The 133,271-nt window shown below is 40.6% G+C and overlaps 1 protein-coding gene across 3 annotated transcripts; it reads left to right on the top strand.

Annotated features, from left to right (window-relative positions):
• Window positions 1-41,946: 41,946 nt before the first annotated feature.
• Window positions 41,947-107,772, top strand: Tfap2d (transcription factor AP-2 delta). 3 transcript variants are annotated; one of them, XM_004649442.3, is made up of 8 exons: window positions 41,947-42,024; window positions 43,173-43,670; window positions 47,157-47,217; window positions 57,370-57,535; window positions 57,723-57,841; window positions 79,473-79,614; window positions 84,810-84,923; window positions 107,402-107,772. In XM_004649442.3, exons 1-8 carry the CDS (start codon window positions 41,986-41,988, stop codon window positions 107,619-107,621), a joined length of 1,359 nt encoding a protein of 452 aa, XP_004649499.1. In that variant the 5' UTR covers window positions 41,947-41,985; the 3' UTR covers window positions 107,622-107,772. The 3 variants fall into 3 exon arrangements, with proteins under 3 accessions (XP_004649499.1, XP_045013235.1, XP_045013234.1); XM_045157300.1 differs by lacking the exon at window positions 41,947-42,024 and adding an exon at window positions 42,682-42,779; XM_045157299.1 differs by lacking the exon at window positions 41,947-42,024 and having other exon boundaries at window positions 43,110-43,670.
• The last annotated feature ends 25,499 nt before the right edge of the window (window positions 107,773-133,271 follow it).

Consider the following 133,271-nt stretch of genomic DNA (forward strand, 5'->3'; position numbering starts at 1 on the left):
CTTGTCTAGCAAATGTGGGGCCCTGTGTTCAATTCCAAGTACCACCAAAAAAAAAAAAAAAAATCTCAGTGAAGCCTGTATTGTGTGCTGTGGCTATAAAACATAGGAAGGGAAAAATGGCATTATTATTACATTATTCAGTGGTAAAAAATAATTTCTTCCCTCATAAAAAATCGACTCTATCAAAATTATTGTTTTTATTTTATCTTTTCTTGGTGACCTTTAAAGCAAGATAGGACAAGGTACTTAAATAATTGATAAACTCACTCTTTTTCCTTACCAGAAAGTCCCTTAAGCATAAAACTTTCCAAAAGCAGAAAGTAAAAAAAAAATAATAATAATAATCAAAGGGGAAAAACATAAGTGCAATTCCATGAATAAAATACCTAGTAGAGAGCAAGAAAAAGATACCTTTATTTCCAGTCAAAATATTCATCTTTTGATTATTGAATTAGCTTTCCAGGAACATACCTCAGTATCTCTGGCTTTGAATAGTTACATATGGTGTTCATTGTTTACTTGCAAGGACAGAAAGAGGAAAAGAAGGCAGACAGAGGGAGAGAGACTATATGCAGGTCAGGGCTTCTTTTCCCTGCAAATGAACTTCAGATTCATAAGCCACTTTGTGCACCTGGCTTCACATGGTTACCGAGCAGTCACAGGCCGGTTCACAGCCTTTGCAAATAAATGCCTTTAACTGCTGAGTCATCCCCTCATGCCATCTCTGGATTTTGATCAAGAGAGTATCAAAGAGAGCAATGGAACCTGGATGTTGGCAGTAAGAAATTAGACCATCAGGCTGAAAGGATGGCTTAGCAGTTAAGGCATTTGCCTGCAAAGCCAAAGGACCTAGGTTCAATCCCCACGACCCATGTTAGCTAGATGCACAAGGGGGCGCATGTGTCAAGTTTGTTTTCAGTGGCTGGAGGCCCTGGTGTACTCATTCTCTTTCTCTCTCTCTCTTTCTCCCTCTTTCTCTGTCAAATAAATAAATAAATACAAATAAAATACTTTAAAAAATTAAAAAGATCATGACATCAAAATAAAAGAGACTGAGAGGGGGAGGGGATATGATGGAGAGTGGAGTTTCAAAGGGAAAAGTGAGGGGAGAGGAGGGGTTACCATGGGATAGTGTTTACAATTATAGAAGTTGTCAATAAAAAATACAAAAAATAAAAAAACAAGGGAAAAATTAAAATAAATAAATTAAGTTAAAAAAATAAAGAAATTATACCATCTATTGAAAAATGTTAAATAATTATGAAATGAAAAGTCAGGGTGCTTTTCTTTAATCACCATGCACCAATGATTCTGAAAAATATCTTAGAGGACTATTCTTTTACACACCAGAATGGGCCACTTCCACACATCTCTTTCATTCTATTCCCAACTGAACCAGAAGATGCAATAACTGGACTGGAGCGATAGCTTAGTGGTTAAGGCACTTTCCTTTGGTGCCTAAGGACCTATGTTTGAATCTCCAGATCCTATGTAAACCAGACACACAAGGTAATGCAAGTACTAAAGGTTGCACATGTGAACAAGATGGCGTGCACATCCGGGGTTCGATTACAATGGCTAGAGGTCCTGGTACACCAATTCTTTCTTGCTCTCTCTCTCTCTCAAAAAAAAAAAAAAAAATAGTCAACGTTAGTACAAGGATGTATGGGGTAAAGGACGCTTGAAACTTGACTGTGAACATTGCCACTTCATAAACACACGTGTTAAGTTCAAATGTTCAGAGAGCTAAGCTTCACACAGAAGCATTCTTTAATATTTGCCCTGTCCAAGCCCGATCAATGAATAAGAAACTTATTGCATCAAGTATTTGTGTAGCTAATGAATCAACTTGAAATTGGCAGCTGCATACTTCCTTCTTGCTCTTTTCTGTCACAAGCCGCATGCTAAGGCAAGAGCAGTTGTCATCAATTGGCTTGCTCTGCAGCTCAGGGTTGGCTTGACACCTGGATGATGAATCAGAAACATTATACCCATGGTTTTTCAACTGTAAAAACTAAAAGAATATAAAGCCATTGGCCAGGAGTTTAGGGAGTGGAAAGGGATCATTTTGATAATTTGATATGGGCTCTGGTCCTTGGGGTTCTGTGTACAGCAGACAATCAGTGTTGCTAAACTGTACTTTGTGGGTTACTAGCGCAGGGATATGTGTGGGCTTGATTGTTTCCTAATATGTTTCTTAATCCACCCCTGTGGAACCATGTGGGTAGACAGGTGTTAGGGTTAAAAATTCATATGGTATGTGATAGGATTTGGGTGAGGAAATGGAGCAGAAGGGATGGACTTTTTAACAGCTTGTGAGGTTTTATAAGTGGAAAGGGAAGACAGAAGTATTTTTTCAATTGAAAAAATATCCGTTGAAATATACACAATAAGGAATCAAAAAGTTTTTGTTCCAAGGTTCTAGAAGAAACAAAAAAAGTTTAAAATATGTGTGTGTGTGTGTGTGAGAGAGAGAGAGAGAGAGAGAGAGAGAGATGTGGCTATGACACTAAAAAATCGGGAGTGCTCTCCACTAATTTTTCTAATTGGTAACAAATTCTGTTAATTAGTCAGTAAATTGACGTGGGCCAGTGAGAGAAAGATGGGAACAGGCTCCTGTTGTAATTCATTTTTAAAGAGTCTATGCATCAACTCATTTATCCCACAAATATTTATTGTGCTTGGGGTATATATAAACAATCCTGCAAGCACCTGTGAAAAACATGATGTGAAAAATATCCACTGTAACTTTAAGGGGTAGTTGGTAAGTGAGGGGGGCAGTACCAAGTCGACACAATTATAGCTTATGCCTTCGTGTCCAGCATCAAGCACTTGGGTAGGCGTTTTACATGAGTTATTTGTAATTCTACCAACAATGACACAAGAAAAGAGATGCTTTTCATTCTCATTCTACAGGAAATCAAGGCTCAGGGGGCACAGATATCAAAGAGATTGTATATAATGGAATTAAGATTTAAATCCCAATTTATTTCCAGTTTACCATATGAATAGCTACAAAAGTACATTAGACAAAGGGATTAGAAATTCAAGGAAAAAGCAAAGTCCATCTTCAGCCCTTCTTTCTATACGACCTTGCACTTTTAACATATAAATTTATTGACAACCTCTCTACATATACGTCATATACATATACCCTGATCATAATCCCCTCCCATCACCCTCCTTTGCCCCCCCCATGTCCCATTTCATTCCCCTTCAGTAACCCCCTCTTGTTTTTAACTACTTCCCCTCCTATTTGATGTCATCATTTGGTTGCCCTCCTCCGTTATCCATGAGAGCACGTTGATGGGCCCAATCTTCTGTAGGTCTTGTGCAGGTCATGACAAGTGCTGTGAGGTCTTGTCACATCTATATTGCAAATGCGGTGTTTCTCCACTATTGTCCTAGCCAGTTAGTTGACACTTGTAGGTTTCTAAATAACAACTCTACTTTATTAAGTCTTATTGCTATGGTATTCTTCTCATACATTCTTTTATTATTTTTTGCCCTTCTAGATAAATATTCATCTGCAAAATTCACATCCATCTCTATCTTTACCTCTATAGAATTTTACAGTTTGCAACAATACTCACATATAGCCCTAAAATTTGAGAAGTGTAGAGGGGAAAAAATATCACTGGTTACTTCTCTAAGGTATTACACAAAAGGGAATCTCATCAGACTTATACGTCTCCAGAAAAGTGAGAATCTTGTCCACAAGCAATCATTTTTGCCTAGAGCAAGAAAATCAAGACTGACAAGGGTCAGATTAATCATGCATTTTTCAGAATTTGCACAAGTTTAGTAGTTTCAAGCCAAGTGGAACATAAAAACCTGGGTGTGGTAGAAGAGAACCTGAGAAAAATTAAGTTGTGATGTGGGATGAGCCTAAGAAATGGAGACAGTAAGGCAAAGATGTGTTCAAAATGTGAGGGAGACAGGCTGGAACTGCACAGGACCAGACAAGCCCATAGGGTGAGCACACCAAGGTGAGCTGGATTTGATTTGTCTTTTTTTTTTTTTTTTTGTCTAATTTTTTTAACCAGCAATCAGATTTAGTCACCATTTAGCCACCACCAATTTTGGCCATGAAGCCAGGGGGCTAAGACTCATATGTGTGAAGGACAAGCAAGATGGTGTGGCGGTGTTGGGTTGTTACGTGATTTTGCTTTTTCCCTCCTTTGATAAAAGCAGGCATGGTGACACACACGAGGTGGGACAGCATTTGGAAGCCTGAGACAAAAAGAAGGATCATGAGTTTAAGCCTAGCCTGGTCTACTTTATAAAGAGACAACAAATGAATTGTTAAAACCAAAACCTATGAATGAAATAGATGTGGAGGCCTTTCTTTTGGTAGTCCTCCTCCCCCACCCACCAAAACTATTTGGGACTAGGAACTTACCCAGAGTCCTAGCAGCTACACTTAGAAAGAAACAATTTTCTGAAAGGTCATAAGCTTAGTGGGGAAACTACTACTGATGTCTCACTAAATGGATATATCATGCCCACAAACTGTCCTCTAAACACTTAGGTTCATGGCCATATATTACTGCTTTTCTCACGTTTGTTTTAGAGAAGCTTCTCTGCTCAGATGTCAGTGACCAGTGAGGTGACCCAAAACTCACCAAAGTGCTGGGAAGAAGTGACAACCAGAGTGTTCATCACTGAGACATCTCTATCACACCCTCCAAGGCTCAGGGAACATTGTTGAAGAGGCTGCGGAAAGAATGTGAGAGCCAATGGAAGGGGAGGTCTATTTATAATGTTGTTATCCAGACACAAAGGGGCCCTTGATAGTCACGACCCCAAAGTGGCTCATTCAACCTACACAAGACCTGCATAATAGGAGGAAGAATGATGATATCAAAAGAGAAGAGTGACTACTTGGAAAGAAGAGATTCAGTGGAGGGGAGAATTGGAAGAGGGAAAGTGGAACTTGTAGGAGGAATTATGATCATGGTATATTGTTTATAATTATGGAAGTTGTCAATAAAAAGTGTTTTTTTTTTTTAAAGAAAGAAAGAAAAGAAAAGAAAAAAGAGCCAGATGTGGTGGCACATGTCTTTAATCCCAGAATTTGGGAGTCTGAGGTCGGAGGATCACCAATAGTTCAAGGTCACCCTGAGACTATATAGTGAATTCCAGGGAGGGAGACCTTACCTTGAAAAACCAACAAAAATAAGGAAAAAAAGAAAAAAAAATTCCTCTAACCAGAATTGTAACAAAAATATAAACCCTACTGCAGAGTTTAACACTGATGGTGCAAATGTATATGCTATGTATTTATATAATGTTCATTGCACGGGTCTAGCCTACCTTTCCTATACACAGTATGTTCCAGCACAATCCCTACCTGCCTTCTCTCCTGTGGTCTCTTAGTTCAATAACTGATTTGCTCCCATTAAAGAATGCAATTACTGGTGGAACTAGTAGCTCTGGCCTGTAACTCTAGCTTTTTTTTTTTTAATTTTTATTTTTTTATGATGCTGAAGCACGAAGATTCCAAATTCAAGGGCTTACTTGGGCTACAGAGCAAAGTGAAGGCCAGCCTGGGAAACTTGGTTTTGTGGCTTGAATGTAAAATGCTCTTCCTAGGCTCATGGGTCTGGATACTTAATCCCCAGCCAACCAACCGCAGTTTGTGCAGGTGACTGAACTTCCATGAGGCTCCTTGTAGGAAGAAGCAGGTCACAGGGGTAGAATTTGAGGGATCGCAGCCGGGCTCCCCTTGCTCCCTTCCTGTCTCACCTTCAGTCTGTGCCTTCTGGCTCCTTGAGGGCTGCGCCGTTCTCACCATGGTGGACTCCGCCCTGCAGAACCTTAAGCAGAATTAAACCTTTTCCCTTCCGTAAACTGCTTTTGGCCAGATATTTTGTTCTAGCAACAAGAAAAAGAACTGATAAACCTGGCAATACTGCCCCAAAGCAAAAGTAAACCAGCCGCAGTGTGGCTCAAAACTACAATTCCACCACTTGCAAGGCTGAGGGCGGAGGATTGCTGTGAGGTAGAGGCAGCCTGGGCTACACAGTGACTTCCTTGTCAGCCTGCTCTAGAGTGAATTTTTTTTTGCTCTAAAACAAAATAAAGAAACAAAAAGAAAAGTAAAATAAAATAAAATAAAATAAAATAAAAAGAGTAGTTGGGGATGTAGATGAGTGGTTAAAAAAAATATGCCTATCCTGCATAAGGCCTTAGGTTCCACCTTAGGTACAGAAAAGAAATTTTCTTAAGATGCTTTTAGAAGAAAAAGAAGGAGTGGTTTGACTGTGAAATGTCCCTCAGGCGCATGCGTCTGAACTCTTGCGGCGCCCCCCCCCCCAAAATAAAACTGGTGCTACTGTTTAGAAAAGTTGGAGGAGGAGGTTCTCTGGAGGAAGTGCAGCCCAATAGTATTTGCCTCCTACCCACTGCTTCCTTCACACCCTCTGAACTGTGTTGAGATGACTTGCAGGCCACAATGTCTATATTCCCTCCACTGATGAGCCAAAACAAACCTCCCCTTTAAGTTGCCTTCGGGTCAGATATTTGTTCAAGGCAATGAGAAAATAACTACTACAGAGAAGGAGAGGGAAGAGGAAAAGGAGGAGGTATGGGACTATATGATCTAAAGACAGCTATTTGCAAGTCCTTTCTTCACACCCACTCTAATAAAAGCAGTAATTATCTGTTTTATAAACACCACCTGCTGATGTGGAGACCTGAAGGAGAAACTAAAACCCTGCTCTTTCCTGTTGCTCCAAAGACCAGGTAAGTAATGCAGTGTGAGGAGGATTTAGAGAAGAGGGCAGAGTTCTGAAGCCAGTTGGTAGATAGGAGGAATTTCAAAGGAAGGCAATGTCCTCTCATGGCAGTTTGTATTCAAGGGCCACAGCTGGTTAAAGCACTCACAAGGTGTTGGGGGGGTGGGGTTGATAGCATGGGAAAGAAACTCACTCCCATAGTGGTTGAATCATTTCATGGGCTCTGGGTTGTTGAGGAAAAAGAAAGGAAGATCCAAGTCTGACATGTAGGTATCTCTCATTGCTCATTCTGTACTGTTTTTTCCACGGTCAGTGCGGAGCTTAGAAGAGAGATACCTCTCCAAACCTTTCATCTGCTTAACTTATCAAGAAAGCATAGCCTTGGTCAAACAAGGACCCATTGTTCTTCCTGACCACAATGATGATAGAGTCAACTGAATTTCTAATTTCTACATTGCCCAATGAAGTGAAGCTGTGTCTGGAGCCAACTTCAAGGAAAACAGGCCACCTGAAATTGGAATTAGATGCAGCAGCTAGAACTGACAATAGGATTCTACCACTGGGGACACACATTTTGTTGTTGTTGGATCTTGGATGGCTCCTAAAACTCACAAAAGGGAAACAGCTCACATATGTCACCACATCAAGGTGGTTGGGAAGCACACATATCAAATGTTGTAGGCTGACCTGTGTAGCAGCTACCTTCACCTCTCCAAAATTCCTTTTTCAATGGAGAATCCATCTTGTATTGTTCAGACAGGACCCATCTCACCTTCCTTAGCCTTGGTTCTGATGCAGAAAATAAAATAGTCAAAATAGAGCAAAACTTTTGGCCAGCTGGGATTCTTATCCGAGTCTTTAGAAAAAGACATAAACAAACAAACAAAGAAACAAAAACATGGAAAACACTGAAAGTGATGCATATAAAAAAGAACTATAAGAAGGTGTAAATGCACGAATTATGGTTGATAAATGTTTTCAAAATGACAGTTACTAGATTTTTGTGCACAATAGGGCTCGAAAGTTTTGAGATACAGAAAAACAGAAAATAGTAACCGCTGCTGAGTTAACTTTTGAAAATTTATTTCCTCTTTATAAAAACGTATTGAAGTGTTCCTCTGCATCTAATGTTCTCTCTACATAACACTGAAATGAAAACATTTGAAGCTAACTTAATACAAGCACCAAAATATGCCTTTTATTTCAGTTGTGAGATACTGGAGAGAACTGCAGATACTCTAAAACTTGCTTTCTTTGTGTGGAACTGTCAAAGCGGAATCAGTGACTTTTAAGTATCTGAAATCCATCTCTGCAGACAATTTCTACTTTTTCAGAAATGTTCCATTCATTTGTTATCATTTGGCTTCAACTTATGCACAGACGAAACAATAGAAGGAAAGGTTTGCCATGCAATCATTTTTAAAGAACATATTTTAAGCCATATTCACAGAAGTTCTAGAAGACTTAAGAAGAAGAAGGAAAAAAAAAAAGATCCTATGCCACCAGCTTAGCCATACCAAATAAGAAAACTCATGCATTAAACATTGCAAAAGAAGTAATACAGCTTTAGTTCAATCTGTAATTTGTGAGCTATCACAGAGATTCTGGCTTGGCACCGCTCAGAAATGTTCGCTGAATGTCACTGTAAAGATTTGAGAGGACTCTCCAAGGACCAATTAAAGGACTGGAGAACCAGGGAAGACTGCTCACCACGAAGAAAAAGCAAGAAGAGTGGCACAGGATGGATGTGGTTTCCCAGTTTTCTTATTTTTATCTTGTGAGTAGAATACAAGCCAAATGCAAATGTCCATCATTAGCTCATCCAGTTATTTGCTTATGGTCATGAAGAAGAGATTGAGCACTCTCCATTCTGGCTTTGTCCACTATAAATCCTGGCAAGTAACTCCCCAGTCCGAAATGCCAAACTAAAACATTGACTTCCTTGCCATTAATCCAGTGTGTGTGTGTGTGTGTGTGTGTGTGTGTGTGTGTGTGTGTGTATAATGCATATATAAATGTACACATATGTATACGTATATGTTTACATGCATATTTACAACTTGTGTTCATTTCCTTAACAAGTGGTTTATCACTCAAAAAGCAGAAATTAAAAATTCCTATTCAGGGCTGGAGAGATGGCTTAGCGGTTAAGCGCTTGCCTGTGAAGCCTAAGGACCCCAGTTTGAGGCTCGGTTCCCCAGGTCCCATGTTAGCCAGATGCACAAGGGGGCACACGCATCTGGAGTTCATTTGCAAAGGTTGGAAGCCCTGGCGCGCCCATTCTCTCTCTCCCTCTATCTGTCTTTCCCTCTGTGTCTGTCGCTCTCAAATAAATAAATTTAAAAAAATAAGAAAATAAAAATTCCTATTCAAATATGCAAGCAAAATTTTAAGAACAATTTTTCAAATTAAACTCATCACCAATCATTACATTTCATTTTATATATTATACACACAGTTCAGTTTATAAATCAATAACTTGAATGTATAATAGACATTCAAGTTCATTCACTAATAAATTGATTTCCTAATAGGACTGGTTTTCTTAATTCTATTTTACCCCTTAAAATCGTTTTTCTTTTTTTATATGTATTGCTTCCCAAACCTTAATAAATATTTGATGTTTTCAGACACTTAAGGAGAAAGCTACTAAATCATTCCATTATCCACTGCATGCTTTTACTGAATAAATTCTGTAAGTAAGCAGGCTCCCTCCATTCTCTCACAGATTTTAAGTTTGTCAAGAGTGAGGAACTTCCTTCTTCTGCATTATTCTGTATTTCAAATTATGTTTGATGATAAATAATAAAACTTCACCATGTTGTAACAGGCAAATGCACAACTCTCCTGGCCTGATTCTGTGCTGAAGCTTCTCTAGTTTTTATTTTTCATTTATCATTTTCTCAGCTCTGGATTGCTTTAGTTGTTTACAGTTTTAAACTCTGGAAAAAAAATCAGAGTAATTTCTGTTCTCAAATTTAGGAAGGGTAGGAACTCTTGCCAAAAAAAAAAAAAAGAAGAAGAAAGGAAGGAAGGAAGGAAGGAAGGAAGGAAGGAAGGAAGGAAGGAAGGAAGGAAGGAAGGAAGAAAGAAAGAAAGAAAGAAAGAAAGAAAGAAAGAAAGAAAGAAAGAAAGAAAAGAAAAGAAAAGCCCATGGGACTGGGGAGATGGCTCAGTGGTTAAAGGTGCCTGCATGGGAAGGCTGCTGGCCCAGGGTCAATCCTCCAGCACCTGTGCAAATCCAAATGCAAAGTGGCGCACACATCTGTGATCCCAATGCACCAGTGACAAAACGGGAGCGTTGGAGCCAGGAGAACCGCAAGTTCCCACGCCACCTTCTCTCATGCTCATATGGTGTCTGCAGTAGCAAAAGCGCCTTTCTCAAAGAACATGAAGCCTAGACACCTTGAACTTGTCCTCTGACTTCCTCATGAATACCTCAGCATCACATACCCCCCCCAGCCCACACACAATTAAAGTTTAAAAAGAAAAAAAAAAAGCCAAAAAGGCCAATCCAATTAGAGTAATAAATAAGAATGAATACAATCTTAGGTTGAATGAACTACTGGTCTGGAGGTCATTAAGAAACAAAAAAGGAATCTGAACAGGATGTGGTGACGCACGCTTTTAATCCCAGCACTCGGGAGGCAGAGGTAGGAGGATCGCCATGAGTTCCAGGCCAGCCTGAGACTACATAGTGAGTTCCAGGTCAGCCTGGGCTAAGAGTGAAACTGTACCTTGAAAAAGCAAAACAAAACAACAACAACAACAAAAAATCCTACATTGATAGTATCCAAGTGTGCCCTTTCACCATAAAATGCTTCCACGTGTTTTCAGCGATGCCAGTCTGTGCCAGTTCTCCTTGACCCTCACCGGGCTCTTGCTCTTTTGTGTCTGTGGCTCCTCCTCAGCTGCCCAGCCACCACTCAGTGCCTCAGCCTTGAGCTGCTCTTCTGTTCTGTGCTAGGGGAGGTCCGTTCGTGCGCTATAAAAACATGCTAGTGAATCTAAACCAGATGCTAAACTCATAACTGCAGGACCAAACTACCATCTAGCATCCAAATGTATTACCCACTTGTCATTGTAACACCTCCAATTATAAATCTTCTCAGCCTCTCAAGCTCTGAACATCCCTGAAGTGTTCATACCTGTCTTAATCTCATCTTTCAAGGTTCTCCAATATGAATAAGTATAACTCCTCAATTCCAGTCATTCAGACAAAAAAAAAACAAAAAAACAAATTGAGAGTAATTCTTTATCTGTTTCACATCCAAATCTGTAATCAACTCTTATGGGATGGATCTTTTAACTTATGCCCGATTTCCACCTTCACACCTACTATTCTGGCCCCTGACTTATCATCACCTCTCATACTTATTGTAATAGCTTCATATCTTCTTTTGTCCTTGCTTGCCTCCAAAAATGCTCAGCACAGCAGACAGAATGATCTTATTATGTCAAATTAGGTCAAAATCCTGCAATCTTTTTTTTTTTTTCCTCATCTGACTCAAATACAAATCACATGCATAGAAAAAGCCTCAACAAATTGTCAGACTGCTCACAGCATCACTGATTCATTGCTTTCTATATTAGCATCCTCCCTCCAATCACAATGGTGCCCTTTGCTGCTCCCTGAAGACTCTAGCCAAGCTCCTGCCCAAATCTGTGCATATATTATTCCTCTGCCTACAATATTCCTCTTCTACACAGTTACTCCCTAACTTCTTTAAATGTTAACTCAATTATATATTCCCAGTTAATACCTATGCAAAATGTCATTCCATCCCCAGTCGATTCCAATACTCTCTAGCACCTTGCTTGCTATACTCTAGACATATTAATATTTTAATTGATATATGTTTCAAGAATGAGATAGTATCAGATCCCTATCTTGCCCTACAAGAAGGCTCAGGGAATATCACAGATAAAGGGCAGAAAGACTGTAAGCCTCAGGGAGAGTGGGAATAGCCTGAGACATCATGTTTGTCCTATCCCTGCTGAGACTGAGATTTCTTGATTCCCACAATGAATAACAACAACATCACCAAAAGCCATCACCAGAATTGGGGCAGAGAAGAGGGGTCTATATGTGCAACATTTTTATTTTAAAAAAATCAAGAAATAAAAAAGAGTGGCAACACAAAAACTCTATTAAGAATATTTTGTATTTTAAATAATTTTTATTAGATATGGATATATATAGTATGTAAACAATACATGTTGGTATCATTCTTTCTCTCCTCTCTGCCACTTTTCTGAAGAAGCCTTCCTCATTGGGGATGAAGGTCAATCCCATGGGGATTGTGGGTCGTGCATTATGATGGGGTGGGGAGGCAATGTCTCTGTGCAAAATGTCCCAACTTGTGGCTCTAACAATCTTTTTGCTCCCTCTTTCACAAAATTCCCTGAGCCATGCAGGTAGCATTTTAAGTCTACTTCAATGATGGGCACTTAGGAGCCTCTGGATCTCTGATGTGCTGGGTGTTGAGTGTACTCAATATCTATCTCCTTCACTCTTGTGCTGATATCAGATTCACTGAGAAAGCTAATATTTTTTATACATTTACTCAATGGACTTCTACTTGATAGTAAAGAAAACTGAAATTATGAAATTTGCAGAAACAATGGATGGGTCTTACTGAGGTAACCCAGGCCCATAAAACCAAACATCACATGTTCTCTCCCATATGTGGATCCTAGCTACAAATGACTGGATTTCAATGTGAGTTGAAATGAAACTCAGTAGCAGAGGTCTGTAAGCTAGAAAAGGAATATAAAGGGAATAAAAATGGAGAGAGGGGGCCCTAATATGATGGCATTGTATATATGTAAGTATAAGAACAGACTAATTGGGGTGGAAAGGCCTAAGTGTGGTTAGGGGAAGAGATCCAAGTAAAGGAAAAGTGGAGGGAGGACTAATAAAAATCTAAGAGGGTGTGGTAGCTTGAATAGATGACCCGCAATATATTCAGCATTTTGTTAGTTTGTAGTTTGGATGTGTTCATACCCTTATATTAGTGCTACTCTCACTTTTGGTTAGAGAAGCTTCTCTCTTTAGATGGCAGTGACCTTGGGATGACTCAGAAGGCACCTTGGTGCTGAGAAGAAGTGACAGAGGAGTGTTCAGCACTGAAATATCTCTATCATACCTTCCAAGGCGCAAGGTCCATTGCAGAGGAGGTGGCAGAAAGAATGTAAGAGCCAAAGAAAGGTAGGACTCCTTACAACACATTCCTCCAGATACAAAAAAATGGCCTGGATACTGACACTACCCACACAAGACCATCATAATAGGAGGAAAAGATGATGACATCAAAATAAAAGAGAGACTGTTTGAGAAGGGGAAGGGGTATGATGGAGAGTGGCGTTGAAAAGGGAAAAGTGGGTGGAGGAGGGAATTACCATGAGTTATTGTCTATAATTATGGAAGTTGTCAATAAATTAAATAAAAAAGAATATAATTTTAGAAATGAAAATAAAGATTTACTTATAAAAAACATTCTCCCAAGTTCATGAAGCATTTCTAAGAGAATCCTTCAAAGTACTCCCTTGGAGTACACATGATTTTTGTAATTGCCATATAAGCCTTTCAGAAACTATCATATGTTTGGGAATTTTTTTTTTTTTTTTTTTTTTTTTTTTTTTTGCTTTTTTGAGGTAGGGTCTCAGTCTAGCCCAGGCTGACCTGAAATTCACTATGGTGTCTCAGGGTGGCCTTGAACTCACAGCGATCCTCCTACCTCTGCCTCCCAAGTGCTGGGATTAAAGGCGTGCGCCACCATGCCCAGCTGTTTGGGAATTTTTTAAATAGTTTGAATATATTCTATTTGAGAACAGGAATATGTGCAGATACAAAAGTCCAGGATATCAATGTTGGCATATTTTTGATGCAGATTTTAGAGTGGAACCCACCCCTTCTTTTCCAACATATGAAAACAAAGAAACAAAGCATTTTTAATCTGATTTCAGTTTGATCTTGACCAATGGGACAATAGGAAATTGTATAGCACACCAAAACATATGGAGCCTATCAAACAAATGGAAATTTTATATTTCTAGTTTATTGTTGGTATTCTTGAAAACATTTTTAAAATTTTTTCTTGGGAGCTGGAGAGATGGCTTAGCAGTTAAGCGTTTGCCTGTGAAGCCTAAGGACCCCAGTTCGAGGCTCAGTTTCCCAGGACCCACATTAGCCAGATGCACAAGAGGGCACATGCATCTGGAGTTTGTCTGCAGTGGCTAAAGGCCCTGGTGTGCCCATTCTCTCTCTCTCTTTCTCTCTCTCTCTCTCTCTCTGCCTCTTTGTCTCTGTCACTCTCAAATAAATAAATTTTTTAAAAATTTTTCTTCTTTTTTGTGTGGGGGGGTGATCAAGGCAAGTTCTCATTTTCTAGCCCAAGCTTGCCTGGGATTCATTATGTAGTCTTTAACTCATGGTGATTCACCTGCCTTTGCCTGCCAAGTTCTGGGGTTAAAGGCGTGAACCATCATGACCAGCTTGAAAGCATTTTTACAATTTGCCATGTAAACTACTTTTCACATGATTACAGTATTCTTCTAAGTAATTTTAAAATACTTTCCCAACTTATATAGGTTTTGTCCCCCAAAAGATTTAATTCACCAAGTACAGCAATATTATTGTTTGAAGTGCAGAAAACTTGCTACTTAGTAACTTCATGGATTATCTTATATAATTACTATTTACCTGCTTAAAAGTTTACATATGAGGAGTATGAAAACGGAGGAACTAAATAATCACTGCATTTCATTTTTTTTAAACTTTCACCCTGAATGTGAGGAAGTGAGAAGCTTAGTATTTCCTCATCACTTAAGTATAAATGTTCAATGAAAGGAAAGACAATCATTACTTTTCTTTTGAGGGAAGAAGATGTTTGCCCACTTTCTGATGACTTCTTAGCCTGGAGGGAAGCTCTGAATATAAGCTGCTGGAATGGCAGTGGAGAACTGAAGTTCAGCAGTGTCTGGAGAGATTTAGGAAAACAAAGACAAAGAGATAAACAACAACAACAACAAAAAAATTAAATTAGCTCCTAATCCAGTGGGCCAAAAAATCTAGTTTTATATGAGCTCTTGAATTGCATGCAGTTAAGCTACCCAAAATGGGGGTGACTGATTGAAATCTTAAAGAAACAGAAGTTTACAGGTAGAGTAAAAAGTATACAAGGCTGATAGTTACAGAACACAATTTAACTATAGTTGGAAAAGTAAGTTGTAGCCATCTAGCATTTCTAACTTTCAATATTTTTGAGGTCCCTCTGGAAAGGAAAGAGGGAAAACATGTCCCTACAGTTTGTGCAGTTTTACTCTCTAGCTTGCCGTGAGCCTAAGTGACAGTGACAGAGACCTACGTCCCATGTGGCTCCCTAGAAAAATAAATCAGAGTAAAAATGCTTTTGAATACCCTTGCAAAAATGCCATTATGATATGTGTATGACCTCTAGCTACTTCCCAATGAACTCCTCAACTAAAAACATTAATTACGATTCTGAAAACCATTTCTGTGCATATATATGCTTCTTTGAAGCAAAGAATGTAATTCCATCCCATTCTTTTGGTTATAACTCATGCCTCTGCACTGGTGTGTATAGTAAAGGCCTTGACTTTAATAAACTTGTTCCATTCCATAACAGACTGCTACATAATGGCTTTTACCTCCCCTATATTTTCATATCAGGCTGAAAATCTTTCAGGCATTGTAGCATGTACCTGTATTTCCAACCTTTAAAAGGATGAAGCAGGAGGATCACATGACTCCAGGAGTCCCCAGCCACCTTGGACAAAATAGAAAAATAAAACATGTAAAAAATGGCAGATACAGAGGTAGAGATGAGAGAGAGAGAGAAAGAGAGAAAAAAAAATAGGAAAATAAAAATAAAATTCATTCCTACCATCTCTTGGAGGGGGGAGTAATAAATGTATAATCCTAATTCTCATAGTAGTTGATAAAACAACAAGCAGCATTTTTTTAATGTAAACAGACTAATTCTCCTTGTAAAGAAGATAGCCAGAGCAGGACATGGTGGCCCATGCCTTTAATCCCAGCACTGGTGAGGCAGACATAGGAGGATCGCTGTGAGTTGGAGGCCACCCTGAGAATACATAGTGACTTACAGGTCAGCCTGGGCCAGATTGAGACCCTACCTTGAAACAGCAACAACAACAACAACAATAATAATAATAATAATAATAATAATAATAAAAGATAGCCAGAAAGAATATTTAAGACATATTTTTGCCAAGTATGGCAGCTGACTGTGATTCCAACAGTTTAGAAGTTGAGAAAGGAGTATCATGAATCCAAGGTCAGAGTATTCCTGTCTCATCTGTGTGTGTGTGTGTGTGTGTGTGTGTGTGTATTATATATATATAATTTTTACTTTTAAAATGAACAAAATTACTTCTGACAAACACAGAGGTAAAGTGTCAACTGCAACATCAGGCTATTTCCAAAGAGATCCAGTAGAGCTGAACACCTAGAAATGGCAAAGGGATAATGGTCCTTGTGTTTTCAAAAATTAGCCACATCCCTCACCATGTCACTTGGAGGGAAATGAATGGAGGTGTTGGTCATCAAAGTGAGATGCGATGCACACTGCACGTTTACACTCACATTCAGAATCTAGATTTTAGGGGAGGAAAAAGACATGAAAGTGGAAGGGGAAACTACTTGGAAGAGGAAGGTTGGGGATGAAATAAGGCAACGGGGATTTAGATGCCATCAAACTATATTATGCGTGTTGTGAATACCATAATGAAACCCATGAGCTTGTATCATTAATATACACTAGTAATTCTTTTGTGGTAGTTGTTGTTTTTTGAAACTGGTTCCTACATAGCTCAGGGTGGATCCAAACTCACTATGTAGCCAAAGCCGATTTTGATCTTGAGATTTCCCTGCCTCTATCTCCCAAGTGCGAGGATTGCAAGCATATTCTAACCTACCTCATCCAATTTAATTCCTTCCTCTTAATACTCATAGTTGCCCAAGGAATATATTAATTCATCATTGTGATTATGTTGATAAACTAACATTTATTAAAGCAGGGGGGGGTCTATGCTTTTCAAACAAGTGTATTGAGGCCCGTAGGTCCCTGTCTGGGGACTAATTGGTCTTAATTGTGACAAACCAGTTTAGAGTTTCTATACCAAGAAGGGCACAAAGCAGAAACACATCCTTAGTCCCTTCTCATTGGAACTGTCGAAAAGAATGTAAAAGCCACAGGGTGGAAAGTAGTGCCTTCAGGTGCTGACATCTGGACACTGGTTCACTGACAACCTCAAGATGGCTGTGGTTGCTCCCATGCTCCACACAGGGCCTGCATTGTTTGGGGCCCATCCACATTTGTTTTATTAGTTGCTTAATTATTTATTTGTTTGAGAGAGGGAGAGAATTTACATGCCAGAATCTCTAGTCATTGTGAATGATCTCCTGACATATGTGCCATCTTGTGCATCTGGCTTTACGTACACACTGGGTGTTTGAACCTGGGTCCTTTGGCTTTTCAGACAAGTGACTTAACTGCTCAGACATCCCTCTGTCTCCACATCAACATTGTGACATAGAGGACAGAGGAGATCAAAAACAGTGAGAAATCAAAAAGAAAAGAAGAAAAAGACTGCTTGGAAAGAGTAGCATTCTCAGTGGAATAGGAGTTAGGGAGGGGGACAAAGGAGGTTAAGAGGATGGGAGTACAATCAAATTACAGGATGAGCATGCACTAAAATTCTCAATAAAGGGCTGGAGAGATGGCTCAGAAGTTATGCGACTTACCTCGGAAGCCTAACAAACAGGATTCAGTACCCCAGTACTGATGCAAAGCCAGATACGCAAAGTGGTACATGCATCTAGAGTTTGTTTGCAGCAGCTAGAGATCCTGGCACTCCCATTCTCTCTCTGTCTCTCTCTCTCTGTCTCTCTCTCTCTCTCTCTTTCTTTCTCTCTCTTCTCCATCTCTGCTTGGAAATAAAATAAATAAAGCCAAACAAATCCTGTTGCATATAAAGCCACAAGAATCACATGTCCATAGTCAAATACACTGTGAAGGCACTGACCAATGACACTGGTTGCTTCATAAGTGAATTGGAAGTTTGAATTCTACGTGAATTTATAAATCTGATTATGTACATCTTGTAAGAAATCAGCTTCAATCCTCTTTTAGATGGTATCCAACAGGCTCTCTGCTATACACGGGGTACAAATGAGCAGCTCTGATCACATCCTCTTTCCTTCCACAGGACATCCTTAGAAATAATTTAAGACTGGACTGTGAAAATTATTCCAGTCTTGAATATAATATGCATAAAGCATATTGTCTCTTCAATCAGCAAATCACATCTGAGCCATGACTCAAAACCAGATATTCTTGCTACTACACATGAAAATTAAAATTTTCCTGGCATGTCATGTTCATATCTAAGCTGTTCTCTGTGTATTACAGTATTGGGTTAAAATAAAATTTAAAAAATTAAGCATTGTTAACACTACAAACACAAGCTCATTTTGTTATTGTCTGTTCACTAGCATGTTTTTAATTAGAGAATATAATTAAAGTTTAATCTTCTTCTAATAGAAATAAAACATCATATTAGTACTTACTCTTTAAGCATAACAAAAGGATTTTTTTGAGGTAAAGTTTCACTTTAGTCCAGGCTGACCTGGAATTCACTATGTAGTCTCAAGGTGGCCTCGAACTCATGGTGATCCTCCTACTTCTGGGTCCCAAGTGCTGGGATTAAAGTCATGGGCCACCACACCCAACTAAAAGGAAATATTTGATCCAAGTCATAACTTACTTCCCAAATTTGCTAGATACCATTGTAAAAACAGGTTAACAAATCACCTTGAGTTGAAAAACAAATGCAATTTTGTTTGGATATTAATGACTAAGCTTTATGAGTCTATACACAATGTAATAGCTACTGAAAGATGGGTTGCAACAGTATTAAATATATAATGTATACAGTCTGATCATTAATGTACATGCTGTTGGTTGAATATATAATGTGTATGTTTGGAATGAAATATAGAAGTTTTCAAGATATGTATGGATCACTTCCTTTAGAGGGAGCTAATCACACAGAGTAAGGTCATTTCCAGAACACTGCCAAGTCACTGGGTCTCAAGATCATTTCTTTGTTCAGTCTACTGAGACTTGAATAAGAAGAGAGAAAAATTCATAGTATAGGATACTCCTTTCCTTTAAGTAGCTCAAGTACCACCAGAGATTCCTGGCTGAAAGAAGGGTGGGTGGATCCGAGGTAGAAGGCTAATTGAGAGTCTTGAGACTGTGGCCAGCTAGGGGAAAATGGTATTCCCATGGAGCCTTGGAGTGAGATGAAAATATTCCTCCTTTCACACATTCTGTAGTTTTCATAAATCTTCCTTTATCCTCACCTATGCATAAAGTCCGCATATGGCAACCCATACCTTTTTCTAACTGAAATCATAGGTATAGCCAAGGAGGCATAAAGAGGACTTGTTTGCTTCTCTTCCAACATTTTTATTGAGAATCTTAATACAAAGACAAACTGTAATTTGATGGTATCCCTGTCCTAGTGGCCTCTCTCCCCCCCCCCCCAACTCCTATTGCACTGAGGACCCTTCTCTTTCTAAGTAGTCCTTCTGTTTGCACGTCTCACTCTTCTCGTTCTCCTCCATCTGCTATGCCAAAATTTGATGGGCTCAGAACTGTGCAGGTGTGGAGGAGGAAAATGCAAACATCGTGAGGTAATGAACACATACCAGCCAGTTCATATCTGAAGGACAGTGTCGCAAAGCACTCCTCCAATCCTTTGGCTCTCACATTCTTCCTGCAGCGTCCCCTGATAGAGATGCTTTGTGTAGTGCTGAGCACTCCACTGCCGCTTCTCAGTGCTTGGATGAGTTTTGAGTCTCCCCATTAGCAGCACTTGGGAAGTGACAGCCAGAAGATTAGAAGTTAAGGGTCATCCCTGGCTGCATAGCAAGCTTATAATTGTGACTAGAGTTTATTTCTTACCTTTATTATGTTTATCACTATTTTTTTTTTTTTTTTAGTGACAGTAAAAATACTGAAAGCAGAATGCTGATATCCAAATTGTACATCCTACTCACCTGGTCATACCCAAAGATTGATAGTGAAAACAAATCTTTTAGAAGTGTATTTTATGATCTGGGTCAGTTTTAAACCTACAAGAAATAAGCTATAGAGTATACAGTCGCTACATACCTCTTCCTGTATATGTCTTTACCCAGCGTCTCCTATTATACACATCTTATAATAGTTTGGTATATGTGCTACAGTTGATGGGCCACTACGTATTAATAACAGAAGTCTATGATTACCTTAGGGTTCATTCTGTGTTGTATAATTTCATGGGTTTTAACAAACAGGTACCATCATTGTGGCATCATTACAGTGTGATACAGAATAATTTAGCTAAAAGTGGCCTGTGCTCCACATATTCATTCCATGTCCTCTCTAAAGCCTTAGCAACCACGGATCTTTCCACCTCCCTCTAGACTTGCCATGATTGTTTCATACCTATCACCCTGAGGGTTTTATCTTGTTCCAGCATGTCATATTCATTTTTTAATAACCAAACTTAATTTTTTGCACAGGGTACCGTATAGTTCATACTGGCATCAAGTTTTACGTAGCCAAGAATGACCTTGAACTTGTGATCCTCCTGCCTACACCACCCAAGGGATGAGATGACAGGTATGAATCACCATTCCTATGGCTTTGTACATGCCCGGAAATTGCTCCCTCAGCTGAGCTATAATCTCCACCCCTATTATTATTAACAAATACAAATTGTTACTAGTTATGCTATCTGATGTGAGGTTGCTTCATGCACATTTTAGAATAGCTGAATAAAGCTATCATGTGCCTGCCCCATGTCCTAGCTCACGTGAAAGAAGTTTCTCAGCTTTTAGAAGTCATCCAGCATTGTTTCCACCGCAATTTGTGTTTTGGAAAGAATCATCAAAGTTAGACTAGATTCAGTACTAAGAATCACAAGCACTTATACCATAGCCCAGACTGATCTGAAACTCACTCTGCAGACCAGGTTGACTTAAAACACAGCAATCCTCTTAGCTCAGGCTCCTGAGTGCTAGAATTAAAACTATGAGCTACAAAGCCCGACACATAAACACTTCTTTTTTTAAACTTTATTTATTTATTTATTTATTTGAGAGTGACAGACACAGAGAGAAAGACAGATAGAGGGAGAGAGAGAATGGGCACGCCAGGGCTTCCAGCCTCTGCAAACGAACTCCAGACGCGTGCACCCCCTTGTGCATCTGGCTAACGTGGGACCTGGGGAACTGAGTCTCCAACCGGGGTTCTTAGGCTTCACAGGCAAGCGCTTAACTGCTAAGCCATCTCTCCAGCCCCATAAACACTTCTTGATGACACTAGAGTAAGGTTTCATAGAGAATTTTTACAGCCACCATATGGTGCACAGTGTTAATTTTACACTTAGATCTCAGTTTAGATAGATGGATGGACAGATAGATGATAGAATCATAGATACACAAATGGGTAGGTGGATGATATGTAGATACATGGGTGGATAGATAAGTAGGTAGATGATAGATACATAGATACCTAGATGATAGAGGATAGATATAGATTAATAGGTTGGTTAATTCATTGAAATATCACCTATACATATATAGATTTACCAATAGATAATCTAGGATACTGAATAAACCACATATTTTGATATCTTAGATTATAATTCAAACCTTATTGAAGCAAAGTCATTACATAGTATTCAGTCTATATATTTTAAATTACAATGCCATCTTTTACTCTGAATTCTCTTTTCAAGGTTTGCAAATACATTTACAATGTAACAAACAGATTATCTTAGCAAACACTATTTGTAACAGCAGCAGCTTTCCCAAAATCATGGTTAAAATACAAATTAGATGTAAATGCCATGTATTTTTATAGATAGCAGATGATATTCAATAGTTTTGTATATGTATTTATCCTAAACCTCCTGCCTACAATTACCAGTGCACTAGAAATAATTCAAGTGTGAAGAGCAGTATTGTTAGCACAGATACTCACTTGAGTATTGTGTTCTATGGTTCACATATTTTAATTGTCATTATTTCAATTAGGAGTCATTTGTCCCAGTTTATTCCAGATCAAATCTAATTTAAGAGCCTGCTAAACTCTATTACATGATTGCTACAGAACAAACTCAATTTATTTCTCAGTGGCAAGAATTTTATACTTAGATTAAAAAGCCTTTATATCATACAGCTGACCTTAAAATGATAAGGTAAAAACAAAATACCCCAAACTTGACTCCAACCACATGCTTGTGGTTTGATATGTTATGACTCACACATGTGTCCAATGTAACTCTCTCACCCAGCTCCATTCAAGCTGTACTGTGGGAAATTGAGATTTCTGCTTTGAATGTAAGTATCATTTCCTTCTTTGGAGCAAAGAAAGTTCCTGGGAAGTAAATGTCATGTGTAAAGAAAAAAAGTGTTAGTCATATCCTAACTTTGATCTTTTCATTGCGTTGTGGGGTCCGCATACTTGTTTTCATGCACGTCTATATGAAGGTGGACATGTGTGGGTGCATGTACACATGAGTACATGAGAAGATAAAGACCAGAGGTTGATGTCAGGAGTCTTTCTCAATAGCTTTTCATTGTATGTTTTGACACAGACTCAAAGTTGTTCCGTGGCCTCCACACATGTGTCATGGAAGCATGTGAGCACACACACACACATACACACACACACACACACACACTCACAAACAAACAGCACACTGTGGGCAGTTTGAATTTACGTCTCCCATAGACTCAGGTGTTTTATCATAGCTTATAATTGGGACTCTAGCCTCCTGACTGGAGGAGGTGTCAGAGGTAGCAGATCCTGGGGTCCATCCCAAAGGTGGTTCGGGGGGCAGATCTGAGTTCTAGACCAAAGGTATGCTGAGAAGTTTGAGCTTAGGTAGGGTCCCTGCTGCTTGCTGTTTTTTATTTATTTATTTTGGAGTTTCTTAGTGGGTGGTGGTTTCTCTCTGCTTTGATTTATGAAAGGGAGCCAGCTTCTTTCTCTATTGATGGAACTTTTCCCTGGATTTGTACACTGAAATAAATCCCTTTCTCCCATGAACTGTGTCTGGTTTGGGTGTTCATTCCAGTAATGTGGAACTGTCTACTACAAGCACATATTTGATTAATTAGTTAATTAATACATGCCTGGTACAGCTATTCAAAGTAATACAGAGAACAAGACAGCTTCTGAGACGTGCTTTGGGTATGTACATTAGTCAGTAAACCATGACTAGAAAAAAATCTAATGAGCTTTTTTTTTTTTTTTTTTTTGTGGTAGGGTTTCATTTTACCACAGGCTGACTTGGAATTCACTCTGTAACCTCAGGGGTGGTCTTGAACTCACAGCGATCTTCCTACTTCTGCCTCCCAAAGTGCTGGGATTAAAGGCATGTGCCATCACACCCGGCTTAATGAGCATCTTAACACTTTTTTTAATAGGTTTTTTTTAAATTTTTTATTTATTTATTTGAGAGCGACAGACACAGAGAGAAAGACAGATAGAGGGAGAAAAAGAGAATGGGCGCGCCAGGGCTTCCAGCCTCTGCAAACAAACTCCAGACACGTGCGCCCCCTTGTGCATCTAGCTAACGTGGGACCTGGGGAGCCGAGCCTCAAACCAGTATCCTTAGGCTTCACAGGCAAGCACTTAACCGCTAAGCCATCTCTCCAGCCCTTAACACTTTTTTCTCATGACATACAGACATTCACCCAACTCCCAGAAGTAATAATGTAGATTTGACAATTCATAAATGTTGTGACCTTGAGTTTCCATAAAACTCTTTTCTCTTGTAAGGGATATATGGAGAGTCCATTTATTAGCTTTCCTACCACCAGTATCAGTATGGTACTAGTTAAACAGCCTGATTGTGTATAGAAATCAAACTATATGTGTCACACCGTACATGATAAGAAAAGGAAAAGTGTGGAGTGGAGTGGCCTCTTTAGTTTTATGTGAGTACTTTCTATCAGGAGATAAGTTTTGGGCAAACAAGTTTTGCTTTCAAAATCAAATATCTTCTATTTTCTAAAATACTAATCTACCAGAATTGATGCAACCTTTTCTTATAAAAATCTGTTTTAAATTAATTCATTGGCTTATACTATGTGGTGATCTAACTAAAGGATGTAAGAATTAATGCCAGCTTCTTTTATTGACATAGAATGAACCCAAAGTGTGCAATCAATAAATGATTTGAGAACATATACATGAGAAAAGTCAGCAGGCTGCTTTCACAGGACAGGTAATCTATAAACATTTATCTAATGAATAAACCCATTTTATAGCTAACGTTGAGGTTTTGTTCCCTTTTTACTGTTCACTGAGACATGTACCATTACAAAAACCTAGATATAAGTGTATGAAACAATACATGCTTCAGTAGTTGCATAGATGGAGAAATTCTTAGAAGGGGTTGGGGTGTGGATCATAACTAGATTGGATGCCACTGCTACAAAGAAACTTCCTCAGAAGAAAAATAAGAATGATTCTGCAATTAAATCCTTTGAAGGATTGTTTCACTGTTACCGTATAGACAGCTTTTGAAACCAGTATGTAGGACAGCATATTCAACTGAAGTGCAAAAATCTTTTTCAAAAAAAAGCATTTTCCTTATTACCTTAGGATCAAATAATAAATAATAATAATAAATGCAGCTTCAGGAGGAAAGAGCCACACTCCCATTTATGCTCTTTTTGTGGTTCACCTTAAAAGAAGCTTTGATAATTTGCTACATCAGTCAGCATCCAGCTTATTTCCGTGCTGGTGGGTTAACCTTCTCCCTCTGGACACTTGGGATATTAATATTATCCTCTGTAACAATCAGCAGACGAAATAAAGCATTTACGCAAATACTGCAAATTAGATTAAACTGCAGCTCTGATGTAACCCTGTGACATACAGTTTCTTGCGCATTAAACCAAATGTACAAGCATTTAATGACTAATCCTTTTAGGTATTTTAATGCCCACATGAAGATTTATTGAGGAGAAAGGGAAAGCATATGCAATTTCCGTTAGAGCCTGCCTGCGGGCGGAGGATTGAGCAGATTGGCTTTTCCTTTTTTTTTTCTTAATTAATATTTCAGTTCCTTGTGTTTTGGTGGTCAGGATGCGCGTGGCCCTAGTACTGAATGGACAGCTCCTTTCTTTGGGGCTGCACACTGGGGACTGGTGGTCTCTGGAGGACTGCCTTAGGCCCTGGAGACAGGGAAGGAGAGAAGGAGAGGTGGGAAGTGAAATCAAGGGATGAATTTCCCCCCTCTTTCTTCTACTCCACACAGCCATAGGCTTTCCTCCTCCAGAAATTAACCTACTGATCGATATTGGTGGAATTAGTCATATCAGCTACCTTCTCAGCTCAGCCACAAAAGGAGAGGAGAAAGCTGGTCAGACCCTCCTTCTTCCCATGGGCTTACTACAGACAACTTTTCTGATGCTAGGAGGAGACCTTTGAAGATGAGAAAGGCAAGTTCGCCTGCACTTTAGGAATCCTCCTGCAGATGGGAAGGTTTGAACTAATCATATCTCCATGATCAGCTTGTTTTCAGTGTCATGAAACCTTGTTGAATAAAAGTACTCTGTGAGGGGGGGACAGGTAAACCATATATAAATATATTTTATACATGATATTGCATGTGGCCTAATAAAGTCCATTTTAACCCTAAAGGATGGGTTATTCTTAGGGTTCTTTTTCTGTTAATTTAATCCACTTAGCATACTGCTTTCAAAGAAAGTTTAAGCATTGTTTTAAAATTCCTCTTGGAAACCAGGTGTAGTGGTGTACGTCTTTAATCCCTTCATCCAGAAGGCAGGGGTAGGAGGATTGCTGTGAGTTGGAGGCCACCCTGAGACTACATAGTAAATTCCAGGTCAGCCTGGGCTAGAGTGAGACCTTTCTATGAAAAACCTAAAGTAAATAAATAAATAGTAACATTAAAATGGTATTATAGAAATAGTAAATGAAATATGTAAGCATATTTTTGACAGTGTCTACAGCATCCATGAATCTGTCATCTGAGTTAAGATCTAAACAAAATTCCTTACACATATATCCAATGTGTCCCACATCCATGTGTAACTAGAGACGTGCATTTGTCTCTAGCTATCCAATGTCACTATTGTTACTCCTTGTTAGTGTGTATCATCTGGGCAGAAAGAAGGGATTGTCACACTCTCCTATTAAACAGAGCCCTGTGATTAAATCTGGACCATGTGTTTCCAGTAAACCTCCCCTGTTGCACTCGACCTTGAGATTGGTAGATATTAAGTTCTCTAGATCATTGCATCATCAAAGGAGGGATAGCTTCCTCTGAGGTCTGAACCCAGGGCTTGTCTAGAGACAAGCTTGTATGAAGACATAGAGCTCTGAGATTTGTTTGTAACACACAATGTAGTGTTTTCTAATGTAACTAATAAACTCCAATAAAATAAAATAAAAACAGTAAAATGCATGGTTAGAACCACCAACTATTGGTTGTTGGGGAAGAGGGGGAAACAATGTAAACCAATGCTGCTAAATAGTCATGAATTTCAAAACAAATATATCATTTAAATTCTCTATTATTTCTATTTAAAAAGGAAGGAGGCATGGTGGCACATGCCTTTAATCACAGCATTCGGGAGGTAGAGGTAGGAGGATTGGCATGAGTTTGAGGCCACCCTGAGACTCCATAGTGAATTCCAGGTCAGCCTGGGCTAGAGTGAGACCCTACCTTGAAAAACCAAAAAAAAAAAAAAAAAAAAAAAAAAAAAAGGAGAAAATGGCAAATGGACTTTTCATGTGGTATTTTACTTATCAATACCTTCAAAATATTATCATCATCATCATCAATGTAAAAGTCATGAAACATTTTCACAGTCCTTTTATTATACTAAAGTATTTGAAAATCGAGTATTATTTGGCATTTACAGTACATCTCAACAGAAACTACCTTCATTTCAAAACTCCATGCCTTCTATCCTGAAACCACCAAAAACTCCTTGCTAGTTGAAGGATTTGGAATTGTAACTTGTTTCATCGAGAAAGAACACACACTTTTGGGTGACAAAACCCATCACAGGAAGAGTGTCAAGATGGATTGCAGTAAGGATTTTAACTTTCACAGGGAGACCCTGGGGAAGACTCAAGGAAGCAAAGGTTTGCAGTGTGCTGAGTAGTCTCAGGAAGCAAGAGGAAGCCCAGTGTGGTGGCACACACCTTTAATATAGGCAGAGGCAGTATGATCACTGTGAGTTCAAGGCCACCCTGAGAATACAAAGTGAAAGTGAATTTTAGGTCAGCCTAGACTAGAGTGAACCCTATATCAAAAAACCAAGAAAGAAAGAAAGAAAGAAAGAAAGAAAGAAAGAAAGAAAGAAAGAAAGAAAGAAAGAAAGAAAGAAAGAAAGAAAGAGAGAGAAGGAAGGAAGGAAAAAGAGGGAAAGAGAGAGGAGTCTGCTTAGCTGTTTCAGTCAACTTTTTGTTGGGTGAGGACACAGAGGACAAAGAAGACTGTGAAGAATCAAGGCTCATTTTAGGCAGAAAAAGAACACGGTTGGTATTTTTTGACTCAAACAATGTTCATGTTTTATCTATGTGCAGATATAATTAAGTCGGCCTTTTTTTTTTTTTTTTTTTTTTTTACAACAGAGAGAGCACAAGAGAGAATGTGAAAGAGAGAGAATGAGCGCACCAGGACCTCTAGCCTCTGCAATTGAACTCCAGATGCTTGTACCACCTTATGCACACACGTTACCTTGTGCATCTGGCTTATGTGGGTTCTGGGGAGTCAAACCTGGCACTGCAGGCAAGCACTTTACCACTAAGCCGTCTCTCCAGCTCTTAGTTTGTCTTTTAATTTACAATCCTTGAAGCACAGAGTGGGCTAGCTTGATGCTGATTCTGTATAAGATTGTGTTCACCAGGGAAACGCCACACTCTAGCTGTAAGTTCCTGTATACGGTAGTACTGTGGCCTACATACCAGTACTAGGCTAACTTCTAGATGCCAGAGTTTTCTGTTGATGGTGTCCTTCTCAGAGAATTTGTCTTCTGGGATGCCATAACTCAATACCACAAACAAGGTGAATGGACAGAACTCTGCTTCTTACAGTTTCGGAGGCTAGAATTTTAGATGTCAACAGGTTTGTCTCTCCAAAGCTTTTTCCCCCTTGGCTTAGAGATATTCACTTTCTCAGTACGCTCACATAAGGTTTTCCCTGTTGTCACCTAAAGATGTTAGTCTAAAAAAAGATTTTGTTTTTTAAGTTTTGGGGCCCTAGAGAGATGGCTCAGCAGTTAAGTTTGGCTGTAAGCCTAAAGACCTCAAGTTTGATTCCCCAGTTCCCATATAAAGCCAGATGCACAAAGTAGCACATGCATCCGGTGTTCATTTGTGGTGGCTGGAGGCCCTGGTGTGCCCTTTTTCTCTATCTGTTTCTCTTCTATCTCTTTTGCTTGCAAATTAAAACAATGTTTTAAAAAGATTCTAGGCATATTCTATGAGAGCTCCCACTTCCCATGACCTCAGCTCACATTTTTTTACTTCCTTCAGTTCCCTAACTTGAAATAGGGCAACATTGGATGTTAGGACTCTGCAATATGAATGAGAGGTACAGGCCAGTAGACAACTGTGCTCAGGAGCCACCTGTAATGTCATTGCTGCATAAGACAGCACAACTTCCTGCACTCTGACATGGATTCTGTGAATTTTCTAGAGACTCGCACTGTCTGGAGAAATTCAGTAAAATTAAGATTTTATATGTTTTAATGCCGGTATGCAAGTTCTGAGATTTCTTCAATGTCTTGCTCTGTTATCTCCATAAAAGTCTATCTTCATGCAAATGTTCTGAACTAAGGTTTCAAATTACCCTTTATTATACATTAGGTTGTAGCATCTCTTTATCCTTTTACATTTCTTAATATCCAGTCAATGAATTTCTTTTCAAGAATAAATTACATAGGTGCACAAAAAGAAAGTCAAAGTTCCATAGGAGGAATTGGTTCTGGTTATCTTTGTTCTTTTTAGATTTACGTATCATGAACTTTATTATCATAAACTTTATGAACAAATCCATTCTGTCTTCCCTTGCCAGTAAGTGTGACCACTCTTTCACTTCATTTTTCTAGGATATTAACTGTTTAGTTTCCACAAATGAATGACAGCAGGTAGTACTTGTCTACCTGGATCTGGTTCATTTCATTGAATATGATGATATCCTTCCAGTTCCATCTATATCACTGTAAATAACAGGATTTCTTTCTGCTGTGGCTGAAAGAAATCTACTGGGTATATATACCACATTTTACTTATTAAAAGCATCCAATAATAGACAACAGTTGATTTCCACATTTTGAATATTGTGACTACTGCTTCAATAAACATGAGAGTGCAAGTAACAAAACTGAATAATTCTTTGGTCTTGTTTCCATTTATTTTTGTTTGCTTATGAGATAAGATCTCATGCAGTCCAGGCTGACCTTGAACTCCTGAGCCTCCTGTCTCCACTTCCCCAGTGCTGAGATTATATCACTCCCAACTAAGAATAGATTTTGCAGGGAGGGGTTCAAGGTAGGGTCTCATTGTACACCAGGCTGACCTGGAATTCACTAGGTAGTCTCAGGCTGACCTCAAGATCACAGTGATCCTCCTACCTCAATCTCCCAAATGCTGGGACTAAAGGTGTGCACCACCATACCAGGTTAAGAATAGAATTTACGGGCTGGAGAGATGGCTTAGCGGTTAAGCGCTTGCCTGTGAAGCCTAAGGACCCCGGTTCGAGGCTCGGTTCCCCAGGTCCCACGTTAGCCAGATGCACAAGGGGGCGCACGCATCTGGAGTTCGTTTGCAGAGGCTGGAAGCCCTGGCGCGCCCATTCTCTCTTTCTCCCTCTATCTGTCTTTCTCTCTGTGTCTGTTGCTCTCAAATAAATAAAAAATTAAAAAAAAAAAAGAATAGAATTTATGATATCACAAAGTACATGACTTTTGGTGCTTGCCTACAAAGCCTGCAGACCTAGGTTCACAAATTCCTTGGTATCCACATAAAGCCAGATGCACAAAGTGGTACATGCATCTATAATTCATTTATAGCAGCAAGAGACAGCCCATTCTTACCCTCTCTCTCTCCATATCTATCTATCTATCTATCTATCTATCTATCTATCTATCTATCTATCTATCTGTGGTGGTTTGATCCAGGTGTCCCCCATAAACTTAAGTGTTCTGAATGCTAGGTTCCCAGCTGATGGATATTTGGGAATTAATGCCTCCTGGAGGGAGTGTATTGTTGGGGGCGGGCTTATGGGCTTTATAGCCAGTTTCCCCTTGCCAGTGTTTGGTACACTCCCCTGTTGCACTTTTGTCCACCTTATGTTGGCCAAGGGGTGATGTCCACCCTCTGCCATCGTTTTCCCCTGCCATCGTGGAGCTTCCCTTAGAGCCTGTAAGCCAAAATAAATCTCTTTTTCCCAGAAGTTGCTCTTGGTTGGGTGATTTCTACCAGCAATGCGAACCGGACTGCAACACTATCTATCTATCTACTTATCTATCTATCATTGACATGCCTGAGAATTTACAAATACAATTTTTAATAAAAATGCTTATTAATATAATAAAACATACTTATATCATACAACTTATTTATATGATGCAATAAATAATTTTTATATATTTATATTATTTTATTATATAAATAATTTTATACAATACCAAAAATAAATTATTTAATAAAATATATATTACTATCATACAACTTTTATTCAAAATCATTGTAAAGGCTGTAGAAATGGCTTAGCTGTTAAGGTGCTTGCCTGGGAAGCCTAAGGACTCAGGTTCAATTCCCCAGTACCCACATATGCCAGTTGCACAGAACCACTGTAACTGGCTTACCCCAAATTACCATCCCTCCTCCACATTAGATATTCAGTAACAGGGTGCTATGATGAGCATTCTATGCATATTTCCTAAGAGGATAATAACCTTATTTATCTATGGAACTATGAGTAGATACAGTGTTCTTGGAGGAGGGCACATGCTCTTTAAAATATAACCTTTGTTTTTGTGATTTTCTGAAAAGCAGAAAACATCACTGAAATATACCATTTAAAGACCCCATTGCTTAGACACCAAGTAACTTGGGGCCATTATATATATATATATATTGCAGTAATGGTGATAAACTAACACACCACCACAATATATAATTTTTACATCCTAATGGTTTTTAAATTTGCTGTCAATTATCTCTGAACTGCACTTGACCGTGTCATCTAAAAGTGCATTAAAATGGTGTGATTCTAATAGTCTACATTGCCTGTCTTCCTGCAGTAGTTTAAGTAAATAATAAGAGAGCTTCTGCCTCTGAGGCACATTTGAATATGCCAGGTCACAGCACCCACACGTGTTTAGTTTTGTCCCTACCTAGATCTTAACATTCAGGTTGGAACACATCCTAAAAGGCTAATGCTGTTTCATTGTATTTAACTAGGGGAAGAACCCTGTTCTCTCTAACTGCTTGCATATAAATATATGAGAAGTAGATAGTATTCCATCGTACAAAGAACCATACCCTGTATTATTTATCAGAATGTCAGTGTTCATTACAGATATTTCTAATATATGATACATATTTAATTCATCACAGTCTATACGTGTTTCCAGTGTCTTTTACTAGAGAAAAGTTCCAAAGCTAGATTTGGTTTCTAATTTCTCAAAAACATGAAGGGCTCAAAAGGTGACATTTTTTTTTCCACATTGGAAAGTAAAAAGGCACAGATCTGTAGTGTTCACTTGTTGAACTTTGTTTTTTAATATGTTTATTTATTTATTTGTAAGGAGATGCAGAGAGAGAGAGAGAGAGAGAAAAGAGAGACAGATAGGCAGAATAGGTGTGCTAGGGCCTCCAGCCTTGGCAAATGAACTCCAGACACATGTACCACCTTGTGCATCTGGCTGTACATGGGTTCTGGAGAATCGAACCCTGGTTAGGTTTTGTAGTCAGGCATCTTAATTGCTGAGCCATCTCTCCACCCCCACTTGTTGAACTTCTTAAAATGAATGTCCCATGGCGTAATCTCTGCTGAACTAGAAGACTGGCTTATGCCCAATGGGTAGAGAGTCTGGGGATCACTAGAGTAGACTACTTTCTTTGTAATAATTTCTGAGAAAAGCCTCTATTTCTGAAGTCAAAGAAAGGAAAATGGATGGGTTGTTAGGAGTTAGAAAGGAAATTGATGGAGAGAAGATTACCAAATGTAGAAAGAGAGGGAGCTGTTTCTGGGTTTACATCTTCGATCTCTTGCAGAGAACATTAGCAGACAGACAGGTGATGTAGAAGATTGATACTGGTTTCGCCAAGACTTTTCCTGATATAAAATGGAGCAAGCAGGGTGGAGAGATGGTTTAGTGATTAAGGCACTTGCCCATAAAGCCAAAGGGCCCAGGTTCGATTCCCCAGGACCCACATAAGCCAGATGTTCAAGGTGTCACATGCAGCTAGAGTTTATTTGCTGTGGCTAAAGGCCCTAGAGTGCCCATTCTATCTCTTTCTCTCTCTCTCTCTTTCCCTCTCTCTCAAATAAATAAATAAAAATAAAGAAACATAAAATAAAATGGAGCAAAGCTGTTAGGAAAAGGACAAAAATCCTTTGATGAGTTAGTAGAAACACCCAAAGACATGCAGACACAATTGAGTGTTGGAAAGGATGGGGTCATGCCCAAGAAGCACTGCAATCCAGTGACACCAAGCCAGAGAGGAGGTTTCACCTACCAGGAGGAAGGTAACCACAGAACTAAATCATTCCAAGTAATCTGTGTGCTTGATGTTGGGGTCAGACCCAAGGCCTCACCTGTACTAAACAAAGGCTCTGCTATTGAGTTTATCCCTCCAGCCTCCAGCTTAAAAAAAAAAAAGGTGAAAACACAGTACACTTGCCAAAGTTATTTTATATTGTCTTCTCCCATTGCCACTTAATAAAACCTGGCTGTGTGAGAGAACAGAGTGATTAAATGATGTGTCTAGCCGGGCATGGTGGCGCACGCCTTTAATCCCAGCACTTGGGAGGCAGAGGTAGGAGGATCACCATGAGTTCAAGGCGACCCTGAGACTACATAGTGAATTCCAGGTCAGCCTGAGCTAGAGTGAGACTCTACCTCGACAAACCAAAAAAAAAAGATGTGTCTAAAGTCACAAATCCCATCAGTGAGTCAGCGAACAATCTCCCACATGCTCGATGGGAAATAAAATGACAGAAATTCATTCCTAAACTCTCCAGTTACCATATACTGTATCCAGAACTGGCTTTAGAAGAAGAAGGGTCCTTGTCAGAAATAGGTCATCAAGGCAGGAAAATATTCTTAAATGAATCATCCTACTGAGTGACATGTGTAATAAAGCAGGATTTGTGCAAATTTCTAGATGATGTTAGTGGCAAAGAACAGATAGGAGGAAACAGAGTAAATATGGATGGACGAGGAGTTTCAAAACAAAACTATTCAAGGGTAAGTAAAAGACAAACGGGAGGTCTAAACAGCATGCACAGGAGTGTGGAGATTCGGCAAGATTACATAATGAAGTCAAGACCGCTGTAGAGACAAACGCTAAGGCAGCCAAGTTGAAGAATAAAAGGGCGATTGCACCAGAGATTAAGATAAATAAAATAATAAGGCATTGTTCCAGTACATAAGGAAGAAAAAGGTCAATGGAAACATAAACAGGGCTTCTGAGAGGCTACTGGGGTAATTGACAGAAGCATACAAAGCTCTTTAAGGAAAAAAAAAAAAGAAGTAACTGGAGGCCTTGGCTGCCTCCAAGCTCCCCAAGGCTACTAGGAGCAAGAAGAGGCCGGGGTCTGCAGTCAGCAGCCAGGCAGACACACAGGGGCTCACTGAAAGAGAGGAAAGGATCTTCGTACTAAAGTGGCCTGAGCATGAAGGACTGGAGAAGTGTTATCCTCGCTCACACACCATTGTCTCTGAGACAATGGCCAGAATAAGGCAAAAATGAAAGAGAAACATGGGGAGGTTAGCAAATGGCTTTTTAAGTGAGAGACCAACCTCAGGAAAGCAGAAGAGCACACACTGCACCATGCTAACAGGGTGGAAGTGAAAGAGAAGCTAGGCTTGGGTTGGAGAGATGGCTCAAAGGTTAAGGTGCTTGCCTACAGAACTTAACGACATGAGTTCAATTCCCCAGTACCCACGTGGAGCCAGATGCACAAAGTGAGGCATGTGTCTGGAGTTCATTTGCAGTGGCCAGAGGCCCTGGTGTGCCCATTCTCTCTGTCTCTCTTCTATCTCTCTCTGCTTGCAAATAAGTAAGTTAAAGAGAGAGAGAAGCTATGCTTAAGTGTGGAGAAGGGAAAGGACAGAAGGGATAGAGGAGGGTGGAGCATGGACAGATGGAGGAAGGAGAGAGAGGTTTAAAAGATTATAAGTACGAAAATGTTAACCAATGCAAAGAGAAATGCTTAATATAAGCCACTGAAGAAACCAAGTGGTGGGAGGTGTGAGTGAGCATCCATTCTGAAACTCCCCAGTAAGCCAAACCAGTGGAGAAAGGTGCCAGAGTTCTACCTCCAACACTGGGCCACTGACTTGACTGTCTGTGTGACCTCGTATCTCAGTAAAGCACAGCACTTGATGCTTTTTGAAGTCTCCTCCAGCCAGGTTTTGTTTGATATCAATCCAAGAGTTCCGTGGATCTTAGAGAAATGCATTCCCTACACATGGGGTGCTTCTTCAGCAGGGTACCTCACAACCTCCTTCTTAACTAGCCAACATGCAAGTCTCAAGTCCTTCCTAAGGTCCAGGCTGATCTCAGGAGCTAGAGATGGAGCCTGGGACCTTGCCTGTCCCTTCCCTCCACCACTAAGCTGCAATGGTCACTTAGGCCTCACAGCATCCACACAAGAGTTAGCATTATTCTTTCCCATCACTTCAGTTAGAACCAGCATTGATAACAAGGCTCCGCTGGTCCAGAGCTAGTTCTCTTCCTGTTGTTTATTTCATTTTATTTTATTTTATTTTATTTTATTTTATTTTATTTTATTTTATTTTATTTTATTTTATTTTATAGAGAAAGAGAGATTAAGAAAGAGAAATATACATGCCAGGGCCTCTAGCCACTGTAAAAGAACTCCAGACACAAACACCTGTGCATCTGGCTTAACACGGTTACTGGGGAATTGAACCCTGGTCCTTAGGGCTTGCAGGTAATTGTCTTAACTGCTGAACCATTTCTCCAGCCCTCCTGTTGGGTCATTTGAAAACCTCAGTAACTTGAGATCATGGAGTCCAGTGTAGGAGTCACAAGGCCACAGTGAGAAGGAGCTTCAGGTGGGGATTGGCAGGCACAGCTGGCCCACCTAAGACTTGGCTCTCCAGGTTGCAGCATCCCCACATGGGCTGCCCTTGTAAAACCACTGGCTCTGAGAGTAAAGCTGGAGGTGATCCAACCAGCGTCTGGGATCAAGCTGGACGTCTGGGATCCATATCCTTCCTTGATCACTGACAGTAAGAACCAGAGAGCTAGTGACTGGTTTTTGCCTCCATAACCTAGACAACTTCCACTTGAAGGTGTCAGGCTGATGCATACCTGACTGCAGACGGCTCTGTACTAGGACAACACATGGGAGACTTCGGAGTGTTTGGGAAGGAAAGCAGGAGGATGAAAGGAGGCATAGTTTAAATAAGAACTGTATTGTAGGAACGTGTTTCACAAGAATCCTGTTTCCATGGGGTTACACTGTTATTTTTCCCTCTCGCCTGCCACACCCCCTGTTCCACTGAGGGCCCTGAAAGGAGAAACTTTTAAATTTTGAAAAAGTATTGGTGGGACAACAAACAAAACTTGGAAGATAGAGGGGAAATCTCTCGTTCCCTCGCCCCCATACACACACACACACACACACACACACACATCATTAAGTTCAAAGTCCTGAGTTATCTTGGCAATTGACTCACATCTTTTCAATGTCACTTCCCTGAGCTGATCTACCAGGAGAGGTGGAGTGGGATGGAAAGTGGAGGTGTGGTTTGTTTAGGACCCACCGTCTTGGTTCTGGGGCTTCCTCATCTCTGCAAAGAATGCCTCCCTCCAAGCTTTCTGTGAAGATAAAGATAATGTAATGACTGGGCCTGTCCCTTGATAAGTTATCAGCTTACATCATTGGCCATGACTTAGTTATTCTTTCTTACACACACACACATTCAAAACAGAGGGAGAGAATAAAAGGGCCGGAGAGATGGCTCAGTAGTTAAAGGCACTCGCTTGCAAAGCCTAACAGCCCTGGTTCAATGCACCAGTACCCACCTGAAGCCTGGCGCACAACATAGGGCATGTATCTGGAGTCCATTTGCAATGGCAGGAAGCCATGGCAACCTAGTCTCTCCCCCCCCCCCCACGCCCTCTCAAACAAATAAGTAAAAACAAATTTTAAGAGCGAGAATGAAATCTATACGCGTCCTTTGCTTAGATGGAGAAGAAATAAGCTCTTGGGGTCAAATGAGCCAATGCATTTATTTATTTATTTGTTTTACGTTAGAATACAAAGGAATAGGTTGCATCACAGCAAAACTTTTTTTAAAGTGTCTGATAAGATGGGGTTTTCTATGTACCATTGGAAAACCCCTCAAGTGAACTTTCAAAATCTCCTAGGAGGGTGAGGAGGAAGTACGATCTCCTGCAGAGCTCAAATATTTCTTGGCGCACACGGGCACATTTCTGACGGAAGAATAAGGTATCTGCGGAAAGAATTGGCTTCCAGCCTAAATGAGCTCTGCCAGCCCGGAGGCCTCGGAGGCAGCCCGCCCTCGGGGGACTCCGCCCCGCTGCCTGCGGGTGGACGCTCCCAGGCTCGCGCGGGCGAGGCGAGGCAGGCTGAGCGCGCCCGCCCGCGGGGGCAGCGGGGGCAGCGGGCAGCGGGTCGGGGCGAGCCGGCGCCCTGCCCCGAGTGTAGCCCCGGCAGGTTTGCAGAAGGGCGAGGAGTCCACGGAAGGAGATGAGCGCCTCAGCTCCAAGTTCCAAGATTATCAAAGAGGAGACTTCAGTCGCAAGAGTGCTCCCATTTAATTTTCAACGAATACGCGCGCCGGGCGTTTTAATTGCTTGCAAAATGCATTTTCTCTGTGTGATTATGGAATCCGTGTTGCCTGTCGGGCTCCGCGGCTAAGGCAGAATACAGACCCGCGTTAGGCTTTCGACAAACAGCTTGAAGGGCGGGGTGGGGTCTTGAAGGATTTGGGGGGAGTTGGTGGGTGGAGGGGGTGGAAGGACAGAAACAAAAAGGAATTTAAAAAAAAAATCAATGACAACCCTTAAGCTGAAATGACAGGAGACTGTCAGAAATGTTAATTTTCACTAAGCATCCTAAAGCGCCCCCCCAAAAAAAACTTCTGCTTGTTTTAAATGATTTCCCTATTCTCCTTAGCAATTAGGTAACAGATATTTATTCCACTAAATGGCCTTTGCGTTTCTGAAGGCAGGAGAGGAGTATGCCTGCAAAGAACCAGGAGTCACAGGCCTTCTGAAATAACAGCTGCAGGCCGCAGAGGAAAGCAAGCTATCCTGTGGAAATGGATAGGTGCCTCCTGAGGTCGCAGCCACGTTGTAGTGTCCTTGCGCTTCGGAGCTAGAAGTCCACGCGCTCACTCCCTCCCGTGGTTGTTTGGAGCAGTTTTCTCTCTCCACCTTTCCTGTGGAGGAAAAGTGAATCGACCTGGGTTCTAGACACTAGGCGGGGAGGCGGTCACTCGCTTCAGCTGTGACTGGGGGCCGGGGGTGGGGGGAGGGTGTTAGGAAATTACATGAATCGCAAACCTGGGAAGCCCCTGAGCTAGGAGAAATTCCTGAAAAACCCTTGGGTGACAGCCCTGAGAGAAGCCTCTTGGGACTTAAAACTGAGTTCTGATTCAAAGAAGATCCGTGCGGAGGTCTCCAAAGGACTGGGGATGAAGGAAGGGGAGCGGGAGGTGTTTAAGAGCATATTGGTATGCTCATCCAAAACCAAGCATCAGTGAGGGTGAAGGCACATGCTCAAACCTACATCTCTGTGAGTCTTTGTGTGATGGTCACCAGCTACTCTCGTGTGTGTGTGTGTGTGTGTGTGTGTGTGTGTGTGTGTGTGTACTCAGTGCTCTGTTGACCCCCTGAGTAAGTATGCTTTACAAAGGCCATGGAAGTTATCTGCTATTGGGCAAACTCATGCTTGGGTACTGGAGCGACACACGCCACCTGAAAAGAATAACACACTGTGCTCCCTTCTTGGTTGTCACCTACTCGATCTCATCTCTGCCTCCCTCCAAAAATCAAAGAATGTGGGAAGGAGAGCAAGGAGGGAGGAAAGAAAGACAAAAAGAAGAGAGGAGATGAGGAAGAGAACAGGTGTAGGAAGGAAGAAGGAAGTTAAAAAGAAGAGTCTGGTTGTTGGTAGAAAAATGTCAAGTTAAGAGGTTGAACTGCAGCTCAGGGGCAGATAGGTTGCCCGTTACCTACTAACACCTGTGTTTGATTGCTAGGAAGGAGAACCAAATAATTGGAATTATTGCTTGGTTTAGTCTGACAAATCTGCGAGAAGCATCTATTTACCCATGCAGAAGGCCCAAGTAAGACAAAGAAGGGTGAGGGGAAGGAGGAAAAACTGAAGAAGTAAACAATGTGTGCATTAAAGTTAGAGATAGAGACCTAGGTGGTGGCATGAGCATGTTGGAGTGAATTACCTCATAGCAACCTGGAAGCACAGGTAAGGGACGTAAGACTTCCTGAAATGCTCTTTCAGGTCTGGATCCCCAACCTCAGCTAATTTCGGCAGGGCAATCCCACCTGGAGTGGGAAACATGGGACCAGAAGGAGGACCAAGAACATCATTGTCAATGGAGACTCTCCAGCCTCCTGGGTACCAGGCTGCTTCTTGGATTTTGGGGTTATTTGGAGTGGGCAAGCACTGGTCTGGCCTCTGGCTGAGGCTGGAAGATACACTTCCATTTTCCCCCTTAGAAGGTACCCCAGGCAAGCCGCCAGTTAATTCAATTAAGCCAGTCCCTGGAGAATGGGTAGCCTATGGCTCTCCAGGGAACGGCCAAAACAGGAAAAAAAAAAAAAATTAATGTTACTGAAAAGCCCAGTCTTTGGGTCAAGCAAGATGGCACTTATTAATTGCTCAAGACCATTAATTGGATAAGGGAGGGACAGAAGGGGGATGTCTGACAGAAACAAATTCGGAACATGCACGTTGCACACAGAAGGCATCAAACACACCATGCACCTGCCTCAATGAACTTCTTTACAAAGGGGGCACACAGAGCAACCCCCGAGCAGATGGGAGGGAACCCTCATCAGTGTGTGCATATGGCACGGATCATTTCCCCAACTTTTGTTTCATGGAGGAACAGGCTTTTTTTTTTTTTTTTTTTGAGTAGTTGAGATAGGGTGGAAGTGAGCAGTTGGTGGCCAAATCAAGTCAGTTCCCTAGTTAAGAAGGCAGTGGGAGAAGTGTGGACATGTGGGTCAGATGGACACTTGCTGATGGAGTGAAACAAAACAGATCTCACATCCAAAGAGACACACCTTGTCCCTCTTGCTTCATCACCCTTGAGTACATTTTAAATGATTTTTTTTTTTTTTTTGGTCATTCTTTGTGACCTCTGGTTTTCTCCAAGTCCAAGGGTGTTCTCTGCACACCATAAAGAAACCCTGGACACTCTTTCCTAGGTCTCTTAAAGTTCCTCAGGGAAGTGGAAGTTGGCCTATGGAGTGGAATGGAGGAGCATTATAGTAATGTTCTGACATTTATATTCAGATAAGAAAGGCAACTGGAGGTCCCTACACAGAGGTGTTAAGCTTCAGGCCAGAGCTCATTACCACCTGCGCCATAAGATCCTTCTTGAGTGCAGGGCCTGCCTGTGCTTCTCCAGCAGGAGAACCTCTCCATCAGGGAGCCTCTCCTGAACCTCCTGGTTGTTCCAGAGGTGAAGATTTTGTATTCCCTGCTTGGTTTTAAACCAGGGGAGAAGGTGCCTTCACCAAGGATAACTTTGACAATTGGAGAAAGGTTCAGCTTGTCTGAGAAGGTGCTGTCTCCTCTTATCTGAAAAGCATTGTTTGGGCATTCACAACATAACCTGCAGTTCCTGCATATTTGAGGGAAGGACAGTGAACTTTCTTAGAGGTAAGATTTCTGGGATGAAGTCATGTGGCCAGGCCCCCACTCCCATGAATGTTGACATTATTTATTTCTTCTGTGGATACTCTTATAAAGGCTTGGCTTGCACATAACAAACAAAAGGCTCCAGTGTACACATTTTGGGGTTCACCCCCTCAGTGCTAATAAAATTCATCTTACTCTTCCTCCTTAGAGATCTAGTTGGACATACTTCCTTTTCATCTTCTTGGCCTCTTGGTCTCCTGCCTTCATTAGACCACAGTGTGGAATTTCAAGGAGAAGGGGACAGGTGCACCCTGACATAGGGATCAAGTACTGGCTGCTGACCCCATGCAGGACCGAAGCATTTTGGATCTCCACTTCAGACAATGCATTTCAATTTGTGTCGTGTGCCTTTGTCCATTTGTATAAAGCAAAATGCTCAGAGTGACAGCCCCAGTTACCCTGCATGAGCAGATCCAAATAAACCCTCCCCAAACCCCGACCAAAAAAAAAAAAAAAAAAAGCCACATGCCTGTTTGCCTGCGGCTTATTATTAAGACACCTTCCCCAGCTTAAACACTTAAAAGCTAACCAAATGAAATCGCAATTAAGACTGAATTACTCCTATCTCTGAGTTCAGTCTGCTGAGCCAGCCAGTTTTTTTTTTTTTTTTTTTTTTTTTTTTTTTTTTTTTTTCCTTATGGCTTGGAGATCAGATCTTGAAATGCCTCAGTATTTTGAGCTTGTAGCCACTGCCACCCCCTTCAGGCACAAGCTAACTCAATGGAGGAAGCTAAATTTTGAATGAACAAAACTCTAAAACTGTTTGAAAGTCATGGAATCCACCAAAGAAATGGAGGTAGATGTCTGTGCTGTGTCCTTCCTGTCCTCTCTTTTAAATTATAACTTCTAAGCTTTTAAGGGTTTTTGTGTAGTAATTGTATTCAAATACCTGATACCATTATTAAATCGTCCACACCTATCTCCCACCCACCCCCATCAAGCACTGTTTATAAAAAGTAGCGAGAGAATTGAAAATACAAAAAAAAAAAAAAAAAAAAGAAGAAGAAAAAGGGTTGGGTTGAAGAGTGAAAGACATTTACCTAAATGTAGAATCTTGTCACACATCTTTATTCTTGTGCCTTCCCTAAATTCATTAGCAGTTATAGCACTTCTTTAGGATGAAAACTTAAGACTGTCCATCATGGTTATTTGTTTTAAAAGCTGCTGAAAAATGTAAGCTACCACCTGGCATTACCTTTCAAAAGGGGAAAAATAACCCAAAATTCCATGTAAATATGGAGAGAACAGTATTGTTTTCACTTAGGCAAAAGCAACTACCCCAATCTGGGCAAAATTGATTTGGATACTTGCTGGGGGGAAAAAATCAGCTTTCAGTATCCAAGGAGTGGGACCAATAGGAATGAACACATAGTCCTGTAAAAGCAAGGTTTAATTAATATATATTTCTATCTGTAACATATACACATTGGGGCTAGTTTTCTATCTTTGCAATAAAATGTGTGCCAGTGCTCTCGGCATAGATGAGTCCCCACCTCAGTCCGTATAGAAAAGCATGATAAAGGTTGGGGAAAAATGGATAAAAATGTTGAAAGAACCTCCAGTTCCTTATTAGGCGAAGATACAATATTTATTCCTTGTCTCCTGGGATAAATCTCTTCTGCCTATTGTCCTCCCAGTTCTCAGTGCTGATGCTTAATTTTCAAAACTTCTATATTACCAAGGGACCTACGACATCAGCCAAAGAAATACTCAGCAAGTACAAAATCTGTTCCAGGGAGCCGCTTTTGTGCAGAGGGAAAATTTTGTTCCTACAGGTTTTTAAGTGGGTATGAGGCAAGGAGCTATCTGATCCGGGCAAAACCATTACAATTTAGATCTCTATCTATAGAACAATTTTTTTCCCTTAAAAAAATTGGAAAATACAAGAAGTTTGGATTTTTTTTTTCCTCCCTGATTCTTTTTTTGGAGGGGGAAATTGCACCGTAAGCTTTTGGAGAAACCCAACATGTCAACTACCTTTCCGGGACTAGTCCACGATGCCGAGGTATTATTACTTTTTCTTTTTTCTTTCTTTCTTTCTTTCTTTTTTTTTTGAGCGCGCGCGCGCGTGTGTGAGTGTGTGTGTGCGCGTGTGCGTGTGTGTGTGTGTGTGTGTGGCAGCGGCGGTGGTGGTGGCGGTGGCAGCTTCCCCTCTCTCTAATCTATATCGGACCGTTACGTTTAATTATAATCTGGCTTTCGGGGGGAAGTTAAGGAAGGGAAAGGGAGAAAGTTCGTTATGACATCTGTCGGCTGGGAGGGCAACTCTCCACCACGTTATGGAACATTTGCCATAATGAGGGAGAAACATAATCCTAATAATAAGGAGGGGGGGTAAGGAGAAAGAGATAGAGACAGAAAAGGGTTTCTCAGAAACGCCAGGAAAACGGACTGATGAGGGGCGGCAGGTGGACAAGGGGGATGGGGGATTCAGGCTTTGGGAAATGGGCTTATTCGAGGGAAGGGTGGGTGTCGCATTTCCTTCCGCAAGCGGTTAAGGAAGTTAACGGGGCGAACGATGCGCACAGACCGGATTTTTAGATACATCTATATACGAAGGATTTTTTTTTTTTTTTTTGAGCCTCCCTGGCCGAACATCTCAGCCAAGGCCAAGCACGGAGAATTTCAATGTTGGGTCTGACTGTGTGGCGAGGGCGCAGGCTGGCACTCTCTGCTCTCTTTCCGGTCCCGGCGCTCTCGGGGAGTCACTGGCAAACCGGGTTCCAACGCCAGGCTCCGGGCACAAGTTGAGAAGGGGCTGTGAGTGTCTCGTGTGTGTGTGTGTGTGTGTGTGTGTGTGTGTGTGTGTGTGCGCGCGCGCGCGCGCGCGCGCGTATATCGGTGTGTGCACGTGTGTGATGTCGCCCGCACCTATATAGATAGGGGTGGGGGATTTCCCCCCTCCCCCGCTCTCCAGACTGCGAGGACGAGGCCTCCCACCGCCCCCCCAGCCCCACTGTTCCGCACCGCTCCTTTGGCAAAGGCGCCCACTGCGCCCGCCCGCCCGCCCGGGAGGCTCTGGCCTGAGCCCCAGTGCCTCGGCTCCCCATAGACAGCCAGAGTTCGCTCCTGGCTGCGGGAGAGCAGCGCCTTGGTTGCAAAATGACAAACCTCAAGTTTTTCTGCTCTCCCTTTTCCCCCTCTTCCTTCCAGATACGTCACGACGGATCAAACAGCTACCGTTTGATGCAGCTTGGCTGTCTGGAGTCCGTAGCCAATTCCACCGTCGCCTATTCCTCCTCCTCTCCTTTAACTTACTCCACCACCGGCACCGAGTTTGCGTCCCCCTACTTCTCCACTAACCACCAGTACACCCCGCTCCACCACCAGTCCTTCCATTACGAGTTTCAGCACAGCCACCCGGCCGTCACCCCCGACGCCTACTCTCTGAACCCGCTGCACCATTCGCAACAGTATTACCAGCAGATTCACCACGGGGAGCCCGCCGACTTTATTAACCTGCACAATGCGCGGGCGCTTAAGTCCTCCTGCCTGGACGAGCAGAGGCGGGAGCTGGGCTGCCTCGATGCCTACCGCCGCCACGACCTGTCCCTCATGAGCCACGGCTCACAGTATGGGATGCACCCAGATCAAAGGCTCCTGCCAGGGCCCAGCCTGGGGCTGGCCGCCGCCGGAGCAGACGACTTGCAGGTAAATAAGCATGCGGCGAAATTTTTCTGCGCCCTCCCCTCTTTTGCCCTCCCCCCTCCCACTCCATTAATACTGACTCTAAGTCCCCCCCGCCTCTCTCTCTCTCTCTCTCTCGCTTTCTCTCTCTGTCTTCCTCTAACACACACACACCACTTAGGGAAAGTTATCAAATTAGAAGAGGAGGGTGTCCATTCTGTTCTTCTCATTGGGCCTGTAGTCCAGCGAGCTGCGGCCCCTACCTGCCATCAATCATCACAGACCTCTCTTGTGAATCCACTTTTCGGACCCACAGAGGGTGGGTTGGTAACAGTCGGGGTGGGGGGGGGGGGGGCAGCAGTGGGTGAAACTACTGGGCTCTGACTGAAGACCTGATAAAGTTGATGACCTAGCGCGCCCTGTCTCCCTATTTTGGGAGAATCTACACTCGCATTTCAAGGTTTCCGTCTCCAACTGAGCTTTTTGGAGATCTTATTATAAGTGGGGGCGGGGGTAAGCTTGTTTATTCCCACCCTCACCCCCCCCCAAATTATTTCAACCTCAAGCTTGAGCAAAAGTTTCACCAAACATTTCAGATTGTTGTGTAAAACAAGGAGCCACCAAAAAAAAAGAAAAAGAAAAAATCTGGAAAGTCAGTCCCAGTGGAAGAATACGCACAGTTCACTTGGCCAGAGTGCCGGGCCAGCACCGCGCTGCTCTCTGCCTGATGGGAGCCCAAGCCCACAGCCCAGCTCCACACGTTCTCTCTGTATTTTCCCTCTCTCCTCAGCCCATTCTCTCTTACGCAAATAAAATGCAATTCCTTATTACGGCAGGAATGAGGAGATGAAGGAAGCAGGACAAGAGGAGAAAAGGACAGACAAAAGGAAGGAAAGGAGGACGTGAAGAAAAGAAAGGAAGAAAGAAAGGGGAGGGGTGCAAGGAAATTGGACACCGTGGAGGCTAGCGTTCAATCAGAACCTCGCTTTCCTACTTCCGCAACACATTTTTGCACATTAGTTGCCAACAATAGAATCTTAATTATGCAATTGCATTGTCATGTGAATATTTCAAATCAAGGAGAGCACAGATGTGCAGAGGGTCCAGATAAAGCAGCTTCTTTCAGCGGCAAGAACGGCTCTGCCAGTGAGTCCCTCCGTTTATGTCTGCTCAAAGCCGGTCATCCTCAGGTTTTCCGGATGAATGCGGAAGACACTCCAAAAAGCACAACTTGGAGAAGTAAGAGGTCTCTTGTTGCGCACAGAAAATCTTTCCCCCTGCTTTACCTCTGAGCAAGTGATGGTTTTTAACTAAAGATGAAACCCCTTACAGCTCTAACAAAGGGCCACAGTCACTCAAGGAAAAAAGATTTCGCTTCTTAAATCTTGACTTTCCACACTTACATTCACAAAACACTTTTATACGCCGAGGACATTTTTACATTTTTCACAAGGATCCCCCTTGTGTCCCGAGGGGGTTAAAAATCTGCCATTCAGTGCTTAGCTCAACTAAAACCTATTTACTCCTTTTAATAGCCACGTCTGCTGCTGATTTTTTTGTATCTGTACAAATTTTTTTTCTGTGCGAGGCACAAAGCCGGGCATTTTTCAAAAGAGGGGATTAGAACATTTGCAAGCAGGAGACAAAGAGAGAATCCTGTGCAAAAGGACACCGTAGTTTATCCAATTTTCGACTTAGTGCCATTCAACCGGCCATTTATGCAATGTCATCCGACCAAACAACATGCTTTACTTATGAGGGTTAAAAAAAAAAGTTTGTTAAGTGAGAGTTAGATTTGTTTCTTCTAGGAAATAAACATCTTAACAGCGCACCACAGGGTGGCAGGGAAATTGGTTCCCTTCCTTGGAGAGTTTTGGAGCATGCCCCTTACCTTCTACACTGAAGATATTTTGAATCCTTTTCTTCAGCCTATGTTTTTCTTTACACATTTATTCTCCCTTTTTCTTTTATTAGTCATGCTGGGGTAACATTACCCATGCCGAGGAAGGAAACACTCCAGGACAATAGATGAAAGAGTGTGGTGTATGATATTCGCATATGCTTACCTAGCTATATCCATATATGTATATGTGCATGTGCATATAAATGTATATATAACACATATGAATCCAAGGACACAAGTTTGTAAATCTGGCAAGCTAATATATATATTTGCACTCTTAGGGACCTAGTTGGGAGAATGGAAGAGTCAATAGCTACATTTAAAACAAGAAATGAGGGGGGAGTGTGTGGGGAAAACCTGCCTCTCTCCTTTTATTTCTTCCTTTTACAAACATTCATCAGCATATGCCTCATTTCAAATGCAACAAATGTAAATATACTTTTCCCTGCACAGAATTTTAAGTGAAAGTCCAATAGTTTGGAGGGCAGTCTAAGTCTGCCTAACAGATGCAAACAGTCTTGTGGCTTCAGTTCCATCTTTGAGTCCCCTAAAAAGATTTGCTATGGCCAACAAAGGAAACTGTCACACCTTTTCCCATCACCGCTTTAATTTATGCTCAGTCTCCAAGTTTTTTTTTTCATATTGATTTGATAATCACTTTAAGGCAGAACATTTAAAATAAGAAAGAGCTGGTGAGGAGGTTGAAAAAGGGGGGGGGGGTCTTACAGGCCTGCCTCAATATGGTGAAAATGGGGAGGCAAAGGGAGCCAGGGCTGTAAAGGTTGTTTTGTAAAGTGGGTTTTTATTATGCACCGACTCCCTCCGCATTTACTTAACTCTTCACGGGCTGTTGGGTAGGTTAACACCCTTCAAGGCCTCTTTCATGTCCAATACCTCGTTTGTTTGTAAAGGAAAATGAGCTTTTAACACATTTCAAATCAGAAGGGGAAAAAGAAACACAGACACAGAGAGAAATTTATAATTTTCGGAATCAGAAATCAGCAAACCATTGCCACTGCTGTAGTTCATGTGATCCCCAATCCATTAGGAGCCTGATGATGTGTTGTGGTGAGTAGACATGAAAGTGTTGCCTCCACAAGGTCCATTTTGGGCAGGATCATAGGATGCTCCTACATTTGGGGCAAAAGAGAATTGCTCTAAGAGATCTTGGGCATCCCCTGTGAAACATGTCCTTTGAGTCTTCAAGGAGCCCACAGCCCCAGACCCAATGCTCAAGGTGTAGTCTTCTCCAATCAGAAACGGCTGAACTCCATCTCTGCATATGCTATGGGCCTTGGTGGGGACCCAAAGGGCTTCCCATTCTCTTTTGCCAAAATGAAAGGCACTCCAGCGCTTTGAAGTGAAATATTGTACATTGATGTATAATACATACATTAAGATTTATGCAACTTTTAGATTGTAGTCTTTTCTTGAAATGTTTTCTTAAAAGTGTGTTGGCTGTCATGCTTGTCTCAGCCCAGAGTTTACCTCTGGGACTGTTTCCCAAGATGGAGGTCAGGGATGGGCTAGTCTGAAATATTCCATCTACAAGGCCATACCTATCCGATTTGAATGATTTCATCTTCTTTCGTTCTTTTCTGATTAAGGGTTCAGTGGAAGCTCAATGTGGGATTGTTCTCAATGGCCAAGGTGGAGTGATAAGAAGAGGTAAGTGAGAATGTCTTGATTCTGAACATTCTTCTCATAACTGTTTTGAAGATCTGGCAATGACTCTAAACATCAGGTTTCTTTAATCAGTCACTCCAAGTCCATAGAGCATAGCTATGTTGATTATTTTATTTTATTTTTTCCTCTCCATAGAGGTTTCAATGCAGGGCACTTATGCTACTAGTTATCTGCTTTTACCTACAGACAGAATACTGACAGAATCAAAGTTAGAGAGAAAATTACTGGAAAAAAAAAACCCCACAAAATACAAAACAAAACTTTTCACACCCCTTTCTCCCTCACTAATATCACATCCTCACGCAGAATTTCTGGTCTTTTTTTTTTTTTTTTTTTTTCAGTCCCAATGTGCCAGCCAAAGCCAGGGTGTCTGAGGTGATGGTGTTAGCTAGGGGCCTTGAGGGATTCTGTGAACGGGCTACATCATTGAGGCCTTAGGGGAGGCTAATGAGTCACCAATAGTGTAGCTGCCTTATTTTTCTAAATGTCCAGAACATTTCTTTCTTTAGGGGAGGGTGGGAGGAGGAGGTAGTGTTAAGTGTACGGATAAAGCTTTCTTGTTCCCATCTGTTGAGGGAAACATCTGAATCCAGAGTTGCCCATGGAATTGGAAGGTGGGGAGGGGTGAAGGCGAGAGGAGAGGGCTGTTGCTTTCAGCAGAAGCACTGAAGGGGGCTGTATCTCAGATGTTCCATTTTGACAAAAGGTTTTGAACTATGACATTCACAGGGCCTCAAGGCAGTGCAGATTTTGCTGGCTTCCCTGCTTAACTGTACATGGGGCCTCTGAAGTTTATTTTTTTCTAGCACGCTGAGTAACCCGGGGAGCACACGTGGCTAGAGGGACCAGCTGTTACCCCAACTTCATACGAATTAATAAGACATGGCTTATTCACCAAGACTAATGCCTACCCTGGCACCACAGTTGTATTAGTAAGCAAATCACTAAACTTCTGGTGGTAGCAAATAATGTCCCTTAGCTCCTTTAGTTTCTTTCAAAATTATTTCCCCCCGCCCCATGCCAAAAAAAAAAAATGTTTTGCTTTTCTGGAGAGACAAGTGTACCAACCAAAAATAGTGGATTACATTTTTGCTTAAGTCAAAGATTTTACAACCCGATATCCAATGTCAACAGATAAATTTCGGAGAAAAATAAACAAAAGGTGCTTTGCTTTTAGAACCTGGAAGTTGCAGCGTGTATTTGGAATTTATTTTGCATTTAAACGAGCTATTCAGTTCAGTTGCTTCACACATTTAAGACTTCAAAACTGTTTTTTCACCCCCTCCATCCACGGATATTGTTTTACGTAGATATTTAAAATGAGTATTACAGTATGGTTTCTAGTCAGGCCACACTACTAAGTCATAATGAAATGACATAAAAGAGAGCCCAAACTGATGGATATTAAAATTAAATATATATGCTGTTAAGAAGGTAAAGTGTACACCGTGCCAAGAAGTCCAGGTGAGACGTGCTGACTGGGAACAGTTTGGGAAGGGAAAGCCGGGCGCTCAGGGCGCACGGAGAGGGTCGTGGTGCTGAAGGACAGCGCCACTCACTAATGAGAGAATTTAGCGGCTGCTGGCCCTGGGAGCTTGCGCGGCGGTAGCGCGCGCATTCCAGATCACCTTTCCCATTGCCTGAAAATCACATTTGATCTCACGATGGCTAACTGAATGGCAATTCTGGGCCAAAGGCGGGAACCTGACAGGACACGACGGTGAAATCTGTTGAATTTTTTTAGGGAGATATTTAGGTAGATATCACCCTTTCATTTGCCGAGAGGTGCGCTCTTATCACAGCCCACAGAAATGGGGCTCCTTAAGAAGTGGTGGTGTTCTTACACAACTCAGTGTGTATTGTTCCACGATTTACCAAAAAAGAAAATATTTCAAAAGGTTATTTTTTCCCATTTCTGACACTTTCATACATGTATGAATTTTGATCTCATTCCTCCACATACCCTCACCGAACCCTTCCCTGTTCATTACCACCTTCTTCTCCATTAATTCCTTCAAAAAGGCATAAAAATAATTTTAAGTTTAAATACTGATTAGGTAGAACATATCTTTCCAAAGAAGAAGGAGGTAGGAATTGGGGCTTATGTATTGTTTGAGAAAACAAGTAACCCCACTTCTCGGGAATCCACAATGTAAATGGGGAGTTCATTCCGTGTCCATGTGCCTTAGAGGGGAAAAAATCAAAACATTCTGGGCCCTGGAGAGAAGGTGTGTTTCCACACATCTGTTTACTCTGCACCTATCAATGCTCATAATGTATAAGTGGAGAGCAGAGACGGGTCACCTTCACAGGGGTGTATATTTTGTCAGCACAGGTGCACCACCCCTCATCTTAGGCCTCACCATTTTTACTTAGGCACTTCAAATACCTGGGGCTGTATGGGGTGGGGGGCTTGTCAGAATGTCAGCAGTGCAGCTGGTCAAAGGACTCTGGAAAATCATCAGTTCAGGTCACCTTTGTTCATCAAAAGTCGGACATTTAATTTCAGTGGTCTGCTCTTCCTCCATCCCATGCTCTACTAATGCCCAAATGACCCAACAATTTAGATGACCAATGTCTGCTCCTCTCCAGTCCATGTCTGACAGATTTGTAGCTCCAAATAAAGTATTGTTTCTTTGCAAGCTCAACTTTCTCCCCCTCCCACCTCACCTCTGTGTATGTGTGTTTACTTAGATAAATTTACATTTCTAGTGATACCCAGAACTTAACCATGGGAGAACAAAATAGCTTCCACTCTCCAAAAATACATCCCTCTGGTGTTTTCCTCCAGAAAAGCTACTTGCCAATGTACTCACATGCATCTGGTAGGGAGAAGTGGACCTGGTTTGCAGTCAGGGTAGAAAGATTGAGGATAATAAGTTATTCTTTAATTTTGGCCCCTTGGAGTAAGTAGTAAAGAACAAAATGTCATTCATCTGACTTACTTTGTTAAGTGTCATTTACACTTTATTTGCCCCCCCCCCCCCAGTCAATGAAAGCCTGATTGCCAAAAGATACGTGTTTGGGGAGGCAGCAGCAAGGTAATTACCACCTAGATAAAATATTTGCCCCAGCCTCACAGGCGCGCAGTTCCCTGCGCTCACTCTTGGTTAATGGTGTGCGCGGATTTTGCCCGCAGCTCCGCCACTCCAACCATCACAACCAATAATCTTTACTTTACCCTGCGCTCGCGTATCGATAGCTTCTTTCGCCTCGGGCGTTGGCTTTGATATGTTAATATTTCCGAGTAGCAAATTCTGCAGAGATCATATTAATGTTGTACGCACAGAGTGGAGCTTTGCCTTCGTTGAATATTCAGATACTGGGTTTCAAAAGGTATCTCTTGAAGAAATGAGGCTTCTGTTTACAGGAGTCGCCTATGTTTCTACTCATTAAAAAAAAAAAAAATAGAAGAAAGAAAGAAAAAAGGATAGTCCACTCTTTTGGACTCTTGAGTCTTCTGAAGCCCCTCCCCTTTGTAAGACAGGCCCCTTTATTTCTCGCTCTGAACATTTAATAATAAGAACATTGTTGATGGTGACCATGACGGTGACTGATAATAAATGGATCCAAACTCAAATCGTGATGGGGGGCTAGAGGTGCAGTGGGTGGGGGGGTGGCCTTCAGATGAACAGGCAGGTGACATGAAAAGACACAGCCTTCCCATATGCGGGTAGAAAGTGACATTTTGGCCTTAGTCTCTTTTATGAAAATCGGAATGGTAAATGAAAGGGAGAGAGAGAAGAGGAGAGAGAGAGGGAGAGAGAGATGAGGCGGAGGATGAAAAAAAGTGGAAGGGGAAGCGCCCTTGTTTCGCTTTGTGATCATTCTGCCTTGCAGCCCCAGGCTAATTTTCGAAGCTTAAATACTGCCGTAGCCTCTGGGCCACGCAGAGAGGGAACCGGCCGGCCACTGGCTGGCAAGAGCCTTCCCCGATTGCCCGTGGCTACACAAAATACAAACTACTTTGAATCAAAACATTTTGGGGGAATTAGTATGATTTGAACTCTGCACGTTTTAAGCGAGCTGGAATGTGTCAGATGGCTTAGAAGTGACTGGCTCGCCAAGGCGGAGGCATTTGGACTGAGGTAGAAACATCGCTGGTCTGATCTGATTTAATTTTTTTTTTTTAACACAGGTTCCTTGAAATGTAGGTCTGCCTTCAATAGCCCTGTCTGCCTGCCAATAATGGGTGGGAGGGAAATGTCCCTTCTTGTTGTCGCTACCCTTGCAGCGGCTCGGGCAAAAGGTTGCGCCTTACCTTGCTTCTTTGGGGTGCGCGAGGGCCTTAAGCCTCGGTGGCAGTTGCGGGAAGGGGTATATAATTGGAGAAGGGGTAAATTGGAGAAGGGGTAAATTGGAGAAGGGGTAAATTGGAGAAGGGCAGGGAGTCTAGTTCGTCCTCCTCTGTTAGCAGTCGGACCAAAGACTGGCCACCTGAAACACCTCTTTGCTTTCTTCATTCTTTGTGGGTTGATGTTAACAGAGAGAGAGAGAGAGAGAGAGAGAGAGAGAGAGAGAGAGAGAGAGAGAGAGAGAGAAGCTTGAAGCTTCACCTTAGCTTCTTAAGCCTCAAGCGCAGACACCTCAGGTTTGAAACGCAACCTTTGAGACTCGGCAGCAAAGCATGCAGAAGGGTGGATTCTGGGACGGTTCATCCCTGGGGAGGGAGGGACTTTCCTATCGTCTACTGCTGCCTAGGTAATTTTTTTAGTGCTCGGAATTCCCTCCCTTTCCCCCACCGAAGCCACTGGAGCCCCTGGATTGGAGAAAAGGGTTTCATCGTTTGGCACACTCGGCTGGGTCCCACTCAGCGCAGTTTGGCAACAGCTCCCGTCCCACAGTGAATAGCCACCCCTTTTGTTCTTCTGGGACCCTGCACCTGCGCGCTCTCGTTTATCCACCTCATTCCCTTTTTACCTGTAAGAGCGCAGCTCTCCCTGGATTCGCTGACACTCCACCAAAGGCCTGCTTGATGGCAATTAGGTCCCCACCTCTTTGGTATTTGAATACAATTAATATCTGCTAGTATTGGGGCGGGAGTGTGTGGCGGGGAAGGGGGGAAGTGGGGGTTGGGGAGAGGAAGAGGAGGAGGAGTAGGAAGGCGGGGAAGGGAGAGTCTTGAGGAGGCAGCTCAGAAAGACCCTACCACACCTAGCTCACAAAACACACCTCCAAGAAATGCAGGCACAAAACAAACGGGCAGGAAATTCTTGTAACCGCTTACATATTTTTAATGTGTCAGGAAGAAAAAAAGTTAAAAAAAAAACAAAAACAACAAGGAGACATCACTGGAGATGAAGAAGGGGAGAGAAAAAAAAAATCCCTGCCGTTTGTATTTCTTTCATTTGAATTGTAAACATCTGTTTGGCTGTAAGGCGAACAGAGCATTTATTTTGCTCCCAAGATTTGGTCTAATTATGTCAACACCAAGGCAGGGCGGAATGGGGGGGGGGGGCGGCGCGGCGGCTTTACAGTAGCTCAGCCTGAAAAGCCAGGAAGTATTGATCGCACCTGGGGAGCCGTGGGGGTGAGGAGGCACTTGCCACAGCTGCTTGTGTGCTTAGCGAGGAGGTGCAGAGACTTAGCAAGTGGCTCAGAAGCAGTTTTAGGGCGTCCAGGGAGCCACAGCTCTTTGGAGACCACTGCAACCGTGGTTTTTTGTTTTTGTTTTTTTCTTTTTCTCCCCCCCCCCCCCCGCAAGCCTGGGATGACCAGCCGTACTTAACGCTTGGCGTGGCCATTCGTATTTGCAACGTGAGCTATGCCTTAGTATTTGTACAGCTCGGGCGTTGGTACCCTGTGACATGGTGGTTGCTCTTACGGTGGTGGTGTCGGGTACCTGTGTTTAGTGCACCGAAAACCTAGCGCCGTAATGTTTCTTACACATTGCCTACACATCACCTACTGGGGAGATGAACACAGCACGGATTCACGGGAATAATTGCTACTTGAGATGGTCCAATGGGATACCAGTAGGCCGAATTCCTATTGTAGCCCCCTTCTTTCTCAACCAATCCGCGTCTTGCAAACATGGGGAGGGGAATATCCTTAGCTGGTCAAGAAAAGTGTAGATGGCGGGTTTTGACAATTAGACACCCAAGTATTCTATGCCTGGATGGATTGGCTATTTGGTTGCTTTGGCAAACCTGAACCTTTTACAGAAACCAGGTCCTAGACCGGTGACCCTGAGCCGATCATTCTTCCGTTTTTATTTCAAGGTAGGGTGTCACTCTAGCCCAGGCTGACCTGGAACTCAATCTGTAGTCCCAGGCTGGCTTCAAACTCACACTGCCTCCTACCTCTGCCTCCTGAGTGCTGAGATTAAAGTCATGTGCCACCATGCCAGCTCTGGCATGAGTAGACAACTCTCCACTGTTACTTTGTCACCTTAGCTTCTCATTAGAACTCACAGCCTCACTAGAAACAGGAAGTCTTCTCTCCAAATTTAAAAACAATGACCTCCATGGAAATACCACTTCTTTATGAGTGGACATCTTCCCCATCCGCCCCTCCCAATAAAACAAAAGGAGGAATTGCAGAAAAATACTGAATAAGTGCTCTGAGTCTGGCACCAAAAGTCATCCTTAATGGGAGGGCTAAAGAATCAACGAAGGCTTAGTGGTTACACTGGTGCCCTGCAAAGCCGAAGGACCCAGGTTCAATTCACTATGACTCATGTAATCCAGATGCACAAGATGACACATGACTGTGGAGTTGATTTTACAGTGACTAGAGAGCCTGGAGTGACCATTCTGTCACTCTCTATTGGTCTCTCTCTCTCATAAATAAAAATCAGATATTAAATAAAAAATAAACAATGAACATCATTCGATGTGAGTGAGAGCTGACCGGCTTCACAAGTGCCACGAGGCCCCCCGGGCTGAGAATACTGGAGTTACCCTCTGGAGATGGCTTGCTGAAGGACTCTCATGCCTTTCCTTCACATTCTCATGATTGCCTGGGTTCCCTTAGAGAGGTCCAACTCCCTCCATTACAAATGCAAAACTTTAGGTACAATGACATTATTTTTTCTATCAGGTAAGCCACTGGGAAGAAAGATATCAGGTTTCCCTCTACAAGTTGCCATCTCTTTAGCCAGAATGAGAGAGTTCCCCAAGGCTGCAGCAATGCCAAGTATCAAAGCAACAGAAATTCCCTTTAAAGATGCTGTGACATAAAAAATAAAAGACTCTAGAGTGGATGGGCAATACTGAATACAAAATAAATCCTTGAGGCAACTTGTGTGTGCATTAATCATACTCATAGTATGCATTCTGTATAACTTACCTAATACATGCTTATTTGAGTATAAGCCAGAAATCCAACCTGGGTGTGAGAGCAATGGGTTCAGAGTCCAGGGACTCACACAGGGTTAGTGGATTCAGTGGTGTCTCGGGGAGCATCTGCCTGGCAGCTCATGGGATTCACCTTGCTAAAAGCAGGTAGCTGTCAAGTAAAGGCGAAGGCAATTTAAGTCCTTTTTCAAAAATGAGAAACATCTCTTTCTCCCTAAGTTAACTTTCTAACCTATTGAAGATTACTAAACATGGGAAAAGTTTATGTAAAGTTGCATACTTCTTCTAACTTAGTAGCCAGAACAAAAATACTATACATATGCTTGAATGCTTTTGTTCTTTTAATCATCATAAACTTGATACCAATTCAATGCGATTACTGTTTTTTTTTTTTTTCAACAATGTGCTGGTTACTGTTCAAGACAAAGATGAGCAATGTAAAGAACATATAAATGTACTTAGGGTTCATGCTGACTATGCGTAGAAACCCCTTTTAATTTCCGGGTATGGGCATTTATTTTTAGTTTTATTTATTTATTTGAGAGAGGGAGGGAGGAAAGGAGAGAGAGAGAGAGAGAGAGAGAGAGAGAATGGGCATGGGTGTGCCAGGGCCTCTAGCTGCTGCAAATGAACTCCAGATGCATGACTCACATTGTACACCTGGCTTACATGGGTCCTGGGAAGTTGAATCCGGGTCATTTGGCAAACACCTTAACTGCTGAATCATCTCTCCAGTCCAGGCATTTCTTTTTATCATGGCTAATCTTTTTCTTCAGACTGATATAAATCCTAAAACAATCAGGTTATGATCCTCACAGTAGGATCTTAAAATCCAGATTTGTTGAAACCTGCTTTTTTTTCAACTTTTGAAAAGTCACTTTATCTTTTTGTTAAATATGCTTGTGCATCTCTAAGTATAAAGTGAAAGTATTAATGAAAGTGAATCATTAGACATATGCTCAAAAATATGGGGGAAATTATTTTTATTAATTAGCTTTAAAACACATTGGGCTGGAGAGATGGCTTAGCAGTTAAGCGCTTGCCTGTGAAGCCTAAGGACCCCAGTTTGAGGCTCGGTTCCCCAGGTCCCACGTTAGCCAGATGCACAAGGGGGCGCACGTGTCTGGAGTTCGTTTGCAGAGGCTGGAGGCCCTGGCGTGCCCATTCTCTCTCTCTCCCTCTATCTATCTTTCTCTCTGTGTCTGTTGCTCTCAAATAAATAATAAAAAAAAATAAAAAAAAAACACTGACGGTCATTATTTTTGTCGGGGGGAGTGGACTTCTGAGGTAGGGTTTCACTGTAGCCCAGGCTAATCAGGAATTCACTATGTAGTCTCAGGGTGGCCTTGAACTCACAGTGATTCACCTACCTCTGCTGGGATTAAAGAAATGCACCACCAAGTCTGGCTTCTAAAATTCTGTAGGAATGCAAAGCAGACAGAGCAAAGGTGATTTGTGTTTCTGACTCCTAAAGAAGGTGATTTTTAGTTTCCTGTGGTTTTATTCACACATCTGACTCCAAGAAAAGGATTTTCAGTTTCATAATCGAAATTGTGAGGAATTTGTCTACAGGCCCTAACATCCTGCCTGAAGAGTTCATCCTGACTTTCTGACAATTCTGTCTCACTCTAGAATAGATAGGGAAGGTATTCAGGCATCTCCATAGGATCTGGATGTTTATGGAGAGAGACTTTCGTCAACATCCTCAAGAGAAATTTGAAGGACTGTACAGAAGCTAGGAGGAAACCCAAACTTTACAGGGTTGGGACCCTTTGAAATGTTCTTTCCTCCCAGCTCTGGAATCCTTTTGCAAGTTTGAGTCCCCTCCTCAACCCATCCAGGTTGTTTACTTGTGACGTGCCCAGGGAACTGACTGCCTAGAGACAGCATGAAGTAAAAGCTTCTTAGTAAAAGATGGTGGGACTACCTGGGAAGCAAGCTGTGTGTCACAGCGCAGTGCTCCTCAAACTTTAATGGGTACGTGTACCACCCGGGGGGATCTTGTTACAATGTGGGTTCTGAATCAAACAGGCCAGGGCTGGATCAGAGACGCCGCATTTCTAACAAGCTCTTTCCCAGAAAGGCAGCACTGCACTTTGTGCATCACACATCCAGTAAAAGGAGTTTGGACAGTATTCTTCTCCCCATTTTTCTTCCTCTTTTTTATCTTTTTTCCCCTCTTCTCCATTCCTTCATAAAAGTATGGATCCATTCTCTCTCTCATTTTCTCTTTCTTTTCTCTCTTTCTCTCTGTGCACAAGTCTGTGCACACATAAAGATACAACCATAGATCAATAACACCTAATTTTGGTGGACTTAACTCTTAAGAGTTTGGTCTTTTAGTTTCTTGTGGTATTTTCTTTTAAAGATTTTTATTTATTTGACAGAGAAAGAGAGAGAGCATGGGCACACCAGAGCATCCAGCCACTGCAAACAAACTCCAGAGGCATGTGCCACCTTGTGCATCTGGCTAACATGGGTCCTGGGCAATCAAACCTGGGTCCTTTAGCTTTGCAGGCAAACGTCTTAACCACTAAGCCAACCCCCTCCAACCCTCTTGTGGTATTTCTTGATGGGATATCAAAATTAACACTGGAGAGTCCACCTATGATCCAGAACATGCCAATTTTGTCTAAAACTTGTTATACACACAGACTCATTTTTGGCGTCATATTGACAGGACAATGTCCTGGTCAATATATGGGAGGACATTTTCAGAGCAGCTTCTTGAGATGATGGGAATGTTTCCTAAGCAAAATTGTTGCCATGTGGTCCAAAGACCATGTAGTTATCATCTTCTCTCATGGTCACTAATATGTGCAACTTTCCTTCCAAGGTGGCACCTGTGTGGTCAACCCGACAGACTTGTTTTGCTCTGTGCCTGGTCGTTTGTCTCTTCTCAGCTCTACTTCCAAATACAAGGTGACCATTGCTGAGGTAAAGAGGCGCCTCTCCCCACCTGAGTGCCTCAATGCTTCACTGCTGGGAGGCATTTTGAGGAGGTAAGTCTGAGCTGCTCTCTGGAACTGTGTGTCTCATAACTGAGCTGAAACTGCCCTCAACCCTCTGTCTCTACACCGTGCATGTCATGTGGTATTTCCTCCTGAGGTCAAGACTTCTCATTATTGCCTTCAAAATGTGAGCTATCTTAACCTAGATTTTACTTTCATTTTTTATTTTTTTGAACAGAGCAAAATCCAAGAATGGGGGTCGCTGTCTGAGAGAGAAACTGGATAGGCTTGGCTTAAACTTGCCAGCAGGAAGACGGAAAGCAGCCAACGTCACCCTTCTCACGTCCTTAGTGGAAGGTATGACCTTTACACTCTGTGAATAAATGATGGAATGTCGGAAATTTTTTTGATATTCAGGCTTAGTGAATCATACTGTTTTCCTTTTGTTTATACCCATATGCAAGACAGTTAAAGAGTTACAGGTGAATTTTCCAAGTAATTTTGGACGATTGATTTGCCTTAAGATTTCTATCATGGAATACCAATTAATTTACTGGTCTTGGTAGTCATGGGGAGAAGACAATAGGAGATGTGTTTCTGTGAATATTCCTAAATCACAGCAATAAAACGCTGGTGTTCTTGTCAATTTTATTAATATTTTAGAGTTTGAACAATTCTAGCCTTCTAGTTGATTATAATTCAGTATAGCACGATCCACAGGATAAAGAATTCCTTAGAAGAAGTTCACAGGATTGTAGACATGATACTGAACCTGAAAGTTCATTGTACTAATTCTGTCGACATTCATAAAGGATGATGATGTTTCTGAGGAGATAAGCTGGGTCAGAGGGAAAAAGGTAGAGGTCGATAAACAGTATAAAAAGAGAGGCACAAATGTACTCCTAGGGGTTATTACTTTTTATCTTATACTTTCTTCTTTGTTTCTTCTGTTAAAACTAATCTTTTGGAGCTGGAGAGGTGGATTAGTGGTTCAGACACTTGCCTGTGGAGCCTAAAGATCCAAGTTCTATTTCCCAGTTCCCACATAAGCCAGATGAACAAGGTGGCACATTCATCTGGAGTTTGTTTGCAGAGGCTAGAGGCCCTGGTGCGCCCATTCTCTCTCTCTATACCTCTCTCTCTCAAAATATTTATTTAAAAATACCAAACTTTTCACATTCTTATACAATCTCCTTTTAAGAAGACAAAAGAATTACAGAATATATATATTTTCAATTCTGTGGTAGAGTTCTTGAATGCCAAAGGAAAACACTTCCATAATTTGAATACTCTTGTTTTTTATGTTTGAATGGTATGTGTCTTTTTCAACACTAAGTCTCATCTGAACATTATTTCAAAAGTTAACTTGTTGCTAGGATGCTGTAGAGACTATTCAGTGAAAACACAAAAATAATCACCTTGACTTTATCCCATAATCTAAGTAACTAGCATTTATTGCATAGCTTTAAAAAATTATTGTGGGGCGATGATGGTTTACTGGTTAAGACATTTTTCTGCAAAGCCTAAGGACACAGGTTCCATTCCCCAGAACCCAAGTAAGCCAGTTGCACAAGGTGGCACATGCATCTGGAGTTTGTTTGCAGTGGCTAGAGGCCCTGGTGCACCCCTTCTCTCTCTTCCTCCCTCCCTCCCTCTCTCTCAAACAAATAATAATTTTTTTTAAAAAAAAGGATTAATGTGATCTTAGCTAGTTGTAGCAGCACGCATCAGTAAGCCCAGTACAAGGGAGACTAGGGCAAGTGGTTTGTGAGTTTGAAACCAGCCTGGGCTACAGAAGGAATTCTTGTCTGTGGTTGGCTTGGCTGCATAGTGGGACCTATGTCAACAAACAACAAGACCAGAAAATAAAATGGCTATTCAGTGCATTCTTTTTTTTTTTTTTTAATATGTGATTTAGTACAGTTAATTCATTTCTTTCTTTCTTTCTTTCTTTCTTTCTTTCTTTCTTTCTTTCTTTCTTTCTTTCTTTCTTTCCTTCTTTCCTTCCTTCCTTCCTTCCTTCCTTCCTTCCTTCCTTCCTTCCTTCCTTCCTTCCTTCCTTCTTTCTTTCTTTTTTTCTTTTTGAGTGACAGACAGACAGAGAGAGAAAGAGGCAGATAGAGCTAGATAGAGAATGGGCGCACCAGGGCCTCCAGCCATTGCAAACGAACTCCAGACAGGCGCGCCCCCTTGTGCATCTGGCTAACATTGGGTCCTGGGGAGTCGAGCCTTGTACCGGCATCCTTAGGCTTCACAGGCAAGTGATTAACCGCTAAGCCATTTCTCCAGCCCTCAGTGCATTCTTTTTAAAAATATTTTTATTTATTTATTTGAGAGATGTACAGAGAGAAAGTGGTAGATAGAGAAAAAATGGGTATGCCAGGATCTCTAGCTACTGCAAACCAACTCCAGATGCATGCACCACCTTGTGCACTTGGCTTACATGGTGCTGGGGAATTGAACCTAGGCCTTTTGGCTTTGCAGGCAAGGGCCCTAACCTCTAAGCAATCTCTCCAGCCCCAGTATATCCTTAATATTTGTCTTGGCAAAGTTGTTTGTTGATTTTACTATTGAAAGTTATCTTTGTTCTGGTTTGTTGTTGTTTGTTTGCTTTGTGGTTTAGTGTTTTGAGATGAGGTGTCACATATTATATTATTATATTTAATATATATCATATTATATACCCGAGTATAGCCTCAAACCCATATAAATCCTCCTGCCACTAACTCCCAAGTATTAAAATTACAGATGTGCATTGCTTAAAGACCCCTCATGAACATTTATCGCTTCTTCATGCCCTAGTAATAAAAAATGAATGACAATAATAATACTATTGGCAACAGACAGGTAATAAATCTTATTCTTACATGTTGTGCATCCCTGACCAAAAATTCTGAACTCTGAAAAGTTGCAAAATCCAAGATTTTTAAAACTCCAACAAGTACTCAAATGTTTGGAGGTTTTTGAATGATTTTGTATTTGAAATTTAATGTTAGGAGCATTTGACTGGTAAGGTTTTATGCAAATATTCTAAAATATAAAGAAAACACATAGCAATACAAAACACTGTGGTCAAAAGCGCACAGATAAAGGTGACTTATCCTGTATTGTGTTCTAGATCTTGTTTTGTTTTTGCTGATGATGAAGGCTGACCTGTGGTCCAAAGATTTGACTTATTATCCACCCATATATGCTGGGGGAGGGAGGTGGAGGAAGAACAATTTTTTATTATTTATTTTCAAGCAGAGAGACAGAGAAAAAAGAGACAGACAAAGACAGAATGGGCGCACCAGGGCCTCCAGCCACTGCAAATCAACTTAAGATGCATATGCCACCTTGTGCAACCAGCTTATGTGGGTCCTGGGGAATTGAGTCTAGGTCCTTTGGCTTCATAGACAAGCACCTTAACCACTAAAGCACTCTCATCAGCCGCACAATTTTTATTAAATGCTGCATTCATCTGGAGTTTGTTTGCAGTGGCTGAAGGCCCTGGCATGCCCATTCTCTCTCTGTGTCTGCCTCTCTGTCTCTCTCAAAGTAAACTAGATTAATAAAAATTTTAAATATTTTTAAAAGAGCCACAAATAAATCCTGACTTGTTTCTGTCATGATCACTGGTGTTATTACCATGTAAAAACCAGTAGTGTGCAAGAAGGGGATGGGGGTTACAGATCAAATATGTGACATCCTAATGAGCTCTGAGGTCTTTCCATCTCTGCTTGGGCATTCTTCTCCTACAACAAAAGTGCCCAACTTCCCTAATGTTTATCTGGATTCTGCTCACACAGAACCATCGACCTTAGCTAATGGAACAAGAGTTTATTTTTCCCAGGTACATCTTACCATGTTTTAAAAACATTCTCTCTTCTTTTTTTAAAAAAATATTTATTTATTTATTTATTTATTTATTTATTTATTTATTTATTGCAAGCAAAAAGAGATGGAAGAGAGACAGACAGAGATAAAATGGGCACTCCAGGGTCTCTAGCCACTGCAAACGAACTCCAGATACATGTGCCTAATTGTGTATTTGGCTAACACGGGTCCTGGGGAATTGAGCCTAGGTCCTTTGACTTGGCAGGCAAATGCCTTAACCACTAAGCCATCTATACAGCCCTTACCATGTTTCTTTTCTTTTCATTTGAGAAGAGATACAAAGGAAGAGAGAGGAGACAGAATGAGAATAGGTTTGCCACGTCCTCCTGTTGCTACAAATAAATGCCAATGCATGTGCCACTTTGTACATCTAGCTTTACATGGGTACTAGAGAATTGAATCTGGTTCTGTCAGCCTTTGCAAGAAAGTGCCTTTAACCACTAAGCCATCTCCTCAGTGCCCCCCTTGGTTGTTTTTAAAATCCCTAAAGTTTTCGTGATATAGAGAAATCAATCTTTTATTGTCAAATTTTACATACTTCTGTAGAGTTTCTTAACATGGATATTTTGCTTCTTTCATCTCTCTGCATGTGACCCTCAAATCTGCCCTCCCACGCACATAAGTTTCAAAGTCTGTCCTATGTGTGCCATGTTCTCTGGTATCCTGTTCCTCTTCTCTGTACTTTTAAATGCTCTTTGTAACTTAGTAACAGCTCACTGTTGGTCCAGATTTATGATCTCCTATTTCAAAATCTAATTTAGAACGTGAAGAGATCCTACAATTAGATGAACAGAGATCTCCCATGCAGATTGAAGCAGGCTTCATCGTGACCATGAGAAAACCTCATGGTCAAGGACTCTGTCGATATATCTTTATTCACATGTTTCTTTGGCTTGATAGTGAAATGTGCTGATTCAGTTCCAATATTCCTTACTAGGCTCACAGCCCTTTAAGCCCTGAAGGCAATTTTGGATGTGTGCACAGTGTAAGAAGAAACCAGCTCTGATTTATCAGCCTCCCAAGACACTAAAGTAGTTGTTGCTTCTTTTAAGCCTTTTGGAAACATTGATCCTTTATGACCTGATATGAATGTGAACAACATGTATGCTTTCTATTTATTTACTTGAGAGAAAGAGAGAGAGGGGTGCGTGTGTGTGTGTGTGTGTGTGTGTGTGTGTGTGTGTGTGTAGAGAGGGAGAGAGAAACAAAGACAGAGAGAGAGAGACAGACAGAGAGAATGGGTGTGCTAGGGCTTTCAGCTGTTGCCAATGACTCCTGATGCATGTGCCACCTGGTGCAGCTGGCTTATATAGATCCTGGGGAATTGAACCTGGGTCCTTTGGCTTTGTAGGCAAGTACCTTAACGGCTAAGCCACCTCTCTACCCCTATTGATATTTTTATGTGTGTGCATAATATGTGTGCTATCATGTATGTGTGTGTGGTGTATGTATGTTGTGTGCAGAGATGCATGTATCCCTTGTGCATGTATGTGGAGGCCAGTGGAGAGTATTGAATGTCTTCCTCTATCACTCACCCACATATTTCATATGTGTATTTCATTGACATGGACTCTCTCATTCTGATCTTGGACTTTCAGCTTTTTAAAAAATGTATTAGAGAGAGACAGAGAGGGAGAGAGATTGGGTGCACCTGAACCTCCAGCTGCAGCAAATGAACTCCAGACACATGTGCCTCCTTGCTGGCTTATGTGGGTCCTGGGGAATTGAACCAGGTTCCTTTGGTTTTGTAGGCAAATGCCTTAACCACTAAGCCATCTTCTCCAACATGGAGCTATAGCTTGTATGAGCCCCAGTGATTCTTTAGTCTCTGCTCCTCACAGGACTGGAGTTACAGACTTGATGGCCATTACCGGTTATTTATGTGGATGCTAGGAAACTAAACTCAGATGGTCTCAGGCTCTCTTGCTTGTATCAATTGCTGATAACCACTAATTCATCTCCCCAGGCCTAGGAATTAAAGTGTTTTTTTTTTTTTTTTACTCTAGCTCAGGCTGACCTGGAATTCACTATGTCGTCTCAGGGTGACCTCACACTCATGGTGATCCTCCTACTTCTGCCTCCCAAGTGCTGGGATTAAAGGCATGCACCACCATGCCCAGTTTGAAACTAAAGTTTTTGTTTTAAAATTTTATACTTCAAAACTTCACCATATTCACCATTTGGTAAATGGGTCCAATGCTGATGAGTAATATTTTTTCTCCCTAATCATCTGTCTATCTGTCTGTCTGTCTATCTATCTATCTATCTATCTATCTATCTATCTATCTATATATCTATAGCTATAGCCAATATTTTTTCTTACTTTTTTCAGAAATTCTTAAACTGGGTTGCTAACCATCTAAAATGGTCCATCAGCTTTCTTTTCAACCTATAGTATTATGGGAAATTACACTGCTGTGTTTTTTTTTTTTTACAACGATTTATTGACATCTACATTAAAACCCAGGATTTTCTACACTAACCCTATATACAGGTTTCATAAGTTTTATTTAGTTATTTATTGAGAGAAAGTGGTAGGGAGAGAGAGAATGATGCCAGGGCCTCTTGCCATTGCAAATAAACTTCAACTGCATGGACCACTTTGTCACTTTGTACATCTGGCTTTATGTGGCTCTGGGGAACCCAGGCTGTCAGACTTTGCAAGCAAGAAGCTTTAACCACTGAGTCATCTCCCCAGCCCGACCCTGTATGCATCTTAATCACCAGGAACGGGCTACTTACTTGGTGTGAAACAGCACTCAAGGTGGATGCTGACAACTCTTTCAGAGCAGCCTTGCCAGGGTAAGATATCTAGATGGCATCCGATGGGCTCAGTCACCTCTGCATATTTCTGGTACAATACTTGAGAAGAGTGAAAATATCTAATTTGTCACAGGCCACACTTAAAAACAAATCTTATAAAGATCAAATTCCTGAGTTTAAAGCCCTGCCTGGCACTCAGCTCAGTGCAGAGGAATAGTATCTTTGTAAAGATCCAATCACCAAGGAATATGGGGTTTTGAGATTAAAGTTACTCAAAGAATGCTGGCTTTTCAAAAATAAACCCTGTTAGTAATATACTATATTTTGCCATGATGTTCTTATGTTTACATGCTGGCTTGGGATTTTCAGCAATTTTGTTTTAAATTATTTTTAACATCATTTGTTCCCATATTCCTTAAATTAAGCTATTCCTTGGTTTGCTACATCCTGGTATGTTTCTCAGTTCCACACATCAGAGTCTTTGTTTCTAGAGATTATTTCAGGGATGTATAAGACATACACGGGGCTGCGGAGATGGCTCTGTAGTTAGAGATACTTGCCTGTAAAGCTTATGGCCTGGGTTCAAGTTCTACATATCCGTGTAAAGCCAGATACACCAAGCACATGCATCTGGAGCTTATTCGCAACAATAAGAGGTCCTGGAATGCCTGTTCTCTCTCTCAAATAAATGCAAGAAAAATATTTTAAAGACTGATTTATTTCAAGCCGATTTGTCAAATATTTTAATGGCTCCTGACATCTTATTACAAATATCACTACACCCAGTAACAAAGGTGTGACAGGCAAGAAAGCAAGAGATTATCAGTTTTTCCTTGATAAAATTGCTTGAAAGGTAGGCGCTTTAGCAATGGATATACTTTTGATGTCCAAATAATACATGCATATCTAACCTAGGGCAAGCACATAAATCTTTGACTCCAGAAGCTCATGAGATCTTCCTCCCTATTTACTCATATGTTCTCCTCTATGAGGGTTAAGTATGAACTATTGATTAGATATAACTTCTTATAACTCTTTATTATAATAAGCCTTCTTTTCTTCATTTTTCCCCATTAGACATATTACTCTGACTTCTCTACCCACCCAATGTCAATAGTAACAGAGTGATGTCAGTTCCTGGCATATACAGGGATTTAAAGTTGCTTAGCTCAAAACACTTACGGGCCTGTGGAGACACTGGTAATTCCAGATTCTTCTGGAGTAGAAATATCCTCTACAGAAAACATTCAAAGAAGTTGGCTGATATTATTGCTCTACTTTTTGCTTTATTGCTTATTAGCTGTGGACCCAGAACTTCTGTAGCTGACCACTACCTCCTTACAGTTGATTCCAAAACAATCTTTGCAGAATGGGTTGTACAAATGCATGCTAGGAGTCAGTAATGTAGGGTACCCTTGCTCCCTCCTCACAGAGGTTCTCAGGGTGGCCAGCATCACAGTGTTTTGCAGCTTTGGCAAAAACTCATGTAACATGACCAGCCAACATCCAGGACACTGAAAACACTGCTTAGTCAGGGTCCTTGACATAAATACCTTGAGTGACAGTGTGTCGTGGTAGGGAGTCGGGTTCTCATGTTTTCCGACACCTCTAGCTAGGCTGGTGACTGTCGTTGCCACTCCGTGAGCATTCACCTGTAGGCCATACGGGATTGGAAGTACGATATTGGGGAACGCTAGAAAATGTAGTCTCTAGCCAGACAGTCTTCTCAACAATGACTTAAAAGTATATAAGTAGAAAACATTTCTTTTAACTTTTTAATATTTATTTTGTTTGTTTGTTTTAGAGAGAGAAAGAGAGAGAGAGAGAGAATGGGTACAGTGCCAGGGCCTTTAGCTATGTAAAAGAACTCCAGATGCATACACCATTTTGTGTGTTTAGCTTACAATGGTGTTGGGGAATTGAACCTGGGTCCTTAGGCTTTACAGGCAAGCACTTTAACTGCTAAGCCATCTCTCTAGCCCTACAAGTTTTGTGTTTGTTTGTTTGTTTGTTTTGAGGGAGGGTCTCATTGTAGCCCAGGCTGACCTGAATCTCACTCTGTAGTTTTAGGCTGGTCTCTAACTCACAATGATCCTCCTACTTCTGCTTTTGAATCCTGGTATTAAAGGTGTGTGTCACTACACCAGCAAGAAAACATGTTAAAAAGTAATTTTATTTCTTTGCAAGGGGAGACAGAGGGAAAGAGAGAGAACACGTTAGAGCTTCTTGTTACTGCAAATGAACTCTAGATGCATGTACCACTTCATGTATCTGGCTTTACATAGTTACTGGGGAATCAAACCAGGGCCAGTAGGCTTTGCAAGCAAGCATCTTTAACTGTTGAATCATCTCTCCACCCTTTAAAGGATTTTTTTTTTTTACTTTTAATTTTTTTATTTGTGCGTGTGTGCGCACGTGCGCGCGCATGCACGCCCATGTGTTCACCTGCATGTGCATTGAGCTCCAAGGCTTCTGGCCCCTTCAAGGGAACCTCTAATGTTTCTACCACTGACTGCATCCAGCTTTATGTGTGTGGCTTTGGAGTCAAACTCTAGGCCACAAGGCTTTGCAAGCAAGCACCTTTAACAGCTGAGCTTTAACATCTTTCCAGCCCCTAAAATAAATTTTTTAATGACTTAGCATCCATCTTGATATGACAGTGCTTGCAGGTTTTTGTATTTTTTGGAGAATTAAGTTCATTCACATCAAACACTTGGCACCAGTGTGTCAAAGGTGCAGCAAATAAAGGTTAATGCCTGTGCTTGTTTCCTTACACCAAACACAAATGTCTAGCAGGGAAACATTGAAAACGGTAAGGCTTTTGCGCTGAAGGAATGGAGGTTTGAAAAGGCTGGAGCACTGCAGCACAGTAGTCAAGAGTGTGGCTTCTGGCATCGAATAAGCTTGCTTGACCTCAATTTTACCGCTCACTGTGGGAGCAGTCACATCCCCTCTCTGGAGGACAGTGTCCCCATGTATAAAGCAGTGGTCGTTGTCATATCTACTCACGTGACTGTTGTGAAGATCCACCCGAACGTGGGCAGAACCCGCAGCATGGTGGTGCGCAGGAAGTCGGAGCTCAGTAAGTTTTGGCGATTATGACTCTCACAGGAGAAAACAGAAGTTCAGAGAGATTAACTGTTCCACCTTGGAATATACAGTTGGTTGTCACAAGGTTGAGAACCCACTGTTTCTGGTTTGCAACCTAAAACCACATTTTCCATTTAGATTGATTTTTTTTTTCATGGTGTGTACTGTGAAGAGTTTCACTGCTGAGCTATTTCTTGATTGAACTGAAAGTATAAACAAGGACTAGAGGAAAGGTACTAATCCGTAGACCTGTTTTCACCTTGAATTAAGTCTCCTCCATTCCTACGATTGCTAAATAAGTTTCTCTACAGTTTTTTTTTGATATTTATTTATTTGCTTATTGGAAAGCTGAGATAGAGAAAGAAGAGTAACAGAGAGAAGGGGCACACTAGAGCCTCCAATTGCTACAAATAAATTCCAGATGTATGGGCCACTTTGTGCATCTGGTTTTATGTGAGTAGTGGGGAATCGAACCTTAGTCATTAGGCTTCACAGACAAGTGCCTGAACTGTTGAGCCATCTTTCCAGCCCTCTACAGGATTTTTTTTTTTTTTTTTTTTTGGTGTGTGTGTGTTGTTGTTGTTGTTCTAAACTTAACCCTATTTATTTGAGAGCAACAGACAGAGAAAGAAGCAGAGAGAAAGAGAGAATGGGTGCACCAGCATCTTTAGCCACTGCAAATGAACTCCATATGCATGCACCACCTTGTGCATCTGGCTTATGTGGGTACTGGGGAATTGAGCCTCCGTCCCAGGTCCTTAGGCTTCAGAGGCAAGCGCTTAACTGCTAAGCCATCTCTCTAGCCCCAAGCCCTCTATAGTCTGAAACATCAGTTAGTACAAGGTTTTAAAATCCTGAAAAATCTGCCACTTGATTCCCCCAATGTTACAATGGCATCAGTTTTGGCTTGTTCTTAATTGTAACAACCATTCATAGCATTGCTTGTACCTTAAAAAAGTGCTGATTTAATGTTGACAATAGAAAACTATTATACCACTTCTGATATAGTAGAAAATAATGCTGTCATTGGTGTCTGCCATCTCGAATCCTGAGACTGCATGATGGCATGTCTAGTCAACAAAGAAAAAAAGATACCTTGAATAGGCATTAAATGCTTTCTATGTGAGAGACCGTGTGAGTTTTCTTGATACCACTAGTCCATGAGACTTTCAGAAAGAAGTGCTGTCCACTGTGTGAGACTTTTAGGAATACAACTCTAGAATCCTTCTGTCCATGAGAACATATGTTCATTGCATGCCCAATATTGATGACTCATTTCTTTAGTTTAGGTTCAAGCTAATTGTTTCATTGCCTTCACATAAGTATGAGCAAAGCTGACCTTTTTTTGGTAGGAAGGTGCACACACAACACTCAAAGGCTAGGTTGAAGGAGGTCTGGGAGTGCTTGTATGCCATCCTCAAAGTAGCTCCTTTACGGACCTTCCCCAAAAATAAATTTCTGTGTTCATCCCACCCTAGGTAAAGGTGCTCAGATTTCTTCTAAAACTGCATGTGGTAGGAAAAAATGAGTGCCTCAACCCTTTGGCAAGAGTTCTGATCAGTATTCACTTAAGTCACACGATCACCTGAAAGAATAGAATTTGGAGGACCTTAGTGTTCCTTGGTAAGCACATAGAAAATATGGTATTCGTGATGTCTTTTGAGGCACAAATTTGCATTTCAAAAGCTGCCAGTAGAATTGAACTTAATATGTTTAATTCAAGGAGAACTTATAATAGCCATTTGTTCTAAGGCCTGTTAGGAGACAGATATATATATATATATTTTTAATCAATATGAATTGTCTTATCAACATATTTCTTCTTGACACAAAGTAATTATTTTATCAGTGAGATTCTCCTTTAGTAGTGAAGTGACTAAGTAGGTAACTAGCCATTAGATATTGTTATCGAATCATGTGTTTTCCAGGATGAGGAAGGGATCTCAGTGAGCCTGAGGCTACGTCATGTGATACTACAGACAAAGAGACAACATCCTAGAGAATGTCTTCCCAAGCTCCTCCTTGACTTCCTACTCCCTCTGACTTGCGTTTTGTAACTTCCTTCCACTTGGGGGCTAAAGGTGTTTGCTTACAGAGATAGAGGGCACAGTGTCCTCCACAACTGCATTTGTGTCTTGCTATGGTGCTCCGGGGCTCCTCCTACTGCCAAGCCCCTCGTACTCATGGTGACAAAATGTGTGTGCCGCACTGCTGGCCGGCCTTGCCCCTGGCCTTTCTAGTTCAGGTCATCCCTCACTGCGCACACAGTGAGGATCCCTGCGAATCACATGTTTCTGCATGAGCCACTCGTGATTTCCTTTCTGCTGTTTTTTTTTTTTTTTTCAATGATCAATACTCAATAAGCTTTGTAAAGACTTCATTTCTGATTTGTCCACTTCTTCTATTTACTGGAACTCATAAGTTTCCTGATGAGATGACAAACTGATTATTTTGATCAAGGTCTGGCACGTATTGCGAAAAATGTCTTAGAATTGTCTACGTTCATTGTGCACGAGTTGAATTAAATCTTCCTAAGAATATGACAGAAAATAATTTTACTCATTAATTTTGAATGGACACCTGAAAGTGATACAAAATTCAAATAAACCAAAATACTTCCTTATCTTCATATCTCAAAGTCATTTAATCCCTCTCCTAGAAGCGGGCAAGTGTAATTGTTTTCTTTGTAAACATATGTGTGTGTTTACTTCATTTTCAAAGGAAGTTATAGTATCCTACCACATGAATTTGCACTTTACATCTCTATACTTTGTAATTCTTTTCCTAATACTTCATTCTTTCAAATGAGGATGGTGGGCTGGTGAGATGGCTCAGCCGTTAAGGTGCCTGTCTGCAAAGCCTGATGACCTGGGTTCCATTCCCAAGTAGCCACTTAAAGCCAGATGCATACAGTGGTACATGCTTCGCGGTTCTTTTGCAGGGGCTGGAGGCCCTGGTGTGCCTATATTCTCTCTCTCTTTCTCGCTCCCACATTCACTCTCTGTATTTCCCTGCTTGCAAATAAATAAATCAATAAATGTAAAAATGATGATGTCATTATGTCAAACAAATACATCTTAATTTATTTAATGAGTGTTCTACTGCATATCTTTAAGGCAGTTTCAGTTTTTAACTGATATAAATAGTGCTGCAATGAATAAGCTATTCCAATACAAACAAACACATCGATGATAAACTCAAAAACTGTTTCAGAGCCAAAAGATGCTGCATCTAATTTGGATACATTGTAGGCAGATTGTTCTCCATAGCTATTATCAATGTGTAATCTCATCAGCAGCGAGGGTCAGAAGACGGGGTGGCCATGGCCCCCTATGCTTTTACATAAGTAGGCTGCTATCATTTTTGATCTTTGCTAATTTGATGGGTTGACAAAAGCAAAGCTCCCTTACGAATTAGGTTGAGGAGCTGGAGAGATGGCGCAGTGGAGAAAGTGCTTGCTGAGCAAGCCCGAGGACCAAAATTCAGAGCCCAGCACCCACATAAGTGCCAGGTGGGTGCAGGAGCTTGCTCTCAGGAGATGAAGACAGGGATCGTGGGGGCAACCTGCGTAGCTAGACTGGCTGGATGGATGATGTCTAGGTTCCAATGAGAGATCCTGCTTCCGTAAATAAAGTGGAGAACAATCAAGAAAGATAGCCAGAGATGAATGTCAGAGTTACATGTTGGGTCATGATTTGCAGAGACATTTATCATACTAATAACTGGGGGCTAACTCCACAATGCATGACCCATTTTCATTAACAAAGAGGGTCTAATGGGAGGGGGTAGATCACAGATGAGCCTAAATAATGGTACCAAACTGCCTGTATTCACTGAAATGAAAACTTATAAATTAAATTAAAAAAAAAAAAAAAGAAAGATAGCCAATGTTAACTCCTGGCCTCCAAGTATGCACATGCACTTACACCCGCGCACATGTGTGGCCATGTTCATATGAGCATGCATACTTGTACACATGCCTCAGCTGCATACACATGCAAAAGACAGTAATTAGGTGGAGCATATGCTTAGACTAATACAGGCTTTACTGTCTGTGTTTGTATGTTTGTGGGGTAACATGGTATTTCTTTCATTAGTTCATATATGCTCAACATATTTTAGGGAAGTTGGTTATTTAGCTCTGAGATGAGCTACAAACCTCCTTATCCCACCCCACCCCTGAATTTTCATTCATTTACTGTTATAGGGTTTTGTTTGCTCAGGTCCTTGGCTGTACATGTTCATGTCATCATATTGGTCATACAGTTATTGTAGCTTTTGGAGATTTTTATTACTTTAAAGGGGCATTTTGAGGAGTTTTATGATCATAAAAGAATTGTTCTGTTTTAAATTACTTTGTGGATCTCCTTTTTATACATCTGGAGTTTGTTTTGTTGTTGGATATATGATATAAATCTAATTTAGCATTATTCCAGATGGTCCCCCCCAGTTGTCCCAACACCTTTCATTGATGACCCACCACTCCCTATTAACATGAAAAACAAGTGGCATCTTATACTAGATTCCAAATACAATTCTATTTATTTATTTATTTGCAAGCAAAAAGAGATAAAGAAGAGAAGGATAAAGAAAGAGAGAATGGGCACATCAGGTTCTCTATCCAATGCAAATGAAGTCAAGATGCATGCACAACTGTGCATCTGACTTACATGGGTACTGGGGAATCAAACCCAGGTCGCTGAGCTCTGTAGGCAAGTGCTTTAACTGCTGAGCCATCTCTTCAGCCCAATAATGCTATTTTCTGTTTCTACTACCGTATTTCCTTTTTCTGCTTCTAGAGCTTGTATTTTAAGATAAGATATATCAGCAAGATATAAGATATTTTAAGATAAGATATTATCAGCCAAGTAAGTCAGGCCTGATGATGCAAGAAACCAACTAAACAAAACTTTTATGAACTTTTACAGTTTAACAGTAATGAAATGGTAAATGCCTTCTCCTTATATAAATCCAAGAATCCTTACCAAAAGAGAAAATGTGTAGTACATTTCCATGCAATCCTTTCTCTATGTATTTTCTCTTTGTGTGTATAAACACTAGGACAGCATTTTTTAATTATAATCAAGAAAATTATTTTGAAATTTTCAAACAATGTTTATGGCCAGAAATTAATTGACATTAGTGGAACTACAGATTTTTTTTTAAAGCAAGACCTTCATTTTACAAGTATGGCAAGGGTTGAGAAATCTTCTCCTTGAGTGCAGTCTATTGATTTAAATGACTCTATTAATATGATGCTATATCCTCCTTTCCATGTGATTCTAGTGTGCATTTATTTTTCTGGCAACTTTCTTTTGCGTTAGTTATTGACTACCCATCATAAATCAGGTGTTCCATTTATTGCAGGATTTTGAAAGAAGTATAAAAATATTTTATGGGCATTTGGACAAAGTAATTACTTAGCAGGAAACCCACCAGATTATAAGACCTCTATCTACGTCATAGAACAGATAAAGTAGTATTTTAGGCAGAATTCCTTTCAGAATAATTTAGAAATCTTAGGATGGACATATCAACTTTGTATTCCAGATCTAGGGTTTATTGTAACTTTTTTTTTTTAACTATAAGATTATCTATGTGCAAAGTCTGGCAATGAGACCTGTAATCCCAGCTACTCCAGAGCCTGAATCAGAAGGATCACAATTTCATGGCCTTGTGGGGCTAGAGAATGAGTTCAAGGCCAGCCTGGGCAATTTAGTAAAACCCTGTCTCAGACATGACAGTGAAAACCAGCTGAGTTTATCGTGGTAAAACCCTGTGAGCCGGGAACAAGGCACTGGGTTGAATGTCCAGTAGTGAGAAAACAAACAAATAATAAAAGGAATTTATTTAATGTAATATTTGAAAGTATACTCCAATTTGTCAATATACACTGCCTCAAATAATCCCACAGATTTGATGCTCCATACATGAAAATTAAGGTTGAAACATTAGATACGTGACTGGAATTAAAAACATATGCATTATTACTGTTTTGGTGACATTGTATATTGCAATACTAAATTGAACCTTAATTATATTTATTTATTTATTATTAACAACATATTTTGTATGGCTACATCATGTGTTGATACCCTCTTTTCCCTTGTCCCTGCCCCCATTCTGCTGGGGACCCACCTCATTGGGGTCGCAGGAATTCCCCATGGGGTTGTGGGTTATGCCTTGTGGGAGCAGCAGTCAGTTATTCTGAGGGGAGGGAATGTCTCTGGGCATGATGTCTCAACCTTTGGTTCTTACAGTCTTTCTACCCCCTCTCCCATCTTCTGCAAAATTCCCTGAGTCATGGTGGGTGAGTTTTAAGTCTACTTCAGTGATGAGCTCTTAAGAGCCTCTAGATTTCTGCTAAGTGTTGAGTGTCCTCAGGGTGTGACTCCTTCACCCTGGCACTGATTATCAGGTTTCTCATGGAAGCAGAACTCTTGCGTGTTTCCCCAATTCCTCTGTGGTTTCAGGTGTGGCTTGGCTGAAGTGCGAGGGGTCGTTTATCTCCCCGGGTTTCACTACCTTCTAAAAAAGAACAGATTCTCCAACGGAGAGAGTGAAGTCAGCATAGTTTAAATGGGATAAGCATTATTAATTTAGGGAAAAGTTGATGTATGTAAACCCCTCTTTTAGCCAAAGACTTCACATTGGAGAGCATAATTTTTGTCTACATAGGATTCTGTTCTGGTTCCCAATTCCAGATATGGGTTCCTTTACGCTGAGCCGATCTCTTAGGAAATCAGAAAGCTATTGGTTACCCACGAAGGCTGTGTGCCACTATTGCACTGGCATGTACATCCTGTCAGGGGAAACTAAATATTCTTAGGTAATATCTTACAGTGATAATTGGTAAGAGTTATCCAAGAAATTACAGCACTACTTCACAAAGATCAGTGTTTAATGTTTACATTTAGTCACTTTAAGGACACTTTTTTCCCCCCCTAAAATACAATCACTATCAAGGAAGAAAATAAAACCTTTATGACTGTATAAAAGTCTAAAAATTAGGGATTTTTAGTTCTAATTTGAAAGTACATTTAAATCTATTCCTTATAAACCAGAACCTCCATGCAATGTACAATTGACTTTATCCCCCACCTCCAAAAAAAATTATTTTGGCATTAGCATTCCATTCCATTGTTGTATCAACAATATTCACTTAAACTTTGTCCTAATACATTTTTTTTTTCTTAGAGTTTTACTTGTTACTTTGTTGTATAGAAGACTGAATTCTCAGATGCCACTGGGACGAGTTGTTTTTGAATGTTCATCCCGTGTTTTGGAATTTGCTTCTTAAGAAAGTTATTTCACACAGCATCACCTGCTACGATTGTTAGTGAAAAGCCCAATAGCCCTCAGGAGTTTCCTCTTTTGTGAATTGGAGAGGCAGCAGGCTTGGCACATGGAGCCAAAAGCCTTTGCAAGCACTAGCCTTAGACATGGAGGTATTCCTGGGCCCTACTTCTGCATTATGTCATGTTGGAAATGATATGAAAATAGTAGATCTAGTTTTCAAAGTTAAGGCATTATTTGATGTTTTTATTTAATTTTTATTTATTTATTTATTTATTTATTTATTTATTTATTTATTTATTTATTTATTTGAGAGAGACAGAGAGAGAGAGAGAGAGAGAGAGAGAGAGAGAGAGAGAGAGAGAGGCTGGCATGCCAGGGCCTCCAGCTACTGGAAATGAACTCCAGAGACACACGCCACTTTGTGCATCTGGCTTATGTGGGTACTGGAGAATCAAACCTGGGTCCTTAGGTTTCACAGATGAGTGCCTTAACTGCCAAGCCATCTCTCCATCCCCTGTTTGAATTTTTTTAAGGAAAGACGGCCAAATGATGCAACATGGTGAGTTAACATTTTAACTTGCTGTGAACTAGGACAGCCTACTTCTCTCTTAGAAGGAAGGCGCCAGGGGCAATGTATAGAAAGGGAAACGTTCCTAGTTCTTCCTGGAATGCCCTCCACAGCACAGGTGACTATACCTGCCCATTGTTCCCAGAGGCAGAGCAGCTCATACACCTTTATTTTCACAAGTCAATCAAATCGCCTAGAGTCATATCATACGTTCCTCATCCCAAAATTTCTATTTTTGCTTAAGCCTGTTGACACCAGGGCATCTGCTGCCAAGCCATTGACGTTATATGCTTCATTGCTTCTGAATGTCATGTGTATTTTAACCGAGGGATTCATTATTCATTCATTCTTGGGTTTTCACAAAGCAAGCTTTTGTGAGCCGAAGTATACATTTTAACTACATATCAGAGTGCCTTCACTTGCCGCTTCCTTTGATGTAGCATTGCTATACATCCTGCAACAATGTTACATCGCGAGCAGCAGAAAGGAAGGGAGGATCTGGCTGTCATGTGAATGTAAACAGCATCTGTTCTCCTCAAACTGTTCTTAGTACTACCGCTCGGTGAGAGTTCTGCATAAAGCAGGACAGAATATCAAGAACTGAGTCTTTGCAGGAAATTGAAGAAGGATGCTGTCACCCTCCTGTTTGCACTGATTAGCTATGTCTTTGCTAAAATGTTACTTTGCTTTTTTTTTCCCCCGAAGAAGGGTCTCACTCTAGCCCAAACTGACCTGGAACTCACTACGCAGTCTCAGGGTGACCTTGAACTCACTGTGATCCTCTTACCTCTGCCTCCCACCGAGTCCTGGGATTAAAGAGGTACACCACCAAGCCTGGCTCACTTTGCGGGGTTTTTTTTTTGGAATATTCTTTGCGTATGTATGTGTGTTGTGTGCCAGAATGTGTATGCATGTTGCATGTGTAAACATAGGTGTGTGTCATCTGGCCACTGTCTTTTTCAATTACTCTTCACCTTATTTTTTGAGTCAAGGTGTCTTATTGAGACGGAACTTACTGATTTAGCAAAACAAACCAGTGAACAAGCCACAGGGGATCCTCCCCCAGTGCTGGGGATATTGACACACTGTACCACATCTGGCTTTTTCATAAATGGTGGGGATAAAACTCAGGTCCCTAGGCTTGTAAGGCAAGGACTTTACCCACTGAGCTATTTACCCAACTCCCTCTTTGAATTTTTTTTTTTTTTCTAAAGAAATGTCTTGGAAAAAACACATTCTGATTTAGTTTGAATTTATCTTAGAACTTTTAGTTTTAAAAAAGGCAAGAGTTGGGTCTGGAAAGTGGCTTAGTGTGTTAAGGTGCTTGCCTTAAAAGTCAAAGGACCTAGTTCGATGCCCCAGAACCCAGGTAAGCCAGATGCACAGGGCTGTGCATGTGTCTAGAGTTCGTTTGCAGCAGCTGGAGGCCCTGGTGTGCCCATTCTCTATCTGCCTCTCTCTCTCTGCTTCTTTCTCCCTCTCAAATAAATAAATAAAAGTAACCTTTTAAAAATAGCAAGAGTTGTGTAAAGGAAAAAGTACTATCTGGATTGTATTCTCTCAGCTTTCCATTATACTAAAATATCTCCCTGTTTTTCATACTTACTGATTTTATCTGTAAATCTGATTTTTTTTTCAGTCTGGAAGTCCAATATTTTTTAGAAAAATGGAATTTTACTAAGAACATTTTAATCACATCAGCTAGCCTTGTTTGTATGTTGATTTTTATGTCTATGAACTTTTCTCCTCTTACTATATATTCTTATTTTTACACATTCCTGGTGTTGAGTTAATGACTTTGTTATTTTGTAAGTATAAGGCAGGGTAAAACCCATCACTTCTTAGAGGTCAACCATCCAGTGGTTTTGATATTTTTTTTTTCATTACTCTTGATTATGTTTTTATTTGTCCTTGAAAAAATTGCTTTGCTCTGTGGCTGTTGGATATGTGTTTCTCACCTTCTCCTTCTCTGAACTTTCATAAAACACTTTAACCCTCATTTGACAACGGTCATCCCATATTAGACATAATATCAGTATGACATCAGAGCACATAGGTATATTATATATACTGTTTACATAAATGCACTGGTAATGATAAGCTACTACTAAGGTCTTGTTTTGTTTTTATTGTTACTGCTACTGTTAGTGCTGTGATGGCCATCCTCTTTGGTAACATTCTTTTGTGACCCATGTTGTCTTCCCTATTATATCTGTTTAGCACTGCCTTAAAGAAAAACTGGTACTTAGTGTATATGTAGTGAAAGTGTGTGTGTGTGTGTGTGTGTGTGTGTGTGTGTGTGTGTGTATGAAACCTGAAGCCTTGTTCATGGCAGGCAAGAAGTCTACCACTGAATGGTACTCTCTGAAAACTATCTATCTATCTATCTATTTACTTATTTATTTAATTTTGAGGCATGATCTCACTGTATCCAAGGCTGACCTGGAATTCACTCTGCAGACCAAGCTGGCCTCAAGCTCATAGCAACTTTCCAGCCCATAGCCTCCTTTGTGCTGGGATTAAAGGCATGTGTCACCATGTCCAGCTTGAAAGCTGATTTTTTTTCCTGGACCTTTCAAAAGATTTTATTGTTCACTTGCTTTCTGTGAAATATGAGGATATTATTATTATTATTGGTCTTTTGAGGTAGGGTTTCACTGTAGCTCAAGCTGACCTGGAATTCACTCTGTAGTCTCAGGGTGGCCTTGAACACGTGATGATCCTTCTACCGCTGCCTCCCAAGTGCTGGGATTAATGGCATGCTCCACAATGCCCGGCCTGAGGATATTATTATTAAAGAATGATTCTTCCTTTTCCAAATTTACAAATTACTATTATTCCCCCAAAATTCTAGCTTAATTTAGATCACCATGTTTATCAGTTCGTTGAAAATGAAGCTTAATTACTACAGAGCAAATGTCATGACTATTACCACTAAAAGGATAAATTGTATATAATGTTACCAAAATGGAATTTTTTTATTAGATATGGATATGTTGTATGTAAACAAGGCATGAAAGCTGAATTTTTTAATAAAGTTACCTGTCAGGCAAGACAGGCTAAACTTTACCCTGATTTACCTGACTAACTAAATTCTCTGATTTTTACCCATTTCTTTTTTTTTTTTAATTTTATTTTTATTTTTTGTTTATTTATTTATTTATTTATTTATTTATTTGAGAGTGACAGACACAGGGAGAAAGACAGATAGAGGGAGAGAGAGAGAATGGGCGCGCCAGGGCTTCCAGCCACTGTAAACGAACTCCAGACGCGTGCGCCCCCTTGTGCATCTGGCTAACGTGGGACCTGGGGAACCGAGCCTCGAACCAGGGTCCTTAGGCTTCACAGGCGAGCGCTTAACCGCTAAGCCATCTCTCCAGCCCATTACCCATTTCTTAAAATATTATTTGAGCTCAAGATTTTTTTTTTTTTCTTTGAGGTAGGGTCTTGTTCTAGCCCAGGCTGACCTGGAATTCACTATGGAGTCTTAGGGTGGCCTTGAACTCACGGCGATCCTCCTACTGCTTCCCCCCCAGTGCTGCACCACCGCGCCCGGCTGTGGAGAAACAAGTTGCTTATGATTTTGTTCTATTAAGGCATTGCATACAGCACTGCGATGTTTTAAAACCTTCCAGAACACTTCATAAAGCTAGCTGTCTACTCATGTGCTTTACTGTCTCTAGTGAGGGAGTGCTGGTATCGTTGATTCATGCTGTCTGCTGACTACTTTGAAAGGTGATTTGAAAACTCTGCAGCGTAGCTTGATAGGCCTCATGGAGAAGTCACCAGATGAGTTCACATGCCTTGGTAGCAGGTTATATAGCTCAGCAGCAAAGTGGCCCGTCCATAGAGCTTTGCGATCTGGCATGCAGTCACTGAGGAGTCAGTCTGGCCTAATGCCTAGAGCCATAAGAAGAATGCAAATTTAGCCAGACCGCTTGACACACACCTTTAATCCCAGAACTCGGGAGGCAGAGGTTGGGGGATTGCTGTGAGTTCGAGGCCAGCCCGAGACTACATAGTGAATCCCAGGTCAGCCTGGACTAGAGCAAGATCTTACCTCAAAAAAGTTAAAAAAAAAAAAAAAAAAAAAAAAAAAGCAAAAGAAAAGAAAACTTTTGCTTTTGCTTTTGCTTTTGCCTTTGCTTTGTGGGTCTATTTTTTCCTTGCACTGTTCCACAAAGTCTTGCCTACAAAATTCTGTGTGTCAGTTCCTTAAAGTCTCTTTATCATTCCATACTGACACAATGCTCCCACAAAGTCTGTATTCTTATTTAAAACGGATAGGGAAAAAATGATGCATCTCTCCACAACCATGAGTGAGACCGGATGGAGACTGCTGCTGTAAGGCGGGATGTGGGTAAGAGACTGAAGTGTGTTGTCTGCCTACAGGGGAGGCGTTGCACTTGGCCCGAGATTTTGGCTACACATGTGAGACAGAGTTTCCAGCCAAAGCAGTAGGAGAGCATCTTGCCAGACAACATATGGAACAAAAGGAGCAGACGGCACGGAAGAAGATGATCCTAGCCACCAAGTAAGCACCATAGGGAAGCCTCCATATACCTTCACCCCAATTTTTTTTTGTTTTGTTTTTATTTCTGTTTGTTGCTATGAGTAAGGAATGGTCTGGAAAATCATCACTTCGCTAAAACAAGTGGTCTCACATGTTAACATTTAAATGTATTGAACAAGAACGTTCCACCCAGCTGCACCAAGGCAACAAGGATAACAAACCATACTTAACTAAACATAGGCCTAGGAGACTGGAGACATGGCTCAGTGGTTAAGGTGCTTGCCTGCAAAACCTAAGGACCCAGGTTCAATTCCCCAGTTTCTACATAAAGCCAGATATATAAGGTGACACATGTGTCTGGAGTTCGTTTGCAATGGATAGAAGGTGTGCCCATTCTCTTTTCCTCTCCCTGTTTCTATTTCTCACTCTCCAATAAATAAATTAATTTAATTAAATTAATGAGTTTATAAAGAAAACTGTAGCAATTTCCATGACAAAAACACGTTTGGAGAAACTAACTTTCCATGTAAATGTGCCCTAGGTGGCTATGTAATATGGTCAAAGACACTCATTGTGATGTAATAAATGAAGACAAAGATCTCAAAACACTATAAATATTTGGGGAATGCGACAAAAGATAAGACAGATGTAAAGGAAGACCACTGGGACCAAGGAGTACATGAGTCTCCTCCTCCTCTATTGTGAATAATTAATTAAACAGTCTCTGCACTGCTTCATTCCATACTGTTATTGTTTGAAAGAACATTATATATTTTTTTTTCCAAGCTGAACTAAAATGCAATTAAATAATATGGGAAACGAGGTGTGCAAATATGCCAATGCAATAGAAAAAAGGAAGCTTACATAGCATGATTCCTCACTTTGCTTAAATTTGAAAGACCTTTCATGATTTTTGGAAAATGCTACCTATCACCTGGAAACCCAACAGGATCATAAGCCCAATTCCAAGTCCCATTCAAAGGTTTTTGAGAGAAAACCATATAGCATCTTATTCTTGTCATCATTTTTGTGAATGAAAATAAGTTATTGTATCATGTAGGACATAAATAAATTTAGTTTCCTAAGTCTAAAGTCAGAGTCTAGAATAGATAACTCCATATGGTTACATTAATATTTCTTAGTTGTGTTTTGCACATTATTTGGAGAAAAAATTTAAGAGAAAGCATAAAACATATAGTATTAGAAATGTATTATAGAAAATTACTTAGCAATTTTACAACCTATTGATTAAAAATCAAAGCGACTAAAATGCAAAAGGTTAAAATGAAATATTGTCCTTTCTGCCAATTTATAATGCAATGTAGAAATCTTGCCATATATTTAGAGATGTATAGGTCATCTAACATTTACCAGGCTTGCCCAAAACCCTGCAGCCCCTTCCTGGGGTCTTGTGCACTGCTTGTGTTTTCTAGGGTTTGGGATTAGGATTACATTCATGCAGTTGCTCTCCTAAGAGTAGTAAATTGTCTCATCTTGTCTCAAAGAAAAGAAAAATAAAGGATGGTGGGGGGAAAAAAAACCAGAAACAGCAAATCAAGTAAAGGAGAAAGGAATAGCAAAACAGAAACAAAGAAAATTATAAGACAGGTCTAAACTTGACATATAATAAGATATAATAAGGGATAATCGAACCAAGTGTGGTGGTACATGCCTTTAATCCCAGTTTTGGGAGGCAGAGATAGGAAGATCAGTGTGAGTTCCAGGCCACTACAGAGTGAATTCCAAGTCAGCCTGGGCTAGAATGAGACCCTACCTTGAAAAACCAAATAAATAATTGAATAAGCAAATAAGTAAAATAACAGATAATCATTGTGTGTTCGTTGGTACAGATGCATAAATGGGACCTTTTGCATATTTTCATCTTCAGGGGCAGGTCTTTGCTTCTATTTCATATGTTCTTTCCTACGTCCAGATAATTTCTTGACCCAGAAGGCTGTCATATTTCAGTTTCTATAGAAGCAATTATAGATATCTATAGTTGGGTAGTTTGAAGTATTAATATAATCTCAGAAGTAAGATGAAGACTTGTTACAAACTGAGAGAGTCCTAAGTGATCCTGTTATCCCAAATACAAATTAACCATGGGAAAATGTCTTCATACTTTCTGCCCTAAAAGGGCTTGGTTTGAATGTCATAATGCATACTCTGAGACTTTCTCTCACTGATCCAAAGACACCCTTTGTTGAAGTTCTCCTTCTCCCTGCCAAGAACAGTTCTAGAACTGCTCACCTTTGCCAGCCCTGCACCCCAGACTTATGCTCCCACATTCATGGGGTTGCATCTCTTTTGCAAGGTTTGGAATATCTGTTGTAAAGTCACACTGATGAGAAGGTTTTGCTTCCACAGAATAAGCAAAACACTTTCAGATTTTTCAGACTTCTGCAGGGTAGTAGCTTTGGCTAGCTGGTAATATTCTTGTTTACATAGTCTTAATGTATAGGCATTCTAGGTTCTCTTGCCACTGCAAATGAATACCAGATGCTTGTACCACTTTTGGCATTTATGTGGGTGGCTAAGGAACTGAATCCTGATTGGCAGTTCTTGTAGTTCAGAACCTTTAACTGCCGAGCCATCTCTCCAGTCTCCACAACTTATTTTAGTCATGAAACTTAACAACTTTATCAAAAAATTAATAATAAATTCAAAAAAATTTGGGAGAGATATCCACTCACTGAATTTCATTGCCTACTTGACCCATGTGATTCTTTGCTGCTTAATGAATGACAGATTATCTGCACTTAGATACTGTATAAAGTCTACAATTATAAAAAGGGTCTACTGGTTAAGTGTCATTGGCAGTCTAATTCATCTTTGGTTCTGATGTTTTCATAATTGTGCAAATCTTTTGGTATAACTTATGCAATTATTAATACAGAAAGATGAGTTTTTAAAATGCATCAGACAAAATACTTGCTTATTTGGTTAAAAGAAAATATATTCATTGAATCTATGACTAAATATTGTAAACATTTTATCTATATTAAGGTAAATCAGAGCAGTTAACAATGTTAAATAGAATGTTGTTGCTATAAAAGTAACTGTCAATAGTAGAAACACAAAACTTGAAATCCAGAAATCAGCTAAAATTTTACCTCCATAAGGACAATGACATAAGGGATAAAGTTAGAAGGTATGATTCATAGAAGATGATCTTTTGTTATATAAAGCATGGTATGACATTTGTCTTGAGACAAAGGACTATTATTGTAGCTTCAGAAATAAAATAATGAAACTAGTTGTAAAAATACTAATCCTGTAGCGGAGGATGACGATAATAGTTACTTATGGAGAACCTACAGAATCATTACAGGTATGTAAGTATAGAAGCCATCCTGCCTCAGTGAGTTAACAGACAGAATTAGCTATCAAAGCCTGAGAATTCTAATACCAGTCCTGTTAGACTTTGGATTTTAGTATAGTCTGTGGTATTAATTTGTATGAGCACAAAGTTAGTTAATATATCAAACTCTAAATTAGTAAATAATTGTAAAATCATTTACCATACTATAATCACTGGAACAATGCTTCAATATTTAAATGCTTAAAATTTATTTCCTCATGAGAGTAAATTAAGAATGGATGTTGCACTTTCTAAAACCTTTCTTTGTGAGAATATATCATAGCCATGGATTATTGCACAGAAATTTATATTGCTTGTCACAAAACAGATAGTGTGAAGCTGCATGTTAAGTTTTCAGTCAGAAATTTCCTAGAAACAAAGCTAACAATAGGTTTCTCTTACATAATACAGAACAGGGAAGATAATTATGTTCCCACCACCACCACCACCCAAAATGTGATCAGTGCATAATGTTGCACTCAACTACTGAAACATGGTTAATGCACCTAAAAACTACTCAACCAGTTTTACTTAGAATATAAGTAAGAGGTGAAAGTTGGCCCTGCACCAGAGTCACAACACACAGGGGCATATGGAGAGTCCTGTCTGTTTAAGTAGACAGGGACTTTGTTTACCTGTCACTCTCTGTCCTTGAAGCTGTGTTCTGTGAAAATACATAAGGTAAGTCTCAGAAAGTGTCACACTCGAAACCAAGCATAATCCCATCCTCCATAGAAAAAAATCCCAAGTCATTTTTAGGCAGAATTTGGTAAAATGCAAAGACACCTAACTATCAACAATTCTTTACTCACTTAAACTTCATCATCAATTATTTGTACTTTAGGATATTTTGTCACTGTGTAGTAGTCATCTGTTAATGGCACAATGCTTTGGGGCAGAATTGTAGCTGGCCTCATGTTGACTTAGGAAGAATTTGACACTTTTGTACTTGTTCATAAATATACTGTAGGCTACAGCATTATCTTTTGTGATGATTCAGTTAAAAAAAACTGAAAAAAATGATCACTATTATATCTTAAATACCAAATGTCCTTGCCACAAAGAAGGATTCTTTGAAGTAGTTTCTTGAGGTACATGACTTCACTCGCTAGCTACTGCTTTAAGTAGGTTTCATGTGTGCACATTTTAAATTCAATACAGTAGCCTTTGGTCTTATAGATCATAAGGCTTTAATATTGTGCAGTATGAACAGAGCTGTGTTCTTGACTAAACAAATCAAAGGCTAGAAATAATGACCATGTAAAACAAGAGTAGTAGAAAAGAAGACTATACACTTTTCTGTATGATATCAGCTAAAATAGAATAACACGTAATGATTTTTATAAAGCAAATAGACTAGACTGTGAACAAACAATTATCTAATTCAAATACTGAGACGTGAAATTAGCTTCCAAGAGTCTGAATTATGTTACAATACTGGGGAAAGGATTTTCTAGTCAAGTTGAATGATGCTTGTGAAGACATAAACCTCTGCTTCAGTTTGCTTACAGATATGATATCCTAAAATCACATTGCAATATTTTTAAAGGTAGTTACAAATTACAGTTCTTTTCCCCCATGAATTTTCTTTGATATTGAGACTCATTTATGAATAAAATGAACATTTGCTTTTATTAATACCCATGTACTGATATTTGCTTGAAATGTTTTATTATCATTCTGTGGTCCCCGAGAGCAAAGTCAGCAGTCTGTTGTGAGCAGAACGTCAGTGGTGACCGTGAGAAATGTTTTCTTGTGTTCTTTTCAAAATGAGAATAAACTCTGGTAATTATCATGACCTGAAATTAAAGTCCCACTTCAAGAATTCAAATCAATTTTGTCACTTTTGTTTTAGACAAATTTGTAAAGAATTCCAAGACCTCCTGAGCCAAGATAGATCACCACTGGGATCCTCCAGACCCACTCCAATTCTAGACCTTGACATTCAGAGACACTTAACACATTTCAGGTAAGATCAGTTTTTCCATTTGCTCAGATTCTAAACTGTAAAACAATGTCTTCTAATCCAGACTTTGCATTCCTATTAGAGTTCCATTTGGAGATATGCTTATGTATTAAAATTGTGACTGTTCATGGTGCAGCTGCTATGACAAGATTCATAAATGACAGAAATGTGTAACTCAGAATTCTGGATGCTGGGAAATCAAAGATCACAGTATTGACTAATTCAGTGTCTGGTGGGGGTACACCATCTTCTTTAGACATAACACTTTTTTTATTTTTCTTTTTTGATTTTTTTGAGATAAGATCTCACTCTTGTCTAGGCTGACGTGATACTCACTCTTATAGTTCCTGGTTGGCCTTGAACTCAAGGTGATCCTCCTCCAACTGCCTCACAGACATGACATTTTTAAACGTCAGCCTCATGTGATTAAAAAAAGGCCAACAATATCTCTTAGGATTTTATGGATAAGGATATTATTCCTATCCCTCATGGCTTAATATTCTCTTCTCCTGAGGCCCTATGTCTGGCATTGAACTTTAATCTTTCATGTATGAATTTAGGTGAAGATACCAACGTTAAGACCATGGCAATTACAGACTGAACATTTTAAAAACCTCATCTTGAGAGAGTATCTAGTGATTGAAGCATTTTATAGCACAGTATTTATTTTGTGCTTCTAAGAAAATTGTTACTTTATGAAAATGAGCACAATTATAACAAGTGATATTAAGCAATTTTGATTGGGCTTCTGAAATCTGAAATCTTCTTATCACGATGAGGTAAATTGTTGAAGGAATAAACAATTGACAGAAATAAACTCATTATTACTGTGTGTTTTCCATGAGTATGTGAACAATTAATTAGAAATTATGGATGGTCCATAACACAGGAGTCTGAAATGTACTACTAAGAGTATATTTTACATTTGAGTCTTTGAGGTATTTTGGAAATTAATAGAATATAATTTTCTGGTCAGTTTTCATCCCTAGATGCAACAAAAGAATGAAAATAGCAATAGGTACTTTCCAGCTTGCATCCTCAAGAAACTGTGTTTTAAATGTTACTTATTTGCTTATTATTTTTAGTGCTTGATGTATTTGTCATGCATGTACCTTTGTCTGCAGATGTCTGTTCTTGGAGGCCAGAGTAGAGCCTTGGGTGTCCTTCTGGGTCACTCTTCCACTTTGTTTTTTGGAGGTGGTATTGCTCACTGAACCTGAACCACCACATACTGGTCAGAATGGCTGACCAGTGAACCCCAGTGACTCTCCGGCCCCCACTTCCTTCAGAACTGGGCTTACAAGCATGTGTGGTCAGGCCTTGTTTTTTTATGTGTGTGCTGAGGACAGAACCCAGGTCCTCAGGCTGGTATGGCATCCCTGCTGCGCCCACTGCTCATCCCTATTTATTTATGTAACCTCGCGATGCGTGAATCGCATTTTGATTATATTCATCTCCGGTTATCTTCTCCTCCCCTCCTCCCCCTCCTGCTGAAACCCTTTTTCCAACTAGTTCCCTCCTGTTGCTCTCTTCCATTCTTCCTTCACTTCCTCTCTTCTTTGTCCTTCTTCCTTTTCCTTCCCTCACTCCTTTTCTTTTTTCTTTTCCTTTTTGGTAACCCAAAGATTTTAACTTGGTTTGCTTAGCTAATAAAGAATGGGAAATGCTAGGGTGGAGAGATGGCTTATCAGTTAAGCGCTTGCCTGTGAAGCCTAAGGACCCCGGTTCGAGGCTGGGTTCCCCAGGTCCCACGTTAGCCAGATGCACAAGGGGGCGCACGTGTCTGGAGTTCGTTTGCAGAGCCTGGAAGCCCTGGCGCGCCCATTCTCTCTCTCCCTCTATCTGCCTTTCTCTCTCTGTCTGTCGCTCATTAATCAAAAAAAAAAAAAAAAAAAAAAAAGAATGGGAAATGCTTTACCAGAGCATAGATGATTTACCAATAGCAATTTACTGAAGTAAAGGTCTTCCAGTCTCTCCCAGAAACCATTGACTGTCAATGGCTCTTGGGCGGAGGGCTCAGGAGCCTGTCCTCCATCTGTGACCGAATGCGGATGGGGCAGTCTAGGACGGTCTTGTTCTCAGAACCACAGCTGTTGTACTTTCCTGAGAACAAAAGCCATCGCATGTCTGTACTTCACAGCACTCCTCCTCACCCCCTGTCTCCTACAGTCTTTCTGCACTCTCTTCCACTATGTCCTTGGAGTCTTGAAGGTGGCGAGATAGATGTCCCGGTTAGGACCCAGAATTCAAGTGCCACTTGTCTCAGCACACTGACTAGTTATGAGTCTGTAGTAACCATCGCCCATTGAAAAAGAAGCTACTCTGACTAAAGCAGAGATTACAAGGCTATTGAGGCTGGAGCTTCAATGGACATTTAAGCCAGTCACAATTGGTCTGCAAAAACAGATAAAATTAAGTGTAATAGTTTATCTTCTAATATGTCACAGGTCTCTTTAGGATGCCATAAATACATGTCTGGAGACTCAACGTTGAATTTCTTTTCCAAAACTGTATCAGACATAAGATACATCTCACAGAACACTCTTCTGCTTCTCAATAGAGATAGCATAGGCAAATGTCATCAATTTGGGAGAAAATACAACGTCTAGAAAAGGTTAGAGTGAAATGCTTGGGAGTCAAGAAAACCATCTTGGGTGCTGGTGAGAAAGCACAGTCATAAAGTGCTTGACTCACATGCATGAGGACCTGAGTTTGACCCACAGCACCCACATAAAATTGTTGGGCATAATGACACTTGTCCGTAACCCCAGCACTGGGGAGGCAGAGACAGGAGGATCCCTGGGCTTGCAAGCTGGCTATTCTAGTCTAATTGGTAAGCTCCAGGGTCATGAGAAAATTTCTGTCAAATAGGATGGATGAACTCTTGAGGACCTATATGCAAGGCTGATGTTTGGTCTCCACATGCATGCACATACAGTTGCATATGTACCTGAACACATGCACACACTCCCACATGAACATACACATATTGAAGAAAGATAACGATTTTCAAATACATGGGTTGCTTGTAGTAACTTGTACACTCTTCCCAACTTTATTTCCCTAACATTATGGATGCTTTTAGTATTACATGTTTCATCCATATTTTTCTTTATGTACATGCTAGAGAGGTTTCCAACTTTTGCAGAAATTAAACTCAGAAGCTAATAATTTTTATTTTAATCCAATTTTGGATTTAAAGGTGGCTATAAAATTGCATATTTAAATTAAGGAAGAGTTTACTCTTATGGTACAGAGAAACGTGACTCTATGTTGATTGTTCCAGATTTGGATGCATTAGACAGTGAACTCTGTCTCTGGCCTCAAATAAAATAAGGTTTTAACATGTAATTGATTATCAACTATTGTGAGAAATGAATATACAAAATATTTGCATACTCAGCACAAACACAACATGATAATTTGTTGACACATAAAGTTGCCAACTTAATGCCACAAAATTCGTGAAAGAAAACTCTCACTTCTAAATATGAAATGAATATTTTATATGTAGGTGGTACAGTCTCTTATTTAACTTCCCACAGTAACAAGATGGTGTTTTCCAGAGAAGAACTAAGTATAGAATAAATGTCTATCCCACTTCCAGAAAAACTAAGAAGATAACATTTGAGATAAAAAAAACTTCCAAATACAAAACTTTCAAATAATATATGGCTATAATTCCTCATCAAAATGTAAAACATGAAGTTATGTTTTAATGTTCTAACATTAAATTTTATTATATACTTACTGTAACAAACTTCAATAGTAATTGATAGTAATTAGTAAGAATAGGAATTAATACTGATTTGGTCATATTGTTTATACAATTTTAATCTTTATACGTTGAGTATTTTGATTATCAGATAATTATGAATTCCCATTTGCTGTGATTTCTAAAAGTTGACCAGAATTTTTATTTATTTTTCTTTACATGAAATGCTCTTATTTCCAAATGGAAGGTAGTAGGATTATAGAAATAACTGAGTTAAAGTGTATTTGATAGCAAATTTCCTACAGTATAGCTTTTCTAAATTGATTTAAAACTCATTACATAAAACTTATCATCTTAGCCATTTCTCCATGTGCAGTTCAGTAGATTTAAGCTCCTGGAATTTCATATATATATGAATATATGTATATATATATATGCATATATATATATAGTTTATTTGCATATGTTGGGCAGGGGCCATGCCAGGGTCTCCTGCCACTGCAAATGAATGTCAGATGCTTACAGTACTCTTGGCATGTTTATGTGAATGACAGGGCCCTGAAACCTTGCAAGAAGGTTTTACAAACAAGTGCTTTTAACTCCAAAACCATCTCCTCAGTTCCCTGGGATTTTCATCTTACAAAAGTGATATATTATTTCTATGAAACAACTCCTCTCTTTTCACAGCCCCTAACAGATAATTCTACTTTCATTTCTGTGGATTTGACTGTTAGATATAGTGTTTAAGTGGGAATATGTATTTGGAGTTTTGATTACTTAACTGGTCATAACTTACTCAAGGTACATTCGTACTGTGGCATGTGTCAGAGTTCCTTTCAGAGTTCCCTTCCCTTCAAAGCTGTGTAATAGTCCAATGTGGGTATATAGCCCACATGTTGTTGATTTGCATGTCTCCTCATGGAAACTTGGGTGCTTATAACTCTTAATTTTTTTTTTTTATGTGAGAGCGACAGACAGAGAGAAAGAGGCAGAGAGAGAGAGAGGAGAGTTGGCATGCCAGGGCTTTCTTGCCACTGCAAACGTACTCCAGATGCGTGAGCCCCCTTGTGCATCTGGCTAACGTGGGTCCTGGGGAATTGAGCCTCAAACCGGGGTCCTTAGGCTTCACAGGCAAGTGCTTAACCTCTAAGCCACAGCTCCAGCCTGGTGCTTCTAACTCTTTTCCATGATGGATAATGCTGAGATAAACACAATCATTCAAATACCTTGTAAAGAACCTGCTTTTGATTCCTGCGGATACATATACAGACGTGGAACTATCGGAGCATATGGCATTCCTATTTTTTTTTTAAATCTTTTGAGGAATTACCTCATTGTTTTTTAAAATTTTTTAAAATATTTTTTGTTTATTTTATTTATTTATTTGAGAGCAACAGAGAGACAGAGAAAGAGAGAGGCAGAGAGAGAGAATGGGCGCACCAGGGCCTCCAGCCACTTCAAACGAACTCCAGATACGTGCACACCCTTGTGTATCTGGCTAACGTGGGTCCTGGGGAATCGAGCCTCCAACCGGGGTCCTTAGGCTTCACAGGCAAGCGCTTAGCTGCTAAGCCATCTCTCCAGCCCTACCTCATTGTTTTATGAAGCAATAGCACCACTTTATATCTCCAAAGAGGACAAAAAATTCAATTTCTTTACATCTTCTCCAATACTATCTACTTTTTTTTTTTTTTTAAAGTAGCCATAGTGTTGAATGAAATTTTTTCTACGGTCGGGCGGGAAGCCATATCCATTCCCCTTGGATAGGTCAGGAATGACAAACCCAACCATGGCTGCCACCAAATTCATTTGTTTTGGGTGTGAATCAATGAATTTATTGGGAGTTACTTACGGAGCATGGGTGAGCAGTTGCTTGCAGTTGTGTGGTGTCCTAAAGGCAACTGCATCACCCCAAACCCCACCCCGTCCTGGATGACAACCTCTTGGAAGTCATGGAGCAAGACAGGCTGACTGTTCCACGAGTCAGAGCCTTTCCCCACCAGCAGCTGTTTACTGCTTCTGTCCACTTGGGGAGGGCTCTCTCCACCTGGCAAGTTTCAGGTTTTTTCCAGACTTGTTTACCTCAGTACCTCCTAAATTCCCCGTTTCCTCCAGGAAGAAATGTTTCAATTCAGAGGAAATTGGCACACAACAAACATGCATAGGTTGACACTATAGGACACTATACCTTTTTTTGTTGTTGCATTTTCCTAAAGATCATTGATTTTTTTTTTAAACATCCTTTCATAAGCTTGTTAGCTATTTGTAGCCCATCCTGGATGTCACCAAAAGTATATTCAATGGAGACTTAAGTTCTTTGCTTGCAAATTAAACTATTTGACTTTGTGCTGAGCTATAGTACTTATTTATGTATATTTTGGACATTAAGCCCTTTGTTAGACAAACAATTTGCAGATCTTTTCTTCTGTTCCACAGGTTGTCTGTTCGTACTGTTGACTGGGTCATTCATGCAAAGTTTTGAAGTCGTGTGAAGCCTCGTTCATGTATTTTTATTTTGTTAATGCTTTCTATGTCACCTCAGGAATCCTTGACAAACCCAGTGGTTTGAAGCTTTCTCTACGTTGCCTTCTCATAGTTTTATAATTTTAGATGTGACACTTGCGCCTTTGACCCTTTTTACTTTTTATTATTTATTGATTTTTTTAAATAAAAAGGTTGTATGCCTAGGCTTCATCTCCTGCACCCCAATTCTGCTGAGGGTCTCTTTTGGTGGGGCTATTGGTATTCATTGCGGGGACCAAGAGGCCTCTGTCAGTCTTTGCAGTTTGGAGACACCATGCCTTAGGCTATTCCTACCCACCAATTTTGTGCTAATTTTTATATAGATTATGAAGAGAGCATGCAGCTTCATACTTTCACTTCATAAATGATATCCTCTTAAACAAAGACATATGGTTGTCATTTTCTGCTGAATTTAGAATGAAGGCTCCTGCTTTTACTTCAATTTTATTTAAATGTGTGCTGTACTTTACTTTGCAACAATAACTCTTAACAATAGGTTAATAAAATTTGCCTTGTGGTCTGGCATAAAATTGATTCTTTACCAGCATAGCACTTACACTTGGCTTCTCAGCAAAATTATCTTTGGAGCTCTTTAAAAAAGTCTTAAGGATTAGAGGATATATTTAAAGATAAGAGTAAATACATTAAAAATGGGATTGTGGCATGGATAACTAGACAATTTTCATACCCATTGTCTTAAGATATCCCTAAACTACTAGATTTTTTGTCCTTTGGAAGAAATTCAATTTCAGTTCATTTTTATTAGAGGTGCTAAAATGATATAAAATTTTATCTTATATGCAAGCATACTAAAAATATTTGTCATATATGATTTTTCTAATATTATCTAGCAAAAATGAATTGGCATGGAGTGTGTCTCTTGCACAGCTTTCTTTTGGCTGTGGTGAGTGTGATTGTGAGAGCCATAAGCTCAAAAGAAAGATGATTTAGAAAAGAAGCATTCCTTACCTGAATTTTTAAATTTTTTTATTTTATCTTATTTTATTTGTTTGAGAGAGAAAACAGACCTGTCAGGGCTTCTAGGCACTGCAAACAAAATCCAAACACTTGCACCACCTTGTGCATCTGGCTTTATGTGGGTACTGGGGAACTGAACTTAGCTACTTTGGCTTTGCAGGCAAGCGCCTTACCTCTGAGCCATCTCTCTAGTCCCCAAACTGTTTTTGAAAGCAGGCAACTGGCAGAGTTTAATTTTCTACTATGTTTTTCTCAGAGTGCGGGCTGGGAAAGGAGTGAAGAGGGAATGACGTTGCATAGGCATAGAGGATCCTCTAATTAGTAACATCAGTTTGTGTTAGTGTTTTAATTAATCAAAATCTCTTTCTCAATGTGGAACACTTGACATTGTACCTTATGGGACTATTGATCTGGTATCTCGAGAGTTGTGCCTGACTTTCAGTAGACTGAATGTGTCTAGTAAGAGAGGGGATGATCTGTTCTTATAAAGCAGAAACAACTTCCTCCCGTATTTAGTCAGATGACATGCCCGTGTGCTCTGGGAAGCTGTGAGGGTGGCAGTGACCATTTTCAGGACTCACAGCCTGGAAAGCTCCTTGTTTCCATCAGACTGACAGGACACACGTTGGCTCATCTTGTCTAATTTACTGAGTGCCATCAGCAGGGACAATTGTAGGGAACACAGTGCAGATCTACCTTTAGGGGGAAGGGGTTTGACCGAAATCTGCAGAATTTCGGAATGGACTCACAGTTTCCAGGTTGACGAGGGCAAGGGGGCCACTGTGGCTCAGAACTTCAAGGACAGAGCAGACAGACAGAAAACTGCACGTTCAGTTTTCTGGGGTGATAGCAATTCCCTTCTTGAATGTCCTCCAAGCTCCTCGCATGTGAGGTCAAGCAAGAGCATATTTAGCAATGTAAGCAAGGACAAGTTAGACCAACTTCAATGCTCAGTGCAGAGCTCAAGTGAGAAAGATTTCTTTATTAGCACCTTGGAATACTGAAACTTCAATGCCCCTTTTATGCTACTGTGCTAATCATACATCATGAGAAGATGACTGACCTATCATCCCACCCAGGCATTCATAAGTGGAAGATATCAATACCTAGAAAGGAGTAACATGTGAGATTCTACAAAATAAAACTGCATAATATCGATAATCACCCGGGATAAACAGGAAATACTTCCATCTTTCTACATGTCTAACAAATAGCATGTGTTCGGTAAATATCTGTCGCTAAACATTGTTAAAGTTACATCTCAATTGGGTCTTGCATATGTTCTCTACTGGTTTATTTCCAGGACCATGTGCTGGGGACATGAAGTGATCATTGTGTGACAAATTCTCTGATTTAAAAATGTTTCAATTAATTTATTTTTTTAAGAGAGAAGGAGAAGGGGAGAAGGAGATATGGGTGCTCCAGGGCCTCCAGCCACTGCAAATGAACTACAGAAGCTCGAACCTGGGTCCTTAGACTTCACAGGCAAACGCCTTAGCTGCTAAGCCATCTCTCCAAGCCCAAATTCTCTGAGTTGAGTCAAAAAGTGTACTGACAAGCTGGAAAAATGGTTTTGTGGTTAAGGTACTTACCTGCAAAGCCTAACAACATGGACACCCAGGTTCAATTTCCCAGTACCCACATAAAGCCAGATGCACCAAATGGCACATGCATTTGGAATTCATTTACAATGGCTAATAGCCCTGGGGTGTGCCCTTTCTCATTCATTCATTCCCCCCTCCTTGTAAATAAATAAATAAAAATATTTAAAAATAAAAAATATATGTACTGACATTTCACCATCTTAGACACAGAAATTTCCACTCCTCCCATAATTTTTTGGAACTAAGAAACACATAGGCAGTGTTTATTAGGGATTATTTTATCTTCAGTGGGTCTCTACATTGAAAGGTCCCCTGTGACATTGGCTCTTCTCCCTCAACATTTAGATCTTACTTCAAGTTCCCTGTCAAGTTGTCACCCTCTCCAAGCTTGAACCTTTGGGGTGACAGCCTGCTCTCCTGTCTCTAGAAAGTCATTTAGAAGTGTCTCCGTCCCTGGATAGGACACCATCACTCCCACTCCTCCAAGACCTCCGACAGTCAGTTCAATCCTGTTTTCCTCCCATTTTCTAAAGGCCATCTTTCAAGTCTCTGAGTTTCCTCTCACCTTGTCACTCTCTCCATTGCTTTAGCCTTTGACATAAGGCAAGGCAGGCATTCTAGTCAGCTCATGAGTATGTTCTGACTTCTCTGTTCTTGGCCATGTACGCAGGACCCCCCCCCCCCCGCCACTTATACCCTTACACATGAGCATATTGACTCACTTCCTAGGAGCCTGAAGTGTGCACGTTTTTTTGTTTGTTTGGTTTGGTTTTGCCTTTACTTTTTGGGGAAAAGATGGTGGCTCGGAAGGCAGCTAGTGGCAGTTTATTTTATTTTTCTTGTGAAATCAGCCTTCAATATTAGAAATTTTAAATCAAGCTTTGCCCTGAAGAAAAAACATTATGAAATAAATTATATAATTGGCCATAGCATTCAAGAAACAAAAATATCAATCTGCCTGATGAAATGTCTTTGTGAACATTCAAGCAGAGGTAAGAAGAGGGTCCTGGGTATCCCCCTGAATTTCTCTTCTACTTCATTTCTTTGAGATCAGGTCTCTTACTGAACTTAAAGCTTGTCCTTTTTCCATTTAACTTGCTGACCAGGAAGCCCAAGTGATACTCCTGTCTCTGTCCCTTACCTGCAGAAAGAGGCTACAGGCATGCCTGCCCACCTTTTTACGTGTGTGCTAAAGAGTGAATTCAGGCTGTCATGTTCATTCAGGAAGCATTCTTATTGTTCAGCCATCTTCCCACCCCCAAGAATACTTCTAAAGCCATTTTAAAAATAGGGCTAGAGAGATGGCTTAGTGGTTAAGGCACTTGCCTGCAAGGCCCAAGGACCCAGGTTTGATTCCCCCTTACCCATATAACTCTGATGTACAAGGTGGTGCATACATCTGTAGTTTGTTTCCAGTGGCTAGAGGCTTTGACACACCAATCCCCCCTTCTCTCTCTCTAATAAATAAATAATAGAATATTGCAAATAATAATCCTGTTTATTTCCCAAATAAACTTCTGAATAAGTTTGAAATTTCCCTCTAAAACTTTAACTTAAACTTCCAAACTGAAGCCAGCACAAATGCAAAGCAAAACATACCTGCAAGCCTTCAGGTCCTACTTATGAGTGAAACAGGAAAATAAAAGTCTGCACATGTATTAGAATAAAAATAGCCTTGCTGAGCATGGGGGAGCATGCCTTTGTTCTCAGCACTCAGGAGTTAGAGCTATGAGGAAAGGCCAGCCTGAAATGACATAGTGAGCTCTAGCCTGGGCAAGAGTGAGACCCTACCTCAAAAAAAAAAAAAAAAAAGCCTCCCTTGATGTAAAACCTTCACTTGAAAAAAAAAGCACCCCAAACTAAAAATAAAACAAGTAACCATTTCTGCTTACTTAGCATGTAAGCAATTGTGGTGTTCTTCTTTAATTAAACCACATTAAATTTTATAACACTCGAGTTAAATGTTAAATTCTTTAACATTAACTAAACTACATTATATTTCTTTAACACTAAGTGGGAAATTAAGGAATCAAATCTGTTTCCCATATTTATTGCCTTTAAATTTCATGGTATCCCACTAAATGATGCCAGAAGCCTGTATTAAATAGTTAAAATTAAAAATATTCAATGCCACTTAGAGCACAGGACATATGACTTCATTCGGGGGCTATTCAAGGATACAGAGGTCACAGCAGCTGGGGCACGGGCTTAGAAGTAACATGGCAGAGGCAAGTGGTCACTTATAACCACAGAGGAACATGGGCGTCAGTGGCAGAATATTACTAGAAGACTTCATCAGGGATAAGGCCACTCTAGCCACGTTTACGTAATGGGATTCTTGCTGAAGACAAGACAGCCCGAGATGCGTGGATTCAGAATACACACTACACCTGTATGGCCTCTGTGTGTGCTTTTATAAGCTGATCCAGTTAAGCTCATTGATCTTTAAGTCCATCTCCTAGCCAATGATCGTCTTCCACATTTTCGAGTTACTGTTCCATTGGAATTGTTAGTGACACTGTGATCTTATCAGCCCCTTTGTCTTCTATTGTCATCAACCTGTTCATTTTTAAAAGCTGGATAACATTCACTCAATGTCAGGCAGGAAGATGGCTCAGTCAGAAAGTCCTTACCCTGTAAGCATGAGGACCTGTGTTCAACCACCAGCAATCAAGTCAAATGCTGGGCATGGTGGCACATGCCCATAATCCCGGCATTTAGGAGGTAGAAATGGGGTCATCCCTGGAGCTTTCTAGCCAGACAGGAAATGGTCTTTGGAATTGGTGAGTTCTTGGTTCAGTGACAGAACCTGTCCCAAAATGTAAGAGGGAGAGTGATAGAGGAAAACACCAAATGCTGATCTCTGGACTACCAGGCATAAATTCGCACATATGTGCATGTGTATGCATACATACCACATACACATCCAAAACTAAAATAAATCACGTGTCATAAGTTTAGCATTACCATGCTTGTATTCCAAATAGAAAAGAGGACATTGTCTGTTAGAGAAAACAATGTAAGGACATGCCTATGTTTTAACCTAGACTCTCCATTGCTACGTATGAAAGCCTTCACTGAAGATGTCAGAAAAAGTTATCACTTTCAAAATTTGAGTAGAATGTTACTGACTCTGGCCTTTCTTCTTGTAGGCATTTAGTTTGTTCATCTTGAGTCAACTTTGCTAATGAGCTGGTTTAGAGTAATATGAGATCACAAGAATCACTTCCCTTTAAGATCTTTTTTTTTTTTTAATGTCTATATATTTTTATTTGAGACACAGAGAGAGGAAGAGAGAGAAAGAGAATGGGCATGCCAGGGCCTCTAGCTATTGCAAACGATCTTCAGATGCATATGCCACTTTGTGCATCTGGCTTACGTGGGACCTGAAGAATTGAATCTGGGTCCTTAGGCTTCATAGGCAAGTGCTGAACCATTAAGCCATCTCTCCACCCCTTTATGATCTTGACATGGCTAAGATGAATAGCAGTGGAGTCTTAGCATGGTGGATGGGCATACATTTCACAAGCTGGCAGATAGCAAATGCAGATACAACCACACTTCCCTACACTTACACATTGAGTGCTACTCTCATGAGATGCCCCTTGAAACTGTTTTATGGTCACGTGTTTAGTCAAAGGAAACTTGACCATGGTACCTGTGTGGAAAGCCTGTAACTCAACCTAGCATGACATTGGTCCCCTGAACACATTTTGAGTGTGAAGAGATGATTGGCCCCCTGTTTTTTTTTTTTTTTTAAATTAATTTATTTATTTATTTATTTGAGAGCGACAGACACAGAGAGAAAGACAGATAGAGGGAGAGAGAGAGAATGGGCGCGCCAGGGCTTCCAGCCTCTGCAAACGAACTCCAGATGCGTGCGCCCCCTTGTGCATCTGGCTAACGTGGGACCTGGGGAACCGAGCCTCGAACCGGGGTCCTTAGGCTTCACAGGCAAGCGCTTAACCGCTAAGCCATCTCTCCAGCCCTGGCCCCCTGTTTTTAAACCTTGTTCACCGAAACTTTCTATATCTCAAGTACACCTATGAACATCCTGTGAGACTAAGAGTTCTGCAGGTGGGCTTGAGAAAATGCTGAAGATATTCAGGCAGATGCACCAGACATTATTTCTTGGCTCTAAGGGAGGATGTCCAATTCCATGGCTGCATTTTAGATGAATGGAAATAGTTGGTAAAAGACTGATCTTTTGGACTACATCCCAAACCAATGAAACCAGGATCTCTAGGGTAAGACTCAGAAATTTAAATAAGCTTGCTGGGTAATTTCTTACGTGTGTCTGGGTTTGAGAATAACCAGCTTAAGAAACCACAGAGCCCTTATGAGTACTGTCAAGGCTTCATTAATGAGTAGATTTCAGTGGCTCCCCAACAGTAGCCACCAGGGATCCAGATACCTTAAATATGTACCTTAATTAAATTCCACTTCTAAAGCACTTGGGCCAGGAGGTAAGATAATGTGCACAAGAAGGTAAGCACCATCGGCTGGCTGTCCTTTCCTTCTGTTTCTTCAGTTAGGTTATGAGTAGCAGATGCAACCAAGTTCTGAGAGGTTAAGCCCCATTTCTTTTAGGAGAAGGATCTGTCTTGGTGGCTTGTATTTAAGAGTTGTATAGCTCCCAGGAGATGAAATGCCTTATCCCCACAGCTCTAAACAAAAGTAAACCTTGGCAGAGATGACCACTCACAACTCTTTGAAGGTGTCTTTAGGGTGGACTCTCCAGACTCTTTCCATCAGCTTTCCATTTCATGACTGGCAGCCATCTTGTACTACAATAGGACGTACCCATGGATACACCTTTTACTCCATTTGACTTCAGCCTTCTGTGACTGAGTAATCCCAGAAGGAAGGAAAGGGAGACTATTCTTACCTTGAAACCTTTTTGCTTGTATTCTTACTAGAAGCAAAAGCGTTCACCTGAGTTGGTGCAAAAGGCATCTACATATAGCTATAGAAATACAAAGATTCATGGTAACAGGTAGCTATTGGGATGATGAAGTATAATGTAACAAGACAATTGGAATAATAACACAACTCTCTTTCAACTTTCTCGTGCGCCAGAAGAACTTCAGGATGCAATAACTTTACTTATTAAAGATTCTCCAAGTAGAAATCTGGGACTAAGGTATAGCTCATGGTACTTGCACAGCATCCAGAAATGCCCTGGATTCACAATAGTTCCGTGGTCAAACAAATTAAATTTTCTAAAATAAAGTTAGCTTAGCTTTTAGTCTAAGTAGATAAATAACTATGGCTTTTCTCTCTTGATTTTCAGACTTCTGGTGTATAACATAGCATCATCATTAATTTTCCCCCCAGCATTTTAGGGCTATAAAAGAAAGCTAGAGGCCCGCAAGGAGTGCACGCGTCTGGAGTTTGTTTGCAGTGGCTGGAGGTCCTGATGCACCCATTCTCTTTCTCTGCCTCTCTCTTTCTCTGTCAAATAGATAAATGAATAAAAATAAAATATTTTAAAAAGAAAGCTAGATAAATCCATCCATGGCTACCAGACACAACTGAGTGGCCAAGACTTCAGCAGATGATCCTTATCATGTCTCCGTTTTTAGACAAAAGTGTTCACTTGGTAGGTAAGAGATGCAGGACACCAAACCCAACTCTTGTCATGATAGAATGGTCCTCAGGGAAGATTCCCATGGGAGCTGAGACAAATCAATTAGAGCATGGATAAAGCATTTCTGAAAAACAGTCAGAATAATAAACAGTTTTGAAGCCGGGCACAGCACACATGCCTTTAATCCCAGCACTTGGAAGGCAGAGGTAGGAGGATCACTGTGAGTTAGTTCAAGGCCAGTTTGAGATTACATAGTGAATTCCAGGTCAGTCTGGGTTAGGGAGAGACCTTGCCATGAAAAAAAAATACAAACAAACATATAAATAAATAAATCAGAGCCATCTTTGAAACATTTCTCTACCCTACAACAAAGCTAGAGGAGTATGAACCATGCTCACTTATATTAAGGAAAGTAAATTAGTTCCGGTTTCTTTGGTAGTTGTGCACTTAAAAACTGACTGAAGCACTGAGGTTATGGAGATTTCCAGGCTAATATATGTATGAAGCCTGTCAACAAAAAGTTGAAAAATCAAGTTAAATATTTTTTTCTTAAAAAAAAAAAAAAGAAAGAAAATTAGGTCTTCACCACTGAATCCAACAGTCACCACTGCCCTGTACTGAGTACAGAAAGGAGAGGATCTGTATTTTTGAGAATGTTAATTGCAAAGGTCTAGTAAGATAGGAGTTTTTAAAACCATGACTGAAATTAAGAAGATGTCTATTAAATGTGAGTTACATTTCCCCTAGTATCGGGTGACATAAACTACAACAGTCTGCATTTTTTTCTCAGCAGGGAACTGGGTTGCTCATAGCCAGTAGTCAAAGCTTTTTGGCTCCTCAGGGTTGAGGTGATCATAGGAAAATTAAGCCAATGACCTGGAAATGAGAGAGAGAGAGAGAGAGAGAGAGAGAGAGAGAGAGAGAGGGAGGATAGAGAGAATACAGTTTAAGGTAGACGTATCTACTATCAGCCTACAAGATAAGAATTTTTGTTCTGTGTGTGGCACTGGATTAGAACCCAGGGTCTTGTACATGCCAGGTGAATGTGCTGACCGTGAACCATCCCCAGTGGGAGCCTGTCAAGCTATGATCCAAAACCTCAAATTTTGATGTTTGGTTTTGATTTTAAACTTCCGGAATTTTAAGCCTTTCCCTTTATGCGTTACTCTTGGCATTTTGCATGATTTATTTGTTTATCCAAGTGAGCATTTTCCTTAACCTTTCCTAAATTTCATATAATTGATTTTTGCCCACAAATTAAGTTGTCTATCACATTAAGGAATTTCAGAAGGCTCCTTCTATTATTCAATGCAAGAAAATCCCCCCCCATCTTTTAAAAAATATTTTATTTATTTATCTATGAGAAAAAAAAAGAGAAAGAGACAGATAGAGAGAAGAGAGAATGCGCACACGTTGCAAACAAACTCCATAGGCATGCGCCCCCTTGTGCATCTGGCTTACTTGGTCCTGGGGAATCGAACCCGGGTCCTTAGGCTTCACAAGCAAATGCCTTAAACGTTAAGCCATTTCCCCAGCCCCCCTCCATGTTTTTCCGTACTAACTAGTAAACTGAAAGTCTAGGATGCCTTCTATCTCATGCTAATTAACATGCCAAGCAGAGTGGGATTGATGAGAGTCCTTCAAGGTTGGCAAATGCCCTCACATCCATGCTTTGGGTGCCATTTTCCAACCAAATATGACTGACTGCCCCACTCTGCTGCCATCCTGCCTGCTTTGCTACCCAGTTCGTCATATGGTATTTTGGGAGAATTTGTCACAAGCATTGTCAAAATACTACACTAAATTACATTGCTGCTTTGCTTTGTAACTATTTCAAAAATAAATACAGTTACTATAGTGCATACCCTACTGAGCCCAGGCAACACTGTAGCTTTCCTATCTATATCTTATTTGTTGTTTGTGTGTTTGGTAGAGGGGACTGAACCCAGGGCCTTGTGCATGATAACAAGCTCTCTGCCATGGAGCTGTAAGCCCAACTCTCACTTCTATATCTATCAAATGCTGACATTTCTGACACTGCACACTAGCAATTAGACATCTTATACAATGGACTTAGGGTTTTATATCTAATTTTTAAAAATAAAATTGTAGTCCTATGAACAAGTGTGTTGAGTTGAATGCAATGAGAAATTTATGGTAAATGTATTCAATCAAATATTTACCAGCAATAAGAAGTAATTTATTGATAAATACAACGATATGAGTGAATCCAAAGTGTTTATGCCAAGTGAATGTAGGCAGATGCAGTGGTATATTTTAATGCCTGACCTAATTTATTTCTTTAACATGTCTTCCAGATTCATTCACATAATAAATGGCAGGATTTCCTTAATTCATTGTACACAGACACAAACACAACCCTACAATTTCCATTTTATTTTCTCTTTCTCTGTTCTGGATTGTTTGTTTGATACAGAGTCTCACTACAGACCCCAGACTGCTTCTAAACTTGCAATTCTCATGCCTCAGACTCCCACATGCTGTGATTATAAGAATACACCACCACACACTGCTCCATTATTTCTTTATGTATTTATCAGTTGATGAAAACTTAGGTAGTTTCCACAATTGAGCTATTGTGAGTAATGTTTCAATGAAGATGGGAGATTCATGTTATATACAATCAGTTTATATCCTTTGGGTACAAACCAAAACACAAGATCACTGGATGATTCTATAGTTCTATTTGTAAAATTTTGAGAAAACTCCGTATTGTTTCCCATAAGGCTAGACAAGTTTATATTCTAACCAACAATTCTCAGTGGTTCACTTTTATCTGTACACTCACTAACACTTGTCCACTCCCCCCCCCCCACTCTCTTTATCTCTCTTACAGCAGTTATAGGGTCTCATCAGAACATTAGCCAATAGATATTTAAAAGATACTGGGCTGGAGAGATGGCTTAGCGGTTAAGCGCTTGCCTGTGAAGCCTAAGGACCCCGGTTCGAGGCTCGGTTCCCCAGGTCCCACGTTAGCCAGATGCACAAGGGGGTGCACGCGTCTGGAGTTCGTTTGCAGAGGCTGGAAGCTCTGGCGCACCCATTCTCTCTCTCTCCCTCTATCTGTCTTTCTCTCTGTGTCTGTCGCTCTCAAATAAATAAATAAATAAAAATTTTAAAAAAAAGATACTAAATATTATTAGGTATCAGCTGAGAAATTATATCAGCTTAAGAGTTGTCTTTTCTCATGATGGCATTTACTTTCAGAACATGTATAATTAAAGCATTTATCTTTACCTATCCACTTTGTATTTGATGTTTATTTTGAAGGGAAAAAGAACTATGTAGCCTATGCTTGCCTCATATTTGCAATTCTCCTGCCCCAGCTTCTCAAGTACTGAGACTATTATAGGTATGTGATGGCACGCCTGCCTGTCTCCGCACATGATGCTTTAAAATATTTTTACTTATTTACTTGTTTGAGAGAGAGAGAGAAAGGCAGATGGGTGTGGGGGAGAATGAGTGTGCCAGGACCTCCAGCCACTACAAATGAACTCCAGATGCATGTGCCACCTTGTGCAACTGGCTTACGTTGGTACTGGGGAATCAAACCTGGGTTTTTAGGCTTCACAGACAAGAGCCTTAACTACTAAGCCACCCCTCTGGCCCCTGTACTTGATTTTTAAAAAACTTTTCTTGTGTGTGTGTGTGTGTGCATACATGTGTGTGTGAGTGAAGGCATGCCATGGCACACGTGTGGGAGTCGGAGGAAAGCCTTAGGGTTAGTCTTCGTCTGTCCACCTCATCGGAGGCAGGGTTTCTAGCTCTGTTGTTCTTTACTGATTCACCTCAAACTTTGAGGAAATTCTCCTGTGGCTTCCATACCACCCCCATCAGGAGTACTGTGCTGGGTATTGTAGAAGCCTGTCATGATTCCTGGCTTTATTATGTGGGGTCTGAGGAATGAACTCATGGACTCCAGCTTGAGTTCATCCACCGAGCCCCACAATCGATTTTTTTTAAGCCTGGTGCTTGGACAGGGAAGTAAGAGTAATCATTTTCCAGGTCAATACCACACAGCAAAGTTATGTCAGAGAAACTGAAGTAGAACTTCTGTCTGTAAATGTGATTTCACAACAAAAAGGGCAAAAACGCCAGGCATGGTGATGCACGCTTTCAACCCCTGCACTTGGGAGGCAGAGGTAGGAGGATCACCTTGAGTTCAAGGCCACCCTGGGACTGCATAGTGAATTCCAGGTCAGCCTGGGCTACAGTGAGACCCCACCTAAACACACACACACATACACACACACGAGCAAAAACATCCTCAGCCTGAGATGAGCATATGACAGCACAGAATTTCTCAGGGAATTATGTAACTTCATCCTCAAGGTATGTGTAATATGGAAATAATCATGTGCACATAAGTGTAGCAGATAGGATTAAGTGAGGTGATATAGATAGCAAGCTAGGAACGGGGCCAGTAAGCATGTTCCTAATTCAAATAGCAGCTATTGATTTATCTATCTCCAGTGAATATTGGAGAGTCAGCTGTTGATGATAGAACAGGCCAGTGTGGAGGGAAATACAATTGATCTAGCAACAAAGAGCTTTAAGCAGGATCAAAACATAAGAAAATAGCAGTCGGTACCCAGGTCTACCCATGGCTCCACTCAGCCCTTTTGTTTCTTTTCAATTCCTTCTCATTCAACATATATATATATATATATATATATATATATATATATATATGGCTTATTATTTGAGGAATAGAGAAAGAGAAAAGAAAACGAGCATGCCAGAGCATTCTGCTATTCTGCTGCTGCAAACAATTTCCAAATACATGCGCTATTTTTGTACATCTGGATTTATGTGGGTACTGGGGAATCAAACCTTTGCCATTAGTCATTGCAAGCAAGTGCCATTAAGCCCTGAGCTGTCTTTCCAGCTCTCAACTTTTCTTTAGTAATTGAGCACTTTATCATATGAACATCTTGCATATGGATCATATTCCCACTGGTTTACACAGTTATGTTCCCTCTGCCCCACCCCCTTTCCTCTGAGAGACCTCTTCAGTGGGATTATCTGTGTTCACTGTGGGGTCATGAATGTACCAGTCAATTTTGGGGGGTGGAGGTGGGACAATGCCTAGGAATACTCCCTCCTGCCCTGTGACTCGTATATTCATTCTGCCCTTTCTTCCAACATGTTCCCTGACCCTTGGAGGGATGCTCAGTTCTTCTCATGGGTGCCAGTACGGTAATTTTCCCATGTTTCCAGATAACTCCTTCTGTTACCCAGACACTCTGTTGGACCCCAAATCATGTGAATTTCCCCCATTTGTCTCACTGTTGAAGGGAGGCTGAAATTAACTTTCTTATTTTACAACATAAGGCAACACGGCAAAAATACATACGTGTATTTGAACTATGAGTATACTACAAATTTTGGCGCAAATAACTGACCAAACATTGACTATTCTTATTTTCCAAACCATCAGAGCAAGGTCTTTTTCTTTCTTAATATATGTGAATTTTGATTGGGGGGCAGGACAAACTGAATAATATCCAGAGGAAAGATTGCATAAATTTCTGGGAATAGAATGAGGGGCATGTACATTGCCCATGAATATGTTATAATCAACAATATCTGACATTTATTGAACACTTGTATAGGAATAGCACCATCCTCACCTTTCATGGATTAATCTAAACTTCATCTCATATAACAGATATTAATGCCACTGAAGTATATCAGTAGGCTATTTTAGACTTCAGATCCCACATTTACATTGTTTTAATATCTATTTTTTCTGTTAAACATTATATATCTTCAGAGTGGCAACCAGAGTCACATACCACATTATAAAAAATGGTAGCATCTAATTTAAAAATCATTCATGTTATCATTAACAATAACAGCTTATATTTATAAATAGCTAATGGCCTCACTTATTGACTACTGTATATATATTTACTTACTGAGTGTAATATATATTATATATTATGTTGCATGAATATTATGTTTGCATTTTTTATTGTAAGACATAAGCTATGCTTGCTTGTTTATTTATTAATGTGAGAGAGAAAAGCAGAGAGAAAGATGCAGATAGAAAAATAAATGGGGGTCTGGAGAGATAGCCTAATGGCTAAGGTGCTTGCCTGCAAAGCCAAAGGACCCAGGTTCAATTCTCCAGGTCCCATGTAAGCTAGATGCACATGGTGACACATGCATCTGGAGTGTATTTGTAGTGGCTAGAGGCCCTGGTGGTGTGCCCATTCTCTCTCTCTCATAAATACATTAATAAAAATAAAATATTTAGACAAAAGAAAAGAAAAATAAATGGGCACACTAAGGGCCTCTAGCCACTGAAAATGCACTCCAGATACATGTGCCACTTTGTGCATCTGGCTTTATGTGGGTACTAGGGAACTGAACCCGGGTCATGAGGCTTTTGCAGACAAGCACCTTAACCACAAAATCATCCCTCTAGTCCAAACAGTTGTTACAAGTGAACAGCCTAATGCATTGTGTTTATAAGCAAGAAATACCAACTGTGGCTGCAAGGACTGCCTACAGGGAGTAATAATCCTGCCTATATTTAATTACTACCTCTGATTAGTTTGTTTCCAAGACAGAAAGCATTTTATTTCTCTATCATCCAAGAGTCTGTGGATAAACAGATTCTTTCCATCTTCTTCTGTTCCTGTCCCCAAGGTGGCCATCCTTACCTGTAAAATGCACAGATACTTTGAGAAGAAATGGAGAATACACAATTTCCTTCTAAACAACTAGAGATTGGATCTACCTCTCCCCTCTGTAGTCTTCTGTGTATAGGTTAGTCCCATGTCCAAATCAGGCTGGAGGAGAAGGCTGATAATGTAGTCTCCAGCTGGATGGCCATATACCCAGATAAGTATCATTATATAGAACACTAAAAGGAAGTTAGTCAGACATGGACGTGGTGGCACACGCCTTTAATCCCAGCACTCGGGAGGTAAGGAACATCACCTTGAGTTTGAGGCCACCCTGAGACTACATAGTGAATTCCAGGTCAGCCTGAGCTAGAGTGAGACCCTACCTCAAAAGAACCAAAACAAAACAAAAAAGGAAGTTAGAGGGCTGGAGAGATGAGATGGCTCATCAGCTAAAGCTCTTGCTTGCAAAGCCTGATGGTCTGGGTTTGCTTTTCCAGTACCCACATACAGCCAGGAGCACAAAGTGGTGCATGCATCTGGAGTTCATTTGCCCTGGTGTCTCCATCCTCTCCACCCTCTTTCTATCTCTTCTTGCAAATAAATATTAATATTTAAAATGAAGCTTGAAGAATTGATAGCTATCAGGTTCATTCACTTAATTATGACTTTTTTATTAGTATGTATTAGTTGCACAGAATGATTAATATCATTGTGAGAATTTCCTATATGCATGTAACATACTTTTGTACTTTCTCTTCCCCCATTAACCTCTCTCTTTCTTATTCTCCAATAGTCTCATTTTATTTTCATGAATTATAGTTTCTTCTTGTGTGACTTATCACTCTATAAGCATGTGTGGTATTTTTGAAAGCAAGGTGATTCTCCCACACAGAAAGTTGAATTTTCTTCCTACATCTTAATGGGAACCAAATCACATGTTAAGTACTTAGACTTGTCAAGAATTGGTACACATGAAGTCTGTCAATAACAAGTCATTTTCACAATAGGTCCTAATTTTTTTCTTTTAAACATTTGTTTTATTTTATTTTATTTATCTGTTATTTGACAGAGAGAATGGGTGCGCCAGGGCCTCAGGTCACTGAAAACGCACTCCAGATGCACATGCCCCCTTGTGCATGTGACTAATATGGGTCATGGGGAATCAAACCTGGATCCTTTGGCTTTACAGGCAAATGGCTTAACTGCTAAGCCATCCCTCCAGCCCAGGTCCTAACTTTTTACAGCCAAGGGAAGCAACTCAAATGTGTTATATTTCCCATATTGATAATAACCTTTAGGAACATGGTAAATATCCGTCTAATGGGGTGGTTTGGATTACATAAGGAGATGTTATGTTCCAAATCATACCACAGATTATTCACCTCTTTTTTCCTTCTGCTTCTCACTTCCAGTTTGATCACTCATGGCTTCGGGACTCCAGCAATATGTGCAGCTCTAAGCACTTTCCAGACAGTCCTCAGTGAAATGCTGAATTACTTAGAAAAACACACTACTCACAAAAATGGTGGAGCTGCGGATTCTGGCCAAGGACATACCAACTCGGAGAAAGCCCCCCTGCGGAAAACTTCTGAGGCGGCCGTCAAAGAGGGCAAAACGGAAAAGACGGACTAACTACATCGAACAGAATCTATTCCAGACGCTTGATGCCGATATTTTTTCTAATATATATATCATTGAGGGTGACTAATCTTCAGTGGACCAAGTCTTTACTCTCCCCCAGCCCTCCATAAAATAAAAACAAAGGTGGAAATGAAAAAAAAAAGGGACAAATCCAAACAGAAAAAAAAAAAGAAAGAAAACAGCAGTGTAACTGTGTGATGAAATTGTCACTTTTTAATTTTACTTGGTTATTATAAACTCCTTTTGTGCACGTAGATTATTGTTCCGAATTATGTACACCACAGTTTTGAAGCACTTCTGGGCTTGGCAGAGGCAACACCTGCTTTCACACATTTACCTGATGCACTTTCGTATCCAGTCATGTAGTTAGGGATCGGAAAACAGGATCAAACTGAAGGCTGCCCTGAGTGCTTTTAACTCCAGTCTTTCCTGTCCAAACGTTCTGTCACTGAGCAGTGCCTCATTCCATGAGATAGATCAATCTGGATTCCATCCATGGATCAATGTTTGGGGAACTGAAAAAGGGCAGTCATGAATTTTTATCCTATGAACTGACAGCAGTTCTGAATTCTTCATCACCCCTAACAAACTACCAGTGCCTTGGTGGTGTATAAATATCCCAGAATCTATCTCTCTTCTATCTATGATGCCCCCTTCCCCACCCAGGTTGGTTTATTCCTGTTGCCGCACCCCCCCCCCATACCCCAATGGTTAAGAAGATATTCAGAACACACACCACTGTAGGATAAGAGATAATCTCTTGCACACATTCTTCTCAGATCACCAAGCTCACAGTTCAAGATACAGACAACATTCAGTGGATGGGGTAAGTGGAAACAGAAGAGGGTAGCTCTGGCTCTGTTGGGCACACCAATGCTTTGTGTGGAAAAGGAATGAAAATAGAAAGTGGTCTTTCTGGAAAGTCCTGCTAGGAAGAAATAGGAGATGAGTCCAGGAATGAGGAGAGGTGCCTTGGAAGCCCTGGCAGGGAGGATTGTGTGGCTGGCATGAGAGTCCTTTCTCTTCTATTTCTTGTGTTCTAAATCTTCAGAGACACAAGGCCATCCAGGCTGCGTTCAATAAAGAAAACAAAACTGAATGATCAGAGAAAACATTTGCTTTTAAGAGGCTTCCTTTTTTCCTAACTTGTGCTTATAGCTTATTGTCCTTTAGTTAAGATGCTGAAAGCAAGGGGTTTCTGGCTGCAAAGGCCAGGGGGCTAATTGAAAGTAAAATGGTTCACACAAGTCTGTATGTGTCAAGAAACTTGAGGTACGTCACATTGTGCTAACCTTTCTACTGTGAAGAATTTTCAACCTGCTATATAAGCCCACAAAAACACAGATCATTATGTAATAAAAGTATCATTTTCATAATGTGTGGACCCCCAATGCTTAGGTTAGTATGAAAATATCATCTTCTTATTAACTTATTTTCGATTACTTTATAATCTCTGCCATGTTCTAATTTCACAGAAAAGTATTAATATTATATTTAATTGAAACAGTTCGAGTTTTCATGTAGAGATTACAAAAACTATTTTTATCTACAATAATTCTTACAATAATTTGACCTTCATCTTGAATCTGTACAGAAGAGAATCACAACCAGCAGAAGCCTAATTTTTTTCGTATTAAGATCATCTCACAAGCAACATGGCTAAGGAATTACATACCGAAGGGATTCTATAGCTATAGAGTAGAAGAGCTCAAAATTTAAAAAAAAGAAATATATGAGGAAATTGTGATTTCATGGAATTTATTCCATTTTTCAAGGTCTGCCAGTATTTATGGCTTTATTTTTTAAATAAAATAAAGCCAAGATTATTCAACAGTACCAAATTTCATTGCAAAATAAATGATTTCATGCTACATCAAACTTCCCATTTGTAAAATATACACAAGCAACAAAAGTGATAAACACTTCAGTTTAATAATTTGTAGTAAAGTTATATACAAATAATGTGGACTACTATTATTTCCTTAATAAAATTTCCACATTGATTTTCTTTTATTCTATTTATTATTAACAATGCATACATATTTAACATTGTATTTGAGATACATATCTGCTTGATACTGAATGTAGTTATATACCATATCAACTGTTCACCAATAATTCAATGAAAAGAAACTAGATCTGACTCATACTTACCAGCTTACTTCTTCACACTTAGTTGTGACTACTTTTGGTTCCAAACACCTCAGGGGGGTGTTATTATTGACTATCCATGAAAAAAATGTAATTATAACTACAGTGCATATTATCTAGCAACACTCTGGGTGTTTTAAGAGCCTTAAATGGACAGCACCTATCATTTAATTTCACCAACCATTAGAACATAAATGACTTCATGGACTGGTCCTGTTTAGAATCATCATTTATTCTAATAGACATTGTTAATACCAGCGTTTGCCTTGTATATAATAGTACTCAACACTTTTTAAATAAATGAATAAATGAATGCGTGTTTGTTCTTTGTCCAAAATGGGCCAAAGGACCTACTAATTTTGATGTTTTCTTTCAATACTTATTGTGTCAATAGGGCTTGCTTCCTCCTTGGAAATTTGTGAATAACTATTTTATTTGAGTAAGGAAATATTTCCATGATAGCCCATTTATTAGAAGTAGATATATTAAATATGTAAGCTATAGAAAGTTAGTTAGGTATCAAAACTGAATAAATGAAATTAGAATATTATCATTATAGTTTATAGTGCAGGTGTTAACGAAAATCTGATTTTCAGTGTTATAATGCATAATAAAGGAATGAAAAAGCCTTTTCAGGTTATCTATTACTTGCACAAAAAATGTACAAACCTTTTATGCTTTCCTAAAACAAATAAGGAAACCTTAATTTAAGCTTAATGAAAGAGTGAGTCTAATTTCTAGGCAAATGCCCTTACCACTGAAGAACATCTCCAAGCCTTAAGGCAAATTTGTATGCAAAGGCATGCTTATTTTTGAGGTAGTGTCTTGCTTTAGTCCAGGCTGTCCTGGAATTCACTATATAGTCTCAGGTGGCCTCAAACTGATGGCAAACCTCCTACTTCTGCCTCCCAAGTGCTGGGATTAAAGGTGTGAGGCACCATGCCCAGCTTCAATAATCTTTTATGTATTTTAAGGCAAGCTAATATTTTAATTTATTATACTTAACATATTTTATGATCTATGAATTAACAAAGTTGAGGATAGTAAAAATATTGGATTAGACCTCAAAGTAGGATGACATTCATTTCAGCTCAATTCCTTTGTTTTTATTTATTTGGTTTTTCAAGGTAGGGTCTCACTCTAGCCTAGGTTTAAATCACTCTGTATTCTCAGGGTGGCCTCAAACTCATGGCAATCCTCCTACCTCTGCTTCTGGAGTGCTGGGATTAAAGGCATGAGCCACCACACCCAGCTTTAAATATTTTAATTTATTTGAGAGAACAAGACAAAGAGAAAGATGCAGACAGCAAGAAAGTGAGTGATTATGGCTGCTCCAGAGCCTCCTGCCACTGTACATTAATTCCAGCTGCATGCACTACTTCATGCATCTGGAGTTTTGGTACTGAGGAATTGAACCTGGGCCATCAGGCTTTACAAGCAAGTGCCTTTAGCTGCTGAGCCATCTCTACAACCCCTCAATTAATATATATATATATATATAGTTTATTTATTTAAGAGACAGAGAGATAGGGTATGGGCACACCAGGGCCAACAGCCACTGCAAATAAACTCCACATGTTTATGCTACACTGTGTGTTTGACTTCCCATGTGTGAATCAAACCTGGGCCGTCAGGTTTTTCAAGCATGCATTTTTAAGATGCATCTTCAAGCATGAACCTATGAGACATCTCTTTAGTCTCTAGCTCAATTCCTAACATTTACAACTGAGTGACTTTTGACAACTCAGTTTACATCACTGAGATTGTTTCGTCAATAAACATGGCAGTTTCCAAAAAATAAAAAAATACAAAAGCACTTTGGAAATTAAAGGTTTTAATTTACTTATTTATTTGAGAGACAGAGAGAAAGAGAGAGAGAATGGGCACACCAGGGCCTCCAGCCACTGCAAATGAACTCCAAATGCATGTGCCACCTTGTGCATCTGGCTTACGTGGGTACTGGGGAATTGAGCCTGGGTCCTTAGTTAGGCTTTGCAGGCAAATATCTTAGCTGCTAAGTCCTCTCTCTAGCCCTGAAATTTTTATTATTATATGTGAATTACCCATAACAATGGGCTTAGATGTCACTCATATAACTCTTTCATTAGAGTTATTATTTCACATAAGTCTGGTGACTCTGGACTAAAAAAATAAAATAAAAAAAAAAGGAAACTAGATCATTCTTTTGTTTCAGACCACTGGAAAAATGCCTGGTTGGTTGTCCTCTGGCCTTCGGTGTAGATTACTGACCATCAGGATTACTGACCTCTGCTTCCCCTTCCTTGGAAGTGTCTTCTTCAACAAGTAGGAAAGAATATGACCACCTGGGGCCATTCTCATCTGCGTGTGTCAGTGATAAGAAGTGACCCTTCAGCTGCCTGGTGCTTCCAAAATAAAGATATCGATGTTACCATTAGTAATAATGAGTGAAATAAAATAATCAGTTTCTTTTAGAAGGATTTGGTCCCATTGAAGGCATTGGGATGAACGGTATTGTGAGCGTATTTGGGATCTGTGTATATATTCGCAGGCTTACCCTCCACCAACGTGAACACTTGGACTCATGTGATGAGTTTTGCCTGCTGGGACAGGGTGTGAAGTGGGAGGGAATTGTAAAGGAGGATTGGCCTCCATGACTTTTGGGGGCAGAAAAGTGAATTCTTCATCCTGGTATGCCTGAATAGTAGCCTGAAAGGGAGGCTCCTTACAATAACTCCCGTCCATGAACCAGCCTGGTGCCCCTGAAATATGGGTATCACTGAGATGCTGAAAAACAGCCATAGAAGTCAGTACAGGAATGCTGGAGGTCAGACGGGAGGGGCGAAGCAGCTGGGAGGGGAGGGAACTGGCTGGATTAAGAGGGGGACAAAGGTGTAGGAACACTGAGGAAGGAAGAAGGGCAGAGTGGAGGCATGGAAGGAGCGCGGTCGAGGGGGAAGATGGGGCACGGTGACTGAGCATGTGATGCGGCTGCTAAGAAGAGTGACGGAGTGATGAAAAGTGCATTAGCTGGGCTGGAGAGATGGCTTAGCGGTTAAGCGCTTGCCTGTGAAGCCTAAGGACCCCGGGTCGAGGCTCGGTTCCCCAGGTCCCACGTTAGCCAGATGCACAAGGGGGCGCACGCATCTGGAGTTCGTTTGCAGAGGCTGGAAGCCCTGGCGCGCCCATTCTCTCTCTATCCCTCTATCTGTCTTTCTCTTTGTGTCTGTCGCTCTCAAATAAATAAAAATTTAAAAAAAGAAAAGAAAAGTGCGTTAGCACAGAAAGTCAGGGTCCAGCCAAGCCTGATTAAAGCAAGATTTAAATAAAACAGTAATAGAAGACTAAACTGACAGTTTATTGTCTCATTTTTCACCAAAAAAAAAATCTTCAGCCAATTATATTTTCAAATAGCACTGAAATAGGTAACGTATGCCGACTTCTTTCTTCCTGCCATCCAGTTCAGACACATTTACTAGCCCAGCCACGGTGTCTCCTTGATGACCTAAAGCAGGGTTATGACATGGCTCTTTCCTCTCTGCCTTCACGGATGCTTTCTGTAATTTGCTTAACTTCCAGCTTATAGGTGGACAGTTTTTTTTTTCTTATTAAATGATCAAATTCCACTAGAAGTTATACAACTTTTATTATAATGACTTTGAGGCTGAAGACTATTGTCATGATTTCATTGAAAGGCTTTAGGAGAAAATTGTTGGCTGATCCTTAGAACCTGAGGAGAAAGCAGTGATATGCCTATGCTAGAAATACAGTGCATTTTCACCAAATTGTCCTGTTAAATGTATTCAGTATAACCATGTTTATGTAATGGTTATAGCAACATATATCTCTTACAACCCAAAGCAGCAACTTTGGAAATTTCAAAATTCTTCACAGATTTGTCAATCTAAAAGGCTGGAGATCATATTAGACACTGAATTTCTTTTTATTAATTTGATTTTTTATATTTATTTATTTGCAAGCAGAGAGAGTTAGAGGAGAGAGAGAGAGACAAAGATAGAATGGGCACCCTGCCCTCCCCTCGAATTTCAAATCCATCCTTCTGGGTGAATGCTATTCTTATTGCATTTTTTTATGATATTAATTTTCTCTTTCCTCATCCTGCACCCTTTGGTGGCACCCCTTCATAGTAACTTGAATTTAGACACATTTTTAGCCAGTAAGACAGTAAAGGCCTTGCTCATGCCTTTCCACACCCACTGTCTTGTTCCTTACCTCTACCAGCAGGTTGTCCCCCTGGAAGAGGAGGGGCTTGGTAGAAAGGAGATGAGTTTCCAGTCACTGAGTCACATGTGCATTGCTGCATAAGCAAGCGCATCTAAGACCGTCATAGAGGTAAATGTTCCATGCTATGCATCTGACTTTACATGGGTGTTGGGAGACCGAACCTGGGTGGTAAGGCTTCGCAAGGAAGCGCCTTTCCCTGTTGAGTCCTCTCCTCGGCTCTCCCAGGGAAGATAGTAAATGTCATGGTAACTGCAGGAGGAATTTGGGGAGCGGCTTTAATCTGGAAAGCGATGAAATAAAATTTATTTGTCTTCCTTTGGAGCCTCTTAAACCTTTTTCCTTTTCCTCTTTTTCCTTCTAGCCTTCTAGCTGAAAATCAGTGGGTGATCCAGGGAGCTCGGAAGTAAGTGTCTTAAAATATTATTAAGGAACTAAAGGGTGTCAGGGTGCACACAGATAGTTATGTACAGGTGAGACTAAGTGGACAGCATGAAACTGTCTTATCTTCACGCCTCCCCTTAACCCTCAGAAGATTGGACCTGAGAAAGATGATTCTCATATTTAAAAAGCCAAGGCTGGGCTGGAGAGATGGCTGAGCAGTTTGGGAGCTTGCCTTCAAAGTCTAAGGCTCCAGGCTCGATTCCCCACATATACCAGATGCACAAGGGGGCGCATGTGTCTGGAGTTTGTTTGCACTGGCTGGAGGCCCTGGTGCACTCATTCTCTCTATAGTGACCTCTCTTTGAAATAAGGAAGCACTCCAAGACCCCAAATTTATCCATTACAATCTGGCTGAGAAAAAAAGTATTAAAAAAGAAAACAAAACAAAACAAAAAATCCTTGCAAGAAAGAAAAGGGTCCACGACAATGGGAAGACTACTCCAATTGTAAGATCAGCAGAATCCCAAACGTTGGAAGGAGTGAACAAGCCTAGGAAGAAGTGTTACTTGCAGTGACCTGGTGCAGGGGCTGGCTTTCATGCTGTTCAACTGGGTCTTAGTGGGGCTATAGGGAGGGGCAAACTACTCAAAATGAGAGTGAGTTAAACTTCAGGACCTTGGTCACGTTTTCTTGAGATTGGTTAGTGGATATCAACAGATTGACCAGTTGTGTTTGAAACAAGAGATGGCATCTGAAAGGTGTTCATATGGCATTGTCATAGGTATGTGATATGAGGCAACTATGAGTCTAAGCTATACAGGAGCAGGGAGAAGTTGAATGTCTTCTACAAATTGTTTCCCTGAATACAGAGTTGAAGTATTGCATTGCTGCTGTTTTCAAAGAAACAAGGCTAAGTAAGGAATAATTCTAGGGGGAGTGGTGAAAACAAAATGGGTCAGCAAGTAAAGGGTTTTATTTGCAAAGCCTATCAATGTGGGTTTGATCCTCCTCAGCGCCTGAATAAAGCTGGGACACAAATGTTTGTGATCCCGACATACCTTCAGCAATGGGGGACAGAGAGCCAGGAGAAACCAAAGCTTGTGCTACAGCTAGACTGATGCTTTTCTGCCGCAGCAGGGGATCCTGTCTCAAGGAAGGTGGAAAAAAAAAATAAAAAAAACAGACACTTTGAGGATGTCCTCTTATGTATGCACACACGGAAATAAATATATGTGCTATTAAAAATAGAGTAATTGGATCAGGGAGTGGTGGCGCATGCCTTTAATCCCAGCACTAGGGAGGCAGAAGTAGGAGGATTGCCATGAGTTCGAGGCTACCCTGAGACTCCACAGTTAATTCCAGGTCAGCCTGGACCAGAGTGAAACCCTATCTAGAAAAGTCAAAAAAAAAATGAATATTTGGGTTGGAGGGATTGCTTAGTGGTTAGGGCATTTGCTGCAAAGCCACAGGACCCAGGTTTGATTCCCCAGGACCCACGTTAGACAGATGCACAAGGAGGCGCATTTGTCTGGAGTTCATTTGCAGTGGCTCAAGGCCCTGGTGGGCCCATTCTCTTCCTCTCTCCCTCTCTCTCTCTCTCCCCCTCTTTCTCTGTCAAATAGATAAAAATAAAATAAATAGAATAACTATGTCACGTGAGATTTTTATTGAGAATTTTAATATATGAATATGTGCTATACTTTGATCATCATCCCCTCCTGTTATCTCCCTTCCCCTCTCTTCCCCTCTCATTCCACTGACCCTCCTCTTCTTCCCGAGCAGTCCTTCTGTTTTTATAACCCTTTTGTCCTCCTCCACTCTCTGTTTCTAGATGCTGATGGGCTCAGTACTGTGCAGGTCTGGTTGGGGTGATTTCATCCACTCTGGGGTCATAACCCATACAGATCCACAGTCAGTTCATGCCTGGAGGATACTGCCTAACAATCCTCTTCTCTGCCTTGTGCCTCTTGTCGGTCCCCTCTTCCACAATGTTCTCTTGCCTGTGGAGGGCTTGGCAGAGATGTCTCATCTAGTGCTGAGCTCCCAAAAGCCTCTATTTTTCAGCATGTTGATGAGGTTTGAGTCTGCCCAGCCTCTGCAGCCATCTCCAGAGAGAACCGTCTCTGGTCACCAGGGAGAATGCAGTACTCGTTTTCTTCCTGTCACCTCCTCTGCAATGTCCTCTGAGCCTGGAAGGGTGTGATACTGGTGTCTCACCCAGTGCGGAGATCTTGACTGTCACTTCTCATCACCTTGATGAGCCTTAGATCTATCTCCCCAGTTGTCACTGCCACTGGCAAAAGGAAACAACAACAACAACAAAAAGCTTCTCTAACCAAAAGTGAGAACAGAACTAATCTGTGAACATAAATACAATTATTTGGAGGGCATAACTATTTACAGGACAATTTGATGGGCACGACATAACCATGTATCCTAACAACAGTGGTAACCTCCACACTATGGCCTATAACCTTCTACCTTATAGTCTTGTGACTTGATTTTTGGTGCCAGATATGAATTTCCTCCCATGGATCCAGCCCTCAAATTCAATTAGAAAGCAGCTGATTACTTCCATCACTGGCATGCCACTATTGTACCAGTTGGCACATCTTGCCTGAATGGCTGATTGTGTAGCTTGAAGGGATCTGTTGCTTTTTATTACTACTGATGACTTTTCTCCCCCAGCAGCTGGCCTAGCCCTATTCCAGCTAGCCAGCAGGAAGGAGGTTTTCAGATCAGTCCCAACTTAATGCTTCAGTGCCCTGAGACCGAAACATGCTCTGTATTCCACAATAGGCTCTTACCATATAGGTCTGGCGGGGCAGTCAAGAGCATTGACAGTACCCTTCATTGTTCTGGGGACTTGTGGGCTTCACTAACCAACAACTCACTCAAGGGTGTCCTACTCCTGATCTTGGGATTTTCCTCCAGCAACCTATAGCTTTTGGGCACAGCAATGAATGATGTAATTGATAAATACAATAAGCCTGAAACCCCTTAGCCCAGCTTAAGAAACTCTAGCCCATACTATGCCAGATTTGTTTATTTGTTGGCTTCCTTGCTTATTTGGAGACAAGGTCTGGCTATCTATCCCAGGCAGTATTTAAATTCATCATACTTTTGCCTCAGTCTCCCAAATGCCAACACTGTGATTGGAAAATATGACTCTTCTTGAAAAACCAAAAGATATAAACATTAAAAAAAAAATCCTGCCTATTTTTTAGAGATAAAAACAGACTTCGATGGTAGGACCTCCTCACCTGGGCCATCCGAAGTGTTCAGGCTATGATGAAAGACTGTGGTAGGTTATAGATCTGTACAATGAAGCACAAGCAATATTTACTTTATACAATTCCCATAACTGCACTGGCTTCCATCTAAGAGGAGAAGTTACATTATATCACCTCCTTCCACATTGCCACCTCTCTTGCTGACTTGCACAGTAGAGCTGGATGACATTTACATCAAGAAGTTCTTTGTCCCTCTCTCTTTTATTTATTTATTTGAGAGTGACATACAGACAGAGAGAAAGAGGCAGACAGAAAGAGAGAGAGAATGGGAGCACCAGGGCTTCTAGCCACTGCAAACGAACTCCAGACGCATGCATCTGTGCATCTGGCTAACGTGGGTCCTGGGGAATCGAGCCTCGAACTGGTGTCCTTAGGCTTCACAGGCAAGTGCTTAACCGCTAAGCCATCTCTCCAGCGCTTTTCTTTGTCTCTTAAACAAAAGGCATGTATGGCAGGAGAGAGCGGTTAAGGCACTTATGTGCAAAGCCTCAGGTCCCAGGTTCGAATCCCCACTACACACATCAACCAGATGCACAAGGTGGTACAAGTATCTGGAGTATGTTTGCAGTGACTGGAGGCTCCGGCAAGCCCATTCTTTCTCTATCTGCCTCTTTCTCTCCCTCCCTTCTTGCAAATAAAAAAGAAAATATATTTTAAAGGTGTGTAAAGGTTGGTGTTCAATAAAGTACACTACTGTCACACTCCCTCTACATTGTGCGCTCTGTGAACATCTTTCCTAGCAATTTTCTGTCTTGGAATTTTGTATTTTTTTTTTAATTTATTTATTTGAGAGCGACAGACACAGAGAGAAAGACAGATAGAGGGATAGAGAGAGAATGGGCGCGCCAGGGCTTCCAGCCTCTGCAAACGAACTCCAGACGCGTGCGCCCCCTTGTGCATCTGGCTAACGTGGGACCTGGGGAACCGAGCCTCGACCCGGGGTCCTTAGGCTTCACAGGCAAGCACTTAACCGCTAAGCCATCTCTCCAGCCCTGTTTGTTTTTAAACTTAATAAACCCTGTAATGAGAGTCCCTGTGGCATTTTCATAACACTTCCTCCTTACTGGTACTCCTTACATAATCCCCTTTCCTGTTTCTCTTTTCTTCTCCTGCAGGTCCCGTCTCCCCTATAGTCTACCTTCTGCTTCTTCTGAAATTATTTTATTTAGTGATTTATTCTTGCCTCTATGGTAGTGGGTACAGAGTAGGAGATTAATAAACATTAGCCATATCATGAAAATATTGAGGGATAATATGATCATTGTTTTTATAGTTCCCAATTCACTTATGAATCCTACAAAAATGTAAAATCCATGTGAATAGGGACATCACCCTTCTTATTTTTACATTCTTGGAACAGTAGAAAACTTTGCTGGCATATTGGTGAAATCTGTTATATTAAACAACTCAGACAGACTCTTGAATCATTGGAGTTCTTTAGGGAAGTTGCTGCTATAAAAAACCATAGACGCATTGCAATCTAGCCCTCACATTTTATAGAAAGTAATAGTGGAGATGATGACATCAACCTCAGACCTTACTCAGGACAGCTGCCCACTGTTTCCTCAAAGTCCGCATTCACCGTCACCATGCCAAGAGGCAGCTGAGTCACAGATAGACCTACACAAACGCCTGTCAGACTCCAACCCTGGGACGCCTTTCAGAGTGTGTGAGCTGGAGTTAGTTTTGAGTTTCCTCACTGCCTGTGCCTTCCCTCTGTTGAGCTGAAAATCGGCACAGCTAGTAATATTCATGGAGAAGAGGGACAAGGGCAGCTTGGATATTTCTAGATAGAAATGAGCACATGTGATTGACTGGGAATGACCTTTAAGCAAACGGGTGGTGAGGTGAAAGGAAGAGAGCTAATGACGGCTCTGCACATCTTACGTGTTCAGAGGTCTGTAAGAGCAGACACGTTTGGGGGAGATTAACCATGAGGTAGGATACTGGGAAATGATTTCTTTTTCCCTCTCAAACTGTTTCTTTGATGTTAATTTGAAATGCTCACCGAGTCATAGGTAAATACACTTGTAGTTATACATTGCTGATTTATAAGACCACTACAAATTTTAGTAACTATAAAGAACAAATTCACCTTGATAAATGAGCTAATAACATTAGAGGCATGTCTGTTTCCCCCACAACCTATTCCACAAGAAATATAGTACAGATACTACTTAAATATAAAATATAAATAAAAGTTATAGGACATGTCAATTATCAATTCCCTGAAAAAGAAAAGTTACCATGAGGAAAAAAAAATCTGCCTGATTTATAACTTGAATTAATTGGACTTCCTCTTCTCCTCAGTTTTATGTTTTTCACCCCAAATCTTCACATTACTCTGTTCAAACATAATTGTTTGAACAGTAATTAGTTTCCACGCAGCTACTACACTAGCTCCCAAGGCCTTAGGAAGCTACAGAGCGTATTCTACTGCCCTCTGCTGGAAGATGGAGCAAATGCTTGCTTACTGCCCTCTGCTGGAAGATGGAGCTAATGCTTGCTTATCAACAGGTCGCCGGAGTAAATTGAAGAAAGGCAATGCTTTCTCACTTCCTTATGACTCAACAAGTAGATACTATCCATCTCCAGAAAGCGTACTACCTAAGATAGATAACAGAATATAGATGTATGATAGAAAATATAAGACAGGTAGATAGAGAAATAGAGAGATGGATAGATAGATAGATAGATAGATAGATAGATAGATAGATAGATAGATAGATAGATAGATACATGTATAGATAAAGAGATGATAGATAGTAGAAAAGAGATAGGTATATGATAGTTAAATAAAACAGGGCTGGATGTAGTTCAGAGGTAGAGCATTTACTTGGCATAGAGCAAGCCTTAGGTTCAATCCCCACCACTACCGAAAGAAAGACAGACCTCTGAGGTTGATAGATAGTTGATAGGTCATAGATAACAGGAATGAAAGAAGGAAGGAAAGGAAGGGTGGATTATTCAGATACAAAATAGGTATCTGTGCTCTGGGATTATGTTAGATCTACTTATAGGACTTTGTTGAACCTCTTCAAAGAAGAAAGAAATAAAGTAGGGATAATAACTTTAAAAAAAATAAATAAGTCTGAAGCAAGTATGTGGAATGGGCTTTGCCTAAGACAACTGATAAAATGAAGCTGCTCAATAAGGAGGGCTTGGGCTGGAGAGATGGCTTAGCCGTTAAGATGCTTGCCTATGAAACCAAAGGACCAAGGTTCGATTCCACAGTACCCATGTAAGCCAGATGCACAAGGTGGCCCATGGGTCTGGAGTTTGTTTGCAGTGGCTAGAGGCTTTGGGGTGCCCATTCTTTCTGTCTGTCTGTCTGTCTCTCTCTTTCTGAAATGTTTCTAAAAATAATTTTAAAAAATAAAGGCGTCTTACTGAGGGTAGAACACAGAAACATTGATGTGATATTTTAAAAAAAAACAGTAAATAAGCAGGACATGATGGCTTGAAATCTCAACACGTGGGAAGTAGAAACAGGAGGGATAAGAAGTTTAAAGTCATACTTTGCATTTGGGAGGCCATACTGGGTTACATGAGAACCTTGTCCCAAAATTAAAAAAAAAAAAATTAAAAAAAAAGGAAAGAACAGAGGATGGGCTGACTAAGAGCTGGTTATAACTTTGGGCCTCTTCATTCTGTTTCCCTTTTCTGCCATTCAGGGCTGTACAGTCCCGAAGAGCATTTACTGCAACTGTCAGTCAACAAGGTCACTTTTCTGTATCTGAGTTTGCCTCTTCCTCTTCTTCTTCTTCTCCTTCTTCTTCTTTTCCTCCTCCTCCTCTTTCTTCTTCTTCCTCTTCTTCTCCTCCTTCTTCTTCATGGGATTTGTTTAGAAAGGAACTAGGGTCTCCTGTCATGAACTACTGAGAAATCAAGATGGAGCTGAGATGGGAGCCTCCCTGCTGTCATAGTGCCGGAAAGTGCTATGCAAGCTGCTGGGAATAACGGTCACCATGGGAACGTGCAGGGCATCCTGCCAGCTGCAAAACCAACGAGTCAGGCAAGATGTACACGCAAGGGCAATAGTGGTGCATCAATTATGGGGAGTAACCAACTACTCTGTATTTAGACAGGGGGCCTCCTCAGTGGGAGAAAACCCATGGCTGCTACTGAGAACAGAGGCAGAAGCCTTTGTCTTGCGAGGTTATAGACCCTAGAGGGAAGTTTCCACCTTTCTTTGGCTGAATAGAGAAGTTATGCCCATCAAAAAGACTTATAAATATATTGCAATCCATGATGTTCACATTCTTGTTTAGAGAACCTACATATTAAAGATGGTTGCAAACACCTGCGAGACCCAAGACCCAGCAAAATGACAAAAAGAGATAGTGGAGTGCCTGGTACGGCAAGATGCATCTCTATCACATCTGCCAGGGCAGGGAGCATTGCACAGGAAATGCCAGATTAAATGTGAGTGCTGCTCTCGCTGCTAGCCAAAGAATCTTCCTTATTGAGATAGTGGTAGACACTGTAGAGACTCAAAGCTCACCAAGGCAGAAAATAGGCTGCCCAGAGCTCCAATATGAAGCAGACTTCTAATACGGCCTCCAAGGCCTAGGGAACATTACATGAGAGGGAGCAGAAAGAATATAAGAACCATAGATTGGAAATGCATGCTACGGGCCACTGTTTATGCTATACAATCAACTAATACATTTGTGACCCCACAGTCATTACTGAACCTCTCCCCCCAGCTAGGGCCTTCAGTGTAATGGGGGTGAGGGAGAAGAGGCAAAAAGAAAATATAATAACCTGATGGAAATAGGATCAATTTGTAGTATGCTCAAGTATTAAAGTTTCCTATAAAAATTAATTTTTTTAAAAAAAAGATGTATTATAATAAATCATGACAAGGAAAAATATAAGTGAAAAAAAGGATTCATTGTTCCTGTTTGTTTAAAAACATGTATGTTCATGAGTATCTGTGGAAATGTTTACCCAAAGTATAATAATGGGTACTCTCTTTTTTGTATTTTGTGATTTTTTAAAAATATTTTTTGTTTATTTATTTATTTGAGAGCGACAGACACAAAGAGAAAGATAGATAGAGGGAGAGAGAGAGAATGGGCGCGCCAGGGCTTCCAGCCACTGCAAATGAACTCCAGACGCATGCGCCCCCCTTGTGCATCTGGCTAACGTGGGACCTGGGGAACCGAGCCTCGAACCGGGGTCCTTAGGCTTCACAGGCAAGCGCTTAACCACTAAGCCATCTCTCCAGCCCTGTGATTTTTTTTTTAATAATTGCTGGGGCTAGAGAAATTGTTTAGTGGTTAAGGTGTTTGCCTGCAAAGCCAAAGGACCCAGGTTTGATTCCCCAGGACCCAAGTAAGCCAAATGCACAAGGGGCACATGCATCTGGAGTTCATTTGCAGTGGCTAGAGGTCCTGGCATGCCCATTCTCTCTCTTTCTGTCTCTTTTCTATCTCTCTTTCTCTCTTCTTGCAAATAAATAAATTAAATTAAAAAAATAATTATTGCTTCAGTGATAGGAAGGGGGAATAAATAAAAGTAAAGAATTATATAGGTAAATGAAAACATATGGTTAAAAGATTTTTTTTAAGTTTTTTTTTGTTTATTTTTATTTATTTATTTGACAGCAACAGACAGAGAGAGGAAGAGACAGAGAGAGAGAGAGAATGGGCGTGCCAGGGCCTCCAGCCACTGCAAATGAACTCCAGACGCATGCACCCCCTTGTGCATCTGGCTAACGTGGGTCCTGGAGAATCGAGCCTCAAACCGAGGTCCTTAGGCTTCACAGGCAGACGCTTAACCGCTAAGCCATCTCTCCAGCCCCTGGTTAAAAGATTTTTAAGTGGGCTGCAAAGATTGTTCAGTGGTTAAGACACTTGCCTGCAAAGCCTAACAACCCAGGTTCAATTCCCCAGTGCTCATGTAGAGCAAGATGCACAAAGTGGTGCACACATCTGGAGTTTATTTTCAGTGGCTAGAAGCCCTGGCACACCCATTTTCACTCTCTCTCTATATATATCTCCCTCTCTGTGCCTCAGTCTCTCTCTCTGCTTAGAAATAAGTAAAAGTTTAATTTTTTTAAAAGCTCTAAGATTCTTACTCTTAAACCTTGCATGATACCACCTACCTTTGCTGAACCCTGCTTTCCTGACCTATGAAATGATACTAATGAAAACTAGCTTATTGGATTTGAAAAACAGGTGCAGGGCTATGAAGCACATGTCATCATGCCTATTTAGTGTACCAGGAAGTTTGTCACTAGTATTTTGTTACTTTCAGCATACCTGATATTTATCTAGTTTCTACTGCAAGGTTTCATTCAGTAGTGACCATTAGATCTTTGTGCAAAATTACCTCCAGAAGCAAAACAAAATATCCTTTATCTTAGACGCAAGATTAATGATGTCAGAGCCTGTCAGAGGTTTTTCCCAAGATGCATGAGGTCAGAACTCACCTGCACAGGTGTTTGTTATCCTGCTCTGCTGCTTACTAATGGAATATCTTGCTATCTCATGGCTGCTACCTTCTGAAAAATTTTATGAGGAGTCCAGCCTGCATTTTTTTAAAATTAACTTTTTGTTAGCATGTGATAATTGTACAAAGTAATGGGTTTATTAAGATATTTTACATATACTTATATAAAGTTCATATCATATGTATCTCTCGCACCTTCTCTTATCCTTCCTCCCTCTGATTCATCTGGTCTCTTCTTCTTAAATAATGCTTCTTTTACATTCATGACTATATTTCTTTGGGATCTATATTCTGTATATAAAAGAAAACATGGTATCTGTCTTTTAAAGTCTGGCTTATTTTGTTTCATATAATTATGCCTAATTCCATCAACTTTCATACAAATAAAATTGCTTCATTCTAATTTATGCTGAGAAATAATACTCAATTGTGTGTATACACCCATTCTTTTCCTCATTTAGACATTCTTTCTTTCTCCATTGTCAAAATAATAAGTCACTGAATTCCAGGATGGTGGCAAGCACTGAAAAAGAAGGTTCCAATATATGTAAATGTGTTTCCTAGGACCTTGGCTGAAGAATTGAAATAGAAACTCTCATGATCCTACTCCCAACTTACCATGTTGGTATTTCTGGAGGTAAAGGTGAGAATTTATACAGAATTCATAACAAATCAATATTTCTAGGGGTCAGGTTGAGAATTTATACTAAATTCATAGTTACCATGAAAGCGTCTGCAAGTCTTAAGGCTCCTACCTCCTGAGCAGAGAACTTAGGAAACAAGTGTACATCCACAGCCTTCGTCTCACAAAGTTGTCTTGATTACCCAACAATCTTTTCTTGCCCTACTCCCTTGCCCACTCTTTTTCAGGTCTTAGTAAAAATAGAGTCACTTTATGAATTTAGGACTTAAAAAAAAATATGGACACATCAGTGTGTGTAAAGGAGTTCTTAATTTACACTGGCATATTTGCCTTCTATATCTTAATATCATTTGTTAATTTAACTGGATTTAGAATCACCGTGGAAACAATTCTCCGGGTGTGTCTGTGAGGGATTTTCTAGATAGGTTAACTGAGGCAGGAAAAACCCCCAGTGTGAGTGAATGGTGCCATTCCAAGGGTGCTAGACTACACGAAACAGACAAAGCTAGCTGAGCAGCAGCCTTCATCTCTCTCTGCTTCAAAGCTGTGCGCTGACTGCATTTAGCTGCCTCGTGCTCTTGCCCCCGCCCCCTATCTTCCCTTCCTTGGTGGATGGCATCACCTCAGAGTAAACTGAAACTTTTCTCCCTGAAATTGCTTTAGCCAAATATTTCGTCACAGCAATATAAAAGTAACTCAAAATCTCCTTGGAGAGCACTCAACTGTCTCTCCCTAACAGAACACATCATTTTGAGGGAACTCATCACACAGAATAAAGTCATTTTGAGAACACTGTTGCATCACTGGGTCTCAGGATCTACTCTCTGTTCAGTCTATCGAGACTTAAATAAGAAGAGAGAAAAACTCATAGTATAGGATACTCTTGTCCTTTAAGTAGCTCTGGCACTGCCACAGATTCCCAGGTAAAAGAAGGATAGGTGGATTTGAGGTGGAAGGCTGACAGTCTTGAGAATGTGACCAGCTAGGAGAAAATAGTGTTTCCATGGAGCATTGCAGTTGAAGAAAATATTCCTCCTTTCAAGTGTTCCTTAGCTTCCACAAATTTTTTTTTTTTCTCCTCACCTATCCATAAAGCCCAAACATGACAACTCATTCTTCTTTCTAACTGAAATCATGGCTGTAGCCAAGGAGGCATGAAGAACTCTTTCTTGCTTTTCAACATTTTTTGTTGAATTCCTTGTTATTTGTCTTTTCTACGTAGGATCTCACTCTCACTCAGATTGACCTCAAGTTCATAGATGGTCCTCCAATCTCAGCTTCCCATGTAATCCTGTCTTATCTCACCAAGTGCTGAGACTAAGGCGTGCCCCCCACCGTGCCCAGCTTTTACTGAGAATTTTGACACAAATATACTGTAATTTGTTCATATTTCTATAACAGTACTCTTGTTGGTTCCTCCTACCTCACTGCTATTCCATGGAGACCCCTCCTCTTTCCAAGTAGCCCTCCTTCCATTTTTTAAAATATGTTTTTATTTCCATTTATTTATTTGAGAGAGAAGGAAGGAGAGAGAAAGAGGCTGGGTGTTCAGGGCCTCCAGCCACTGCAAAACGAACTCCAGACACGTGCACCTCCCCGCCGTGTGCATCTGGCTTACATGGGTCCTGGGGAGTTGAACCTGAGTCCTTTGGCTTTCCAGTCCCTATCTTCCAGTTTTAAAAATGTTTTATTTATTTATTTGCAAACAAAGAGAGAGAGAGAGAGAGAGAGATAGACAAGAGACAGAGAACATGGGTGTTCCAGGGCCTTCAGCCACTACAAATGAACTATAGATACAAACAGCACTTTGTGCTTCTTGGCTTTATGTGGGTACTGGTGAATTGAACCTGAGCTGCTAGGCTTTGCAGGCAAGTACCTTAACCAATGAGCCATCTCCCTAGCCCCTTTCCATTTGTTTTGATGCTCATTCTATTTTACCCTCCTCTGTCTATTACCTCCCAATGTGGATGGTCTCAAGCACACAGGTGGGAGAAATCACAACCACTGTGAGGTCATGGAATAATGTCAAGCAGTGCATGTCCAGAGGACAGTGGCCCGAAGTACTACTTTGCACCCTAGGATTCTTACTTTATTTCCATCCCCTCTTCTGCAATGCTCTCTGAAGCCTTGAGTGGTATAGGAGAGATATCTCATATAAGTGTCAAGCTCTCAGCAGCCGCTTATTTTCAGCTTTGACAGGCTTTGAGTCTCGTCAGTGTCTATCACCGTCTCCATGGAGAAGCCTTTCTGGCTGGCAGTGAGAGGGGCACTCAGCACACATTCCACTTCCTGAAAAGGATTGGTTTGAACCCTCCTTCCTGCAAACCTTGGCTAAGCAAAACGTTCCAGGATCTATATAGGTTTGGGTGCTGACCACCTTGTTTGAAATTATCGTAGGTATCTGTAGGCTCCAAATGCACAGGATAGGGGGAAAGTCAACTCATTCTCATGGACCATCATTTAAAAGCAAGTTAAAAACCAGAGACCATGATAGCTAGGCATTAGAGATGTTGTTCCTGAACCTGATCATTGTGCTCTAGAATGTGTTCGGCCCCACTGCTGCAGGAACAGGACTATGAGACATCCTCTTTTAACCACGTGAAGTCCTTCCTCCAAAAGATCAGACCGTCTCTTTTCAACTAGAACATATGCATTCGTTGCTTTAGCCTGTAGATTTAAATGTCAATACAAAGGCATCATTTCTAGACTACCTGTGTGGCACAAAATTATATGAAAATAATATGCTTTACCCATAAACTCTGATGCAATTGGCTTCTGTGACTCTACCTTGGAAATTTTGAGGGATTTCCAGTTCAGAGCACATTTCATGGTACTTATCAGGACCTTCTGTCTGTATCTCATATCTTGATGTTTTATTTCTTAAGAAATACCCCCTCACACTTCAGCCAAGCCACAGCTGAAACCACAGAGGAATTTGGGAGATGAGTAAGAGTGCTGCTTCCATGCTGAACCTGATAATCAGCACCAGGGTGAAGGAAACAGACCCTGAGGACACTCAACACCTACCAAAGCAGAGATCCAGGGGCTCCTAAGAGATCATCACTGAAGTCGAATCAAAACACATCCACCACAGATCAGAGAATTTTGCAAAAGAGGGGGCAGAAAGATTGTAAGAGCCATAGGTTAAGACATTATGCCCAGACATTATCTTTCCCCCCAAAATAACTGACTGTTGCTCCCACAATCCACAATCCCATGGGAAATACCTGCAACCCCGCTGAGGAGTGTCCCCAGTGGAATGGAGGCAGGGATGAGGGAAAGAGGTAACCAGCCTATGATGTAGCCATGCAAAGTACTTTGTTAATAATAAGTTTTTAATTATTAATTCAAAAAGAAATACATTGAACCCTTACCCCAATAGATATTTCTTCCTAGGAGCACAACCAATATGCCATAATGATTAATAATTAATATGGGGAGACATGATAAGTATAAAAATTTGAGCCATAAGTTCTGCTTTTGCTTTGCTGTATTTTAAGAAAAAGAGTGAAGTCACTATACAAATTACATAGCAGTAAATTCAAATTAGAGAAAGTTCTTCACTTCTCAAGATAACCAGTTATCTTTAAAAAAGTTAAAGCCTTTTAACATTAAAATTTGCACTATTAACAAAAAAGTCATAATTTTACTCACCTGTCTAGTGAAGGCTCGTTTTATCTGCTAACTAAGAACAATTAGAAGGAATAGTGTTGAAACAACAAATGCTGGTGAGGATGGAGAACAAAGAAATACTTGTTTACTGCCAGTAGGAGTATAAACTAGGACAGTCACTGTGGAAACCAGTATGGAGATTTCTTTAAAAATAAAACATACATCTACCAACAATACCAATCCTAGGCATATACTCAAGGTCCTACTTGCCCACCCATGTTTATTTCTACACTATTTGCAATTTTAAAGAAAAGGAATAAGCCTGGACATTCATCAATAAATGAACGAATAATTAAAATGTACTCCATATACACAATGGAATTTCATTCAGAAACAAGAAAGCATACGAAGTTAACAAAAAATGATGGATCTGAAATTTATTATATTAAGTGAAGTAATTGAGACTCAGAAAGACAAATATCACATGTTCTCTCTCATATGCAGATCCTAGGCCTCAATTTTTATATGTTTGTACATATGGGTGAGGGTTGATATGGGTCTGAGTATAGGTTGTGAAAATTTTTAAGAGCCAAAACAGAGGTGTTAGAGAAGAAGAAAGAGATTTGACAACAAGGGCAATAGAATGCATGAGACTTGACAGTGAAAAGACAAAGGCTGAGGGGAGAAGAGGGGCCAGCAGGACTGGCCACAGAAAGAAGCAGAGGGGCTGCATGGGAGATCCATGAAAACAAAGTCTTATGAAAAGGCCGTAATGAAATCCATTACTTGGTATGCTAACAAAAAATATAAATAAATTGCATGCATGCATTCTTTTTATAATTATATATCTGTGCATATTTTTTCTGAGTTGCCAACATTGTTTATACGTGTACTTATTGCCTGTAGCCAAATATAATTTTTTTCTGAAATATTTTTTTTAATTTTTTTTTTAATTTATTTGAGAGCGACAGACACAGAGAGAAAGACAGATAGAGGGAGAGAGAGAGAATGGGCGCGCCAGGGTTTCCAGCCTCTGCAAACGAACTCCAGACGCATGCGCCCCCTTGTACATCTGGCTAACGTGGGACCTGGGGAACCAAGCCTCGAACCGGGGTTCTTAGGCTTCACAGGAAAGCGCTTAACCGCTAAGCCATCTCTCCAGCCCCTGAAATATTTTTAAAGATATGAGAAAATAAGCTGATATGTCTATAATACTCTGTTTTGGTTTGGTTTTGGTTTTGTGAGGTAGGGCCTTGCTCTAGCCCAGGCTGACCTGGAATATACTATATAGTCTCAGACTGACCTTGAACTCCCAGTGATCCTCCTACCCCAGCCTCCCGAACACTGGGATTAAAGGTATGAGCCACCACACCCGGCTATAATATTCTTTAATAAACAGCATAAATTATTGTTTACATTCAAACTTATTGCCTAGGGCTCAAAATCTCTTATTCAGTTGTTCAGTGAGTGTAAGCTGAAAAAATCTGCTGGACTCCATATGCTCTTGTATTGTGTTATGCATGTGTGGTATGTGTGATATGGTGTGCACATGACGTGTCCTCTGTGCAGAGCCTGAGGAGAATTTCAGGAGACCTCCTTCATCCTTCATGCACATACTTCCTTGGGATGGGGTCTCTCTCCAAACCTGGAGCACCATTTTGGCAAGTTTCTGTGACTCTACCATGTCTCCTCCCCATAGGATTGAGGTTACAGGCAGTGTGGCTATGCCCACTGTGAGTGTTGGGGAATCCAATTCAATTCAGGCCTTGTCCGTCTCTCATGCTTGCACAGTGAGCACTCTTAACCACGGAACCATCTCCCCAACCTGCGTGCCATACACTCTTATAGGCACTGATGACGTATCAGCAATTTAAGAAAATGAACGCCCCTGTTCTCACTAGTTTCTGCTCTGTAAGAGGAAGAAGATATAAGAAACAAGATTTGGGTTTGAACCTTTATTTCATAACTTATTCTCTCTTACCTATTCCATTTTGCACAGGCTTCACAGCTTTATTTCATATTTTAATAATCTTTTAGTTCATCTTACCCACTGAATCCAGGTGTTCTGAAGTTTCATAAAATAGCGTGGATGCAGAAAACTGTGACCATGAAAGACTATAAAATACACCTGTGGTGTATGGTGGGATTACATCTCAAGGAGCAGCTAATCATGCAGGAGATGGCTATGCTAAGAAAGCAATAGTCATCAGCCCTTGCTTTGTGTTTATCCCAATTATTACTGGAAAAAAATCATCCATGTATACTTGTCTAAGGGGTGAGAATTCAAGAAGAATGTGGGGCTGTTTCCCAGTAATGTTCAGATTCGGTGAAGTGTCAGGTCTGATGCCACGGACCTGTAATCACTGCTTCTGAGGCAGGAGGATCACAAGTTCAAGATTTTCTTGGTCTACAGAATGTGTTAGAAGCCAGTTTGGGCAAATTAGTGACATACTTTATAAAAAAAGAAGAAAAGTAAAATTACTGGGTGTGGCAATGCACACCTTTAAATGCCAGCACTTATGAGGCTGAGGTAGGAAGATTACCATGAGTTCAAGGACAGCCTGGGCTACATAATGAGTTCCAACTCAGCCCGATCTAGAGTGAGACTCTGCCTCAAGAAAAACAAAAAAACATACATATTTGTATTCAAAGGGTTAAAGGAATGCTGGAGATAAAGTCGATGGTGGCAGGTTTGCTTAGGTTAAACGAGGCCTTAGTTTTAATCTCTAGAGTGATCAGTCATCACCCAGCCAGTCAATAAATAGCACATAAAAAGGAATGGGAATGGAGTTCAGTGGTGGGATGCCCCGAGTTCAATCCCTAGTACTGTTGAAAAACTCGAGAAATGGGTGGGAATCAAAAATGAAATAGCTGATATACAATGATGAGAATTATTAAACAGGGACCAGAAAAAAAAAAAAAAAACCAGGTAAGTAAAAGGCATGGGAAAATATCATGGAGCCTTTAATCCAAGCCAGCAAGGTTCTGAGTGAGAAAGGGTGATGGGGGCAGGGCACAGCAGGGTCTGTGTGCTGACATTTCAACCTCTCACACTGATCACAACCTTTCCTTTCCAGATTCTGTAAGTTAGTTTCTTGCTGATGTGATAAAAATACCTGTCTTACTGAAGTTCTCAGGATAATGTTGTCAATCAGTCGGGCATAGCTTTCAACAGAAACTCAAAGGGATCAGTGGTTTACCTGAGAAAACATTTGTTTCTCTTATATAAAAGGAACCCTCAAATGGTCAAGGGCTAATGAGTAGGTTGGGTGTCACTATTAGGCTTTCTGTCCTGCAGCACCCCATCACGCCTCTGGCTTTCATCTTTAGGGTTCAATACAGGGTTTAAGCCAACTGTTGCACACCCACCCTACTGACAGCAGAAATGAGGAAAGGAAGAAAAGAAAAGGCTAAATCTACCACTGACCACAGCCAAATATATTTCCACTGAACATCCTTCTTAAAGTCTCGTATTTATATATAGCTCACTGGCTATAGCATCATCAGGACTGGGAAAGATGGCCCTTCAACACACACAATTTATTCTCAATAAAACTTGGATCACCTAGGCTAATATGGAAATGAATTTTAAAGTATGAATATAAAGTGAAAAATGGTGAGTGTGATAGTGTAAGTGGGAGATCTTAGTATTGTCTTTTCCCACCATTTAAAAAGAAATCAAAATAAGAACCAGCTGTCAGATCTGGGCCTTTTGTGCTGCCTTATAAGTGGCTGAATTTTTAGTTAGCATGCACTACATTTTGACTCATCCAGTGTTCACATTCTACAACTTCCCTATATATCCACTGGACAATAAATTCTATGTGTCATGTTTCTTTACACTAAAATATTTGGGCATGTGTTCCCTAGAGATGGTTTCTTACACAGCCACAACATAAATTCCAAAAATGAATGACCTGTTACTGATAAAACAATATTATAATCTGCAACCTTATTTATATTTACTCCAGTAGTATCCTTTTTAATGAAAAATCTCCTGTCTTTCACATGATTTTCATGAATTGTTAATCTCCTTTTGTATGAAAATTTTCAGCATCTCTTTCATGACGTTGACCATTATTTTCTAGTGTATCTCAAATTGCATTAATCCTATGCTATCTACACAAACATACACACACAGAGAGAGAGAGAGTTTACACTGGAAATGCCAGCTAACACCATTTTGCCACAATGTTAAATATTAGCAGTGTTAGAATAAATTTGCCCTTGCAATATGATGCACCAGTCACTCAAAAACTGTGTAACTCATTCTCATTTTATTTTATTTTTTCATTCTTGTATGATGCTAAAAAACCATTTAAGCAAAAAGGACCTTTATTTTAATAGAAATAAGTATTTATTCAGTACACTACAGGGGGAAATAGGCTGAGAAATAGCAAGGAGGCTGTCTATAGCCTTTTTATTTTTTGAAACAAGGCCTCACTTTGTATGTCAGGCTGGCCAGGAATTTACTACCTAGTACTGAATTCAGTAGAGGCCCAGGATGGCCTCAAACTCAGGATCCCTTTAAATGAGCTTCCTGAATGCTGAGATTAGTAACATGTGCCATTACACACCCATCTTAAAATCCTTCTTTTCTGTAATTACTTATCTATCTATTTTAATTGAATGATGAACTGTGTGTAATTCTATCCAAAGTACTAATTTCAGCCACCTTATTTTCTACGAGATCTTGGTACTTTGCAAGAGAATGGTGAATGGTATACAAACAACAACAACAAAAATGATACAAATACTATTCATTATCCCATCTGGATTTTTAAGTTTCTAAATTTTCTTTTTTAAACTATTTTTTAAGATTTATTTATTTTATTTATTAGAGACAGAGAAAGGGGGGAAGAGAGAGAGAGAGAGGGC

Source organism: Jaculus jaculus, chromosome 8 (genome assembly GCF_020740685.1).
Source record: "Jaculus jaculus isolate mJacJac1 chromosome 8, mJacJac1.mat.Y.cur, whole genome shotgun sequence".
Taxonomy (NCBI): Eukaryota; Metazoa; Chordata; class Mammalia; order Rodentia; family Dipodidae; genus Jaculus; species Jaculus jaculus.

Bases quoted from the DNA above. Each gene is read 5' to 3' on its own strand.
- Tfap2d (XM_045157299.1), top strand. From the start codon at position 43,122: ATGACAAACCTCAAGTTTTTCTGCTCTCCCTTTTCCCCCTCTTCCTTC. The intron at 79,615-84,809 runs GTAAGCACCATA...CTTTTGTTTTAG, and splicing joins AAGATGATCCTAGCCACCAA to ACAAATTTGTAAAGAATTCC. The intron at 84,924-107,401 runs GTAAGATCAGTT...TCTCACTTCCAG, and splicing joins AGACACTTAACACATTTCAG to TTTGATCACTCATGGCTTCG.